Source organism: Ranitomeya variabilis, chromosome 3 (assembly GCF_051348905.1).
Source record: "Ranitomeya variabilis isolate aRanVar5 chromosome 3, aRanVar5.hap1, whole genome shotgun sequence".
Classification (NCBI taxonomy): Eukaryota; Metazoa; Chordata; class Amphibia; order Anura; family Dendrobatidae; genus Ranitomeya; species Ranitomeya variabilis.
The window spans coordinates 28,996,435-29,113,966 of record NC_135234.1 but is presented as its reverse complement, the minus strand read 5'-3'; the positions used below and the strand labels follow the sequence as shown (position 1 = coordinate 29,113,966).

The 117,532-nt window shown below is 45.0% G+C and overlaps 2 protein-coding genes across 4 annotated transcripts; one reads left to right on the top strand and one right to left on the bottom strand.

The window, feature by feature from the left end:
* The first annotated feature begins 13,002 nt into the window (after nucleotides 1-13,002).
* Nucleotides 13,003-101,887, top strand: IGSF5 (immunoglobulin superfamily member 5). 3 transcript variants are annotated; one of them, XM_077293862.1, is made up of 11 exons: nucleotides 13,032-13,261; nucleotides 46,072-46,134; nucleotides 56,260-56,336; nucleotides 61,474-61,797; nucleotides 64,343-64,651; nucleotides 64,898-65,029; nucleotides 87,553-87,577; nucleotides 95,581-95,681; nucleotides 95,865-95,951; nucleotides 96,299-96,372; nucleotides 101,011-101,887. In XM_077293862.1, exons 3-11 carry the CDS (start codon nucleotides 56,282-56,284, stop codon nucleotides 101,071-101,073), a joined length of 1,170 nt encoding a protein of 389 aa, XP_077149977.1. In that variant the 5' UTR covers nucleotides 13,032-13,261; nucleotides 46,072-46,134; nucleotides 56,260-56,281; the 3' UTR covers nucleotides 101,074-101,887. The 3 variants fall into 3 exon arrangements, with proteins under 3 accessions (XP_077149976.1, XP_077149977.1, XP_077149978.1); XM_077293861.1 differs by lacking the exon at nucleotides 46,072-46,134 and having other exon boundaries at nucleotides 13,003-13,261; XM_077293863.1 differs by lacking the exons at nucleotides 46,072-46,134; nucleotides 95,865-95,951 and having other exon boundaries at nucleotides 13,049-13,261; nucleotides 101,011-101,219.
* Nucleotides 101,888-106,741: 4,854 nt separating this feature from the next.
* On the bottom strand, nucleotides 106,742-108,580 carry LOC143817605 (E3 SUMO-protein ligase ZBED1-like). Its single transcript, XM_077299095.1, has one exon. It carries the CDS (start codon nucleotides 108,578-108,580, stop codon nucleotides 106,742-106,744), a length of 1,839 nt encoding a protein of 612 aa, XP_077155210.1.
* Between the last annotated feature and the right edge of the window lie 8,952 nt (nucleotides 108,581-117,532).

Genomic DNA, 117,532 nt, shown 5'->3' with positions numbered 1-117,532 from the left:
TACCCTCATAGATAGGATGAGTATGGTGGAGCAGATACAATACCCCTCATAGATAGGATGAGTATGGTGGAGCAGATACCATAACCCTCATAGATAGGATGAGTATGGTGGAGTAGATACCATACCCCTCATAGATAGGATGAGCATGGTGGAGCAGATAACATACCCTCATAGATAGGATGAGTATGGTGGAGCACATACCATACCCCTCATACATAGGATGAGCATGGTGGAGCAGATACCATACCCGGCCCTCATAGATAGGATGAGCATGGTGGAGCAGATACCATACCCCTCATAGATAGGATGAGTATGGTGGAGCAGATACCATACCCCTCATAGATAGGATGAGCATGGTGGAGTAGATACCATACCCCTCATAGATAGGATGAGCATGGTGGAGCAGATACCATACCCCTCATAGATAGGATGAGCATGGTGGAGCAGATACAGTACCCCTCATAGATAGGATGAGTATGGTGGAGCAGATAACATACCCTCATAGATAGGATGAGTATGGTGGAGCACATACCATACCCCTCATAGATAGGATGAGTATGGTGGAGCAGATACCATACCCCTCATAGATAGGATGAGCATGGTGGAGCAGATAACATACCCTCATAGATAGGATGAGTATGGTGGAGCAGATACCATACCCCTCATAGATAGGATGAGCATGGTGGAGCAGATACCATACCCCTCATAGATAGGATGAGCATGGTGGAGCAGATACCATACCCCTCATAGATAGGATGAGTATGGTGGAGCAGATACCATACCCCTCATAGATAGGATGAGCATGGTGGAGCAGATACCATACCCCTCATAGATAGGATGAGTATGGTGGAGCAGATACCATACCCCTCATAGATAGGATGAGTATGGTGGAGCAGATACCATACCCCTCATAGATAGGATGAGCATGGTGGAGCAGATACAGTACCCCTCATAGATAGGATGAGTATGGTGGAGCAGATACCGTACCCCTCATAGATAGGATGAGCATGGTGGAGCAGATACCATACCTGAGTTGCCCACCAGGGCAGCAAGGTACTCGGCACCGGGTCCGGTCGCTATTAAAGGGGTTGTCACGGTGGCTGCGACCCAGTGCGTGGCCCTGGGACTCACTGTAAAAGAGAAACGGTCTTTAAAGGGAATTGTGATAAAGTCTGTTGTGACGCCACCTGTGGTGTTCGGTCAGTGGGGACTGATGCTGCTTTAAAGGGGTCCTCTGAGGATGTTGTTGCAGTAATGATGGTGACGCTTCCCACAGGTGAAGCGGGGTCCCCAGGGCTCCCAAGGTGTATGGCAATGAGGGTGTATGCCAGTCAACGAGTTAAAGGACACAGCATTGCAGTCTTTACCTGTTTTACTGAAGATGTAACAAGCCTCAGTCCAGGGTACCGGCAACAGGTACATTAGGTGTCCAGGCAGCCCGGAAGTGAAATCCCCTTACCAAGTCAGGTTGGGAGCCTTCCACTTTGCGCTCGCTATAAGTCCCATGTTCTCTGAAGTGTCCTAACAAGGTCCTGGTTCTTTCCCTTGTCCTGGGACAGTGCCTGTATGATAGGCAGCTTGAGCTGTTCCTTCTGGGGTCTCTGCATGGTGACTCCAGGCTCCAGAATGCTGCTGTACCACAGGCTTTTTTTGGGCAATATACGTGTAGTTCTGTGCCCTCCGGTTCTGCTATGGGGCTCGCAGGTCCCCACAGCCTCGGGCTCCCGGTACCCGGTCTTTGCGCTCTGGCTCCTTGGAGGCCCACTCGCAGCCTCCCTGAGCTCTAAATCTCTCCTCTGCTCCTTTCCCTTCACTGTCTGCTCCAGACTGAACTGCTTTCGCTGGTCTCCTGGGACCAACTATCTCTGTCCACTGTCTCTCTCAGACTGTCTGACTCCAACTCCAGACCAGGATCTTTATTCAGAGAAGCTGCCCCAAAACCAGGTTTTGAGCTCCCCCTCCTGGCCTGGATTCAGAAGGTGTTGTGTGTGAGGTTACCTGCCAAAGAGATCCCCCTTATTTCCAGGCATAGCACTACCCTCCCCGTGACGAAGGTCACACTACTGTGGTACCCGAACCCCTGGAGTGCCACAATACCCCTCATAGATAGGATGAGCATGGTGGAGCAGATACCATACCCCTCTTAGATAGGTTGAGAATGGTGGAGCAGATACCATACCCCTCATAGATAGGTTGAGAATGGTGGAGCAGATACATTACCCCTCATAATAGGATGAGTATGGAGGAGCAGATACTATACCCCTCATAGGTAGGATCAGTATGGTGGAGCAAATACTGTACCCCTCATAGATAGGATGATTATGGAGGAGCATATACCATATCCATCATGTGATAAGATAATTATGGTGCAACAAGTACCATAAACCTCATGTAATAGGATGAGCTTGGTGGAGCAGATATCATAACTCATGTAATAGGATGAGTATGAAGGAGCAGATACCGTACCCCTCATAGATAGAATGAGTATGGTGGAGCAGATACCGTACCCCTCATAGATAGGATGAGTATGGGGGAGCATATACCACAACCCTCATTTGATAAGACAATTATGGTGGAATAGGTACCATAAACCTCATATAATAGGATGAGCATGTTGGAGCAGATATCATAACTCTCATGTAATAGGATAAGCATGGTGGAGCAGATACTGTACCCCTCACAGACAGGATGATAATGGTGAAGCAGATACCGTACCCCTCATAAATAGGATGAGTATAGTGGAGCAGATACTGTACCCGTCATAGATAGGCTGAGAATGGTGGATCAGATATCATACCCCTCATAGATAGGATAAGTATGGTGGAGCAGATACTGTACACCTCATAGATAGGATGAGTATGTTGTGAATTCTGCTCTTGGGCTCCCTCCGGTGGTTGTTAGTGGTAGTGCAGTGGTCTCTGGATTATAGGCCAGGGCAGGTGTTTCTGCTTATTTCAGCTCTATTAGGTATTTAGGTTTGTAGGATCCATTAATCCCTGCCAGTTGTCCATTGTATCTTGGAGGGATTGCATCTCTGTCTGGCTCCACTTGCCCTGCTGTCATTTCAGCTAAGATAAGTGTCTTGTTTTGGTTCTCTGTAGCACGCATGCAGTGTGCTTTTATGTGCAGTGCAATCTATTGTGTTTTTGTCCAGCTTAGACTTTGTTTGGATTTTTCTGTCATGCTGGTTTCTCTGGAGATGCAGATATACATCCTATGTCTTTAGTTAGATGTAGTATATTGTATATTCTGCTGTGGATTTTTCTAGTGTTTTAATACTGACCGCTTAGAACTCTGTCCTATCTTTTTCTATTTAGCTAGAAGTGCCTCTTTTGCTAAACTCTGTCTTTTCTGCCTGTGTAGGTATTTCCTCTTAAACTCACAGTCAATATTTGTGGGGGGCTGCCTATCCTTTGGGGCTCTGCTCTGAGGCAAGATAGGATTTCCCATTTCCATCTTTAGGGGTATTTAGTCCTACGGCTGTGTCGAGGTGTCTAGGCCTGGTTAGGTACATCCCACGGCTACTTCTAGTTGCGGTGTCAGTACTAGGATTGCGGTCAGTACAGGTACCACCTACTCCAGAGATAGTCTCATGTGGCTCCAGGGTCACCGGATCATAACAGAGTATGGGGGAGCACATACCGTCCCCCTCATAGATAGGATGAGTATGAAGGAGCAAATACCGTACCCCTCATGTAATAGGATGAGTATGGTGGAGCAGATACCATAACCCTCATGTAATGAGTATGGTGAAAGAGGTATCAAAACCCTCATGATAGCATAAGTATGGTGAAGCAGGCACCATAACCCTCATGTAATACGATGAGTATGGTGGAGCAGATACCGTACCCCTCATAGATTAGATGAGTATGGTGGAGCAGATACCGTACGCCTCATAGATTAGATGAGCATGGTGGACTAGATACCATACCCCTCATACATAGGATGAGTATGGCGGAGCAGATGCTATACCCTTCATAGATAGGATGAGCATGGGGGAGCACATACCATACCCTCATAGATAGGATGAGTATGGGGAGCAGATACTATACCCCTCATATGATAGGATGAGTATGGGGAGCAGATACTATACCCCTCATATGATAGGATGAGTATGGTGGAACAGATACTATACTCCTCATGTGATGAGTTTGGTGAAAGAGGTATCAAAACCCTCGTGATAGGATGAGTATGGTGGAACAGGCACCATAACCCTCATGTGATAGGATGGATATGGTAGAGCAGATACCGTATGCAGCGCCCCAGAGTCCTAGTCGTTGCAGTACTGTCGCTCTGCCGCTAAGGGGAGTGATGGTACGTCTGATTGTACTAAAGGAGTTCACCTGACCAGGTATCACAGTCACACACTACACTTCACACTCCGGCCACCAGGGGGAGCAAAAGATTCTATGTATTAGGCCACTCCTCACAATCTGGTAAAACTGGGGGTTGGATTGGAAGTTAGACAGAAGCTGACTGGGTTTTGCCCAGGTAACATCTAGTGAGAGAAGAGGTTCCTTGGGAAGACTCAGGGGGGTCCCTGTCAGGGGTGGGATCCTGACAGTGGCCTAGCACAGGACAGATTGTTACGGAGCCGTGCCTGCACCTCATTGCGGCGGCATCTTAAGAAAGGACAAGAAGCGAAGTGTATTGTGGAGAAGTGAGAAACGAGATCACAGCACAAAGGCAATAGAACCAGTAGGAGTCGTGCCCCGAGATCGGCAACATCCTACTGAGGCGCGTAGCCGGTGGCCGGAACGCCGAGGAAGTAATAGACTCTACGCATTACTTTGAACTACGGCAGGGCAGTTAACTCTAGGTTGGCTGTCTCACTTTTCACCTAATGAAGACAACGGAGGCAATTGTGGGAGAGGGGCGTCTCTAGGGTCCCTATAAAATAACTCCAGGCCTACCCCGTCATACGGGTGCATCCTATCCATATCATCTGGCGGACGGAGAGAGAACAGAAACATACACGACAGTTGTTAGGACTATCCTGTGGTGCTCAGCAGGGAGGTACTACAACACCCAGGCGCTAGTAGGAAGGCTACTGATTTCCACCTGCAAAGGGAACTCTGGATGTGCCTTCGGACGGCCGGTCTCAGCCAGCCCTGTTAGCAGTGCTCTGGATTGCGGATGCCAAAGCATTCAGTAAAAGGTAAAGAGACTGCAACCCTGTGTCCTCATTATTTACTGCGACCTACACCGTCACCTACATCTTTAATTGGGCGCCCCTTAGCAGGGCCACGGACCGGGTCAGGCCACCGTGACATCCCCAGAACCAAGGGACCCGGTACCGAGTACCCCGCCGTCCTGCGTCTGGGGGCCGCTCCAACTTGGCGTCACAAACAGGATCTACTTAAGCCTGAAGAATCAGGTCATGTGTGCCTTGGAACTGTGACTAAATTGTGCTTGAATCGTGATTTATTGCAAAGACTGTGTATTGCTGTTTGCCGCCAAAAGTTCCCGCCAAAACCGCCGCCATTACCGCGCCACGGGGAGCGCAGGAGAAGAAGAAGGGTGTGGATTCGTGGGCGTGGACAAACTGAAGAGCGCAAAGAACGATGGCCGCCCAGTCTAAGTATTTCTGTACCTTGAGGACGAGTCCGTCAGCAGCCGAGATCCGCCTCCTGATTCTCAATGGAGGGCGGAGACAAAGAAAGCGAAACCGCCCACAAAGGAGAGAGTGGGAAAAGGACAAAGAAGAAGTCAGCCACGTGGAGGACGCCATGGCCAGCCACCCGGAGCCGGAGCGTGGGGTCGGAGCAGAGGACTCCCCCCAGCTACCCGGAGGGGCACCGTAACCAGGCCTCCACCGCTGATGCTGATTTCCTGCAGGTCGGCGTGGAAGAGCTCAGCGACCAACTCCTGCGGACGCAGCTGAGCACTGAGGCCGGGTGGAAAAAGATCTTCATCGGGATCCTCACCAGACGCCTGTCGGCAGCCTCGTCTGGTCCGGAGCAGGAAAGAAGGTCCAGCGGTCCGAAGCCAGAAAGCAAGGCCCTGCCGGAAAGCGAGATGCTGCAAACAGAGATGACAACGTCGCAGCACAAGGCCCCACAACCAGTGTTCCAGACCCCAGCGGAGACGTAGCAGACCGGCACCGGAGGGACCGCATGTGAAGCAGGTATGAAGGACAACCCTGCCCTGATAACCGACACCACTCCAGCGACTGCTCGTGCCACAGCTGCTGACTCCGTTCCAGTGACTGATCTTGCAGCAGCCGCTACCTCTGCTGCAGCAAATGCCCATACTCAAGCTACGCAGACCTCTATCGCTGCGCATGACTTAACCATACATGAAAGACGGATTAACGGCGTTTATCCAGCACTGGGTGTAACCCTGGACCTCACCCTTCCCAGGCCAAGAAGGGTTAAGTGCCAGGTGCCGCCCTGGAAGCCGTCCAACTAAACCTTGGAAACCTGAAACTGTAAATAGTTAACTGTTTGTTTTCCTGCTGTTTTGCTGCTAAAACCCGACCAGGGTTAGTTCTTAAAGGGATCCCTTCGTTTACCCGGGATCCCTATTGTTTTATGTTTTTGCACAAGTTTTCCACATTGTTCTAAAAGACTGCCGAAACATGGACGGTGAATGATTCACAAACTGTTGCTGTATATAGTTTGCACCTTCTTAAAGGTGCCCCCTACTGGTTTTACAAAAAGAAGAGCTTTTTGAAGGGACTGTTCCTGATTACAGCGCAGAAGTTCTTGCTTTAACCTGACTTGCAACTTGAGAGGTTGCACTACCTCAGAAGAAACTTGGTGTCCCTCTTAAAGGGAATGTTTAGTTGTTGCACTTAGCTTAAACCATAATGTGCCTTAAGTAGTTAGACCGTAATAATGTTTTACATAGTAGTAGTATGTAGTTAGAAAGATAAGTGATAAGAAATAGGAATGTTGATAATGTTATTTGAATAAAACTGAAGTTAAAGTGATTACCAGAACTGATGATAGAGAGCCAAGGAAAGATGCAGTAGGCCCGTGGGGGTAGACAAGAGAGTCCTTCATATGAGAAAGAGAGCTCAGGAAAATGTTGATTTGCACTTTTAGTCTTATAGTATACCTTTAGTGGGTTCAGTATACGCCCTTAAAGGAAAAGTTAAATTATTGTTCCAGAAAAGTTTGCACTTAGTAGATAGTAGATAGTATGCCCGGCTGGGTAATAATAGTTATTTATAGTCAGTTATTTAATAAGTGTTATTTAAAATCTTCAACACAATGTAAATATGTTCCTGTTTGTAACGTTCAAGTGTCCTCACCTCCCATAAAGGGAAGCACTGTTAAATTTACTTGTTTACAGCATTCAAAAATGTTGTATGTCTTTTGCTAACATGTATTGTTGTTCTTCTTTTCCCAGTCCAGGAGTACTGGATTTAACGGGGGGGAGTGCAGCGCCCCAGAGTCCTGGTTGTTGCAGTATTGTCGCTCTGCCGCTAAGGGGAGTGATGGTACGTCTGATGGCACTAAAGGAGTTCACCTAACCAGGTATCACAGTCACACATTACACTTCACACTCCGGCCACCAGGGGGAGCAAAAGGTTCTATGTATTAGGCCACTCCTCACACTCTGGTAAAACTGGGGGTTGGATAGGAAGTTAGGAAGAAGCTGACTGGGTTTTGCCCAGGTAACATCTAGTGAGAGGAGAGCGTTACTTGGGAAGATTCAGGGGGGTCCTTGTCAGGGGTGGGATCCTGACAGAGGCCTAGCACAGGACAGATTGTTACGGAGCCACGCCTGCACTTCATTGCGGTGGCATCTTAAGAAAGGACACGAAGCGAAGTATATTGTGGAGAAGTGAGAAACGAGATCACAGCACAAAGGCGATAGAACCAGAAGGAGTCGTGCCCCGAGATCGGCAACATCCTTCTGAGGCGCGTAGCCAGTGGCCGGAACGCCGAGGAAGTAATAGACTCTACGCATTACTTTGAACTACGGCAGGGCAGTTAACTCCAGGTTGGCTGTCTTACCTTTTCACCTAATGAAGACAATGGAGGCAATTGTGGCAGAGGGGCGTCTCTAGGGTCCCTATAAAATAACTCCAGGCCTACCCTGTCATATGGTTGCGTCCTATCCATATCATCTGGGGGACGGAGAGAGAACATCAGAAACATACACGACAGTTGTGAGGACTATCCCTTGGTGCTCAGCAGGGAAGTACTACAACACCCAGGTGCTAGTAGGTAGGCTACTGATTTCCACCTGCAAAGGGAACTCTGGATGTGCCTTCGGACCGGCCGGTCTCAGCCAGCCCTGTTAGCAGTGCTCTGGATTGCGGATGCCAAAGTCTACAGTAAAAAGGTAAAGAGACTGCAACCCTGTGTCCTCATTATTTACTGTGACCTACACCGTCACCTACATCTTTAATAGGGCGCCCTTTAGCAGGACCACGGACCGGGTCAGGCCACCGTGACATCCCCAGAACCGAGGGACCCGGTACCGAGTACCCCGCTGCCCTGCGTCTGGGGGCCGCTCCATGTGCGTATAGTAAAAAGATTAGAGAGTCTCCAAATTGTGTATACAGCTGTCCCATAGGGGGTCATGCATAGAGAAATAGAGCCATAGAGGTATAACCAGTATATGTGGAGGAACAGTGCAAGTGAGCAGGGCCGTCACTTCCAGCTATCACCTACGGGCTTGGCCAGGACTAGGAGAACAGGTAGGGAGGGGTCGGTTGGGCCATTGGAGGCTCAACGAGCTTTAAGAAGCTATGTCAGGAAGAGACTTACGGCCTAGCGGGAAAACCCGGTGACCCCCGCTTATATTATTTTAAAGGAGTTTTTTTATAACAATTGTAAAACATTAGGAAAGATATAAATTTGTGTATCTTGTACCATAAGATTGGTGGGACATAAACATTAATTCAAAATATCATTAAATGATGTCATATTGCCTTTTGCCACTAGGTGTCCCCATATCAGCAGAATGAAAACATTTCTGATGACTGCAAGTCGTCAATATAACTTTTATTAACTCGTTTTGGGGGTGAAATGAAAAAAAAAGCAGCAAATTCCAGCGTACTGCCTGTTAAAAACAACAACAACTTATTCTACAAATATGGTGATACCAAATAAGGAAAGTTTTTCAAATTTTAGGGATTTCTTAGTCATTTCCGTGTCACAGCACGTTGAGACCAATAACTTTTTTCCTGATAACATAGCCATATGACAGCTGGTATTGTGCAAAATGGGTTTTATTGGCACTGTTTTAAATAATTAAATAAACAAATTAATTAATTAAAAATCAAAACTGTTTTCAAATAATTAATTATATTATAATTTTTTTTATTGGGAATGCAAAAATAAACAACAATTCTACCATCTTTTTTTTACTATTTACTGAGCAGTAAGCCTATTGCCCCTACAATGCTCAATATGACGCCTTTCATGTACACTATGATATTCTCACCATTCCCCACACACACAGTATGATGCCACTTACAGTCACCCTTTTACACTTGTAGGGTTTTACTCAGCTGTGGTTGAGATAAGCACAGGAAAATGGTTTTATTAAAATGTCCAGGCTGGCTTATGTGCGATTGAGGTAAGCACAGGAAAACGGTTTTATTAAAATGTCCAGGCTGGTTTATGTGCGATTGAGGTAAGCACAGGAAAATGGTTTTATTAAAATGTCCAGGCTGGTTTATGTGCGATTGAGGTAAGCACAGGAAAACGGTTTTATTAAAATGTCCAGGCTGGTTTATGTGTGGTTGAGGTAAGCACAGGAAAATAGTTTTATTAAAATGTCCAGGCTGGTTTATGTGTGGTTGAGGTAAGCACAGGAAAATAGTTTTATTAAAATGTCCAGGCTGATTAATGAGAGCTTCATAAACGGTTCAGCATATGCAAAAAAAGAAAACATCCTTTCCCAGCAATGAGTGAAAACAGAAAGTAAATAGTCCATTTAGTACTGCGGGTCCATCCGCTCAGGGCAGAGTCCTATAGCAAACACACTGCCGGAGGTCTCCACGTTTCCAGACACAGACACTGAATGAGAAAACTGGTCTCCATTGTATCTGCCAAACCACGCCCCTGGGTGGGATATGTGAGCAGCCACTCGCTCCCATCTCTTTGACTGCTCATAAACCCGGCCCTAATACACCCTATTAACTTTCATAAGGAATCTGTGCCAATGGGGAAAAGTAAAGTCCTTTGTACAAGTGGAACGGTCTGTGATCATTTATTTCTTTAAAGTGGGACCAACCACAAGCTACTGCATCTTTTGTTACCCCATCTTTTAAGTTGTCCCTTCTCAAAAGTTGTCAGGTGCTATATACAGTCATATGAAAAAGTTTGGGCACCCCTATTAATCTTAAGCTTAAAGTTTTATAAAAATTGTTTTTTTTGCAACAGCTATTTCAGTTTCAGATATCTAATAACTGTTGGACACAGTAATGTTTCTGCCTTGAAATGAGGTTTATTGTACTAACAGAAAATGTGCAATCTGCATTCAAACAAAATTTGACAGGTGCATAAGTATGGGCACCCTTATCATTTTCTTGTTTTAAATACTCCTACCTACTTTTTATTGACTTACTAAAGCACTTTTTTTGGTTTTGTAACCTCATTGAGCTTTGAACTTCATAGCTAGGTGTATGCAATCATGAGAAAAGCTACTTAAAGTGGCCACTTGCAAGTTGTTCTCCTGTTTGAATCTCCTCTGAAGAGTGGCATCATGGGCTCCTCAAAACAACTGTCAAATGATCTGAAAACAAAGATTATTCAACATAGTTGTTCAGGGGAAGGATACAAAAAGCTGTCTCAGAGGTTTAACCTGTCAATTTCCACTGTGAGGAACATAGTAAGGAAATGGAAGAACACAGGTACAGTTCTTGTTAAGGCCAGAAGTGGCAGGCCAAGAAAAACATCAGAAAGGCAGAGAAGAAGAATGGTGAGATCAGTCAAGGACAATCCTCAGACCATCTCCAGAGAGCTGCAGCATCAACTTGCTGCAGATGGTGTCACTGTGCATCGGTCAACTATACAACGCACTGTGTTTTTTGGCCGCCATGCATAACGCCTTTTTGTTTTACCAAACAACTCAATCTTGGTTTCAAGAGTCCACAGGACCTTCTTCCAAAAAGAAATTGGCTTCTCCAAATGTGCTTTTGCATACCTCAGCCGTCTCTGTTTGTGGCGTGCTTGCAGAAACGGCATCTTTCGCATCGCTCTCCCATACAGCTTCTCCTTGTGAAAAGTACGTTGTATAGTTGACCGATGCACAGTGACACCATCTGCAGCAAGTTGATGCTGCAGCTCTCTGGAGGTGGTCTGAGGATTGTCCTTGACTGATCTCACCATTCTTCTTCTCTGCCTTTCTGATGTTTTTCTTGGCCTGCCACTTCTGGCCTTAACAAGAACTGTACCTGTGTTCTTCCATTTCCTTACTATGTTCCTCACAGTGGAAATTGACAGGTTAAACCTCTGAGACAGCTTTTTGCATCCTTCCCCTGAACAACTATGTTGAATAATCTTTGTTTTCAGATCATTTGACAGTTGTTTTGAGGAGCCCATGATGCCACTCTTCAGATGAGATTCAAACAGGAGAACAACTTGCAAGTGGCCACTTTAAGTAGCTTTTCTCATGATTGCATACACCTAGTTATGAAGTTCAAAGCTCAATGAGGTTACAAAACTAAAAAAAGTGCTTTAGTAAGTCAGTAAAAAGTAGGTAGGAGTATTTAAAACAAGAAAATGATAAGGGTGCCCATACTTATGCACCTGTCAAATTTTGTTTGAATGCAGATTGCACATTTTCTATTAGTACAATAAACCTCATTTCAAGGCAGAAACATTACTGTGTCCAACAGTTATTAGATATATGAAACTGAAATAGCTGTTGCAAAAAAAACAATTTTTATAAAACATTAAGCTTAAGATTAATAGGGGTGCCCAAACTTTTTCATATGACTGTATGTACCGGACATCCCATCCCGGGACATCCCATGCACAATATTCACTTTTAGGCAGTCAAAAATATGTTATAGAAATAGATCAGTCAACAGCAGCTTATGGAAAGTTTCCACGTATAAATGACTAAAAACGGCCAAAAGATCATAATATAGATAATAAGAAGAAGAAGAAAAGGAAGAAGAAAAAACTATATAGTAATTTATAATAACAATAATAAAAATGATAATAGAAAAAATTATGATGATAAATAATAATAATAAAAAATGATATTAATACTACTAATAATAGTAATGATAACAATAATAAATAATAATAATACAATAACAGTAATAGTAAATAAAGCAAATACTGATAATAATAAAAATAAAAACTAATGATAAATAATATTAATGATAATAATAACAAATCAAAAATAAAAGTATGATAAATAATAACAACAAATAAAAAATGATACTACTACTATTACTAATAATAATAACGATGATAATAATACATTGTAATAAGAATATAGGAAGAAATAATGCTAATAATAAATGATAATTATAATAATATAAGTAATTATACTAATAATTACAATAATGATAATAAAAACCAAAAATGATACTAATAATAATAAATTCTAACAATGCAGATAACAATAACGAATAAAAATAATTATTATAATAAATGCTAATAATAATGATATTACCACTGCTTCTAAAAAAATACTAAAAAAAAATGCAAATAATATAATAACACATTGTGGGGTAATAATAATGATAATAATAATAATAATAATTATTATTATTATAATAATAATAATTAATGAGTAGTGATCAAAATGGAAACAAATATTGATGATAAATAATAATAAGCAAATTTTAGCAACAGATCTAGATCCAAAATTTTGGGTAAATCACTGCATTCCAGTAAGGGTGCAGTCCACGGGATAAAAGCAATTTAATAATTAGAAGTGAAACTCCCATTATTGTGTACACATCCGTCTTCATGAGACCTGAGAGCAGTAATCAGCGGGTTCCGCTAATTTAATATAGCCTGTGGTTAATGATTGCTGGCGGACTCCGCAGCGTCATGTGGACTCTACCCCGCTCTTATCAGCAGAAACCACCAGCTCCATTAGTCAGGGACACAGCCCTTTTCTTTTCGAACTTGACATTAAGAAGCTTTGCTGGCTCATTAACAAGGACGAGTCCAGGAATTAATGGTTTGTGAAGATCAATGTGTCAGCGACTGAAGTGCCCAGAGCTGAGGCCAACATAGGAGGGCGGCAGGATCCAGCGGGCCAATATGTGAGGATATAATGTACATTACATCTTTATGGAAAGGAAAGATTCTCCATACCGGATCACAAGGTAATGAATCAGTCACTATGGAGTAGTATACCCCCCACTATGTCATCTTACATTGGGGTCATGTCATTGTCTTATATTCTGTATGACACAGGTAGTAAATGCTCAGATCGCTGCAAATATTCTATAAAATGTAATCAGAGGTCAGAAGAAGTAAAGAATACAGTAAAAGTCATTTAATCTGGTATTATAGGTTGGGATTATTAGATATTCTGGATTGTCAAACAGTCATAGAAAAGTATAGAAAGTTTAGTAGCAAGAATAGGACATCTCCAGGGATGACGGTGACAGTTTATGGCCCCATGATTATTGTTTTTACTTCTCCATCCCCTTGCCCCCGGTGTATAACATCCGACCCTTCACCCCTGGTGTATAACATTCGACCCCTCACCCCTGGTGTATAACATCCGACCCCTCACCCCTGGTGTATAACAACCGTTCCCTCGCCCCTTGAGTATAACATCTGACCCCTCACCCATGGTGTATAACATCCGACCCCTCACCCCAGGAGTATAACATCCGACCCCTCACTCCTGGAGTATAACATCCAACCCCTCACCCCTAGAATAAAACATCCGACCCCTCACCCCTGGAGTATAACATTTGTCCCCTCACCCCTGGAGTATAACATCCGACCCCTCATCCCTGGAGTATAACATCTGACCCCTCACTTCTGGAGTATAACATTTGTCCCCTCACCCCTGGAGTATAACATCCGACCCCTCACCCCTGGAGTATAACATTTGTCCCCTCACCCCTGGAGTATAACATCCGACCCCTCACCCCTGGAGTATAACATCTGACCCCTCACCCCTGGAGTATAACATTTGTCTCCTCACCCCTGGAGTATAACATCCGGCTCCTCACCCCTGGTGTATAACATCCGACTCCTCACCCCTAGAGTATAACATCCGAACCCTCACCCCTGGTGTATAACATCTGGCCCCATTTTCACCCCATTGTATAGCATCCAGCCCCTCGTCCTCAGTATATAACATCTGACCCCTCGACTGCAGTGTATAACCTTGGGCCTTCAACCCAGTGTATAACCTCAAGCCCCATTGCCCCCTGTTGCATAACCTCCAACCCCCTACCTGCCGTCTGTGTTTACTACCATGTACAGTGCCTTGCGAAAATATTCGGCCCCCTGGAACTTTTCAACCTTTTCCCACATATCATGCTTCAAACATAAAGATACCAAATGTAAATTTTTGGTGAAGAATCAACACAATGGAACACAATTGAGAACTTGAACGAAATTTATTGGCTATTTTAAATTTTTGTGGAAATTAAAAAACTGAAAAGTGGGGCGTGCAATATTATTTGGCCCCTTTAACTTAATACTTTGTTGCGTCACCTTTTGCTGCGATTACAGCTGCAGGTGTGGCACCCCAGGGTCCTGGTCATCACAGTAGCATTGCATTCCTCACGGTGAGAGTGATGTTACACCTGGAAGCGATGAAGGATATCTTTTATCAGGTAACCACAATGCACACAACATGTTCACACTTCAGGCCACAAGCGGCAGCTTTTGATTCTATTTCTAGGTGACTCCCCTGTATATATTGTGGTTTGGAGGGAAGTTAGTCAGATTCTGTCAGAGGACAGAGGAGAGGGCAGTCAGACATGAAGTGTCAGAAGGACTGAGGGAGCCGTGTAGCCAGAGCCACTACAGCTCCTAAAGAAAGAGACATACAAAAGGACAGAACATCGTTCAGTGAGCGTGCAGGAGAGCGAAGCACAGGAGAGGATATATCAGTGGAGACCAGCTACAAGCAGACTGCCTGCTTCTGAAGCACAGATAACCAATAGCCGGACCACCGAGGTTGTAAGGGACTCTACGACTTACAGCAGAGAACGGCAGGACAGCGGAACTGCAAGTTACCTGTCCGACACACACACCTGAGACACAGTAACACATAGAGCCCGGGGCGTGATAGAGTCCCTGTAAAAAGGCTCGAGTTACCTGTCATGCAGGTATTGTCCTATCCTATATGGGGGACAGAGAGAAGAACTGTGAGAACCTTATCCGAAGCCATAGGCAGTAAGGGACTACAACACCACCGCGCTAGTGGAAGGCTTTTAACTCCACCTGGTAAAGGGGACTCTGGATTCACTTCCAAGCCGACCGGACCCTGCCTGCCCTGTGATCTGGTGCCCTGGACTGTGGCTGCCTGAAGTTTTCAGTAAACCAGGTAAAGAGACTGCAAACCTGTGTCCTCGTTCTTTACTGTGCCATTCACCATCTTCCTTCTACACATCGGGAGCACTGTGGATACTTTCCACCTGTGGGAAGTTATACCATCTAGCTGCCATAACGTCACCCCAGAGGACCCCTCTAAGCAGCGTCGGTCCCTACTGACTGAATACCACAGGTGGCGTCACGAACATAAACTCTATTCTCCAAATCCCTTTAAAGACTTTCCCCTTTTACATAGGCACCATGGCCACGGACCGGGTCGCCACCATAACATCCTCCTGTGAACACCGGACCCGGTACCGGGTACCCCACGGCCCTGGCGGGCAACTCACAAGTCTCTTGGGGTTTGTCTCTATCAGTTTTGTACATCGAGAGACTGAAATTCTTGCCCATTCTTCCTTGGCAAACAGCTCGAGCTCAGTGAGGTTTGATGGAGATCGTTTGTGAACAGCAGTTTTCAGCTCTTTCCACAGATTTTCGATTGGATTGAGGTCTGGACTCTGACTTGGCCATTCTAACACCTGGATACGTTTATTTGTGAACCATTCCATTGTAGATTTTGCTTTATGTTTGGGATCATTGTCTTATTGGAAGACAAATCTCCGTCCCAGTCTCAGGTCTTTTGCAGACTCCAACAGGTTTTCTTCAAGAATGGTCCTGTATTTGGCTCCATCCATCTTCCCATCAATTTTAACCATCTTCCCTGTCCCTGCTGAAGAAAAGCAGGCCTGTCATGGTTCCCAATGGCAGGGACTCAGGCAAAAACGGACTAGCTCTAGGAATGATGGAATCTCAGATGACCGCGACGCTGAACCTAACACGCAACTAATAGTAGCCAGGGGGTGTGCCTACGATTATCCCTAGACACCTCGCACCAGCCGGAGATCTAGTTACCCCCTAGTAGAGGAATACACAGACCTGACTTGCCTCCAGGGAAACCCCAAAAGTGATAGTAGCCCCCCACATATAATAACGGTTAGGTAAGAGGAAAACACGTACGCAGTATGAATATAGATTCAGCAAAGAGAGGCCCTCTGACTAGATAGCAGAAAATACAAAAGAGGACTTCGCGGTCACCTCAAAACCCTAAACAGCCATCCTGAAAATACTTTAACTCCGTTATCAACTCATGACACCGGAGTAGTAATTTCAGATCACTAGAGCTTCCAGCAGCAAGAGAAATATAAATGCATGCTGGACAAACAAACACAAAAAATGCCAAAGATCCAACTTAGCTGAATTGCAGACTTGGAGCAGGTAGCAAGCAACAGAGGTGCTCTGGTAACATTGATTGCCGACACTAGAATGACTGAGAAGCCAGACTAAATAGGAAACTCCCAGTTTCCTGATGGGAACAGGTGCAAGACAAAAGTCAGCCAGTACCACCAGTAACCACCAGAGGGAGCCCAAAAACAGAATTCACAACAGTACCCCCCCCTTAAGGAGGGGGCACCGAACCCTCATGAGAACCACCAGGGCGATCTGGATGCGCCCTATGAAAGGTGCGAACCAAATCAGAGGCATGAACATCGGAGGCAGTCACCCAAGAATTATCCTCCTGACCGTATCCCTTCCATTTAACCAAATATTGAAGTCTCCATCTGGAAACGCGAGAGTCCAAAATCTTCTCCACAACATACTCCAATTCACCCTCCACCAGCACAGGAGCAGGAGGCTCAACAGAAGGAACAACCGGTACCTCGTACCTCCGCAACAACGACCGATGGAAGACATTATGAATGGTGAAAGATGCTGGTAGGTCCAAACGAAAAGATACAGGATTAAGAATCTCCAAAATCTTATAAGGACCTATGAACCGAGGTTTAAACTTAGGAGAAGAGACCTTCATAGGGACAAAACGAGAAGATAACCACACCAAGTCCCCAACGCGGAGATGATGACCCACACGACGATGACGATTAGCAAACTGCTGAGTCTTCTCCTGAGACAACTTCAAATTGTCCACCACATGACTCCAAATCCGGTGCAGTCTATCCACCACCGTGTCCACTCCAGGGCAATCCGAAGATTCCACCTGGCCAGATGAAAAACGAGGGTGAAACCCTGAATTGCAAAAGAAAGGAGAAACCAGAGTGGCAGAACTGGCCCGATTATTGAGGGCAAACTCTGCCAACGGCAAAAAGGCGACCCAATCATCCTGATCAGCAGACACAAAACACCTCAAATAAGTCTCCAAGGTCTGATTAGTTCGCTCCGTCTGGCCATTAGTCTGAGGATGGAATGCAGACGAAAAAGACAAATCAATGCCCATCCTGGCACAGAACGCTCGCCAGAACCTAGACACAAATTGAGACCCCCTGTCAGAAACTATGTTTTCCGGGATACCATGTAAACGAACCACATTCTGAAAAAATAAAGGAACCAACTCAGATGAAGAAGGCAATTTGGGCAAGGGTACCAAATGAACCATCTTAGAAAAACGGTCACACACCACCCAAATGACGGACATTTTCTGAGAAACCGGGAGGTCCGAGATAAAGTCCATAGAGATGTGCGTCCACGGCCTCTTCGGAATAGGCAAGGACAACAACAATCCACTAGCCCGAGAACAGCAAGGCTTGGCCCGAGCACAAACATCACAAGACTGTGTGTGAAGACTGTGTGAATTTGATCAGCTTCTATGAAGAGGTAAGTTCCGGACTGGACCAAGGGAACCCAGTGGACGTAGTATATATGGACTTTTCGAAAGCTTTTGATACGGTGCCACACAAAAGGTTGTTACATAAAATGAGAGTAATGGGGATAGGGGAAAATATGTGTAAGTGGGTTGAGAGCTGGCTCAGGGATAGGAAACAAAGGGTGGTTATTAATGGAGCACACTCGGACTGGGTCACGGTTAGCAGTGGGGTACCACAGGGGTCAGTATTGGGCCCTCTTCTTTTTAACATATTTATTAATGACCTTGTAGGGGGCATTCAGAGTAGAATTTCAATATTTGCAGATGACACTAAACTCTGCAGGGTAATCAATACAGGGGAGGACAATTTTATATTACAGGATGATTTATGTAAACTAGAAGCTTGGGCTGATAAATGGCAAATGAGCTTTAATGGGGATAAATGTAAGGTCATGCACTTGGGTAGAAGTAATAAGATGTATAACTATGTGCTTAATTCTAAAACTCTGGGCAAAACCGTCAATGAAAAAGACCTGGGTGTATGGGTGGATGACAAACTCATATTCAGTGGCCAGTGTCAGGCAGCTGCTACAAAGGCAAATAAAATAATGGGATGTATTAAAAGAGGCATAGATGCTCATGAGGAGAACATAATTTTACCTCTATACAAGTCACTAGTTCGACCACACTTAGAATACTGTGCACAGTTCTGGTCTCCGGTGTATAAGAAAGATATAGCTGAACTGGAGCGGGTGCAGAGAAGAGCGACCAAGGTTATTAGAGGACTGGGGGGTCTGCAATACCAAGATAGGTTATTACACTTGGGGCTGTTTAGTTTGGAAAAACGAAGACTAAGGGGTGATCTTATGTTAATGTATAAATATATGAGGGGACAGTACAAAGACCTTTCTGATGATCTTTTTAATCATAGACCTGAGACAGGGACAAGGGGGCATCCTCTACGTCTGGAGGAAAGAAGGTTTAAGCATAATAACAGACGCGGATTCTTTACTGTAAGGGCAGTGAGACTATGGAACTCTCTGCCGTATGATGTTGTAATGAGTGATTCATTAATTAAATTTAAGAGGGGACTGGATACCTTTCTGGAAAAGTATAATGTTACCGGGTATATACACTAGATTCCTTGATAAGGCGTTGATCCAGGGAACTAGTCTGATTGCCGTATGTGGAGTCGGGAAGGAATTTTTTTCCCCATGGTGGAGTTACTCTTTGCCACATGGGGTTTTTTTGCCTTCCCCTGGATCAACATGTTAGGGCATGTTAGGTTAGGCTATGGGTTGAACTAGATGGACTTACAGTCTTCCTTCAACCTTAATAACTATGTAACTATGTAACTATGTACAAAGGCACGCACATCCCGAGACAGGGAAGGCCACCAGAAGGACCTGGCCACCAAATCTCTGGTACCAAAAATTCCAGGGTGACCTGCCAACACAGAAGAATGAACCTCCGTAGATGACTCTACTGGTCCATTCATCTGGAACAAACAGTCTCCCAGGCGGACAACGATCAGGCCTATCAGTCTGAAACTCCTGCAAAGCACGTCGCAAGTCTGGGGAGACAGCAGACAAAATCACCCCATCCTTAAGGATACCCGTAGGCTCAGAATCACCAGAGGAGTCAGGCTCAAAACTCCTAGAAAGGGCATCTGCCTTCACATTTTTTGAACCCGGCAAGTATGAAACCACAAAATTAAACCGGGAGAAAAACAACGACCAGCGCGCCTGTCTAGGATTCAGACGCCTGGCAGACTCAAGGTAAATCAGATTCTTGTGATCAGTCAAGACCACCACCTGATGTCTAGCACCCTCAAGCCAATGACGCCACTCCTCAAATGCCCACTTCATAGCCAAGAGCTCCCGATTACCGACATCATAATTTTGCTCGGCGGGCGAAAACTTTCGAGAGAAGAATGCACATGGTCTCATCACTGAGCAATCGGGACTTCTCTGCGACAAAACCGCCCCCGCTCCAATCTCGGAAGCATCAACCTCGACCTGAAAAGGGAGCGAAACATCAGGCTGGCGCAACACAGGGGCGGAAGAAAAGCTGCGCTTAAGCTCCCGAAAGGCCTCCACAGCCGCAGAGGACCAATTGGCAACATCAGCACCCTTCTTAGTCAAATCAGTCAGAGGTTTAGCAACACTTGAAAACCCAGTTATAAATCGACGATAGAAATTAGCAAAGCCCAAGAACTTCTGAAGACTCTTCAGGGAAGTAGGCTGCGTCCAATCACAAATAGCCCGAACCTTGACAGGATCCATCTCAACAGAAGAAGGGGAAAAAATATACCCCAAAAAGGAGATCTTCTGAACCCCAAAAATACACTTTGAACCCTTTACAAACAAAGAATTGGCCCGCAAAACCTGAAAAACCTTCCTAACCTGTTGAACATGCGACTCCCAGTCATCCGAAAAAATCAAAATATCATCCAAATACACAATCATAAATTTATCCAGGTATTTACGGAAAATATCGTGCATAAAGGACTGAAAGACTGAAGGAGCATTAGAAAGACCAAAAGGCATTACCAAATACTCAAAATGGCCCTCGGGCGTATTAAATGCAGTTTTCCACTCATCTCCCTGCTTAATCCGCACCAAATTATACGCACCCCGAAGATCAATCTTAGAGAACCACTTTGCCCCTTTAATACGAGCAAATAAATCAGTCAATAGTGGCAAAGGATACTGGTATTTGACTGTAATCTTATTCAACAGGCGATAATCAATACAGGGCCTCAGGGAGCCATCTTTTTTACCCATGAAAAAAAAACCTGCTCCTAAAGGGGATGAGGATGGACGGATATGTCCCTTTTCCAAGGACTCCTTAATATACTCCCGCATAGCAGCATGCTCAGGCACAGACAGATTAAACAAACGACCCTTGGGAAACTTGCTGCCCGGAATCAAGTCTATAGCACAATCACAATCCCTGTGAGGGGGGAGAGAACTAAGTTTGGGCTCCTCAAAAACATCACAATAGTCAGACAAAAATGCCGGAATTTCAGAGGGAGTAGATGAAGCAATGGAAACCAAAGGTACTTCCCCATGAGCCCCCTGACATCCCCAGCTTAACACAGACATTGTTTTCCAGTCAAGGACTGGATTATGAGTGTGCAACCATGGCAATCCAAGCACTAAGACATCATGCAAGTTATGCAACACAAGGAAGCGAATCACCTCCCGATGGTCAGGAGTCATACACATAGTCACTTGTGTCCAGTATTGTGGTTTATTCCTAGCCAATGGTGTGGAGTCGATACCCTTCAGAGGGATAGGAACTTCCAAAGGCTCTAGGCTAAACCCACAGCGTCTGGCAAAGGACAAATCCATAAGACTCAAGGAAGCGCCAGAATCCACATAGGCATCCACAGTAATAGATGATAATGAACAGATCAAAGTTACAGACAAAATAAACTTAGACTGTAAAGTGCCAATTGCAAAAGACTTATCAACCTTTTTTGTGCGTTTAGAGCATGCTGATATAACATGAGCAGAATCACCACAGTAGAAGCACAACCCATTTTTACGCCTATAATTCTGCCGTTCACTTCTGGACAGAATTCTATCACATTGCATAATCTCCGGTGTCTGCTCAGAAGACACCGCCAAATGGTGCACAGGTTTGCGCTCCCGTAAACGCCGATCAATCTGAATAGCCATAATCATGGATTCATTCAGACCTGTGGGCGTAGGAAACCCCACCATGACATCTTTAACGGCGTCAGAGAGACCTTCTCTGAAATTCGCCGCCAGGGCGCACTCATTCCACTGAGTAAGCACAGACCATTTTCAAAATTTTTGACAATATACACTCACCGGCCACTTTATTAGGTACACCTGTCCAACTTCTTGTTAACACTTAATTTCTAATCAGCCAATCACATGGCGGCAACTCAGTGCATTTAGGCATGTAGACATGGTCAAGACAATCTCCTGCAGTTCAAACCGAGCATCAGTATGGGGAAGAAAGGTGATTTGAGTGCCTTTGAACGTGGCATGGTTGTTGGTGCCAGAAGGGCTGGTCTGAGTATTTCAGAAACTGCTGATCTACTGGGATTTTCACACACAACCATCTCTAGGGTTTACAGAGAATGGTCCGAAAAAGAAAAAAAATCCAGTGAGCGGCAGTTCTGTGGGCGGAAATGCCTTGTTGATGCCAGAGGTCAGAGGAGAATGGGCAGACTGGTTCGAGCTGATAGAAAGGCAACAGTGACTCAAATCGCCACCCGTTACAACCAAGGTAGGCCTAAGAGCATCTCTGAACGCACAGTGCGTCGAACTTTAAGGCAGATGGGCTACAGCAGCAGAAGACCACACCGGGTACCACTCCTTTCAGCTAAGAACAGGAAACTGAGGCTACAATTTGTACAAGCTCATCGAAATTGGACAGTAGAAGATTGGAAAAACGTTGCTTGGTCTGATGAGTCTCGATTTCTGCTGCGACATTCGGATGGTAGGGTCAGAATTTAGCGTAAACAACATGAAAGCATGGATCCATCCTGCCTTGTATGGAGCATCTTTGGGATGTGCAGCCGACAAATCTGCGGCAACTGTGTGATGCCATCATGTCAATATGGACCAAAATCTCTGAGGAATGCTTCCAGCACCTTGTTGAATCTATGCCACGAAGAATTGAGGCAGTTCTGAAGGCAAAAGGGGGTCCAACCCGTTACTAGCATGGTGTACCTAATAAAGTGGCCGGTGAGTGTATTTCAGCTTCATCATGCCCTTGAGAGAGGGCTATCAAGGCCTTTTCAGCCTGAATCTCCAAATTAGGTTCCTCATAGAGCAACCCCAGTGCCAGAAAAAACGCATCCACATTGAGCAGCGCAGGATCCCCTGGTGCCAATGCAAATGCCCAATTCTGGGGGTCACCCCGCAACAAGGAAATCACAATTTTAACCTGCTGAACGGAGTCTCCAGCGGAGCGAGATCTCAGAGAAAGATACAATTTACAATTGTGCTTAAAATTCAAAAAACGAGATCTATCTCCAGAAAAGAACTCAGGTATAGGAATCTTGGGTTCTGACATAGGAGCATGTATAACATAGTCTTGGATATTTTGAACCTTAGAAGCAAGAGCACTCAGGCCTGTAGCTAAACTCTGGATATCCATTTCTCAACAGCTGAGATCTGAGCCATTCAGGGGTTAATAGGAGAGAAAAAAGCAGCAGATTGCAATTATGGCTAGACAGAACTTCTGAGTAAAAAAAAAAAAAAAAAAAAGTGTCAGAAACTTCTTCTTTTCTCTCTTTCTTCAGCCAATACCTTTAATACATTTGCGGCCGGCAATACTGTCATGGTTCCCAATGGCAGGGACTCAGGCAAAAACGGACTAGCTCTAGGAATGATGGAATCTCAGATGACCGCGACGCTGAACCTAACACGCAACTAATAGTAGCCAGGGGGTGTGCCTACGATTATCCCTAGACACCTCGCACCAGCCGGAGATCTAGTTACCCCCTAGTAGAGGAATACACAGACCTGACTTGCCTCCAGGGAAACCCCAAAAGTGATAGTAGCCCCCCACATATAATAACGGTTAGGTAAGAGGAAAACACGTACGCAGTATGAATATAGATTCAGCAAAGAGAGGCCCTCTGACTAGATAGCAGAAAATACAAAAGAGGACTTCGCGGTCACCTCAAAACCCTAAACAGCCATCCTGAAATTACTTTAACTCCGTTATCAACTCATGACACCGGAGTAGTAATTTCAGATCACTAGAGCTTCCAGCAGCAAGAGAAATATAAATGCATGCTGGACAAACAAACACAAAAAATGCCAAAGATCCAACTTAGCTGAATTGCAGACTTGGAGCAGGTAGCAAGCAACAGAGGTGCTCTGGTAACATTGATTGCCGGCACTAGAATGACTGAGAAGCCAGACTAAATAGGAAACTCCCAGTTTCCTGATGGGAACAGGTGCAAGACAAAAGTCAGCCAGTACCACCAGTAACCACCAGAGGGAGCCCAAAAACAGAATTCACAACACAGGCCCAAACCATGATGCTGCCACCACCATGTTTTACAGTGGGGATGGTGTGTTCAGGGTGATGAGCTGTGTTGCCTTTACGCAAAACATATCGTTTGGCATTGTTTCCAAAATGTTCCATTTTGGTTTCATCTGACCAGAGCACCTTCTTCCACATGTTTGGTGTGTCTCCCAGGTGGCTTGTTGCAAACTTTAAACGACACTTTTTATGGATATGGAGCGCCCCCACACCGCCGCAGGGCCGAGGGATACCCGGAACCGGGCCTCTGGGAGTCTCTGTTCAGTTCTGGGGATGTCACGGTGGCTAGGCCCAGTCCGTGGCCCTGTCTGTCAGCGGGGGACGTCCGGTAGAATAAGTGGTGGTGTAACGGTGCAATTGTGAGGTGCAGGTCGCGGTAAATAACGAGGACACCAGGTTGCAGTCTCTTTACCTCTTTACTGAAGATCTCTGAGTCCTCAGTCCAGGATACGGTTTACCAGGCTGCGCAAGTCCGGCCGGTCCAATGGCACCTCCAGAGTTCTCTTCACAGGTGGAAATCTGTGCCTTCCTGCTTGCGCTATGTGTTGTGGTCCTTCCCTGCTGTGCTTACGGAAAGTCCCCACAACTGTTGTGTCTGTTTCTTAAGTTCCCTCACAACTCGACTAGATGATGTTCTGCTAATCCTCCGTCCCTCCCTGAGGTTCGGGTAGGAACGGCACCCGTTTGACGGGTAGGCTCGGAGCTCTTCCGGGACCCTAGAGACGCCCCTCTCCACAAGTTGCCCCCCAAGACTTCATAGGTGATTTGAGTTAGACAGCCCGCCTGAGACTGACTGTCCTGCCGCTGTTTAGAGTATTGCTTGAAGCTGGATATTATGATACTCTCTCTGCGTTCCGGCCACCGGTTGTGCGCCTCAGTAGAATGTTGCCTCGGTCTTACAGCACGACTCCTACTGGTATCCTCCTATCGCTTTGATCTCGTTTCTCACTCAGCACAATCTATCTCTCTTCTAATCCTTTCTTGGGCACCGCCGCTACCCGGAGCAGGCACGGTCCCGTTACGTTCGTTCTCGTTGCCAAGCCTCTGTCAGGATCCCACCCCTAACAGAGACCCTACTGTCTCTTCCCCTACAACACCCTCTGCCACAAGGTGTTGCCTGGTTCCAACCCAGTCAGCTTTCTGTCCTAACTTCCTGCCTGACCCCCAGTTTACCCACTATGGTGGGGAGTGGCCTAATGAATAGCACCCTTAGCTCCCCCCGGAGGCCCGGCTGTGAAATGTATTGGTGACTGTGATACCTGATTAGATGAACTCCTTCAGTGCCATCAGACGCACCATAGCTCCCCATAGTGGCGGAGCCACAGTACTGCAACGACCAGGACTCTGGGGCGCTGCACTCCCCCCTGGTTAAACACAGTACTCCGGGACTGGGAAGAAAAACAACAATACAAGTTAGCAAAAAGACATACAGTTTTGTTTGAGTGCAATAACAATAAGTATACTTGAACAGGCTTCCCTTTATGGGAGGTAAGGACACTTAAACGTTACAAACATGGTTAAATAACATAGCAACATGCTATAAATAATTCTTCTTACCCAACCGGGTATTCTACTAAATGCAAAAATTGTTGAACAGTACTTTAACGTTGCCTTTAAGGACATACACTCTGTATCCACTAAAGACCTTCTTATAATCACATTATAAGGCAATTTAACTTTTACATTCTCCTTCTTTAAATCTGCAGGACCGCCTGTCCTATCGGCAGCAGACCTACTGCCTCTCCTTTCTTACAGGACCGCTCCTTTCAGCCCGAGCCTTCTGTCTTTTCAACTACTATACACAGTATAGAACATAACATACTTTCAATTTAAGAGCACTGAGCCATCTCTACATGACTCCTAAAAGAACTCACTAACTAACCCCTACGGGCTCACTTTCTGTCCTTTGTAACACATTATTAACTCTTTTCCTAAAATGACTAACTTCCTATGGAGGACTCAGGGTTTACCTTCTATCCCCATTTCCTTATCAACATTATCAAAACATTTTCTACTGAACATTAAGCCTTCTATTTTAACTTCTGTGCTAACAACTATGCAGGACACTATGTCTGCCCCTACGGGTCCACTGCATCCTTCCTTCTGAAAACATCATCTGCTTTTCTTTTACAACTTAACTAATCAGATACATATTACTTTTACATGTAAAGATTGTCATCACTTTCGTCCATCAAGACATTATTGCTATCCATCAATCTTAAAGCAATACAGTTCTGTGAATGTAAAACATGGAGGTCTCCTTTAAGGGAGGGGACCAAGTCTTTAAGGGGTAACATTTCTTTTCTGGCTACCAGTCTTTACTCGGCAAAGGCTCCGGTGCGGTATCTTCGCAAAGAGTCTCTTTCCAAGTAAAACCAGTAGGAAGCGCCTTTAAGAAGGTGTAAACTATATACAGGAAGTTTGTATCATGCACTGTTCATGATTACGGCAGTTCTGTAAACTTTGTGCAAACTTGAGAAAAATAAACAAAACAACAGGGATCCCGGGACAGCAAAGGGATCCATGAAGAATTAACCCTGGACGGGTTCAGCAGCAAAATCAGGAAAACAAACAGTTAAAAACTATGTACATCTTTAAGGCATTCATGCTTACTCATTTTTCGGTAAAGAAGGTGGTTTCCTTCCGGGCCTCACCAGACCAACGGGTCGTCCGGCTGGTTCCAGGATCGGGTCCCGCCCCAACAGCGCCAGGACCCCTCGCCGGGATGTTCTTTTCACTGAAGCTCCGGCACACCCCCAAGGTACATGGTGAGTCCGGGTGTTCCGCCGTTCTTCAGGGCCAGATTCAGCGGCTTTTTCAACAGGAGATTTATCCTCCGGTGTTCCGGCAGTGGCTTGTAGTGCGACGCACCACTGGACGCCCCGCGCCACCCAGCCAGCCTCTCCCATGGCTCTCTTCCATCTGGTATAAGTTACCGCGTCACCAGGCTCCAGATCGCGAGGGAATCGTCGTTCGCAAGGCTCCACCTCCTCTCGGTCCACGTGGACTTGTAGCGGCTCCCCGATCTCCTGGATAACCCCGCGTCCATATTGGGGGTTGAAGGAGACCACTACACCCCAGTGGGACAAAGGGGGCTCCGCAACGGTGGTTAGATCAACCCGGGTTGCCGGTTGTGGTCGGGTTCGCCGTGCATCCATCAAGCGCCGCAGGTGTTCGGCCTCAGGCACGAGTTTCAGGCCCAGTGCCTGCGGCGCGCTGTCAGCCGCGACCGGGTCGAGAGGGTCAGGGGACATTGGAGACAAGCAGACCTCCGTGGGTTGGCCCAGCCGAGCAGTCACACGGGCATCGGCCTCCAGGCGGGCAGCGATCCGCCGGGCCTCGGCTGCGGCCATACATTCTTCCGACGGCGGCCGGGGGGGGTCGGCCCATCGTTGGCTCCGTAAGGGTCAGCTTTCGCAGTGACGGCGTATCCTGAGCCACATCGGACTGTCCAGCCCCTCTCTGCGTTCGACCATCCCCATGCGGTGCCTCCGGCGTCGCCATCTTTTTCTCCTCTCCAAAGTCTTCTTCCCGTGGTCTCTTTCGTGGGCGGCCCCGTCGCCATGGTCTCCACCCTCCAAACAAGATCAGGAGGCGGACCTCAGCCGTTGACGGACACGTCCGCAGGACACAGAAATATTTAGACTGGGCGGCCATTGTCTTTCGCGCTCTCCAGCTTGCCTACGCCCACTCCACGCCCCTCTTCTCTTCCTGCGCTCTCCTCAGCGCTGTAATGGCGGCGGATTTTGGCGGCAAATGGCGCAGCACAGTCCTTGCAATAAAGTACAGTCCAAGCACAGTAAATCACAGTTCCAAGGCACACATGACCTGATTCCTCAGGCTTAAGTAGATCCTGTTCGTGACGCCAAGTTGGAGCGCCCCCACACCGCCGCAGGGCCGAGGGATACCCGGAACCGGGCCTCTGGGAGTCTCTGTTCAGTTCTGGGGATGTCACGGTGGCTAGGCCCGGTCCGTGGCCCTGTCTGTCAGCGGGGGACGTCCGGTAGAATAAGTGGTGGTGTAACGGTGCAATTGTGAGGTGCAGGTCGCGGTAAATAACGAGGACACCAGGTTGCAGTCTCTTTACCTCTTTACTGAAGATCTCTGAGTCCTCAGTCCAGGATACGGTTTACCAGGCTGCGCAAGTCCGGCCAGTCCAATGGCACCTCCAGAGTTCTCTTCACAGGTGGAAATCTGTGCCTTCCTGCTTGCGCTATGTGTTGTGGTCCTTCCCTGCTGTGCTTACGGAAAGTCCCCACAACTGTTGTGTCTGTTTCTTAAGTTCCCTCACAACTCGACTAGATGATGTTCTGCTAATCCTCCGTCCCTCCCTGAGGTTCGGGTAGGAACGGCACCCGTTTGACGGGTAGGCTCGGAGCTCTTCCGGGACCCTAGAGACGCCCCTCTCCACAAGTTGCCCCCCAAGACTTCATAGGTGATTTGAGTTAGACAGCCCGCCTGAGACTGACTGTCCTGCCGCTGTTTAGAGTATTGCTTGAAGCTGGATATTATGATACTCTCTCGGCGTTCCGGCCACCGGTTGTGCGCCTCAGTAGAATGTTGCCTCGGTCTTACAGCACGACTCCTACTGGTATCCTCCTATCGCTTTGATCTCGTTTCTCACTCAGCACAATCTATCTCTCTTCTAATCCTTTCTTGGGCACCGCCGCTACCCGGAGCAGGCACGGTCCCGTTACGTTCGTTCTCGTTGCCAAGCCTCTGTCAGGATCCCACCCCTAACAGAGACCCTACTGTCTCTTCCCCTACAACACCCTCTGCCACAAGGTGTTGCCTGGTTCCAACCCAGTCAGCTTTCTGTCCTAACTTCCTGCCTGACCCCCAGTTTACCCACTATGGTGGGGAGTGGCCTAATGAATAGCACCCTTAGCTCCCCCCGGAGGCCCGGCTGTGAAATGTATTGGTGACTGTGATACCTGATTAGATGAACTCCTTCAGTGCCATCAGACGCACCATAGCTCCCCATAGTGGCGGAGTCACAGTACTGCAACGACCAGGACTCTGGGGCGCTGCAGATATCTTTGAGAAATGGCTTTCTTCTTGCCACTCTTGCATAAAGGCCGGATTTGTGCAGTGTACGACTGATTGTTGTCCTATGGACAGACTGTCCCACCTCAGCTGTAGATCTCTGCAGTTCATCCAGAGTGATCATGGGCCTCTTGGCTGCATCACTGATCAGTCTTCTCCTTGTTTGAGATGACAGTTTAGAGGGACGGCCGGGTCTTGGTAGATTTGCAGTGGTATGATACTCCTTCCATTTCAATATGATCGCTTGCACAGTGCTCCTTGGGATGTTTAAAGTTTCGGAAATCATTTTGTATCCAAATCCAGCTTTAACCTTCTCCACAACAGTATCACGGACCTGCCTGTTGTGTTCCTTGGTCTTTATGATGCTCTCTGTGCTTCATACAGAACCCTGAGACTATCACAGAGCAGGGACATTTATACGGAGACTTGATTACACACAGGTGGATTATATTTGTCATCATTAGGCATTTAGGACAACATTGGATCATTCAGAGATCCACAATGGACTTCTGGAGTGAGTTTGCTGCACTGAAAGTAAAAGAGCCGAATAATATTGCACGCCTCACTTTTCAGTTTTTGAATTTCCAGAAAAATTTAAAATAACCAATAAATTTCGTTCAACTTCACAATTGTGTTCCACTTGTTGTTGATTCTTCACCAAAATTTACATTTGGTATCTTTATGTTTGAAGCATGATATGTGGGAAAAGGTTGAAAAGTTCCAGGGGGCCGAATACTTTTGCAAGGCACTGTGACAGAACGGCCAGTGGTGCGGAGCTCCCTGATACCAGCGAAGTCCTGTAATAGGAGCCACCGAGGGAACAAGTCGTCCATGACATTTCTTCCTCCTAAATCTTCCCTCATCACCTGTGATTGATATTATTGAGACGTGGAAGGAACTGCAGCAACTCAGCCGCAAAGTGGAGACTTCATAACATTACTGAGCAGGGAGGGGGCCGATTGCTGAGGAGCAAAAACCAGAAGTTACCACCGCTCTGCTGACCCCATAACTGCAAAGTCCACACCTCCTCTGGCATAACATCAGCACAAACACTGCGCCTTCTCCGGGAGCTTCATGGCCGAGCAGCTGCATGCAACCGTACATCACCAAGCACAATGGGGAGCGTCGGATGGAGTGGTGTAAAGCCGCCACCACTGGACTCTGGAGATGTGTTCTGTGCAGTGACAGATCACACTTCTCTGACGGAGGAGTCTGGGTTTGGTGACACCAGGAGGACGTTACCCCCTGACTGCATTGTGCCCCTGTACAGATGGTGGAGGAGGATAATGCTATGGGCTGTTATCGGGGGGCGGCCGCAGCCTTTTAGCTCCAATGGTAGGGAATCTTTAAGACATTGTGGACAATTGTATCTTCAGCTTTGTGGGAACAGTTTGGGGTTCGCCCTTTTCTGTTCCTCATAAATATGCCCAGTGCACAAGATTCATACAGAAATGGAGGGAGGACATGAGCGGCCGCACAGAGCCCGGACCTCAGCCCCTCCAACAACAGGACCGGAGATGGTGAGCCCGACCTCCCCCCAACATCAGGATCTGACCTCACAAATGATCTTCTGGATGAAGGGTCAACAATTTCCAAAGATGTCTCCAAAATCTTGCAGAAATGCTTCCCAGAAAAGCATATTATTGCACAGGGGCCCTCGGTTATCAATCCCAAAAATTCATTATTATAATAATAAAAACAACAAATAATAAATAATAATAATATAATGAAAATGATTATTACAATTATTTGGTGGAGTCTGCTAGAAATACACTCACCTTCACATGTCGGCTGTTGTGAATTCTGCTCTTGGGCTCCCTCCGGTGATTATAAGTGGTAGCGCTGCTGTCTTTGGATCGCTGCATTCATCAGGTGTGTCCACTTATTGTAATTCTGACTGGGCTATTTATTCTTGCTTGACCCTTTAGTCAGTGGCAGTTGTCCATTGTTCCTGGAGGATTCACATCCCTGCCTGGTCTCTCCTGCTTTGCTGTTCATTTCAACAAAGATAAGTTCTGGCTTTGTTTTTTGCAGTCCACATGCTGTGGGCCTATTGTTCAGTTCTTTTCCATGTTTTGTCTTGTCCAGCTTGGTCTGTATAAGGATTTGTTCAGCCAAGCTGGTATCTCTGGAGAGGCAGATATACCCTCCATATCTTTAGTTAGATGTGGAGATTTTGTATTTTCTGTGGTGGATATTTTCTAGTGTTTTAATACTGACCGCATAGTACTCTGTCCTATCCTTTCTATTTAGCTAGAGCGGCCTCCTTTGCTAAATCCTGATTTCAGTCTGCGTATGTTATTTCCCTCTCCTCTCACAGTCAATATTTGTGGGGGGCTGTCTATCCTTTGGGGATTTTCTCTGAGGCAAGATAGTTTTCCCTTTTCTATCTCTAGGGGTATTTAGTCCTCCGGCTGTGTCGAGATGTCTAGGGAGTGTTAGGTACATTCCACGGCTACTTCTAGTTGCGGTGTTAAGTTCAGGGTCTGCGGTCAGTACAGGTACCACCTTCTCCAGAGTACGTCTCATGCTGCTCATAGGCCACCAGTTCATAACAGTACAACTGGCAAACAATGAGTTAATCGCATCTCAGAAGAAGGGAAGGAAAGTGCTGAGCCATTTTTTTTCTGTAGTCTGTTGTATCTTTTCTTCCCTCTTTACCTCTGGGTGGCTCAGGAGTTTGGAGCTGGCATGGATGTTCAGGGATCGGCTGCTCGTGTGGATCAACTTGCTGCTAGAGTACAGGGTATTTCCGATTATATCGTTCAGACTCCGGTTTTGGAGCCTAAAATTCCTACTCCTGATTTGTTTTTTGGAGACAGGTCCAAATTTTTCAGCTTTAAAAATAACTGTAAACTGTTTTTTGCTCTTAAACCCCATTCCTCTGGTGATCCCATACAGCAGGTTAAAATTGTCATCTCTCTGCTGCGTGGTGATCCTCAGGATTGGGCATTTTCCCTGGAATCTGGAAATCCGGCCTTGCTTAATGTAGGCACCTTTTTTCAGGCACTAGGGTTATTGTATGATGAACCTAATTCAGTGGATCATGCTGAGAAGACCTTGATGGCCCTGTGTCAGGGTCAAGAAGCGGCAGAATCGTATTGCCAGAAATTTAGAAAATGGTGGTGACGTTCCTTTGATGTCAATTTCCTCCTCCCCCTCTTCTGAAATTCCTGAGTTTTTGTCAGATTTCCAGGATGTATTCGATGAGCCCAAATCCAGTTCCCTTCCACCGCATAGGGACTGTGATTGTGCTATTGACTTGATTCCAGGCTGTAAGTTCCCTAAGGGCTGACTTTTCAACCTGTCTGTGCCAGAACATGCCGCCATGCGGAGTTATGTTAAGGAGTCTTTGGAGAAGGGGCATATTCGGCCATCTTCTTCACCATTGGGAGCAGGTTTTTTTTTTTGTTGCCAAGAAGGATGGCTCCTTGAGACCCTGTATTGATTATCGCCTCTTGAATAAGATCACGGTCAAATTCCAATACCCTTTGCCTTTGATTTCTGATTTGTTTGCTAGGATTAAGGGGGCTAGTTGGTTTACTAAGATTGACCTTCGAGGGGCATATAATCTTGTTCGTATTAAGCAGGGTGACGAATGGAAAACTGCGTTTAATACGCCCGAAGGCCATTTTGAATACCTTGTGATGCCATTCGGGCTCTCTAATGCTCCATCTGTGTTTCAGTCCTTCATGCATGATATATTTCGGAATTATCTTGATAAATTCATGATTGTATATTTGGACGATATTTTGATTTTTTCAGATGATTGGGAGTCTCATGTGAATCAAGTCAGGATGGTATTTCAGATCCTTCGAGATAATGCTTTGTTTGTGAAGGGGTCTAAGTGCCTCTTTGGAGTACAGAAGGTTTATTTTTTGGGCTTTATTTTTTCTCCCTCATCTATAGAAATGGATCCGGTTAAGGTTCAGGCCATTCATGATTGGATCCAGCCCACATCCGTGAAGAGCCTTCAGAAATTTTTGGGCTTTGCTAATTTTTATCGCCGTTTCATTGCCAACTTCTCCAGTGTGGTTAAACCCCTGACCGATTTGACGAAGAAAGGCGCTGATGTGACGAATTGGTCCTCTGCGGCTGTTTCTGCCTTTCAGGAGCTTAAACGCCGATTTACTTCTGCCCCTGTGTTGCGTCAGCCGGATGTTTCTCTTTCATTTCAGGTTGAGGTTGACGCTTCTGAGATTGGGGCAGGGGCCGTTTTGTCTCAGAGGAATTCTGATGGTTCCTTGATGAAACCGTGTGCCTTCTTTTCTCGAAAGTTTTCGCCTGAGGAATGCAATTATGATGTCGGCAATCGTGAGTTATTGGCTATGAAGTGGGCATTTGAGGAGTGGCGACATTGGCTTGAGGGGGCCAAGCACCGTATTGTGGTCTTGACCGATCATAAGAATCTGATTTACCTCGAGTCTGCCAAACGGCTGAATCCTAGACAGGCCCGATGGTCCCTGTTTTTCTCCCATTTTGATTTTGTGGTCTCGTATCTTCCGGGTTCTAAGAATGTTAAGGCTGATGCCCTCTCTAGGAGCTTTTTGCCTGATTCTCCTGGGGTCCTTGAGCCGGTCGGCATTCTGAAGGAAGGGGTGATTCTTTCTGCCATCTCCCCTGATTTACAACGGGTTCTTCAGGAATTTCAGGCTGATAAACCTGACCGCTGTCCAGTGGGGAAACTGTTTGTTCCTGACAGATGGACTAGTAAAGTGATTTCTGAGGTTCATTGTTCTGTGTTGGCTGGCCATCCTAGGATTTTTGGTACCAGAGATTTGGTTGGTAGGTCGTTTTGGTGGCCTTCTTTGTCACGGGATGTGCGTTCTTTTGTGCAGTCCTGTGGGACTTGTGCGCGGGCCAAGCCTTGTTGTTCCCGCGCTAGTGGGTTGCTTTTGCCTTTGCCGGTCCCTGAGAGGCCTTGGACGCATATTTCTATGGATTTTATTTCTGATCTTCCGGTTTCCCAGAGGATGTCGGTTATCTGGGTGGTTTGTGACCGGTTCTCTAAGATGGTTCATTTGGTACCTTTGCCTAAATTGCCTTCCTCTTCTGATTTGGTTCCGTTGTTTTTCCAGCATGTGGTTCGTTTGCATGGCATTCCGGAGAATATTGTGTCCGATAGAGGTTCCCAGTTTGTTTCTAGGTTTTGGCGGGCCTTTTGTGCTAGGCTGGGCATTGATTTGTCTTTTTCTTCCGCATTTCATCCTCAGACAAATGGCCAAACTGAGCGAACTAATCAGACTTTGGAAACTTATTTGAGATGCTTTGTGTCTGCTGATCAGGATGATTGGGTGGCTTTCTTGCCATTGGCCGAGTTTGCCCTTAATAATCGGGCTAGTTCTGCTACCTTGGTTTCACCCTTCTTTTGTAATTCTGGTTTTCATCCTCGTTTTTCTTCAGGGCAGGTTGAGCCTTCTGATTGTCCTGGGGTGGACTCTGTGGTTGACAGGTTGCAGCAAATTTGGGCTCATGTTGTGGACAATTTGGTGTTGTCTCAGGAGGAGGCTCAGTGTTTTGCTAACCGTCGTCGGTGTATTGGTTCCCGGCTTCGGGTTGGGGATTTGGTCTGGTTGTCTTCCCGTCATGTTCCTATGAAGGTTTCTTCCCCTAAGTTCAAGCCTCGGTTTATTGGTCCTTATAGGATTTCTGAGATTATCAATCCAGTGTCTTTTCGTTTGGCCCTTCCAGCCTCTTTTTCCATCCATAATGTTTTTCATAGATCTTTGTTGCGGAAATATGTGGTGCCCGTTGTTCCCTCTGTTGATCCTCCTGCCCCGGTGTTGATTGATGGGGAGTTGGAGTATGTGGTTGAGAAGATTGTGGATTCTCGTTTTTCGAGGCGGAAGCTTCAGTATCCTGTTAAATGGAAGGGTTATGGCCAGGAGGATAATTCTTGGGTTGTTGCCTCCAATGTTCATGCTGACGATTTGGTTCGTGCCTTTCATTTGGCTCGTCCTGATAGGCCTGGGGGCTCTGGTGAGGGTTCGGTGACCCCTCCTCAAGGGGGGGGTACTGTTGTGAATTCTGCTCTTGGGCTCCCTCCGGTGGTTATAAGTGGTAGCGCTGCTGTCTTTGGATCGCTGCATTCATCAGGTGTGTCCACTTATTGCAATTCTGACTGGGCTATTTATTCTTGCTTGACCCTTTAGTCAGTGCCAGTTGTCCATTGTTCCTGGAGGATTCACATCCCTGCCTGGTCTCTCCTGCTTTGCTGTTCATTTCAACAAAGATAAGTTCTGGCTTTGTTTTTTGCAGTCCACATGCTGTGGGCCTATTGTTCAGTTCTTTTCCATGTTTTGTCTTGTCAAGCTTGGTCTGTATAAGGATTTGTTCAGCCAAGCTGGTATCTCTGGAGAGGCAGATATACCCTCCATATCTTTAGTTAGATGTGGAGATTTTGTATTTTCTGTGGTGGATATTTTCTAGTGTTTTAATACTGACCGCATAGTACTCTGTCCTATCCTTTCTATTTAGCTAGAGCGGCCTCCTTTGCTAAATCCTGATTTCAGTCTGCGTATGTTATTTCCCTCTCCTCTCACAGTCAATATTTGTGGGGGGCTGTCTATCCTTTGGGGATTTTTTCTGAGGCAAGATAGTTTTCCCTTTTCTATCTCTAGGGGTATTTAGTCCTCCGGCTGTGTCGAGATATCTAGGGAGTGTTAGGTACATTCCATGGCTACTACTAGTTGCGGTGATAAGTTCAGGGTTTGCGGTCAGTACAGGTACCACCTTCTCCAGAGTATGTCTCATGCTGCTCCTAGGCCACCAGATCATAACAGTCGGCACAACTCTACGGAGTGCTTGTCTGACGGTCAAACCTTCCCAAAAAGTTCAAAAGTTGGATCAACAATGAAGGGAACAAAGAAAATGGTGGATCTTCAGTAGGACGGGCGCAGGCTGGAGCCCAGCGAGGTGGCACTTTATCATTGAAGTCAACAATAGTCATACTTTTAGAAACATTATTGAATGAGAGACGCGTTTCAGGGCAGCTCCTGCCTTCATCGGAGAATCATTATTACCGCAGGAGTGGCGTAAAAATAAAACACAAAAATCAATGGTGGAATTTACTACATAAGGAGGGGGGGGAGTTATGGATTCTGGAGGAGGAAAAAAACAGAAACACAAAAAAACAAATGAAAGGGTTAAACTAGACAGCTCTTTTAATTGGACATAGTGATAACATTGTGGTCAGACCGGGTCACTTTGGTCTGTTCCCCTCTTTGGCTGCCATCACACTAGCAGTATTTGGTCAGTATTTAACATCAGTATTTGGAAGCCAAAACCAGGAACAATCAGTGGAAAAGTATAATAGAAACATATGCACCACTTCTGTATTTATCACCCATTCCTGGTTTTGGCTACAAATACTGATGAGAAATACTGACCACATACTGCTAGTGTGACGGCAGCCTTACAGTCCTGCGTTCCTGGCCCTTTTCATCTCTCGGTGGGTGAACCTTTCGGACTCCCTCGTAGGTGGTTTCTATTTTCCTGCGTAGTCGCTGATCGTTCTTCCTGCAATCGAGAAACTATTTGTAGACCCGAGTCATTATCATCGTTACACATCACATAGCAAACACAGCAATGGCAGCACCTGCTGGCGGACACTGTATGTGTCATTAGGGACATTAAAGGGATTGTACTATTTATTATTGAGACTTTAAAAATTGATAATTTTTTTTTTTTTAAAGTCTCAAAACTTTCCGAGCCTCTGACAAAACAAAAAACCTGTAAGCCCCTTCTATAAGAACCTGTAACCAAGGATGTTTATATGCCGAGAAGAATGGTTAATAGTGATATCCCTGGTGGGCTAGGGGAGGTAGGATATAGGTAGTTATCACCCTGGTGGACTAGAGGAGGTAGGATATAGGTAGTTATAACCATGGTGGACTGGGATAACATTGCTTTTGACAGTAGAGGAAAATTCATGATTCCTAGAATTTCCCCTGCAGTTTTGGGCAGGGTTGACATAATCCTGATATTACTCCACTCTAGGACAGCTGGGATCTTTTCTGAAAAATACTGTACAGTATGAATACATAAACAGTCTGAAATTGGGACCACCAGGAGATTCTGAGCTGGACTCTCTGCCTCAATGTTCGGACTCAGCTTTATTCAATGTCTGACCATTCTGATTTTTGTTTTTATTTTTCCAGCCAAGGTACTTTGGCCGCACATCGTACTCTGCGGTCAGCCATAAATGTCAACTTAGGAAGTTATGAGATCAATAAAGTCAGACAGTGTGATCCTGCCGAAACCGTGCGCATTTATTGCTGGCAGTAAAATATATATAGGCACCATCAGGAATATGAGCTAAACTCTTGTCGCTGTTGGCAATATTCCTTATCCAGAGGTCTAACTTGCTACGTACAAGATTACAGTCTGCTGTTCCCTGTTATCAGCCATTTCTCAAATCCGCTGCGGGAAAATCCGCAGAGCTCAAAACTACGTCTGCACATAGCCTTAACTTTCCCCCACCCCCCTATGTAGTAAATTCCACCATTGATTTTTGGGTTTTATTTTTACGACACTCCTGCGGTAATAATGTTATCAGACTGAAGTGACTGTGAAGTGATGAGCATAATCATGAAATGTCCCTTATAAGGAGTTTTTGTACCACATTTATTTTTCTTCCCCTTTAAATTGGTTGCCCAGGACTAGCATTGATGGTTTATCCTTAGAATATCAGATCAATAGCTGACACCTCCCACAATTAGCTAAAATAATCATTCTAATGCGCCACAACAGCACTGCTCCACACACCATATAGTGGCCGTTCTCAGGTACTGCAGTTCAGCTATTCTTTAGGTAATTGTGAGGGTTATCAAGGGAGAAGTCAATTTTAGCATTGTGTTATTCCCAGCGTCACAGGTGAAAAAAAAATCTTGGGCTAATTTTTTCATCTGGCTCAGTAAATGCTGATTTAAATGGCTTGTTCACAATCATTATTAGACGGTTAACCCTTAACCCCCGGAGCTTTTTTCGGCTTTGCGTTTTCATTTTTCGCTCCCCTTCTTCCCAGAACCATAACATTTTGATTTTTCCATTAATATGGCCATGTGAGGGCGTATTTTTTGCAGGATGAGATGTACTTTTGAATGACATCATTGGTTTTACCATGTCGTGTACTAGAAAATGGGAAAAAAATTCCAAATGCGGGGAAATTGCAAAAAAAAGTGCAATCCCACACTTGTTTTTGTTTGGCTTTTTTGCTAGGTTCACTAAATGCTAAAACTGACCTGCCGATATGATTCTCCAGGTCATTATGAGTTCATAGACACCAAATATGTCTAGGTTATTTTTTGTCTAAGTGGTGAAAAAAAAAATCCAAATTTTGCTAAAAAAAAATAAAAAAAATGTGCCATATTCTGATACCTGTAGCGTCTCCATTTTTCATGATCTTGGGTTGGGTGATGGCTTATTTTTTGCGCGCCGAGCTGACGATTTTAATGATGCCATTTTGGTGCAGATAAGTTCTTTTGATCGCCCGTTATTGCATTTTAATGCAATGTCACGGCGACCAAAAAACGTAATTCTGCCTTTTTTTTTAGCGCTACGCCATTTAGCGATAAGGTTAATCCTTTTTTATTGATAGATCGGGTGATTCTGAACGCATCGATACCGAATATGTGTAGGTTTGATTTTTTTTTATTGTTTTATTTTGAATGGGACGAAAGGGGGGTGATTTGAACTTTTATATATTTTTTATTTTTTTCATATTTTTAAAAACTTTTTTTTACTTTTGCCATGCTTCAATAGCCTCCATGGGAGGCTAGAAGCTGGCATAGCCTGATCGGCTCTGCTACATAGGAGCGATGCTCAGATCGCTCCTATGTAGCAGATTAATTATTATTATTTATTTATATAGCACCATTGATTCCATGGTGCTGTACATGAGAAGGGGTTACATCAAAATACAAATATCACTTACAGTAAACAAAACTAACAATGACAGACTGGTACAGAGTGAAGAGGACCCTGCCCTTGGGGGCTTACATCCTACAGGATTATGGGGAAGGAGACAGTAGGTCGGGGGTTGCAGGAGCTCCGATGGTGTTGAGGTGGCCGTGTGGTCATTACAGGCTGTAAGCTTCTTTGAAGAGATGGGTTTTCAGGTTTCCTTTGAAGGATCCAAATGTGGTGGATAACCGGACGTGTTGGGGCACAGAATTCCAGAGGATGGGGGATATTCGGGAGAAGTCTTGGAGGTGATTGGGTGAGGAGCGAATAAGCGTGGAGAAGAGAATGAGGTCTTGGGAGAACTGGAGATTACGTGAGGGAAGATATTGAGAGATTAGTTTGGAAATATACAGAAGAGACAGGTTATGGATGGCTTTGTAGGTCAGTGTTAGTAGTTTAAACTGGATACGCTGGGAAATTGGGAGCCAGTGAAGGGATTTGCAAAGAGGAAAAGCAGGAGTGTAGCGAGGAGAGAGATTAATTAGTCTGGCAGCAAAGTTAAGGATGGACTGGAGGGGTGCGAGCGTGTTAGAAGGTAGGCCACAGAGGAGGATGTTGCAGAATTCGAGGAGGGAGATGATTAGGGCATGCACAAGCATTTTGGTAGAGTGAGGGTTGAGGAAAGGACGGATTCAGGAAATATTTTTGAGCTGGAGGCGACAGGAGGTGGTGAGAGCTTGGATGTGCGTTTTGAAGGACAGGGCAGAGTCCAGGGTTACTCCGAGGCAGCGGATTTTGGGCACAGGGGAAAGTGTGATTTCATTTATTTTGATAGATAGATCAGGTAGGGAAGATATGCGAGATGGAGGAAAGATAATTAGTTCCACAATTTGTCCACATTGACCTTGAGGAAGCGGGAGGAAAAGGAGGATATGGCTGACAGACACTCTGGGATTCTGGAGAGCAGAGAGGTGATGTCTGGGCCAGAGAGGTAGATCTGAGTGTCATCTGCATATAAATGGTACTGGAAGCCATAGGACTTTATGAGTTGTCCCAGACCAAGGATATAGATTGAGAAGAGTAGGGGTCCTAGGACAGAGCCTTGAGGAACACCAACAGAGAGGGGGCGAGATGAAGAGGTAGTGTGGGAGTAGGAAATGCTAAATGTGTAGTTCGTAAGGTATGAGGAGATCCAGGATAGGGCGAGGTCTTTGACCCCAAAGGAAGAGAGGATCTGTAGTAGGAGGCAGTGGTCAACTGTGTGGAAGGCAGAGGACAGGTCTAGGAGGAGGAGTATAGAGAATTGTCTGTTAGCTTTGGCTGTAAGTAAGTCATTCGTAAGTTTGGTTAGGGCAGTCTCAGTGGAATGGTGGGGACGGAAGCCAGATTGTAGGTTGTCGAAGAGAGAGTTAGATGCAAAGTGAGAGGAAAGTTCAGCGTGGACGTGCTGCTCAAGGAGTTTGGATGCAAATGGGGGATATGGGGCGATAGCTGGACATAGCGCTTGGGTCAAGGGATGGCTTTTTGAGGATAGGTGTGATTGTGGCATGTTTGAAAGCAGTGGGGAAGGTACCAGAAGTTAGTGATAGGTTGAAGAGTTGGGTTAGGGATGGGATTAGTGTGGTGGTGAGGTTGGGGAGGAGCTAGCAGGAAAGGCTTACGGACCTCACCTGGTAAGGGGGTCTCTTATTGCCTCCAAGTCAGCTGGACCACAGCTACCCTGCACTTGGTACTCTGGACTGAGGATTGCTACTACTACCATCAGTAAACCAGGTAAAGACTTGCAAGCCTGTGCCCTTATTCTTTGTGCATTTATCAGCTTACACCATCATCGCCATACACTTCAGGACCTCTGGGGACCCCGCTTCACCTGTGGGAAGAGTACCATCAGTGCTGCTATAACATCCCCCAAAGGACCCCTTTAATGCAGCATCGGTCACCCTGACCGAACACCACAGGTGGCGTCACGAACATAGACATTACAAATCCCCTTAAAGACCTTCCCCTTTAATTGGGTCACAGCCCCCGTGACTTCCCCTTTAACCGCAACCGGACCCGGTATCGAATACCCCGCTGCCCTGGCTGGGCGACTCATAAATGCTGTTGTTCTCCTGAATCTGGTGATGTTTTTCTTTTGTTCCTGCGCCTCTCCGTTCCTGAGATACAGCCCTTTCTGCTCAGTATATAAATCTAGTCATTGAAGCCAAGTGGGTGTGGCCATCAACTCTTCTCTGTAGGCATCTTCTTAATGACCACTCCCAATTGGCTAACAATATTAGATTTATATGCATGTTAGAAAGGGCCATATCTCAGGAACGGAGAGGTGCAGAACGAATAGGAAAACATCGCCGGATTCAGGAGAACAGCGGCATTTAGACCAGGTAATAAAATTATATCTTTATTCCAAGTGGCAGGTCCTCTTTCAGGGAGATCTGCAGGTGAATCTTCAGTATTGTCATAATTGGCCAAATTATTCCTCCTCCTTCAGAATTCATCAATCATTGAGCTGAACAGAACACTGCAAATTACTGTTTATAAATGACCACCGACATACGTGAGATGTGCCTGAAGGATGCGATCACGGATCTCTGTACAAGCAATGGAAGATAGTTTACTCGCTATCCTCTCCTCTATAGCCTGACCAGCTGCATATGGATGATCCAGGAAGGAAGATGCAATAGTCAAACTTTTAGGTAGTTTATTCACAGTAACTTGACAAATGATGAGGTTGAGAACATGAAACGTTAGAGGAAATGAAGGGATAAGGATGATGAAGAAGATGGAGGTTGGAGAATAGAGGTAAAAGGAGAATCCTCTCTGCAGCTCTGATGCATGCTTCGGCCAAGATGGCACTGACCAGAAAGACAGGATGTGAGGAAAGAAGATAGGAGGAGTTACAGAGAGAGAGAGAGGAAATACATCAGCAATACACGAGAACATATAATAACAATGGTCAGTAGAGGGCCACAAAGGACAACAAATACTGTACAGTCATCACAATACTGTAATCACGATATTATGCATACGGCCTTGTAGTAGTTATAAACTCAGAAGAACATAGCTGGACAGCACAACCACAAACTGATGCGTAAAGACCTCAAGATCATTGCGATATGAACAAAATATATAATCATGCACTTGTCCATAGAGCTGACTCACTAACTCAGGGGCAAGCCGTGTCATATACTCCTTATTGAAAAAGCTTAATAGATGTAACTGATAAGCAATTAGTGTTGTATCTGGATTTATTTCTTGGATTTCTGTATTGTATGTGCCATTAGTGCTGGAATGGGGCTTTTAATCAATTTAAATTAATGTGAATCATTATAAATCCACGACCATATATATAGAACACGCTCAAAAAGGACAATTGTTGCTGTTCCTTATTTTGACACCAGGCGGCGCAAGAGTTCTACTCTTTACTAATCTGAGCGCGCTGACCTTGTTTCTGGCACTGTTGTACATATGACAGTGCAATGATTTTATTAACACAGAGAAATGTACACGTTTTAACTGAATGTTATACCCGTAGAATGCTACATAATGTTCCAATCCGATGCCAACCCTTTAGTCTAGGACACTAACGTGGAAGCCCCGTAAGATACAAGGGACTTGGGCAAATGCCCAGTTTGCCGCCCCCTCCAGTGTTCTCTGTTAATGTGCAATGCAGATCGTAACCACGAGTATGATGCTTGACCGAAAGATAGATAAATTAATAGTAATTAATTTTCTAATTACCAGGTAGGAAGAGTTTGACATTGGGCAATGCTTTCCCTAAGCGCTACATATTACATCACAGGAAGACTATCTGGATCTTTAGAAACTATTTGCGAGATGTGAATTTTAATAAAGAATGTCAGAAAATGGGGAGAATTCCATTTGCATTCTTTATGTGTTAATAGCAGGGCCCCCAGTTTTGGACCCTTGTTTTTAGCAACTCCTGGAGGACTCAACCTGCACATGAATTCATTGATGTGAATGGACAGTGGTGTAATGCTTGGTTTCTCCTGTGGAGGTGCTGCAGGGAAATTGAACAATTACTGTCAGGTTTCATCGCACATGATCATAGGGTCAAGGAGAACTCTTCTAATCAAAGAGGATTTTTCATACAAGAGAATTGTCATCGGCGTCTGACCTCTAGGACCATTGCTAAGGGAGTACAGATGTCTTGGGTGGTAATAATATACTGTGTGCAGTTATAGGGGCCACACAATATGGTGGCCATCCGTTATGTTCCCTTTTATCAAGGGTGGCGGATGTGCCGTGTGACCGTCTGATCCCAGTCTCATTTTTCTCTTTTATTTCTGCTTACATCAGTGGCACAAACACTCATCATATATCTCATCGATGCAACTTAGGCTACTTTCACACTAGCGTTAACTGCAATACGTCGCAAATGCCTCGTTTTGCCGAAAAAAACGCATCCTGCAAAAGTGCTTGCAGGATGCGTTTTTTCTGCATTGACTAACATTAGCGACGCATTTGCGACGCATTGCCACGTTGCCGTGTTGTGGCGGACCGTCGGGACCAAAAAACGTTACATGTAACGTTTTTTGCTCCCGACGGTCCGCTTTTTCCGACCGCGCGTGCGCGGCCGGAACTCCGCCCCCACCTCCCCGCACTTCCCCGCACCTCACAATGGGGCAGCGGATGCGCTGAAAAAATGCATCCGCTGCCCCTGTTGTGCGGCGGAGACAACGCTAGCGTCGGGGAACTCGGCCCGACGCACCGCAACGGACCGAGCCCAACGCTAGTGTGAAAGTAGCCTTACAGTTTCCCTACATTTCACTTTCTGCCAAAACACAATAACCAAAGATGTAGAAATAAAATGGGAATACTGACAGGAGGGGGATGCAGCTGCAGTTTTTCCAAAATATTGTGTAAGTTGTTGAAGCTGTGAGAGGGGAAGGGGGAGCTGCAGCTTACAAGATCCATAACCAGAAGGAGCCTATCCACTATAATAAAGAGAAAATTAACATTTATAGAAATTATGGTAAAGAATCAAAATTCTGCCCCTACAGACAACAAGTAGTGTAGCATGGGTGGCCAGGGTTCGAGGCAAGGCTAGTGCTTTGCCAATGAACAATTAGCACTCTGGAATTTCCTTCCACCAGTCCAGAATTGAGTCCCTTACCCCCCAAGCAGATGAATTATCTTTGTAATCTTTTTATCAAAATTGTGACATATTTTTTTATTACATTCTATTATTACTCTAGCTCTAACCCTAAGTCCTAGCCTATCCCTACTATTAACCCTAACTTAACCCTAGTACTAAGCTAATACTAACTCTAGTCCGAAAGCTAGCTCTATCCCTAGTACTAGCTATAGCACTAGTACGTAAATTAGTCCTATCACTGGCCCTAACCCCAGCTCTAGCCTAACTTTATTGTAAACATTCTAAAAAATAGAGTAATGCATCCAAATTGAATTTATCACAAATATTTTTATTATAATACACCAAATACAGTAGGCCCCCGGAAGAAGCCCAGGTGAAACGCGCGTCGGGGCGGAGCGTGTGGCACCCTCTATAGTCATGGGTAAGAGGATTTGCTTGTTGTAATTACAGACTGTGGTCTGATGTTCAGCTATTGTTTATATTTAAAAAAAATACTCAATGGAGGCTATACTACATTTATGCTGACATGACCACACTGGATGTTTTTGATCTATTTTTGCACTGTCACTTTATTGATATATATATTGGATCTATCATCGCACTGTCACTTTAGTCTGACTTGTATGGACATAGAAAAATGTATATTTTTTCCTCCTACTCTTGCTCAGTGGTGTTGCACTTTTGCTGCACCTGTTTTTCCCTTTTTTCAAATTCTGTCACTGGGTAAATTTGCCAGTAATATGTATTGCGCATTTTTTGTATTTGGTGTATTATAATAAAAATATTTGTGATAAATTCAATTTGGAAGCATTACTCTATTTTTTAGAATGTTTACAATTTGATGGGAGCATAGCCATAGCTATTGCCGTACACCACTTTCTTTGTGCCTGAGATTTTGTATTCTATCCTAACTAACCCTAGTATTAAATCTTGGCCCCATCCCTAGTACGAACATAACCTAACCCTAGTACTAGCTATAGCACGAGTACAATACCTTAGCCCTAATGCTGGTTCTATCTTTGACCCTAACCCCAGCTCTATCCTAACTCTACCTAGTACTAATCATAGCTGTTGCCTAACCCTAGTATTAAATCTAACACTATCCCTAGTACTAACATAACCTAACCCTAGTACTAACCCTAATACTAAATCTGGCCCTTACCCTAGCACTACTTATAGCCATAGTACTTGCCCTGTAATGATAGTCCTATCCCTAACCCTAGCTCTGTCCTAACCCTAGCTCTGTCCTAACTCTAGCACTTACCTTACCCTAGTACTAATCCTAGCACAATCCCTAGTACTAACCCTAATTCTTATCCTAGTCCTAAACCTAGCTCTAATCCTAGTACTAGCTATAGTCATAGTACTTTCCCTAGCCCTAATGCTAGTCCTATACCTATCCCTAACCCTATCCTAACTCTGGTACTAACCCTAGTTTTTGCCTAACCCTAGTACTATTTCTACCACTATCCGTAGGACTAACCTTAACTTAATGCTAATACTAACTCTAACCCCCATTAGTCTAGCTTCAGTCCTAGTACTTATCCTAGGCCTAAGGCTAGTCCTATGCCTAACCCTAACCCTATCTTAAGTCTAATACTAACCATAACTCCTGCCTAGGCCTAGTAGCAAATATAGGACTAACCCTTAGTAGTAATCCTAGCACTAACCCGAGCTAGGATTGAAAAGAAATAGGTAAAAATGTAAAAACAGCCCTTAATGAATCAGGATGATATTGAGTCATGCACAGTGCACATCGTTCAATACTTTCTTCATCCATTAGCTGCTAGTCGTGTGTCAACCTCAGTCGCTGCCTACACGGAGCGCAGCAGTTTAGATCAATTTGTCATTGACTTCTTCTCTCTGCATAGACAGCAACTGGGATGCGACTGAGACAAGGTGATCTGCTGTATACAGATATTACCTGACCAAAGGTATGTTACCCTGCCTTATAATAGACTCTGCAATGATGGGTTTACTGTATGTAAGCTAAAATGCTGCTTGATGGATATTCTGACGTAAATAGTCCTGATTAAAGCTATCAGACAGCTTTGTGTACACAGCTCCCATTCACGCCTACATTATGTGTTTACATGAGAAATATCAAAATTGGCAACATTTCTGATGACTTTTACAATCCAACTGTCCTGGGAATGCTCCTACCTGGATCCACCCCTGAGCTCCCACCTGGGTCCACCCCTGAGCTCCCACCTGGGTCCACCCCTGAGTTCCCACCTGGGTCCACCCCTGAGCTCCCACCTGGGTCCTCCCCTAAACTCCCACTTCCGGGCAGGATTTACATAAACCTCTCTCCTTTCGACCCAGGAAATCTTTGATAGTTGAGAACTATGAAATCTACTCTGGTCTGAGCCAGCAGTCATAGTCTCCAGCCCTTCCATCGTTTTGTCCTAAAGTACATTAATTAGTGAGTATTATGACTGCAGTTTCCGGGTTTGCTTTATCTGTAGTTATAGTTTTGCAGAGGAGCTGTACACATCAAATTGTGGACTCCTACGTTTAGATGCATTTTAAAAAAAAAAGTTTGACTATTGGACATGCCCTCTAAGGGCAGGGTTAACAGAATACAATTTGAAAGCCAGTGGTGTAACTAAAGTTCAATGGGCCCCGGTGCAAAATTTGTGACATGTGTGTTCACCCTTCATGTAATATTATCCCCCGTCTTGGCTCCTTCCTGTAATAATGTCCCCTATTTTTGCCCTTTAATATAATAATGTCCTCCATCCTGCCCCCTTACTATAATAATGTCCCCCATACCAGTCGTTTACTATAATAATCTCCTCCATCCTGCCCCCTTACTATAATAATGTCCCTTATCTCAGTCCTTTACTATAGTAATCTCCTCCATTCTGCCCCTTTACTATAATAACTAGATGGTGGCCCGATTCTAACGTATCGGGTATTCTAGAATATGTAGGTAGTATATAGCACAGGCTACGTACTATATTGCACAGCGACGTAGTATATAACACAACCGACGTAGTATATAACAGAGCTACGTAGTATATAACAGAGCCACGTAGTATGTAACACGGCGTACGTAGAATATAGCAGAGTTACGCAGTATATAACACAGCCACGTAGTGTATTGCACAGGTATGTAGTATATTGGTCAGCCACGTAGTATATAGCAGAGCCACGTAGTATATAACCGAGCCATGTAGTATATAACATAGCCAAGTAGTATATTGTAGAGGCACGTAGTATATTGCATAGCTACACAGTATATTGCACAGTCGACGTAGTATATAACAGAACCGACACAGCCACATAGTATATTGCACAGCTACATAGTATATAACACAGAGCAAGTAGTATATTGCACAGCCACATAGTATATTGGACAGTCACGTTGTCTATTGCACAGTAACGTTGTATATTGCCCAGCTACATAGTATATAGCACAGAGATGTAGTATATAACAGAGCCCACGCAGTATGTAACACAGCCCACATAGTATATAGCAATGTGGGCACTATATGCTGGGTTAAAAAAGACTTAAAATAAAAAATAAACCCCATCCTGGGTCCCTACTTGGTATAATGCCCCCCATCCTGGGCCCCTTCCTGGTATAATGCCCCCCATCCTGGGCCCCTTCCTGGTATAATGCCCCCACATCTTGGGCCTCTTCTTGGTATAATGCCCCCCCATCCTGGGCCCCTTCCCGGTATAATGCCCCCCATCTTGGGTCCCTTCTTGGTATAATGTCCCCCATCCTGGGCCCCTTCCTGGTATAATGCCCCCCATCCTGGGCGCCTTCCTGGTATAATGCCCCCATCCTGGGCCCCTTCCTGATATAATGCACCCATCCTGGGCCCCTTCTGTTCTTCTCCATCACATTTAAAACATAAATATATGATCATATTGACCTTTCCCAGCTGCCACGCCATTCGCCTGGCAGAATTTGGCAGTTGACATCAGTGTGTCGACATGGGCAGCGCATGACGTTACTGCCATGCACCGCCCACGGGCAAGTCAACGTCTGCTGCTGTCAGCCTCTGATTGCCTGGTGGTATGCATTGCAGTGCAGGGATCTGGCGGGTCTTTGCGCCACAATACATTTCATCTGTCCGAGGATGCAAATCCAAGTGATGAAATTGGCGCCGGCAGCCCCTTCCTTGTTATGGTTTCCAATGGCAAGGAAACATCAGAAGCATAGAATAAACGGACAAGCTCTCGGGTGATGGAAACTAGAGCTGACCGCGATGCTAAACCTACACACCACACTAGAAGTAGCCAGGGGGCATTCCTGCGTTGTCTCTAGATGCCGCGCGCCAGCCGGAGAACTAACTACCCCTGGTAGAAGAAAACACAGTCCTGGCTTGCCTCCAGAGAATGTCCCCACAGGAGATAGCAGCCCCCCACATATAATAACGGTGAGAGCAGATGAAAAGACACACGTAGTATGAAAGCAGATTTAGCACAGAGAGGCCCGCTAACTAAATAGCAGAAAGATACAACAGAGGACTTCGCGGTCAGCTGCAAAACCCTTCAAAACACCATCCTGAAATTACCTTAACTCATGTGACAACTCATGCCACTGGAGTGGTAATTTCAGCCCAACAAGAGCTTCCAGCTGCAGAGATTCACATAAGTGCAAACTGGACAAAACATACAAAAATAGACTTAAGGACTAAAGTGTCCAACTTAGCTGAGCAGAAAACTGGGAGCAGGAACATGCAACAGAATCACTCTGGATACATTGATGGCCAGCATTAGAATGACTGAGGAGCAAGGTTAAATAGGATACTCCCACATCCTGATAGGAACAGGTGAACTGAGAAGGCAAAGCTTGCAGGACACCAGTACCACAAGAGACCACCGGGGGAGCCCACGAACTGAATCACAACAGTACCCCCCCCTTAAGGAGGGGGCACCGAACCCTCACAAGAACCACCAGGGCGATCTGGATGAGCCCTATGAAAGGCACGGACCAAATCAGAAGCATGAACATCAGAAGCTGTAACCCAAGAATTATCCTCTTGACCGTAGCCCTTCCATTTCACCAGATATTGAAGTCTCCGTCTGGAAACACGGGAGTCCAAGATTTTCTCCACCACGTACTCCAATTCACCCTCAACCAGCACAGGAGCAGGAGGCTCAACAGAAGGCACAAGTGGTACCTCAAACCTCCGCAATAATGACCGATGGAAGACATTATGGATAGCAAAGGATGCTGGGAGGTCCAAACGAAAAGACACAGGATTAAGAATTTCCAAAATCTTATAAGGACCGATGAACCGAGGCTTAAACTTAGGAGAAGAGACCCTCATAGGGACAAAACGGGAGGACAACCACACCAAGTCCCCAACACGAAGACGAGGACCAACACGACGATGGCGATTAGCAAAACGTTCAGTCCTCTCCTGGGACAACTCCAAATTGTCCACCACCTGCCCCCAAATACGATGCAACCTATCCACCATGGTATCCACTCCAGGACAATCCGAAGACTCCACCTGACCAGATGAAAAACGAGGATGGAACCCTGAATTGCAAAAGAAAGGGGAGACCAAAGTGGCAGAACTGGCCCGATTATTAAGGGCAAACTCAGCCAACGGCAAAAAGGAGACCCAGTCATCCTGATCAGCAGACACGAAACACCTCAAATAAGTCTCCAAGGTCTGATTAGTACGTTCCGTCTGGCCATTTGTCTGGGGATGAAATGCAGACGAAAAAGACAAATCAATGCCCATCCTGGCACAAAACGCCCGCCAAAATCTGGACACAAACTGGGATCCCCTGTCGGAAATGATATTCTCCGGAATACCATGCAGCCGAACCACATTCAAAAAACAGGGGCACCAACTCAGATGAGGAAGGCAGCTTGGGCAAGGGCACCAAATGAACCATCTTAGAAAAGCGGTCACACACCACCCAAATGACGGACATCTTCTGAGAAACAGGGAGATCAGAAATAAAATCCATAGAGATGTGTGTCCAAGGCCTCTTAGGAACAGGCAAGGGCAACAACAACCCACTAGCCCGAGAACAACAAGGCTTGGCCCGAGCACAAACATCGCAAGACTGCACAAAAGTACGCACGTCCCGAGACAGGGAAGGCCACCAGAAGGACCTAGCCACCAAATCTCTGGTACCAAAAATTCCCGGATGACCTGCCAACGCAGAAGAATGAACCTCCGAGATGACTCTATTGGTCCACTCATCCGGCACAAACAATCTACCAGGCGGACAACGATCAGGCCGATCCGCCTGAAACTCTTGTAAAGCACGTCGCAGGTCTGGGAAGACAGCAGACAATATCACCCCATCCTTAAGTATACCCGTAGGTTTAGAATCACCAGGGGAATCAGGTTCAAAACTCCTAGAAAGGGCATCCGCCTTCACATTCTTAGTACCTGGCAGATACGAAACCACAAAATTAAACCGGGAGAAAAACAACGACCAGCGCGCCTGTCTAGGATTCAGACGTCTGGCCGACTCAAGATAAATCAAATTTTTGTGATCAGTCAAGACCACCACCTGATGTTTAGCACCCTCAAGCCAATGACGCCACTCCTCGAATGCCCACTTCATCGCCAAAAGCTCCCGATTACCGACGTCATAATTTCACTCGGCGGGCGAAAATTTTCGAGAAAAGAACGCACAAGGTCTCATCACTGAACAATCTGAACTTTTCTGCGACAAAACCGCCCCCGCTCCGATCTCGGAAGCATCAACTTCCACCTGAAAAGGAAGAGAAACATCAGGCTGGCACAACACCGGAGCAGAAGAAAAACGGCGCTTAAGCTCCCGAAAGGCCTCCACAGCAGCAGGAGACCAATCTGCAACATCAGCACCCTTTTTAGTCAAATCAGTCAAAGGCCTGACAACGCTAGAAAAACCAGTTATGAATCGACGATAAAAGTTAGCAAAGCCCAAAAATTTCTGAAGGCCCTTAAGAGAAGTCGGTTGCGTCCAGTCACAAATAGCCCGAACCTTCACAGGATCCATCTCAATAGAAGAGGGGGGAAAAATGTACCCCAAAAAAGAAATCTTCTGAACCCCAAAAACACACTTTGAACCTTTAACAAACAGAGAATTGGTCCGCAAAACCTGAAAAACCCTCCTAACTTGTTGAACATGAGATTCCCAGACATCCGAAAAAATCAAGATATCGTCCAAATACACAATCATAAATTTATCCAGATATTCACGGAAAATATTGTGCATAAAAGACTGAAAGACCGAAGGGGCATTTGACAGACCAAAAGGCATCACCAAATACTCAAAATGGCCCTCGGGCGTATTAAATGCGGTTTTCCACTCATCCCCCTGCTTAATTCGCACCAAATTATACGCACCGCGAAGATCAATCTTAGAGAACCACTTCGCCCCCTCAATGCGAGCAAATAAATCTGTCAGCAATGGCAAAGGATACTGATACTTGACTGTGATCTTATTCAAGAGTCTATAATCAATACAAGGTCTCAAAGAACCATCGCTTTTAGCTACGAAAAAGAACCCCGCTCCAAGAGGAGACGAAGAAGGACGAATATGTCCCTTTTCCAAGGACTCCCTAATATACTCTCGCATGGCAGCATGTTCAGGTACAGACAGATTGAATAGACGACCCTTAGGAAATTTACTGCCAGGGATCAAATCTATGGCGCAATCGCAATCTCTGTGAGGAGGAAGAGAATTAAGAGTAGATTCCTCAAAAACCTCACGATAATCAGACAAAAACTCAGGAATTTCAGAGGGAATAGATGAAGCAATGGAGACCAAAGATGTGTCCCCATGATTTCCCTGACATCCCCAGCTTAGTACAGACATTGTTTTCCAGTCAAGGACTGGGTTATGAGTTTGCAACCATGGCAATCCCAGCACCAACACATCATGTAGATTATACAGTACAAGGAAGCGAATCACCTCTTGATGGTCTGGAGTCATACGCATAGTCACTTGTGTCCAGTATTGTGGTTTATTACTAGCCAATGGTGTAGAATCAATACCCTTTAAAGGTATAGGAACTTCCAGAGGCTCTAGATCAAACCCACAGCGCCTGGCAAAGGACCAATCCATAAGACTCAAAGCGGCGCCAGAATCCACATACTCATCCGCAACAATAGAAGATAACGAACAAATTAGAGTTACAGACAAAATAAACTTGGACTGCAAAGTGCCAATAGCAGAGGATTTATCAACTTTCTTTGTTCGTTTAGAGCATGCTGATATAACATGAGTAGAATTTCCACAATAGAAGCACAAATGATTTTTGCGCCTATAAATCTGTCGTTCGCTTCTGGACAGAAAGCTATCACATTGCATACTCTGTGGTGCCTCTTCAGAAGACACCGCCAACTGGTGCACAGGTTTGCGTTCCCGTAAACGCCGATCAATCTGAATTGCCATTGTCATGGACTCATTCAGACCAGTAGGCGCAGGAAACCCCACCATGACGTCTTTTACAGCATCAGAGAGACCTTTTCTGAAAATTGCCGCCAGAGCGCACTCATTCCACTGAGTAAGCACAGACCATTTTCGAAATTTTTGGCAATATATTTCGGCTTCATCTTGCCCCTGAGAGAGGGCTATTAGGGCTTTCTCAGCCTGAATCTCCAAATTTGGTTCCTCATAAAGTAACCCCAAAGCCAGAAAAAACGCATCCACATTGAGCAACGCAGGATCCCCTGGTGCCAATGAAAATGCCCAATTTTGGGGGTCACCCCGCAGTAAAGAAATAACAATTTTTACTTGCTGGGCAGGATCTCCAGCAGAATGAGATCTCAGCGAAAGAAACAATTTACATTTGTATTTAAAATTTAGAAAACAAGATCGATCTCCAGAAAAAAACTCCGGTATAGGAATTTTAGGTTCAGACCGAGGAGCATGTAACAAAAAATCTTGTATATTCTGAACTTTAGAGGCAAGATTATTCAAATTGGTAGCCAGACTCTGGGGATCCATATTTCAACAGATAAAGTCTGAGCCATTCAGGGGTTAAGAGGAGAGGAAAACAGGAGACTGCAATTAGAGCTGGAGTGCAACTTCAGAGGAAGGAAAAAAAAAAAAAAAAAAAAAAAAAAAAAAAGGTTTCACACAGTTCCTTTTCTCTCCTGCTTCAGCCTATAGATTAAACATTTTGGCTGGCCATACTGTTATGGTTTCCAATGGCAAGGAAACATCAGAAGCATAGAATAAACGGACAAGCTCTCGGGTGATGGAAACTAGAGCTGACCGCGATGCTAAACCTACACACCACACTAGAAGCAGCCAGGGGGCATTCCTGCGTTGTCTCTAGATGCCGCGCGCCAGCCGGAGAACTAACTACCCCTGGTAGAAGAAAACACAGTCCTGGCTTGCCTCCAGAGAATGTCCCCACAGGAGATAGCAGCCCCCCACATATAATAACGGTGAGAGCAGATGAAAAGACACACGTAGTATGAAAGCAGATTTAGCACAGAGAGGCCCGCTAACTAAATAGCAGAAAGATACAACAGAGGACTTCGCGGTCAGCTGCAAAACCCTTCAAAACACCATCCTGAAATTACCTTAACTCATGTGACAACTCATGCCACTGGAGTGGTAATTTCAGCCCAACAAGAGCTTCCAGCTGCAGAGATTCACATAAGTGCAAACTGGACAAAACATACAAAAATAGACTTAAGGACTAAAGTGTCCAACTTAGCTGAGCAGAAAACTGGGAGCAGGAACATGCAACAGAATCACTCTGGATACATTGATGGCCAGCATTAGAATGACTGAGGAGCAAGGTTAAATAGGATACTCCCACATCCTGATAGGAACAGGTGAACTGAGAAGGCAAAGCTTGCAGGACACCAGTACCACAAGAGACCACCGGGGGAGCCCACGAACCGAATCACAACACTTCCTGTCACAGTCACACCCTGTACAACCGTGATCATTGTGCCCCTATTGAAAACCCCTTATAAGTAACTAGATGGTGGCCCGATTCTAACGTATCGGGTATTCTAGAATATGTAGGTAGTATATAGCACAGGCTACGTACTATATTGCACAGTGACATAGTATATAACACAACCGACGTAGTATATAACAGAGCTACGTAGTATATAACAGAGCTACGTAGTATGTAACACAGCGTACGTAGTATATAGCAGAGTTACGTAGTATATAACACAGCCACGTAGTGTATTGCACAGGTATGTAGTATATTGGTCAGCCACGTAGTATATAGCAGAGCCACGTAGTATATAACATAGCCACGTAGTATATAGCCGAGCCACGTAGTATATAACATAGCCAAGTAGTATATTGTAGAGGCACGAAGTATATTGCATAGCTACACAGTATATTGCACAGTCAACGTAGTATATAACAGAACCGACACAGCCACATAGTATATTGCACAGCTACGTAGTATATAACAAAGAGCACGTAGTATATTGCACAGCCACATAGTATATTGGACAGTCTCGTTGTATATTGCACAGTAACGTTGTATATTGCCCAGCTACATAGTATATAGCACAGAGATGTAGTATGTAACAGAGCCCACGCAGTATGTAACACAGCCCACGTAGTATATAGCAATGTGGGCACTATATGCGTGGTTAGAAAAGACTTAAAATAAAAAATAAACATATACTCACCTTCCGAAGGCCCCTTGAAGTCCTGGCGCCTGTGTACGGTGCACACGGCAGCTTCCGGTCCCACTTCCGGTCCCAGGGTTGGTATGAGCACAGGACCTGTGATGACGTCGTGGTCACATGACCGTGACGTCATGGCAGGTCCTTCTCGCATAGCATCCTTGGCACCGGAACCTGCCACTTGCACTGCCGAGGACAGCGTCCTTCGGAAGGTGAGAATAACCTTTTTTTATTATTATTATTTGTAACATTAGATCTTTTTACTATTGATGCTGCATACGCAGCATCAATAGTAAAAAGTTGGTCACAAAGGTTTAATAGCTGCGTTAACCGCGTGCATTACACCGCGGCATAACGCGGTCCGTTAACGCTGCCATTATCCCTGTGTGAGGGCTGACTGGTGGGGATTATGGAGCGGGCACTGACTGCGGGGAGGAAGTAGCCGCCATTTTGCCGCCGGACTGTGCCCGTCGCTGATTGGTCGTGGCTGTTTTGCAGCGACCAATCAGCGACTTGGATTTCCATGACAGACAGAGGCCGCGACCAATGAATATCCGTGACAGACAGACAGAAGGACAGACGGAAGTGACCCTTAGACAATTATATAGTAGATGCAGTTAGTACAAGTGGCCAAGAAGAGTGGGGGATGGGCAGTGACAACTGCTTTGTGCATATTTCTGGTGCAGAAGAAGAGTGGTTGTCAAGACTAATCAGTTGATAGCAGACTGCCTATACTATACCAGCACTCACTACTAGAATACTGCCCCCTAGTGACAAGAACATAAATAGACTGGGGTTGTCCTTAAGTTCCTGCACAGAAGTTTGGTGTTTCTCCAGTACTGTCCCTCATTGTCAGTACTCTCACATCCTGACAACCGACCGCTATCAGCCGCCACCATCTGCGAAACCTTTTGCAGTTTTACAACAAAATGACCAATTACTCTGACCTCTTCTCCTCCGTGCTGTAACACTTGGCCGTGGGCCCGGTTTTGGGACTGTGATCTTGGGAAGGTCACTCCCTGCAGCCGGTGTGCCCGGTACGGACAAGTCCTCGAACACAGCGGACGAGACAGGAACGTACAGGCCAGTCCTCTCCTTACAGCACGCTATCAATGAGGGATGTAGCAGAGCTGGACTTGTCATTCAGCTGATTCCTTTCTGCTTTCTACATTGTATGTGTGATGGGGATGAAAAGTCACTTAACTTTTTAGGATTAATATTTAGGACAAACCCGGCTGTTTTCTTCTAGATACAGCGCCACCCTTATCCTTAGGCCATGCCTGGTATTGCAACTCAAGTCCACATTCCACTATATCTGCGGCAGGTGGATGTAGTTTTTTTTTATAAAAATCTATAATCTATCAGATTGTAATAGAAAATGTTGAATTGCAAACATATTATAAAATGTTTAAATCTACGTAAAACATAATAATAGTAATAATAATCGTTATCATATTCTTCTTTCAGGAGGTGAAAGAATATAAATCTGATGGCCAGATACCAGAGGTATATTATATGGATAACCATTCTGTGCCTAATACAAGGTATTATATAGTATATAGTTATATTCCTTTACATAGGAGCAGTATTATAGTAGTTATATTCTTGTACATAGGAGCAGTATTATAGTAGTTATATTCTTGTACATAGGAGCAGTATTATAGTAGTTATATTCTTGTACATAGGATCAGTATTATAGTAGTTATATTCTTGTACATAGGGGCAGTATTATAGTAGTTATATTCTTGTACATAGGAGCAGTATTATAGTAGTTATATTGTTGTACATAGGGGCAGTATTATAGTAGTTATATTCTTGTACATAGGAGCAGTATTATAGTAGTTATATTCTTGTACATAGGAGCAGTATTATAGTAGTTATATTCTTGTACATAGGAGCAGTATTATAGTAGTTATATTATTGTACATAGGAGCAGTATTATAGTAGTTATATTATTGTACATAGGAGCAGTATTATAGTAGTTATATTCTTGTATATAGGAGCCGTATTATAGTAGTTATATTCTTGTACATAGGAGCAGTATTATAGTAGTTATATTCTTGTACATAGGGGCAGTATTATAGTAGTTATATTCTTGTACATAGGAGCAGTATTATAGTAGTTATATTATTGTACATAGGAGCAGTATTATAGTAGTTATATTATTGTACATAGGGGCAGTATTATAGTAGTTATATTCTTGTACATAGGGTCAGTATTATAGTAGTTATATTCTAGTATATAGGGGCAGTATTATAGTAGTTATATTCCTGTACATAGGAGCAGTATTATAGTAGTTATATTTGTGTACATAGGGGCTGTATTATAGTAGTTATATTCTTGTACATAGGGGCAGTATTATAGTAGTTATATTCCTGTACATAGGGGCAGTATTATAGTAGTTATATTCTTGTACATAGGGGCAGTATTATAGTAGTTATATTCTTGTACATAGGAGCAGTATTATAGTAGTTATATTCTTGTGTATAGGAGCAGTATTATAGTAGTTATATTCTTGTACATAGGAGCAGTATTATAGTAGTTATATTCTTGTACATAGGGGCAGTATTATAGTAGATATATTCTTGTACATAGGACAGTATTATAGTAGTTATATTCTTGTACATAGGGGGCAGTATTATAGTAGATATATTCTTGTACATAGGGGCAGTATTATAGTAGTTATATTCTTGTACATAGGGGGCAGTATTATAGTAGTTATATTCTTGTACATAGGGAGCAGTATTATAGTAGTTATATTCTTGTACATAGGAGGAGTATTATAGTAGGTATATTCCTGTACATAGGAGCAGTATTATAGTAGTTATATTCTTGTACATAGGACAGTATTATAGTAGTTATATTCTTGTACATAGGACAGTATTATAGTAGTTATATTCTTGTACATAGGACAGTATTATAGTAGGTATATTCCTGTATATAGGGGCAGTATTATAGTAGTTATATTCTTGTACATAGGGGGCAGTATTATAGTAGGTATATTCCTGTACATAGGAGCAGTATTATAGTAGTTATATTCTTGTACATAGTAGCAGTATTATAGTAGCTATATTCTTGTACATAGGAGCAGTATTATAGTAGTTATACTCTTGTACATAGGGGCAGTATTATAGTAGTTATGTTCTTGTACATAGGGGCAGTATTATAGTAGTTATATTCTTGTACATAGGGGCAGTATTATAGTAGTTATATTCTTGTGTATAGGAGCAGTATTATAGTAGTTATATTTTTGTACATAGGAGCAGTATTATAGTAGTTATATTCTTGTACATAGGGGCAGTATTATAGTAGTTATATTCTTGTACATAGGGGCAGTATTATAGTAGTTATATTCTTGTACATAGGGGCAGTATTATAGTAGTTATATTCTTGTACATAGGAGCAGTATTATAGTAGTTATATTCTTGTACATAGGAGCAGTATTATAGTAGTTATACTCTTGTACATAGGGGCAGTATTATAGTAGTTATGTTCTTGTACATAGGGGCAGTATTATAGTAGGTATGTTCCTGTACATAGGAGCAGTATTATAGTAGTTATATTCTTGTACATAGTAGCAGTATTATAGTAGTTATATTCTTGTACATAGGGGCAGTATTATAGTAGTTATATTCTTGTACATAGGAGCAGTATTATAGTAGTTATATTCTTGTGTATAGGAGCAGTATTATAGTAGTTATATTCTTGTACATAGGGGCAGTATTATAGTAGTTATATTCTTGTACATAGGGGCAGTATTATAGTAGTTATATTCTTGTACATAGGGGCAGTATTATAGTAGTTATATTCTTGTACATAGGAGCAGTATTATAGTAGTTATATTCTTGTACATAGGAGCAGTATTATAGTAGTTATACTCTTGTACATAGGGGCAGTATTATAGTAGTTATGTTCTTGTACATAGGGGCAGTATTATAGTAGGTATGTTCCTGTACATAGGAGCAGTATTATAGTAGTTATATTCTTGTACATAGTAGCAGTATTATAGTAGTTATATTCTTGTGTATAGGAGCAGTATTATAGTAGTTATATTCTTGTACATAGGAGCAGTATTATAGTAGTTATATTCTTGTACATAGGGGCAGTATTATAGTAGTTATATTCTTGTACATAGGGGCAGTATTATAGTAGTTATATTCTTGTACATAGGAGCAGTATTATAGTAGTTATATTCTTGTACATAGGGGCAGTATTATAGTAGTTATATTCTTGTACATAGGAGCAGTATTATAGTAGTTATATTCTTGTACATAGGGGCAGTATTATAGTAGTTATATTCTTGTACATAGGAGCAGTATTATAGTAGTTATATTCTTGTACATAGGGGGCAGTATTATAGTAGTTATATTCTTGTACATAGGGGCAGTATTACAGTAGTTATATTCTTGTACATAGGAGCAGTATTATAGTAGTTATATTCTTGTACATAGGGGCAGTATTATAGTAGTTATATTCTTGTACATAGGAGCAGTATTATAGTAGATATATTCTTGTACATAGGGGGCAGTATTATAGTAGTTATATTCTTGTACATAGGAGCAGTATTATAGTAGTTATATTCTTGTACATAGGGGCAGTATTATAGTAGTTATGTTCTTGTACATAGGGGCAGTATTATAGTAGTTATGTTCTTGTACATAGGGGCAGTATTATAGTAGTTATATTCTTGTACATAGGGGCAGTATTATAGTAGTTATATTCTTGTACATAGGGGCAGTATTATAGTAGTTATGTTCTTGTACATAGGGGCAGTATTATAGTAGTTATAATCTTGTACATAGGAGCAGTATTATAGTAGTTATGTTCTTGTACATAGGGGCAGTATTATAGTAGTTATAATGTTGTACATAGGAGCAGTATTATAGTAGTTATATTCTTGTACATAGGAGCAGTATTATAGTAGTTATATTCTTGTACATAGGGGCAGTATTATAGTAGTTATATTCTTGTACATAGGGGCAATATTATAGTAGTTATAATCTTGTACATAGGAGCAGTATTATAGTAGTTATATTCTTGTACATAGGGGCAATATTATAGTAGTTATGTTCTTGTACATAGGGGCATTATTATAGTAGTTATATCAGTTGTAAAGCTATAAAAACACCCTTATTTAATGTTGTCTCTATAGTCAGTAATTATGATATGCAGCATCTTTGTTAGATCATCACATCACTGCTTCAGCCAATCCCAGTTTGGATTGGCAGATATATATACACCGTATGTACAGTATATATATTTTTACATATAGATAGTAATAGTTAAAGCTATATTTATGTATTAAATTTGTATTAGGTTTTCTATTTTTTATTTATTCAAAGCCTATGTGTGAATTCTAGACCGCCCCTTTAATGGGAAGCATACCTGTGATACCAAGTAAAGAGACTCGGGAATACAATAACCATTGGTTTTTATGTCTTTTATTATTTTTGGACTTTGATATATTAGGATCATTTTAAGCTGCGCCCTCCTGTCCCTCTAGGAAATAGAAATTTGACAGTTTGACATTGTGCTAAACGCTGAACATTTGACAGTGAAAAATACAAAAAGAAAAACAGAAAAATAAGGAAAATGAGATTTTTACTGCAGAGGAAATAAAATGGTAAAATGTTGACACTTGTCAATGCAGATATAAATCAACAAATGTAATAAAAGCCAAATAGCAGAACCGCAGATGTGTGATGACTGATTAGAATTTAATGAGAGCAAGTACCTGCAGCCACCACTAGAGGGAGCACATTGCATTCAGATTTTTTAGTTCAATTATAGCTGTCCTCTTGCTCATCCCATGAGCTCCCTCTAGTGGTGACAGGATGTCATAACAATTATATCCTTTATCAAGTAAAAAACGCAGGTATATTCTAAATATAAAAAAAAATATTTTAAATGGCAAAATAGAATTGTGAATATTAACTTAAAGGGATCATTTCTTTTTAAAGATCTCAGTAGGAAATTGTGTCCATTCTACCAAGGGGCCCAATGGATTCTATGACTGTCTTTTGCACAAAGCTATTGTGAACTCTGACAACAAAATTTTGATGTCTATGGCCAATTTAAAAGATAGGCACATCTTCAGTGGCTTTTTTCCCCTTAAATGCATGTATTTAAGACTACCTGAGAGCCTGTCTGTGAGCTTCTTCTAACATGAGAGTTTATAACTTTTCTTCGCAGCTGAATTATAACTATAACATTCCACTCAACTTTTTTTTAAGGTCATATATCAGCAGAAAAGAGCTCAGAAGAAGATAGTGAAGAGTTAGAAACTCTTCTGTTAGATCAAGCTCACTGCAAAACACTCAGCTCATTCTGCAGCTGAGAATAGACAGTGCAACTCAGAGGCTATAGGAAGGAAATAGTAAAAACAATTCATGAAATACAATTTAGAAAATTATTTTCAGACAGAAATAAATGCATCTAGCGAAAACAAATGCCCCAAAAAGTCTGTACACCATTTTACATCAGAAATAATTTTACTTGTAATACCCTGCTTGACCACAGGGAGTGCTGATAAAAATCAGTAAGGTATGTGAGATATAATGATCTAAAGTGCCCTCTAGTGGTAAGCAAGAACACATGCGAAGATGACAGAATGACAAACTCTAGTTTGGGAAATGATGACATGTTCCTCTGATAATCTTTACTTTTTTGGCTTCTCGGCAGATTATGGGTTATGCTCCGACATCCTTGAAGGTCCAAAAAATGTTACTGTGCTCAGCGGCTCGAATGCCAGTTTCACGTGCACGGTGGGAGCTGGGTGGGAAGTTATCTCATGGTTCCTACAGACATACTTCATTGTCAATATAAATCCCAATGGGACCACCGTGAGCAAAGATCACAGCATCATTGTACAGAACAGCACCAACTCCATCACCGGAGCCTTCACCTCGGCGATAACCATTGTCAATGTCAATAAAAGTAACTCCGGAGTGGTGCGGTGCATCACCCTCTCCGCATCGTTTCAGGACGCCTACCTAACTGTGGAGGGTGCGTATGTTATATGGTCATTTACCATTAGTAGGACATGAAATGCAAGTGAAAAAATGTTTTATGCTTGTACTGGGTTTTATAGTTTTATTACATTGCTCTGTATTGCTTTATTGCTATGCACCCCCCATAATCCAGACTCCCGGGGTGTATAAGGTGACAACAACTGTCACTGTCCCAGAACGTCCAGGAGACTCCCACAAAATGTGTAAATCTGCACCTCTGGAAAAGTTGGAAAATCTCTCTGGGGCCTCCAAAGCCTCCTGAAACTTTTTGGAAAGCCAATTTTGGGAGATTTTGGTAGCCTAGCCCCCAAACACATGTTTAAGCGGCTTGGAAGAGGCATTAAGAATGGTGGTTTAAAAATGGGGCATGGTTCTAACAGAAATATTTTCAGCCGGACGAGCACTGTAGTAAGGCAGCACGAGGACAGAAGCCCCAGAATCAGTGTAGCACAGTAGTAGGAGGGACTGGATGCCCACAGGCTGGATAGTGATATAGACCAGCAGGGAGCATGTGCAGGAAGCAGAGGACAAGGGTCGGGTTTAGAGGTGGCCGAACCAATGAGAAGCTGTAACGATTCATTAATCAACTATTCGTAGTGTCTGTCTGGCAGAGCAGCGATCCCAGGGTGAAAGTTTCCATGTATTCATGCCCCCTGTTCAGACCATGACTCTTCATGCCTCTTACACTCCTGTCCTGTGTCCTCTGTGCATGTCATGGAGGCCTCCCAGAACCTGCTTTCCAGCAGATTTCAGGTGACTTTGGTAACTTTTGGGGTTACATGAAAACTCATCTGTGAGGTCTCTACTTTTTCTGGGAGCATCTTACACGTTCTGGAAGAGTTCACAAGTATGAGTAATGAAACTGTAGGAACATCCTCCTACAAAGGGTTAACCTATCTATCTACTTATTATCTATTATCTATGTATCATATATCTATCTATTAACTATCTATCATCTATCTACCTATTACCTATCCATTATATATTATCTATTATCCATCTATCTATCATCTATTATCTATCTGTAAGGGGCACGACCAGGGCAGTAGTCATGGCCGAACACTCCAGTGTATATGTGCCCTGGCCTCCCATTACATGAAAACATTGTCTATCACTTTCTATGCTGTCACTGTCACCTCTATTTTGCTGTAGGCTTCCATCAGTCGGTGTTATAAAGATTGAGACACAGTCTGGTTCAACTTTTAAATAAACAACTTTACTGTTTCCTATACGCAGTACATCCAGATTATTCGCAGTATTAACAACAGGATTCGCATTACACATATCTACTTCTTTCCCTGCACTTTCCTTTCTGTCACACAGCACACACCCGGGTCGAACCATGCCGCACAGTTCCTCTAAGTGCTCCCAATTCAGCTGTGCTACGGTTTTTCCTTAGTCTGTTTCGCACCAGACCAGAGAGTTTCTGTCCCCAAAGCCAGTTGCCACTTGGCAAGTGACCTGCCCTTCTGCACTGTACTTTGCGGTGACACAGCATACTCCTGTTCCAAGCTCACTGCTTCTGAGATTTGCCTCAGCTGTTTCGCCCTGGTACTGAGGGCATCTGCCCAAGCTATAAGCTGTCACATCATGGAGCTACCTGTGCCCCCACCCTGTCACTGTTTCTGTCCTGTGGGGACTGTCTGGGCACCCTGGCCCTTCTCCTCCTCATCAGGAAGTCCTCCCTGTCTTAACTGCAGCTGACCCCTCCTATAATGACTATGCACATTATTGTTCCCCCTCTAGTGTCCAAACTTCAATACTACACTTTCCCTATACACTATACATAGCAGCACAAATAAACAATAAACATTGAGCAAGAATGGTAATACACATAGTAGTGTAGCAGTACCAATAAAATACACATCTTTAGAAGAAGGGTAAAAGATATAGTAGTGTAGCGGTACCAATATAACATTATACCTAGACATATATATAATACAGACAACAGGGAAAGGAAGGGCACAACTAAAACATTGTCTACTCCCCTACATATCTATTATCTATCTATCTATTATCTATCTATCTATCTATCTATCTATCTATCTAGTATCTATCTATTATCTATCTATCCATCTATCATTTATCTATCTATCTAATATCTATCTATCCATCTATCTATTATCTATTTATCTACTATTTATCTATCTATCTATCTATCTATCTATCTATCTATCATCTATCTATTATCAATCTATCTATCTATTATCTATCTATCTACTATTTATCTATCTATCTATCTATCTATCTATCTATCTATATATTATCTATCTATCTATTATCTATCTATGTATTATCTATCTATCTATCTATCTATCTATCATCTATCTATCTATATATTATCTATCTATTATCTATCTATCTATTATCTATCTTTCATCTATCTATATACCTATTATCTATCTATTATCAATTTATCTATTATCTAACTATTATCCATCTACATATCATCTATTATCTATCTATCTCTCTATCTCCCTATCTATCCACCTATGCACTTGTCTACCTTCCGTATTAAATATTTTTCTCCTCTTCCTCAGTGAATGGCTCCATTCAGATAACAAATGGAAGTGTCATCGTGAAGCCGAACTCCAATGTCACCATGATTTGCCAAGCAGCGCAATGGTACCCAGCGCCAACCATCACCTGGCAGATAAATAATACCGCAGCAGATACTTTGTATTACTCCACTAGTTACACCACTGCAGCTAATGACTTTGTGACCGCTATAAGCACCTTTGAGATTAGCCCAGAAGAAGACATCAGCTTGACCTGTCTGGCCTCAATACAGACTCTGACCCATCCGCAATCCGCCACCGTCAGCATTACTGTAAGGGAACATATCCCAGGTAAGTCTGGCCCTTGGTTAGGTTATCCTCCAACCAGGGTTGTCCTCGGGGCCAGGGGTGTCCTAGGAGGTCTAATCTGGTGATGATGCAAACCAACATAATTGTCCCTCCAAAAAAAGACATGTCTGGACCTTGAATTCAAATTTTAGCTCTAAGTGGCCGCCACCAATCCCATCGTTGGATTATGGAGCGCTTTCTGTGCTATCCATTTGTGGGGGAAGAATTATACATTATTGTCTTTTTTAGGGAGCAGCTCTACACTGAGCCAGACGGACATTATCCTGATCGCTGTCTTCGGGTCTCTCGGAGGATTACTGCTCATCGCTCTCATCATCGTGCTTATCATATATTGTAGAAAGAAAAAAAAGAAGAAATCAGGTAAATAAATAGTGAATCCACATCGACATGAAATATGACGTCTGACTCCGGTGTGAGGATTATTTTAGGAAAAACATTATAAGGAATGGAGCAGCGGTTACCATGCAAGATTTATTTCATCAATGCTTTATTACAGTCCAGGAACAGAAAAACCACATAAAAGGCTTCTGAGGCTGCAGATACGTGGGCTTGTTCTAAACAAGGTCGTCCATTGTTTAACTAGATTAATTCTCTGTCACTTCAGTAACATCTATCTATCTATTTATCATCTATCTATCATCTATTAATTATCTATCTATCATTTATTTATCTCATATCTATTATCTATCTATCATCTAGCTATTATCTATCTATTATCTATCTATTTATCATCTATCTATTATCTATCTAGATATTATCTATCCATTATCAATCTATTATCTATTTATCATCTATCTATCTATCTATCTATCTATCTATCTATCTATCTATCTATCTATCTATTTATCATCTATCTATCATCTATTAATTATCTATCTATAATCTATTTATCTCGTATCTATCTATTATCTATCTATCTATCTATCTATCTATCTATCTATCTATCTATCTATCTATCTATCTATCTATCTATCTATCTACAGTTGTGGCCAAAAGTATTGACACCCCTGCAATTCTGTCAGATAATACTCAGCTTCTTCCTGAAAATGATTGCATTAGGTACCTGTGGCACCTAACAGGTGTTGGCAATAACTAAATCACACTTGCAGCCAGTTGACATGGATTAAAGTTGACTCAACCTCTTTCCTGTGTCCTTGTGTGCACCACATTGAGCATGGAGAAAAGAAAGAAGACCAAAGAACTGTCTGAGGACTTGAGAAACCAAATTGTGAGGAAGCATGAGCAATCTCAAGGCTACAAGTCCATCTCCAAAGACCTGAATGTTCCTGTGTCTACCGTGCGCAGTGTCATCAAGAAGTTTAAAGCCCATGGCACTGTGGCTAACCTCCCTAGATGTGGACGGAAAAGAAAAATTGACAAGAGATTTCAACGCAAGATTGTACGGATGTTGGATAAAGAACCTCGACTAACATCCAAACAAGTTCAAGCTGCCCTGCAGTCCGAGGGTACAACAGTGTCAACCCGTACTATCCGTCGGCATCTGAATGAAAAGGGACTGTATGGTAGGAGACCCAGGAAGACCCCACTTCTTACCCCGAGACATAAAAAAGCCAGGCTGGAGTTTGCCAAAACTTACCTGAAAAAGCCTAAAACATTTTGGAAGAATGTTCTCTGGTCAGATAAGACAAAAGTAGAACCTTTTGGGCAAAGGCATCAACATAGAGTTTACAGGAAAAAAAGAGGCATTCAAGGAAAAGAACACGGTCCCTACAGTCAAACATGGCGGAGGTTCCCTGATGTTTTGGGGTTGCTTTGCTGCCTCTGGCACTGGACTGCTTGACCGTGTGCATGACATTATGAAGTCTGAAGACTACCAACAAATTTTGCAGCATAATGTAGGGCCCAGTGTGAGAAAGCTGGGTCTCCCTCAGAGGTCATGGGTCTTCCAGCAGGACAATGACCCAAAACACACTTCAAAAAGCACTAGAAAATGGTTAGAGAGAAAGCACTGGAGACTTCTAAGGTGGCCAGCAATGAGTCCAGACCTGAATCCCATAGAACATCTGTGGAGAGATCTAAAAATGGCAGTTTGGAGAAGGCACCCTTCAAATATCAGGAACCTGGAGCAGTTTGCCAAAGAAGAAAGGTCTAAAATTCCAGCAGAGCATTGTAAGAAACTCATTGATGGTTACCGGAAGCGGTTGGTCGCAGTTATTTTGGCTAAAGGTTGTGCAACCAAGTATTAGGCTGAGGGTGCCAATACTTTTGTCTGGCCCATTTTTGGAGTTTTGTGTGGAATGATCAATGTTTTGCTTTTTGCTTTATTCTCTTTTGTGGTTTTCCATTTAAGACAAATTAAATGAAGATAATAATACCAAAGAATTTGTGTTTGCAATCATTTTCAGGAAGAAACTGAGTATTATCTGACAGAATTGCAGGGGTGTCAATACTTTTGGCCATAACTGTATAACTGTATCTTTCTATCTATTTTATATATATTGTAGCATAGCACCCACTACGTGTCTTGGGGGACACTCGCTTGGCACGGGATTAAAGCACTTGGGCACGGTTTTCTATCAAAACACAGTCTTTTCGGTTTATTTTACACAACATAAACCACATCCACAGGAACTTAGTAACAGCTTGAACATTATCTGGACATATTCAACTTTACCACAGTACGTCTCTGACCCCGGTCAGCAATACACATGGTTTTCAGACCATTACCCGTTGGCAACCTTCACGGGTTCCTGGACACCTCTTGGCCTCTGAGGTGCCCATACACAATGTCTCTCACTCTGACCCCGGTCAGTACAAACACGAATCTCCATTCGATACCTGTTGGTGCCGCACAGGTTCTCGGATACCTCTCTTCACCAGAGGCATCCTTCAGACGTTCACACTCTATCTTTCCTTTTCTCTGACCCCGGTCAGGAATATACACGAATCTCCATTCGTTACCTGCCATTGCTGCACAGGTTCTCGGATACCTCTCTCCACTAGAGGCATCCTTCCGACATTCTCACACTGACCCCGGTCAGTACAAACACGGATCTCCATCCGTTCCACAGTCTCGTCTGTGCGAGGTCCAGAGCCCCCGCCATGTGCTCTTCAGGGAGCCGACACTCCCAACACATGGGGCTCTCTCCAGGATCTTCCAACACAACCATCCAGATCCACACACAGAGCCCATGTGACCAAACCTCAGTCACATTATATGCTACTAACCACTCCCCTAGATCGGAGTGTGTTTGGCTAGTCTGACCCTCCCATCTCTCAGATCTAGCCCTGCCAATCTCCCTAGCTAAACAACACACACAATTCACTTATCATCATCATCCTTGCTTCAGATTGACAGTGCAGAGTCTCCCTCTGCGACACACACACCGGCCATTCACCATAATGCCGGACTTTGACTCACCACCACACTTATATCTGTGATTATCATGCAATCCTATGGCCTCCATACGCCTCTATGCACACTCTGGGAAGCTCATACAGCGCCCCCTACCTACAACATAGGTCACTATACTACAATATATATATATATATATATATATATATATATATATATATATATATATATATATATATATATATATATATCTGTCTGTCTATCTATCATCTATCTATTGTCTATCTATTGTGGTAGTTCAACTCACTCAGCGGTACATGGAGGTAGAAAACAGGAACACTATATCTTTAAATCTTCAGTAGGTTTATCATATGGTTGCATAAACCAACAAGAAGGGAAAAATAAAACACAACCTTTCAGGCAAAAACAGGAAAAAAAATGCTGTGCACAGTCGATACACTTGTGGGTAGCTGCCGGCTCTGGAGCAACATAGGTTCAGTGTTTTCTTCTCAGGACACAAACCACTGGAGATCCTCTCTCCAGCCCTGCTGAAACAAGACTGCCTCTGTAACCCAGCTATTTAAGGGTACCGTCACACAGTACCATTTTGATCGCTACGACGGCACGATCCGTGACGTCGCAGCGATCGTATGAATATCGCTCCAGCGTCGTAGACTGCGGTCACACGTTGCAATCACGGCGCTGGAGCGATGCCGAAGTCCCCGGTAACCAGGGTAAACATCGGGTAACTAAGCGCAGGGCCGCGCTTAGTAATCCGATGTTTACCCTGGTTACCAGCGTAAACGTAAAAAAACAAACCGTACATACTCACCCGTCGGTGTCCTTCAGGTCCCTTGCCGTCTGCTTCCTGCTCTGAGTGCAGCCGTACACTGAGAGCAGAGCGCAGCACCGCTGTGATCTGCTCTCACTTTCCGGCCGGCACTCAGAGCAGGAAGCAGACGGCAAGGGACCTGAAGGACACCGACGGGTGAGTATGTACGGTTTGTTTTTTTACGTTTACGCTGGTAACCAGGGTAAACATCGGATTACTAAGCGCGGCCCTGCGCTTAGTTACCCGATGTTTACCCTGGTTACAAGCGAAGACATCGCTGGATCACTGTCACACACAACGATCCAGCGATGTCAGCGGGTGATCAAGCGACAAAAGAAAGTTCCAAATGATGTGCTACGACGTACGATTCTCAGCAGGGTGTCTGATCGCAGTAGCGTGTCAGACACTGCGATATCGTAACGATATCGCTAGAACGTCACGAATCGTACCGTCGTAGCGATGGAAATTTCAATGTGTGACGGTACCCTAAGGCTCAGACAACACCCTGGGGTGGAGATAAGGTAGACATCCTCCCACCCGCTCTATGGATGTCCTCATAAAAGCCAGCCCATTATATAAATTAGCTTAACCCTCACATCACTTAGTGTGCTGGAGGAAAAAACTCTGGGTTTATATCACTGACGCCATTAAGCGTAGTGACACATATCTCCCCTCCAGCACTTAACCAGTCTATCTATCTATCTATCTATCTATCTATCTATCTATCTATCTATCTATCTATCTATCTATCTAGCCCTGGTGCAAAATGTGGACCTGGGCCCCCACCTACATGTTTGCCAGATGTGTGAACCTTTGTAGCATTCCTTATCCTATGAAGATATATGTGTTTGCCCTGCCATGTAATCAGGTCCCCGATCCTAGTCCCTTCTTGAATCAATATCCCCATTCTAGGCTCCTTCCTGGTATAATTTCTTCATCCAAGGCCCCTTTTAGTAATAATTTCCCCTATCCCGTGTCCCTTCCTGGTAAAATGTCCCCTATACTTCCTGGTATAATGTCCTCCATTATGTCCCCCTTATATGTATAATGTCCACCATCCGGTGCCCCTTCCTGGTATAATATTCCACATCTTAGTCCCCTTTCATTGTTTAATTATTATTATTATTATTTATTATTATTATTATTATTATAGCACCATTTATTCCATGGTGCTTTACATGTGAGAAGGGGTATACATAGTCCTCAGACACACATCCAGCTGAAATAGACGCTGACTTTGGAGGGCCCCCCTCTAGCACAGGTCCGGTTATGGTCGCACCCACAAGCTAAGTAGACAGTTTTAATTTCGTAAGCCCCGGTAATTTGAGTAGTAAATAGAATTCAATGTACATTTCCTGGTGGTCTAGGGTAGAGATTGAGATTCATTTTACAATCCTGGTGGTCTAGGGTAATGAATTACATTAATTTCACAATTCCTGGTGGTCTAGGATAGCGAATGAGATAAACTTTACATTTTGCAGAGTAGTTTATGAGATTCATTTTTGCATCTTGTGGTATTATAGGATTGTGAATGAGATTCATGTTTAATTCCTGGTGGTCCACGGTAGTTTATGAGCAATTTTACATTCCTGGTGGTCTATAAATGTTATATTCCTTAATGGTCTAAGGGTGTGAGTTACCGTAGATACATTTTACGTCTGTTAGTGGACTAGGGTAGTAAATGAAATTATTTATATTCCCTAGTGGTCTAGAATAGTTGTTTTTATTAACTCTCCATTCCCTCGTTATCTAGAGCAGTGAATGTGATTAGTTATATTGGGATTAAATCCACTACATGATCCAGAAATCCAAAATGGTTTATTTATATCATTCTAATTAACATTTCTTGTACAGACAGACATGTAGTGCTGGGGTAAGGTAATGAAAAAGACCTACGTGTTTCAAATTAATCGTTCTTACTTATGGCATAAAAACAACCACATAAAACATCACTGTGGGGGCCATCTCACAGGGGCCCTCATAAAGTGCAGGGACTACTGAGTGGTCCATCATACAGCGCGGGTTCTTCTGTAGGGGCCATTATACAGTGTGGGGACTACTGTGGGGGTCATTATACTGTTTTTAAGGGGAGCATTGAAGACATTATACTGTATATAGGGGAGCTGTGGGCCCATCATACTATAGAGGAGCTGTGGGCTCAATATATCGTGTATAGGGGAGCTGTAGGCCCATCATTCTGTGTATAGGGGAGCTGTAGGCCCATCATTCTGTGTATAGGGGAGCTGTAGGCCCATCATTCTGTGTATAGGGGAGCTGTGGGCCCATCATACTATATATAGAGGAGCTATGAGCCCAATATATTGTGTATAGGGGAGCTGTAGCCCCATCATTCTGTGTATAGGGGAGCTGTGGCCCATCATACTGTTTATGGTGAGCTACGGGTGCATTATACTGTGTATAAAGGAGTTGTAGGCCCATCATACTGTGTATAGGGTAGCGTATAGGGTAGTGGTGGGCCACCATACTGTGTATAGGGGAGCTGTGAGCCCATCATACTATGTATAGGGGAGCTGTGGGCCCATCACACTGAGTATAGGGGAGCTGTCGGCCTATCATACTGTGTATAGGGGAGCTGTTTGCCCACTATACTGTGTATAGGGAGCTGTGAGCCTATCATACTGTTTTTAGGGGAGGTGTGAATGCATTATACTGTGTATAGGGGAGTTGTAGGCCCATCGTACTGTGTATAGGGGATCTGTGGGCCCATCATATTGTGTATAGGGGATCTGTGGGCCCATCACACTGAGTATAGGGGAGCTGTGCACACATCATACTGTGTATAGGGGAGCTGTGGGCCCTTCATACTGTATATAGGGGAGCTGTTGGCCTATCATATTGTGTATAGGGGAGTTGTAGGTCCATCATACTGCATAGCTCCCAACCGTCCCTCATTGTGCGGGATTGTCCCGGATTTCATTCTTTGTCCTGCTGTCCAGCGCAGGACGCTGTGATCCCGGGAGACAGCAGGAGACCTCCCATCACGCCCCCTTTTGTTAGGCCACGCCCCTTCCCCTGTATGTTCCTGAGTCTCCCAGCGTCACTGTTCAGAGAGGGAGAGAGGGGAGTGACACCCTTCTAGTTTCAGTTTGAGGTACGTAATTAGTAACACAGCCGAACACAGCCTGGGTGCCAGCGGCAATGTAAGCAGCAGACCAGAGTGTGAGTGGACTGCTGGAGCTGCTAATTATAATGCCTGGCTAATAATAATCGTGCGGAATGAGAGAGGGGCTGAGCAGGGAGGGACGGACACACTCACAGCCTCCCTCTGTTTGCCTCGGCTGCTCAGTGCTCACTGCTGTGTTCTTATTGCAGAGCGCCCAGTGTGAGTGAGTAGTCGATGTCACAGATCGGTGACTCACTGACACGTCTGTCTCCAGTCAGTGCATTTGAGGAGGAGCAGCTGCAGCTCCCACGGGGAGGGTGACGACACGACGCTATTGTGGCTGCTATTTCCCCACGCATAAAAGGGCTACCAAAGCCCCTGTGACAGTCTGACACTGTATCATCATGTGCTATGAGACAGCAAATCATGGCACAATTAATTCATTGCTCTACACAAAAATTACAAGCAGCTCCGCTCGGTACACAGACACACACGTGGCTCCACTCGGTGCACCTCGTACACACGCGGCTCCGCTTGGTAGGCTCTGCTCGGTACACCTCGTACACACACACACGCGGCTCCGCTCGGTACACCTCGTACACACACACGCGGCTCCGCTCGGTACACCTCGTACACACACACGCGGCTCCGCTCGGTACACCTTGTACACACACACAAGCGGCAGCGCTCGGTACACCTCACACACACACACACACGGCTTCGCTCGGTTCACCTCGTACACACATACGGCTCCGCTCGGTACACCTCGTACACATGCGGCTCCGCTCGGTACACCTCGTACACACACACACGCGGCTCCGCTCGGTACACCTCGTACACACACACACACGCGGCTTCACTCGGTTCACCTCGTACACACACGCGGCTCCGCTTGGTACACCTCGTACACACACACACGCGGCTCCGCTCGGTACACCTCGTACACACACACACACGCGGCTTCACTCGGTTCACCTCGTACACACACGCGGCTCCGCTTGGTACACCTCGTACACACACACACGCGGCTCCGCTCGGTACACCTCGTACACACACACACACACACACGCGGCTTCGCTCGGTTCACCTCGTACACACACACACGCGGCTTCGCTCGGTTCACCTCGTACACACACGCGGCTCCGCTCGGTACACCTCGTACACACACACACGCGGCTTCGCTCGGTTCACCTCGTACACACACACACACGCGGCTTCGCTCGGTTCACCTCGTACACACACGCGGCTCCTCTTGGTACACCTCGTACACACACACACACACGCGGCTCCGCTCGGTACACCTCGTACACACACACACACACGCGGCTTCGCTCGGTTCACCTCGTACACACACGCGGCTCCGCTCGGTACACCTCGTACACACACACACACACGCGGCTTCGCTCGGTTCACCTCGTACACACACGCGGCTCCGCTCGGTACACCTTGTACACACGCACACACACACGGCTTCGCTCGGTTCACCTCGTACACACACGCGGCTCCGCTCAGTACACCTCGTACACACACTCGGCTCCGCTGTATAGATCAGCTGAGATGCTCAGTTCAGAGCGGGCTCAGCGCCGGAGCCCGCGCTGAAACAGGGTTTATTACCTATGTCGTACTATTACGGCATAGGTAATAAAGCAGTTAAAGAACAGCACCAGAATGAAGGGGGGGGCATATACCAAGATAAGGGATATATTACCAGGATGGGGATATATATACCAAGATGAGGCCCAGTATAAGGGACATATACCAGTGTGTGTATATAGATAGACTAGCTATTGAACCCGTTCTACGCCCGGGTGGCGAGCATTTATATTGGTATATGGTCTCCATTCTGATATGTACTGCTTCTGCAGTGCCCCCACCGCCGCAGGGCCGAGGGGTACCCGGTACCGGGCCTCTGAGTCTCTGCTCTGGGGTTGTCAGGGTGGCTAGACCCGGTCCGTGGCCCTGCCGAGGGGCGCCCAATAAAGGAAATGACAGTTCGGTGTGTAGTGCAGGACGCAATCAATCACAAGGACACAGGGGTGCAGTCTCTTTACCTCTTTACTGAAGGTCTCTGGGTCCTCAGTCCGGAATACGGTTCACCAGGCTGTGCAAGTCCGGCCGGTCCAATGACACCTTCGGAGTTCTCTTTGCAGGTGGAAATCTGTGCCTTCCTGCTAGCGCTATGTGTTGTGGTCCTCCCCTGCTGTGCTTACGGGACAGTCCCCACAACTGTTGTGTCTGTTTCTCGTGTTCCCTCACAACTCGATTAGATGATGTTCTGCTAATCCTCCGTCCCTCCCTGATGTTACGGTTGGGACGCACCCGTATGACGGGTAGGCTCGGAGCTCTTCCGGGACCCTAGGGTCGCCCCTCTCCACAGGTTGCCCCCTATGTCTGCGTAGGTGATTTAGGTGAGACAGCCCGCCTGTGACTGACTGTCCTGCCGTTGGTTTGAAGTATGGCTTAGAGCTCTGTACTTCCTCGGCGTTCCGGCCGCCGGTTGTTTGCGCCTCAGTAGGATGTTGCCTCGGTCTTACAGCACGACTCCTACTGGAATTCTCCTTCTTGCTTTGATCTCGTTTCTCACTCAGCACAATAAATCTCTCTTCTTATCCTTTCTTGGGGCACCGCCGCTATACTGAGCAGGCACGGTCCCGTGACGTTCTTTCTCATTGCCAGGCCTCTGTCAGGATCCCACCCCTGACAGGGACCCTACCGAATCTTCCCCCACAACACCCTCTGCCACAGGGTGTTGCCTGGTTCCAACCCAGTCAGCTTTCTGTCTAACTTCCTGCCTGACCCCCAGTTTTACCAGACTGTGAGGAGTGGCCTAATGAATAGTACCCTTAGCTCCCCCTGGAGGCCCGACTGTGAAATGTATTGGTGTATGTGATACCTGGTCAGATGAACTCCTTCAGTGCCATTAGACGTACCATAGCCCCCCTTAGTGGCGGAGCAACAGTACTGCAACGACCAGGACTCTGGGGCGCTGCACTCCCCCCCCGGTTAAATCCAGTACTCCTGGACTGGGAAGAAAACAACAATACATATCAGCAAAAAGACATACAATTTTTGTGAGTGCAATAACAATAAGCATATTTGAACAGAGCTTCCCTTTATGGGAGGTGAGGACACTTGAACGTTACAAACATGGTTACTTATTTTTAAATAACTTACTATAAATAACTTTTCTTGCCCAACCGGGTATTCTACTAAGTGCAAAATTTTTGAACAATAATTTAACATTGCCTTTAAGGATGTACACTCTGAATCCACTAAAGACCTTCTTATAACACATTATAAGGCTTAAGCAACTGTGCTACATTCTCCTACTTTAAGTCTGCAGGACCGCCTGTCCTAACTGCTCCAGACCTACTGCCTCTCCTTTCTGTTACAGGACCGCTCCTTTCTGCCCGAGCCTACTGTCCTTCCACTACTATACACAGTATAGAACATGTTTTTCTTTCAGTTCAAGATCACTGAGCCATCTCTGTATGGCTCCTGGGAGGACTCACTAACTAACCCCATACGGGTTCACTTCTCTGTCCTCATTCCTCTATCAACATCATTAAACATTTCTTACAATTAACTCGTTGGTTACATATAACTTCTTCACATTAGCATCATTACTTTCTCTTTTAAGACATTATCACCATCTAACTGTCTTAAGGCAATACTTTTCTTAATTGCAACATGTGAACATCCCCTTTAAGAGGGGACCAAGTCTCTATGAGGTAGTGCAACTTTTCAAGCTGCAAGTCCGTATGCAGCAAGGACTCTGGTGCTGTTTCCAGGAACAGTTTCTTCGCAAAGAGTCCATCTTTTATGTAAAACCAGTAGGGAGCACCTTTAAGAAGGTGCAAACTATATACAAGGAGTTTGTATCATGCATTGTTCATGATTCAGCAGTTCTTTGATAACTTGTGCAAAATGTAGAAAACAAACAAAAAGGAATAGGGATCCCGGGTCAACAAAGGGATCCCTTTAAGAGTTAACCCTGGACGGGTTTTAGCAGCAAAACAGTGAAAAGTTAAACAGTTAATTGAACTATTTACATGTTCAGAAGATAAAGGCACTTATTTGAACCACTCAGGAGGCAGCACCGGCGGAGGCAACCCCTTTGGGTATTGCAAGCCGCCCGGTACTGCATAAGGGGGTCTGTTGTCCCATCTGGGGGTCTGTGTACCCACAGTCTTCAGTTCTGGGGCAGCAGGAACACCGGTCACCTGAGGAGGTGCCTCCTTGGCCACGACAGCGGTGGAGGTCATAATGCTGCAAGTCGTGGTCTTTACAATTGTGCATGTTGGGGTGACCACGGTGGTCTCAGTGGTGATCGTAGGCCGACCACAAGGGGGCACCTTGGCTACGGGGGACAGCTTTTCCGGCACCTTAGTCAGGGTTTCCATCGACTTCCTCTTGCGGACATTTAAAGCGAACCACCCCTTCTCCCCAAAGTGCCGGGTGTAGGTAATTTCGTCCCCTGGGTAGAGGTCCCGGTCCGGGTGACCCTCCCTCAAGTGAGACTCGACATCCCTCCGGTTGACAAACACTTCCGCATACAGGCCCGGCTCTTTAATGAAGCCCCAGCCTCCGCGGAGTTTGAAGGTGACGACGGTGCCCTGCCTGCGAGGGGCCTGGTGAGCGGCGGGGTCCTTGCGGGCCCGGTCCTTGACCGCCAAGTCTTTTTGGTGGTAGGCCTCTAGCCCGGCCTGGTATTCTCTTTCCTCCTCCTTCCACTGTTGTTCTAGCTGGACCTGATATTCCTTCCAGCTTAGGGCCTGTACCATCTCTCCCTCCTGGGTCTTCACCCCGGGGAACCCCATAAGGTTGGATCCTGGGTTCACCCAGCGGCACACTGTGCGCTCTGCGCGGACCTCACACAGCAGGGGAGTGGGTGGAATCGGGGCTTTCAGGCGGTGTTCCAGACCCGTGGGTTCCTCCCATGGCAACAGGCGCTGGAGTCTATGGGTCCCAGGGAGAGAGGGTGCCGCAACGGGGCCTATTAACAAGCCCTCGGCCGGCGGGACGGGGTCGGCGGACTCACCAGCCGATGCAGGCTCCTCCTCTGCGGCGGGTTCCTCTGGCGGTGTCGGTGAGGACCTCAGCGGCAGCTCCGGTAGCGGTATAGGATCCGGTGCCAGAGGATCTTCTTCCGGCGCTACCTGGTGCGGAGCCTGGGCCTTCACCTTTCAGCTGAAGGAGCTGGTCGAGCAAGTCCTCCATCTCAGCCTGCAGGAAGTCCGTGCTGTCCGTGGAGAATTGGCTGCGGTGCTCATCCGGGTAGTTGGGGAAGACCTCCGCTTCAACCCCACATTCGGGTTCTGAGCTGCTGGCCATGGCGTCCTCCACGTGGGTCACTTCCTGATCTTTTTCCCGCTCTCTTCTTCGTGGGCGGTTCCGTTTCTTCTTCCTCCGCCCACCATTGAGGATTAGGAGGCGGATCTCTGCTGCTGACGGACACGTCCTCACGGTGCAGAAATATTTAGACTGGGCGGCCATTGTCTTTCGCGCTCTTCAGCTTGTCTACGCCCACTCCACGCCCCTCTTCTTCTCCTGTGCTCTCCTCAGGGCGCTGTAATGGCGGATTTTGGCGGTAAATGGCAACACACAGTCTTTGCAGTAAAGTACAGTCCAAGCACAGTAAATCACAGTTCCAAGGCACACATGACCTGATTCTTCAGGCTTAAGTAGATCCTGTTCGTGACGCCAAGTTTGCAGCGCCCCCACCGCCGCAGGGCCGAGGGGTACCCGGTACCGGGCCTCTGAGTCTCTGTGTGTATATAGATAGACTAGCTATTGAACCCGTTCTACGCCCGGGTGGCGAGCATTTATATTGGTATATGGTCTCCATCCTGATATGTACTGCTTCTGCAGTGCCCCCACTGCCGCAGGGCCGAGGGGTACCCGGTACCGGGCCTCTGAGTCTCTGCTCTGGGGTTGTCACGGTGGCTAGACACGGTCCGTGGCCCTGCCGAGGGGCGCCCAATAAAGGAAATGACAGTTCGGTGTGTAGTGCAGGACGCAATCAATCACAAGGACACAGGGGTGCAGTCTCTTTAACTCTTTACTGAAGGTCTCTGGGTCCTCAGTCCGGAATACGGTTCACCAGGCTGCGCAAGTCCGGCCGGTCCAATGACACCTTCGGAGTTCTCTTTGCAGGTGGAAATCTGTGCCTTCCTGCTAGCGCTATGTGTTGTGGTCCTCCCCTGCTGTGCTTACGGGATAGTCCCCACAACTGTTGTGTCTGTTTCTCGTGTTCCCTCACAACTCGATTAGATGATGTTCTGCTAATCCTCCGTCCCTCCCTGATGTTACGGTTGGGAACGCACCCGTATGACGGGTAGGCTCGGAGCTCTTCCGGGACCCTAGGGTCGCCCCTCTCCACAGGTTGCCCCCTATGTCTGCGTAGGTGATTTAGGTGAGACAGCCCGCCTGTGACTGACTGTCCTGCCGTTGGTTTGAAGTATGGCTTGGAGCTCTGTACCTCCTCGGCGTTCCGGCCGCCGGTTGTTTGCGCCTCAGTAGGATGTTGCCTCGGTCTTACAGCACGACTCCTACTGGAATTCTCCTTCTTGCTTTGATCTCGTTTCTCACTCAGCACAATAAATCTCGCTTCTTATCCTTTCTTGGGGCACCGCCGCTATACTGAGCAGGCACAGTCCCATGACGTTCTTTCTCGTTGCCAGGCCTCTGTCAGGATCCCACCCCTGACAGGGACCCTACCGAATCTTCCCCCACAACACCCTCTGCCACAGGGTGTTGCCTGGTTCCAACCCAGTCAGCTTTCTGTCTAACTTCCTGCCTAACCCCCAGTTTTACCAGACTGTGAGGAGTGGCCTAATGAATAGTACCCTTAGCTCCCCCTGGAGGCCCGACTGTGAAATGTATTGGTGTATGTGATACCTGGTCAGATGAACTCCTTCAGTGCCATTAGACGTACCATAGCCCCCCTTAGTGGCGGAGCAACAGTACTGCAACGACCAGGACTCTGGGGCGCTGCACTCCCCCCCCGGTTAAATCCAGTACTCCTGGACTGGGAAGAAAACAACAATACATATCAGCAAAAAGACATACAATTTTTGTGAGGGCAATAACAATAAGCATATTTGAACAGAGCTTCCCTTTATGGGAGGTGAGGACACTTGAACGTTACAAACATGGTTACTTATTTTTAAATAACTTACTATAAATAACTTTTCTTGCCCAACCGGGTATTCTACTAAGTGCAAAATTTTTGAACAATAATTTAACATTGCCTTTAAGGATGTACACTCTGAAACCACTAAAGACCTTCTTATAACACATTATAAGGCTTAAGCAACTGTGCTACATTCTCCTACTTTAAGTCTGCAGGACCGCCTGTCCTAACTGCTCCAGACCTACTGCCTCTCCTTTCTGTTACAGGACCGCTCCTTTCTGCCCGAGCCTACTGTCCTTCCACTACTATACACAGTATAGAACATGTTTTTCTTTCAGTTCAAGATCACTGAGCCATCTCTGTATGGCTCCTGGGAGGACTCACTAACTAACCCCATACGGGTTCACTTCTCTGTCCTCATTCCTCTATCAACATCATTAAACATTTCTTACAATTAACTCGTTGGTTACATATAACTTCTTCACATTAGCATCATTACTTTCTCTTTTAAGACATTATCACCATCTAACTGTCTTAAGGCAATACTTTTCTTAATTGCAACATGTGAACATCCCCTTTAAGAGGGGACCAAGTCTCTATGAGGTAGTGCAACTTTTCAAGCTGCAAGTCCGTACGCAGCAAGGACTCTGGTGCTGTTTCCAGGAACAGTTTCTTCGCAAAGAGTCCATCTTTTATGTAAAACCAGTAGGGAGCACCTTTAAGAAGGTGCAAACTATATACAAGGAGTTTGTATCATGCATTGTTCATGATTCAGCAGTTCTTTGATAACTTGTGCAAAATGTAGAAAACAAACAAAAAGGAATAGGGATCCCGGGTCAACAAAGGGATCCCTTTAAGAGTTAACCCTGGACGGGTTTTAGCAGCAAAACAGTGAAAAGTTAAACAGTTAATTGAACTATTTACATGTTCAGAAGATAAAGGCACTTATTTGAACCACTCAGGAGGCAGCACCGGCGGAGGCAACCCCTTTGGGTATTGCAAGCCGCCCGGTACTGCATAAGGGGGTCTGTTGTCCCATCTGGGGGTCTGTGTACCCACAGTCTTCAGTTCTGGGGCAGCAGGAACACCGGTCACCTGAGGAGGTGCCTCCTTGGCCACGACAGCGGTGGAGGTCATAATGCTGCAAGTCGTGGTCTTTACAATTGTGCATGTTGGGGTGACCACGGTGGTCTCAGTGGTGATCGTAGGCCGACCACAAGGGGGCACCTTGGCTACGGGGGACAGCTTTTCCGGCACCTTAGTCAGGGTTTCCATCGACTTCCTCTTGCGGACATTTAAAGCGAACCACCCCTTCTCCCCAAAGTGCCGGGTGTAGGTAATTTCGTCCCCTGGGTAGAGGTCCCGGTCCGGGTGACCCTCCCTCAAGTGAGACTCGACATCCCTCCGGTTGACAAACACTTCCGCATACAGGCCCGGCTCTTTAATGAAGCCCCAGCCTCCGCGGAGTTTGAAGGTGACGACGGTGCCCTGCCTGCGAGGGGCCTGGTGAGCGGTGGGGTCCTTGCGGGCCCGGTCCTTGACCGCCAAGTCTTTTTGGTGGTAGGCCTCTAGCCCGGCCTGGTATTCTCTTTCCTCCTCCTTCCACTGTTGTTCTAGCTGGACCTGATATTCCTTCCAGCTTAGGGCCTGTACCATCTCTCCCTCCTGGGTCTTCACCCCGGGGAACCCCATAAGGTTGGATCCTGGGTTCACCCATCGGCACACTGTGCGCTCTGCGCGGACCTCACACAGCAGGGGAGTGGGTGGAATCGGGGCTTTCAGGCGGTGTTCCAGACCCGTGGGTTCCTCCCATGGCAACAGGCGCTGGAGTCTATGGGTCCCAGGGAGAGAGGGTGCCGCAACGGGGCCTATTATCAAGCCCTCGGCCGGCGGGACGGGGTCGGCGGACTCACCAGCCGATGCAGGCTCCTCCTCTGCGGCGGGTTCCTCTGGCGGTGTCGGTGAGGACCTCAGCGGCAGCTCCGGTAGCGGTATAGGATCCGGTGCCAGAGGATCTTCTTCCGGCGCTACCTGGTGCGGAGCCTGGGCCTTCACCTTTCAGCTGAAGGAGCTGGTCGAGCAAGTCCTCCATCTCAGCCTGCAGGAAGTCAGTGCTGTCCGTGGAGAATTGGCTGCGGTGCTCATCCGGGTAGTTGGGGAAGACCTCCGCTTCAACCCCACATTCGGGTTCTGAGCTGCTGGCCATGGCGTCCTCCACGTGGGTCACTTCCTGATCTTTTTCCCGCTCTCTTCTTCGTGGGCGGTTCCGTTTCTTCTTCCTCCGCCCACCATTGAGGATTAGGAGGCGGATCTCTGCTGCTGACGGACACGTCCTCACGGTGCAGAAATATTTAGACTGGGCGGCCATTGTCTTTCGCGCTCTTCAGCTTGTCTACGCCCACTCCACGCCCCTCTTCTTCTCCTGTGCTCTCCTCAGGGCGCTGTAATGGCGGATTTTGGCGGTAAATGGCAACACACAGTCTTTGCAGTAAAGTACAGTCCAAGCACAGTAAATCACAGTTCCAAGGCACACATGACCTGATTCTTCAGGCTTAAGTAGATCCTGTTCGTGACGCCAAGTTTGCAGCGCCCCCACCGCCGCAGGGCCGAGGGGTACCCGGTACCGGGCCTCTGAGTCTCTGCTCTGGGGTTGTCACGGTGGCTAGACACGGTCCGTGGCCCTGCCGAGGGGCGCCCAATAAAGGAAATGACAGTTCGGTGTGTAGTGCAGGACGCAATCAATCACAAGGACACAGGGGTGCAGTCTCTTTACCTCTTTACTGAAGGTCTCTGGGTCCTCAGTCCGGAATACGGTTCACCAGGCTGCGCAAGTCCGGCCGGTCCAATGACACCTTCGGAGTTCTCTTTGCAGGTGGAAATCTGTGCCTTCCTGCTAGCGCTATGTGTTGTGGTCCTCCCCTGCTGTGCTTACGGGATAGTCCCCACAACTGTTGTGTCTGTTTCTCGTGTTCCCTCACAACTCGATTAGATGATGTTCTGCTAATCCTCTGTCCCTCCCTGATGTTACGGTTGGGACGCACCCGTATGACGGGTAGGCTCGGAGCTCTTCCGGGACCCTAGGGTCGCCCCTCTCCACAGGTTGCCCCCTATGTCTGCGTAGGTGATTTAGGTGAGACAGCCCGCCTGTGACTGACTGTCCTGCCGTTGGTTTGAAGTATGGCTTGGAGCTCTGTACCTCCTCGGCGTTCCGGCCGCCGGTTGTTTGCGCCTCAGTAGGATGTTGCCTCGGTCTTACAGCACGACTCCTACTGGAATTCTCCTTCTTGCTTTGATCTCGTTTCTCACTCAGCACAATAAATCTCGCTTCTTATCCTTTCTTGGGGCACCGCCGCTATACTGAGCAGGCACGGTCCCGTGACGTTCTTTCTCGTTGCCAGGCCTCTGTCAGGATCCCACCCCTGACAGGGACCCTACCGAATCTTCCCCCACAACACCCTCTGCCACAGGGTGTTGCCTGGTTCCAACCCAGTCAGCTTTCTGTCTAACTTCCTGCCTGACCCCCAGTTTTACCAGACTGTGAGGAGTGGCCTAGTGAATAGTACCCTTAGCTCCCCCTGGAGGCCAGACTGTGAAATGTATTGGTGTATGTGATACCTGGTCAGATGAACTCCTTCAGTGCCATTAGACGTACCATAGCCCCCCTTAGTGGCGGAGCAACAGTACTGCAACGAGCAGGACTCTGGGGCGCTGCACTTCCATCCTGCGCCCCCATCCTGTCATGTGCTGCTCCCATCCTGCGCCCCCATCCTGTCATTTGCTCCCATCCTGCGCCCCTATTCTGTCATGTGCTGCTCCTATCCTGCGCCCCCATTCTGTCATGTGCTGCTCCCATCCTGCGCCCCACATCCTGTCATGTGCTGATCCCATCCTGCGCCCCATCCTGTCATGTGCTGCTCCCATCCTGCGCCCCCATTCTGTCATGTGCTGCTCCCATCCATATGCCCCGTATGCTGCTACATGAAGGTTGATGGCCCCCATAAGATGCTCCATAGCATAATATGCCCCGTATGCTGCTGCGATAAAAAAAAAATGGCTCAGGCCCCCGACACTTGCGAAATTCACCTGTCCCCGTTCCACCGCTGTGCTCCAGTCTGTCTTCCGGGTCTCTGGCTGTGACTGTTCAGTCAGATGGCGTGCACTAAGCACACCATCGCGCCCTCTGACCTGAACGTCACAGCCAGAGGACGCGGAAGCCGTAGCCCAGTGGTTGAACGGGGACAGGGGAATATCGCATACTTGCCCTCCTGGCACGTCCGTGCTTCTCCGTCAGAGATCTCAGTATGTGTTCAGTGCTTACGCATACTGCGATCTCCTGGGCCACAATTCTCATCACCGGATGCATAACTCTGTGGAGTCCAGACTGCGCAGGCGCTTGCTCAGTTTATAAAGGCTTCGGACACAGTGATGCTCCCAGTGTTATATTATAGATAGATATGATGCGGGGGTCCTGTTCAAATCTTGCACCACAACCCATCACACTCTATTTATGTCGCTGTTCTCGGTTGCTCTATGTGACTGTAGACATTTGAATCTTCACAGCGTTCACATCGCACGCTGTGAGGATTCTCCAGGTATGGCAGCAGGCGGTTATATGACTTTGAGTATGTGACTTGCATACTCCTTTAAACATTTCATACCTCCCAACCGTCCCGGATCCCGCGGGACTGTCCTGATTTTTACAGTCAGCCTCGGGATCCCGGACGGGACATTAGTTGCCCCGCATTACGTGCCTAGGGCGGGGACAATGCAGCAGGGGGCGGCATCTGAATAAGGTTTGTGTCTGTTTTTTTTAATTTTTTTATAAAAGCTGGGTCACCTCCCGACCGACCCCGCTCCCCCCCCGCCCCCTGTGCGGCGCTGCCACGCTGAGGGAGAGAGCCAGCAGCAATCAAGATGAAAGGTCAGCGACTCACTACCTCCTGTGTGTGCACGGAGCTCCGGCTTCTCCTGCTCTTATCTGCTATCCCGGCAGAGGAGAGACGGGGGAGGTGCAGGGACAGTGCAGAGCTGTGAGCAGGAAAAACTGAAGAGCTGCACATGGACATCAGCCGCCCCTGCACTACAGAGGAGATTGTGTGATGTGTGTGTGTGAGCTGTGTGATGCTGCATGTGTGTGTGTGTGTGTATGAGGTATCTGGTGTGTGTGTGTGATGGCTGCGTGTGTGTGATGGCTGCGTGTGTGTGATGGCTGTGTGTGTGTGATGGCTGCGTGTGTGATGGCTGCGTGTGTGTGTGATAGCTGCGTGTGTGTGTGATGGCTGTGTGTGTGTGTGATGGCTGCGTGTGTGTGTGATGGCTGCGTGCGTGTGTGATGGCTGCGTGTGTGATGCATTTGTGTCAAAGCTGCATGTGTTTGTGAGCTGCGTTTGTGATGCTGCATGTGTATGTGTGATACTGCGTGTGTGTGTGTGATGGCTGCGTGTGTGAGTGTGATGGCTGCGTGTGTGTGTGATGGTTGCATGTGTGATGCATTTGTTTCAAAGCTGCATGTGTTTGTGAGCTGCATTTGTGATGCTGCATGTGTATGTGTGATACTGCGTGTGTGTGTTTGATGCTGCATGTGTGAGCTGCGTGCGAGTGTGAGCTGTGAGCTGTGGGTGTGAGGTGTGGGTGTGAGCTGCGTGCCTGTGTGTGCTGCGTGTGTGTGAGCCATGTGTGTGAGCTGTGTGCGTGTGTGTGAGCGTGGGTGTGAGCTGCGTGCCTGTATGTCATTATACAGTATGGAGAGCTGTGGCCATTATACAGTATGGAGCATCATGTGCAGCCAGTATACAGTATGGAGCATCATGTGCAGTCATTCTACAGTATGGAGCATCATGTGCAGCCAGTATACAGTATGGAGCATCATGTGCAGTCATTATACAGTATGGAGCATCATGTGCGGTCATTATACAGTATGGAGCATCATGTGCGGTCATTATACAGTATGGAGCATCATGTGCGGTCATTATACAGTATGGAGCATCATGTGCGGTCATTATACAGTATGGAGCATCATGTGCGGTCATCATACAGTATGGAGCATCATGTGTGGTCATTATACAGTATGGAGCATCATGTGCGGTCATTATACAGTATGGAGCATCATGTGCGGTCATTATACAGTATGGAGCATCATGTGTGGCCATGATACAGTATGCAGCATCATGTGCGGTCATTATACAGTATGCAGCATCATGTGCGGACATTATACAGTATGGAGCATCATGTGCAGTCATTATACAGTATGGAGCATCATGTGCAGTCATTATACAGTATGGAGCATCATGTGCGGTCATTATACAGTATGGAGCATCATGTGTGGCCATTATACAGTATGCAGCATCATGTGCGGTCATTATACAGTATGCAGCATCATGTGCGGACATTATACAGTATGGAGCATCATGTGCAGTCATTATACAGTATGGAGCATCATGTGCAGTCATTATACAGTATGGAGCATCATGTGCGGTCATTATACAGTATGGAGCATCATGTGTGGCCATTATACAGTATGCAGCATCATGTGCGGTCATTATACAGTATGCAGCATCATGTGCGGTCATTATACAGTATGGAGCATCATGTGCGGACATTATACAGTATGGAGCATCATGTGCAGTCATTATACAGTATGGAGCATCATGTGTGGTCATTATACAGTATGGAGCATCATGTGCGGCCATTATACAGTATGGAGCATCATATGCGGCCATTATACAGTATGCAGCAACATGTGCGGTCATTATACAGTATGGAGTATCATGTGCAGCCAGTATACAGTATGGAGCGTCATGTGTGGTCATCGTACAGTATGGAGCATCATGTGTGGCCATTATACAGTATGGGGCACTGTGTGGCCATATTTTTTTGTTTATAATTATTGTATATGAAACAGTGTGATCGGCAGTGCTAAATGGGTGTGGTTGGGACGTGGATATGGGTGTGACTAATTATGAATGGGTGTGGTCAGAGGCGTGGCCTAAAATTTGCCGCGGCGCGCTCCGTGTGCCGCAAACTTTGTCCCTCTTTCCCATCTTCAAAAGTTGGGAGGTATGATACTGTGTATAGGGGAGCTGTGGGCCCATCATACTGTATATAGGGGAGCTGTGGGCCCATCATACTGTATATAGGGGAGCTGTGGGCCCATTATACTGTGTATAGGGGAGCTGTGGGCCCATCATACTGTGTATAGGGGAGCTGTGCACACATCATACTGTGTATAGGGGAGCTGTGGGCCCATCATACTGTATATAGGGGAGTTGTGGGCCCATTATACTGTATATAGGGGAGCTGTGGGCCCATTATACTGTGTATAGGGGAGCTGTGGGCCCATCATACTGTGTATAGGGGAGCTGTGGGCCCATCATACTGTGTATAGGAGAGCTGTGGGCCCATCTTCCTTATACTGTGTATAGGGGAGATGTGGACCCATCATAATGTGTATAGGGGAGCTGTGGGCCCATTATACTGTTTATAGGGGAGCTGTGGGCCCATTATATTGTGTATAGGGGAGCTGTGGGCCCATTATACTGTGTATAGGGGAGCTGTGAGCCCATCATACTGTGTATAGGGGAGCTGTGGGCCCATCATACTGTGTATAGGAGAGCTGTAGGCCCATCTTCCTTATACTGTGTATAGGGGAGATGTGGACCCATCATAATGTATATTGAGGAGCTGTACGTGGAGGGACTCAGAAGACATTATTAAATGTTAAGTGAGCATTTAAGAAGTATTATTGTTATAGGGGCACTCTGGGTATTGTGACCGTCAAAGATGCACATGGGGCATTAGTACTTTTTAGAAGCAAAATGTAGGTAATGCTTTTTTCTGGGGCACTTACACAGGGCATTAATATTCTGTAGGAGAAAAATTTACCATCTAGGGCGTAATTTACTTTGTAAAAGGCACAGTGCTGGCATAACTATGATGGGCAGTAGAAGCAGACAGTTTTGGTGCCACACAGGTGAATTCACCTGAAGCCACAATTAGGGTGTGCTACTGTAGTTTGCCCCCTAAGCAGAACCCCCAGCTACGCCTCCGGATAGTATATTATGCTTAATTGCATGTTACTTAGCCATTGCTCTAGTATCACACAGAAAGCTGAGATACGGGAGCTGTTTGATAAAGTCCTCATATGGCTGAGCTGCCAGAGATTTTCTTTTCCAGAATAACAAAATAGCAACTCAGCAGGATGGACGAGCCAGGAATAGATTTTATGGATCCCACCGAGCCGCAGTTTTATTCCTTTGCATCTAACATTTGAGGGAAAGGGGAGGTAAATATTTGGTTGCACTGAATTTATGACTTTTTGGCTGCACAGAGACCAATCATAGTCAGCGCGCAGCGTCTATCGGCAGCCTGTGTCTTTTCTCTGTGATATGATGTAACGCGCCGCGCTGTCTGTTTAGTAAACATTATTATTTCCATACATTTTACTGCTCTCCTGACATTTCCTTCCTCCTCTTTGCAGAGCGCGGCTATCAGAGTGATGCATGGTAAGTCATCCATCACCGTCCAGCGGTAAATCTCACTGCGGCAATTTACCCTAAGAATGTGCTCAATATGAGATGATAGGCCATAATATTCATGATAAATGGGGCAATATGGGGGTTCACTTTTTTTATGCCATAGAGAATTCTGAGGGATGTGAGGATCCGTCAGCAGTGAAGATGCAGAATGTATGGAAGGTTCTGGTGAGGATGTGTGTTGTATGAAATGTTCTGGTGAAGATGTGTGTTGTATGGAAGGTTCTGGTGAAGATGTGTGTTGTATGGAAGGTTCTGGTGAGGATGTGTGTTGTATGGAAGGTTCTGGTGAAGATGTGTGTTGTATGGAAGGTTCTGGTGAGGATATGTGTTGTATGGAATGTTCTGGTGAGGATGTGTGTTGTATGGAAGGTTCTGGTGAAGATGTGTGTTGTATGAAATGTTCTGGTGAGGATGTGTGTTGTATGAAATGTTCTGGTGAGGATGTGTGTTGTATGAAATGTTCTGGTGAAGATGTGTGTTGTATGAAATGTTCTGGTGAAGATGTGTGTTATATGGAAGGTTCTGGTGAAGATGTGTGTTTTATGGAAGGTTCTGGTGAGGATATGTGTTGTATGGAAGGTTCTGGTGAAGATGTGTGTTGTATGAAATGTTCTGGTGAGGATGTGTGTTGTATGGAAGGTTCTGGTGAGGATATGTGTTGTATGGAAGGTTCTGGTGAAGATGTGTGTTGTATGAAATGTTCTGGTGAGGATGTGTGTTGTATGGAAGGTTCTGGTGAAGATGTGTGTTGTATGAAATGTTCTGGTGAAGATGTGTGTATTATGGAAGGTTCTGGTGAGGATGTGTGTTGTGTGGAAGGTTCTGGTGAAGATGTGTGTTGTATGAAATGTTCTGGTGAAGATGTGTGTTGTATGGAAGGTTCTGGTGAAGATGTGTGTTGTATGAAATGTTCTGGTGAAGATGTGTGTTGTATGGAAGGTTCTGGTGAGGTTGTGTATTATGAAATGTTCTGGTGAGGATGTGTGTTGTATGGAAGGTTCTGGTGAAGATGTGTGTTGTATGGAAGGTTCTGGTGAGGATGTGTGTTGTATGGAAGGTTCTGGTGAGGATGTGTGTTGTATGAAATGTTCTGGTGAGGATATGCATTGTATGGAAGGTTCTGGTGAAGATGTGTGTTGCATGAAATGTTCTGGTGAGGATGTGTGTTGTATGAAATATTCTGGTGAGGATATGTGTTGTATGGAAGGTTCTGGTGAAGATGTGTGTTGTATGAAATGTTCTGGTGAGGATGTGTGTTGTATGGAAGGTTCTGGTGAAGATGTGTGTTGTATGAAATGTTCTGGTGAGGATGTGTGTTGTATGAAATGTTCTGGTGAGGATGTGTGTTGTATGGAAGGTTCTGGTGAGGATGTGTGTTGTATGGAAGGTTCTGGTGAGGATGTGTGTTGTATGGAAGGTTCTGATGAAGATGATGTGTTGTATGAAATGTTCTGGTGAGGATGTGTGTTGTATGGAATGTTCTGGTGAAGATGTGTGTTGTATGAAATGTTCTGGTGAGGATGTGTGTTGTATGGAAGGTTCTGGTGAAGATGTGTGTTGTATGGAAGGTTCTGGTGAAGATGTGTGTTGTATGGAAGGTTCTGGTGAAGATGTGTGTTGTATGAAATGTTCTGGTGAGGATGTGTGTTGTATGGAAGGTTCTGGTGAAGATGTGTGTTGTATGGAAGGTTCTGGTGAGGATGTGTGTTGTATGGAAGGTTCTGGTGAAGATGTGTGTTGTATGAAATGTTCTGGTGAATTGATATCAAGGATATCGTAGAATGTTATAGTCGTGTGTGTTCTATGGAATGTTCCAGAAAGGGATTAAGTCATTTAATGAAGCTGTGTTTATAAAGAATATTCTGGTAAAGAAGTATGTTCTTTGGAATGTTCTACAGAAATGATGTATAGAATGTTCTGATGAGGATATGTAATGTTCTATGGAAATAATGTATAGAATGTTCTGATGAGGATGTGGAATGTTCTACGGAAATAATGTATAGAATGTTCTGATGAGGATGTGGAATGTTCTATGGAAATAATGTATAGAATGTTCTGATGAGGATGTGGAATGTTCTATGAAAATAATGTATAGAATGTTCTGGTGAGGATGTGGAATGTTCTATGGAAATAATGTATAGAATGATCTGGTGAGGATGTGGAATGTTCTATGGAAATAATGTATAGAATATTCTGATGATGATGTGGAATGTTCTATGGAAATAATGTATAGAATGTTCTGATGAGGATGTGGAATGTTCTACGGAAATAATGTATAGAATGTTCTGGTGAGGATGTGGAATGTTCTATGGAAATATTGTATAGAATGGTCTGACGAGGATGTGGAATGTTCTATGGAAATATTGTACAGAATGTTCTGACGAGGATGTGGAATGTTCTATGGAAATATTGTACAGAATGTTCTGATGAGGATGTGGAATGTTCTACGGAAATAATGTATAGAATGTTCTGGTGAGGATGTGGAATGTTCTATGGAAATAATGTATAGAATGTTCTGGTGAGGATGTGGAATGTTCTATGGAAATATTGTACAGAATGTTCTGATGAGGATGTGGAATGTTCTATGGAAATAATGTATAAAATGTTCTGTGAAGATGTGTGTTATACAGAATGTAATAGTGAACATGTGTGTTATAGGGAATGTTCTGGTAAATTTGCAGGTTATACTGAATGTCCTAGTGAAGTGTCATATATTAATAAATGTTCTAGTCATGTGTGTTATATGGAATGTTCTGGAAATGGATTAAGTTATTAAATGAAACTGTTTAAAAAGAATATTGTTGCAAAGAAGTGTGTTATATGGAAATATTATACAGAATGTTCTGGTGAAAATGAGGGTTATATACAATGTTCTAAGGAAATAATATATGGAATGTTCTGTGAAGATGTGTGTTATATGGAATGTACCAGTGAAGTGTTCCATATTGTAGAATGTACTAGTCATGGGTGTTATATGGAATTCTCTGGACAGAAGTTAAGTCATGTAATGAATCTGTGTTTTACAAAGAATATTCTGGTAAAGAAATGTGTTATATGGAATGTTCTATGGAAATATTGTATAGAATGCTCTGGTAAAGATACAGTTGAAATTAGAATTTTACATACACTATATAAAAAGACACATCTTCATGTTTTTCTTCAATATCTGACATGAAATAAAATTAAACCGTTCCCGTTTTAGGTCAGCTAAGATTACCATAATTATTAATATTTGCCAAATGCTAGAATAATGAGAGAGAGAATGTTTTAAGGCATTTTTAACCCCTTCACCCCGTAGCTTTTTTCGTTTTTTCATTTTTGGCTCCCCTCCTTCCCAGAGCCATAACTTTTTTATTTTTCCGTCAATATGGCCATGTGGGCACTTATTTTTTGTGGGACGAGATGTACTTTTGAACGATACCATTGGTTTTACCATGCCGTGTAACAGAAAACAGGAAAAAAATTCCAAGTGCGATGAAATTGCAAAAAAAGTGCAATCTCACACTTGTTTTTTGTTTGGCTTTTTTGCTAGGTTCACTAAATGCTAAAACTAATCTGCCATTATGATTCTCCAGGTCATTACGAGTTTATAGACACCAAACATGTCTAGGTTCTCTTTTATCTAAGTGGTAAAAATAAAATTGTGCCATTTTCCGATACCCGTAGCGCCTCCAATTTTTGTGATCTGGAGTCGGGCGAGGGCTTATTTTTTGAGTGCCAAGCTGGCGTTTTTAATGATGCCATTTTGGTGCAGATACGTTCTTTTGATCGCCCATTATTGCATTTTAATGCAATGTTGCGGCGACCCAAAAAACGCAATTTTGGCGTTTTGATTTTTTTCTCACTACTTTTTATATTTTTAAACAATTTTTTTTTTTTTAATTTTGGCATGCTTCAATAGCCTCCATAGGAGGCTAGAAGCATGCACAACTAGATCGGCTCTGCTACATAGAGGTGAAGCACAGATCACCTCTATGTAGCAGAAATGCAGGGTTGTTTCAACGCCGACCACAGGGAGGTGCTCAAAGCAATCGGCCATCAACAACCATAGAGGTCTCAAGGAGACCTCTGGTTCTTATGGCAATGCACCGCTGACCCCCGATCATGTGACGGGGGTCAGCGGTGCGACCATTTCCGTCCGCGCGGCCAGGAGCGCTAGTTAAATGCCGCTGGCAGCGTTTGACTGCGGCATTTAACTAGTTAATGGGCGCGGGCGGATCGCTCACGCTCATTGCGCGCACATGTCAGCTGTACAAAACAGCTGACATGTCGTGGCTTTGAGGTGGGCTCACCGCCGGAGCCCACCTCAAAGCGGGGGTTCTGCCAGCTGACGTACTATTCCGTCAGCTGGCAGAAAGGGGTTAATACTTATTGCAAAGTCAAAAGTTTACATACACTAAGATTACTATACATTTAAACAATTCTGAAAGTCAGTAATCACTGCACTCTTGACAAGGAAGAATTTGCTTTAGGTGAAAAAGTTTATAGGTGATGAGCGACAAGCAATTGAGACGTTTCAGCCACGACGTGGCCTTGATCACAATGTTGCATAGAAATAGTGTATCAACAATCGTATGCTGTATGTTCCCATCTGGGAGAAGCTATATTATGAAAAGTACATCCTAATAGAGCCTTGTAAGACAATATACAAAAGTTGATTGGATTTAGGTGCACCACATGGGATGTGGACTGTACTGAAGTAGTAGAATACTCTGTAGAGGTAGTACGAAAGCTGATAAGATTTAGGTGCCCAGCATGGGCTGCGGTCCTTGTTGGAGTAGAGGGATACTCTGTAAAGGTAGTACAAATTAAACGGGGAAGACAGGGACCATAAAGTGTAGGAAGCTTAGTGTAGTCATCCAGCTGTAAGGCAAAGATTAGTAAGGGTGAGCCCAGCGGTGAAAATCAGGGCAATACTTATCTATATTGTAGCAGGGCTAACGTCAGGATGGAGCAGGGCTGTGTGTAGAGTGCAGGCCAACGTTGAGGGTGAAGTGGGAGAGCGAACGAGTCTGCGCCCCTCCTGAGCGCTGACTTGTTTGCTCTCCCACAGACAGAGAGGAAGGAGGAACATCGAACAGCTGCAGACAGAGTGGTCCCTAACAGAGCTGGGATCCTGTCAGAGGCCTTGACAGAAAGCCATGGAGCTGCGCCTGCCCGACGTGCGGCAGCATCCTAAGAAAGAGACACGAACAGCGAATTGTATTGTAGAGGGTGAGAAATGAAGTCATAGCAAAAGGAGAGGAAACCAGAAGGAGTTCTGCCCTGCAAAGGCTGCCTCCTTCTGAGGCGCAGGATCCGGTAGCCGGAACACCGAGGGAGCAACAGTCTCTATGCCTTGCTCCAGAGACCGGCAGGACAGATAATTCCAAGTTACTAATCCGCCCTATACCCAGGAGGCACGGTGGCAACTTGTGGGGGCCGGGGCGTGCTAGAGTCCCTATAAAAAGCCTCATGCCACCAGTAATACGGGTTTGTCCTATACTTACCATCAGGGGGACAGAGAAAGAGACATAACATCTAGAACATCTACAACAGTTGTGAGGACCTTATGAGAGGCTCAGCAGTAAGGTACTACAACACCCAGATGCTAGAGAAAGGCTACTGATTTCCACCTGGATAAGAGGACTCTGGATTTGCCTTCGGACCGGCCGGACTCTGCCTGCCCTGTGATCTGGTGCTCTGGACTGTGGATGCTGAAGCCTTCAGTAAAAAGGTAAAGAGACTGCAACCTTGTGTCCTCGTTCTTCACTGCGCCTTTCACCATCCACCATCTACACACTGGGAAGCCCTGGGGATACACTTCACCTGTGGGAAGGTATACCATCTAGCTGCCATAACATCACCCCAGCGGACCCCTTACAGCAGCGTGGGTCACCCTGACCGAATACCACAGGTGGCGTCACGAACACTTTCCCTTTAAAGACCTTTCCCCCATTTACAACGGACCTCCCGAGGGCCACGGACCGGGTCAGCCACCGTGATATCCCCCTTGAGAACTGAAGGACCCGGTACCGAGTACCCCGCCGCCCTTGGGGGCACTCCAACACCATCCCAACTGTGAAACATGGGGGTGGCTGCATCATGTTGTAGGGCTGTTTTGCTGCTGGAGGTACTGGCGCACTTCACAAAATAGATGGTATCATGAGAAAAGAAGATCATGTTGCAATACTGAAGCAACATCTCAAGACATCAGCCAGGAAGTTAAAGTTTGGGCGGAAATTAGTCTTCCAAATGGACAATGACCAGAAGCATACTGCCAAAATAGTAACAAAGTGGATTAAGAATAACAAAATCAATGTTTTGGAGCGGCCATCACAAAGGCCTAATCTCAATCCTATTCAAAATGTATGGACAAAGCTGAAAAGGCCGATGTGAGCAAGGCGACCTATAAACCTGGATCAGTTACACCAGTTTTGTCACGAGGAATGGGCCCAAATTTCAACCAACTATTGTGAGAAGCTTGTGGAAGGATGTCCCAAACGTCTGACCCAAGTAATTCAGTTTATACTAATACGAATTGTCTCCTCAGAGAGGAAGAGGACTAGAACTTTAGCGTCATCTATAGGAAGTAACAATCCTTGAAGTCAATGTCAACCCTTTAACGAGCCTTGTCACATGACATAGGATAACATCCAAAACCAGAATCTCAATTTGCAGACACTGTGTTTTCAGGGTACTGCCCCTCATCAGTGCAAAGTGTGAGATCTGGTTTGGCTGAGTGAGAGGCCTCTGACCGGTATCCAAGGGGTAAAGTTTTCCTTTTGGAGAGTGACATGCTAAGCATGCTGAGATGAGGAGACTTAAAGCGGCAATGCTCCTCTGGGAAATAAGCAAATTGTCTCTTTAGAGAGGAAGAGAACTAGAACTCTAGTGCCACTTAAAGAAAGTAGCAATCCTAGAAGTCAATGTCAACCCTTTAACGAGCCTTGTCATATGATGTAACATGTCACTCTCCGCAAGGAGAAACGTTACACCTTAGATACCGGTCAGATGCCTATCACACAGCCAAACCAGATCTCACACTTTGCACTGATGATGGGCAGTACTCTGAAACACAGTGTTTGCAAATTGAGATTCTGGTTTTGGCTTTAATCCTAAGTCATGTGACAAGTAGTGATGAGCTAGTGTACTCGGTACTCGGGTTTTCCGAGCAAGCTCAGGTGGTCTCCAAGTATTTTGGACATGCTCGGAGATTACGTTTGAGTCGCCGCAGCTGCATGATTTGTGGCTGCTAGACAGCCTGAATACATGTGAGGGTTGCCTGTTTGTTAGGGAATCCCCAGATGTATTTAGGCTGTCTAGCAGCCGCAAATCATGCATCTGCGGCAACTCAAACATAATATACGAGCACGCCCAAGATACTCAGGTTTTCCGAGCATGCTCGGGTGGTCTCTGAGTGCCGAGTACACTCGCTCATCACTAGTGACAAGGCTTGTTAAAGAGTCGACATTGACTTCTAGGATTGCTACTTCCTATTGGTGGCACTAGAGTTCTAATCTTCTTCCTCTCTGAAGAGACAATTTGCATATTTCCCAGAGGAGCATTGCGGCTTTAAGTCGCCTCATCTTGGCATGCTTAACATGTCACTCTCCGCAATGTTACCCCTTGGATAACAGTTTATACTAATGAAATGGATGTAAACTTTTGACTTTGCAGTAAGCAATAAAAATATTAAAAACATTCTCTCTCATTATTCTGGCATTTGGCAAATATTAATAATTATGGTAATCCTAATTGACCTAAAACGGGAAAGGTGTATTCTGATTTCATGTCAGATACTGAGAAAAACATGCAGATGTGTTCTTATATATAATGTATGGAAACTTCTGGTTTCATCTGTGTTTTTTGCGGAATGTCCTGGTGAACATGTGTGTGTTACACAGAATGTCCTAGTAAAGACTCATGCTAAATGGAAGGTTCCAGGGAAGTCTACACCTTGATAGAATAACTACTTTCCTCTTTACTAGGAAAATCCCAGAGAGCGGAAACAATCTGAAGAACATAGATACAGGCAGTCTGGGAGAACAAAGCTTTGCATACACACCTGACCCTGTACCAGTAAAACAAAGTAAGTGATACATCAGCATGATGGTCATTGTTGTTATAAGGTTCTGGGTTAAAATCCGACCAGGACTTTTCAGGTTCTGTTAATGCTTTTGAGGATTCTGGGCCCACGATCTCCATAAAATGCTAGTCAGTCACCACTATCACCTTATTACGCCCTTTCTACCTTTTTCCCCATACGCCACAGTCGGAAACAAGCTGAAGAACATGGATAGAGGCAGTCTGGGAGAACATAACTTTGCATACACACCTGACCCTGTACCAGTAAAGCAAAGTAAGTGATACATCAGCATGATGGTCCTTGTTGTTATAAGGTTCTGGGTACAAATCCGACCAGGACTTTTCAGGTTCTGTTAATGCTTTTGAGGATTCTGGGCCCACGATCTCCATAAAATGCTAGTCAGTCACTACTATCACCTTATTACGCTCTACCATTTTCCCCATACTCCACAGTTGGCAGTGTCGGGTGTCTAGAGTCTAACAACTAAATTGAGGGTAAAATACAAGCAGAGGTGGTCAATATTATTTAGTCTTTTGCAATATTTCTAGAAACTTTTACCCTATAAACTTTTGCTAAAATGGGAGCAATAAAATTACAAGTGGCCTCCGTATCTTCTACAGGTTTTGGCTCCATTCATGGTAGCAACACAGCTTACTATGATAGAATATCTACCTCAACGGCCTCGAGCTCTCAGGTAAGGATATGCCAACTAAAGAGAAAAATGCTGCAACCCTCCACCATCCAAGATAGATGGAGATGGAAAGATAAGATAGATAAGATAGATAGATAGATAGATAGATAGATAGATAATAGATAGATAATAGAAAATAGATAGATAGATGATAGATAGATAGATAATAGATGATAGATAGCTAGATAGATAAATAGAAATTGGAACAGAATACTTAAAAAGTTATACAAGATCGATGCAAGATCTACCATACAAAACATCCGACATTTGGTAGAGTATATAAAAATGGAAAAAATAGGCTTGAGAAAGGATGACTAGATTCAAAATGTTGCCATGCCACATGGGCTAAATAATGTTCATTTACTTTTGGCAACTGTTGGACTGCTGCCTATTTTTCCCATTTTTAAATAGAAGATAATAATAGATGATAAGCTTGAGAAAGGTCCACACCTAGGACCAAAACGTTGCCACATGGGCTATTAAAGAGCACTTTGCAACTTTGACATGGTGTGCTGCCTCAACTCTTTTTTGAACTTAGATAGATAGATAGATAGATAATAGGTAGCTAGATAGATAGATAATATATAGATATGTGACAGATAATAGATATGTAGATTAATAGATTTTTAAATCATAATGACAACCCAAAACATCCAAATGACCCTGATCAAAAGTTCACATACCCCATTTCTTAATACTGTGTATTGTCCCCTCTAACATCAATGACAGCTTGAAGTCTTTTGTGGTAGTTGTGGATGAGGTTCTTTATTTTCTCAGATGGTAAAGCTGCCCACTCTTTTTGGCAAAAAGCCTCCGGCTTCTGTAAATTCCTGGGCTGTCTAGCATGAACTGCGAGCTTGAGATCTCCCCAGAGTGGCTCAAGGATATTGAGGTCAAGAGACTGAGATGGCCACTCCAGAACCTTCACATTGTCCTGCTGTAGCCAACGACAGGTTGACTTGGCCTTGTGTTTTGGATCATTGTCATGTTGGAACGTCCAAGTACGTCCCATGCGCAGCTTCCATGCTGATGATTGCAAATTTGCCTCCAGTATTTGCTGATAATGTGCTGCATTCATCTTTCTTTCAACTTTGACCAAGTTTCCTGTGCCTTTGTAGCTCACACATCCCCAAAACATCAGCGATCCACCTCCGTGCTTTGCAGTAGGAATGGTGTTCCTTTCATCACAGGCCTTGTTGACCTCTCACCAAATGTAACGTTTATGGTTGTTGCCAAAAAGTTAAATTTTGGTCTCATCACTTCAAATTACTCTGTTCCAGAAGTTTTGATGCTTGTCTCTGTGCTGTTTTACATATTTTAGGCGAGATATTTTGTAGCATTTGCGCAGTAATGGCTTTCTTCTAGCGACTTGACCATGCAGCCCATTTTTCTTCAAGTGCCTCTTTATTGAGCATCTTGAGACAGCCACACCGCTAGTTTTCAGAGAGTCCTGTATTTCAGCTGATGTTATTTGTGGGCTTTTCCTTGCATCCCAAACAATTTTCCTGGCAGTTGTGGATAACATTTTTGTTGGTCTACCTGACCGTGGTTTTGTTTTTACAGAGCCCCAGATGATTTTCCATTTGTTAATCACAGTTTGAATGCTGCTGACTGGCATTATCAATTCCTTGGATATCTTTTTGTATCCCTTTCCTGTTTTATACAGTTCAACTACCTTTTCCCGTAGATCCATTGACAATTCGTTTGCTTTCCCCATGACTCACAATCCAGAAACGTCAGTGGCTGGATGAAAGATGCAAGAGTCTGTCTAGATCTTAGAAACTCACTCAGCTTTTATTCACACACTCTGATTACAAGCCATTCAAACCCATTTGTGTCAACATCTGTGCATGTTATCAGGCCAAAATCCCCAGGGTATGTGAATTTTTGATCAGGGTCATTTGGATGTTTTGGGTTGTCTTTATGATTTAAAGAGAGAAAACACAGTAGTTTGACAATAAATGGCTTCACCCAACCACTAACCATGTTGTCATTCATATTCTCTGAAAAAAGGCCAAGAAAGCAAAAATTCTGCTGGGGTATGTAAACTTTTGAGCACAACTGTAGATAATAGATATTAGATAGATAAATAGATAGATAGATAGATAGATAGATAGATAGATAGATAATAGATATATATATGTACACTGCTCAAAATAATAAAGGGAACACTAAAATCTCACATTCTAGATATCACGGAATGAAATATTCCAGTTGTAAATCTTTATTCATTACATAGTGGAATGTGTTGAGAACAATAAAACCTAAAAATGATCAACGTAAATCACATCTAATATCCCACGGAGGTCTGGAGTTGGAATGATGCTCAAAATCAAAGTGGAAAATGAAGTTACAGGCTGATCCAACTTCAGTGGAAATGCCTTAAGACAAGGAAATGATGCTCAGTAGTGTGTGTGGCCTTCATGTGCCTGTATGACCTCCCTACAATGCCTGGGCATGCTCCTGATGAGGTGGCGGATGGTCTCCTGAGGGATCTCCTCCCAGACCTGGACTAAAGCATCCGCCAACTCCTGGAAGTCTGTGGTGCAATGTGATATTGGTGGATGGAGCGAGACATGATGTTCCAGATGGGTTCAATCGGATTCAGGTCTGGGGAATGGGTGAGCCAGTCCATAGCTTCAATGCCTTCATCTTGCAGGAACTGCTGACACACTCCAGCCATATGAGGTCTGGCATTGTCCTGCATTAGGAGGGACCCAGGGCCAACCGCACCAGCATATGGTCTCACAAGGGGTCTGAGGATCTCATCTTGGTACCTAATGGCAGTCAGGCTACCTCTGGCGAGCACATGGAGGGCTGTGCGGCCCTCCAAAGAAATGCCACCCCACACCACTACTGACCCACTGCCAAACCGGTCATGCTGAAGGATGTTGCAGGCAGCAGATCGCTCTCCACGGCGTTTCAGACTCTGTCACGAATGTCACATGTGCTCAGTGTGAACCTGCTTTCATCTGTGAAGAGCACAGGGCGCCAGTGGCAAATTTGCCAATCCTGGTGTTCTGTGGCAAATGCCAAGGGTCCTGCATGATGTTGGACTGTGAGCGCCACAACCCCTAACTGTGGATGTCGGGCACTCAGACCATCCTCATGGAGTCGGTTTCTAACCGTTTGTGCAGACACATGCACATTTGTGGCCTGCTGGAGGTCATTTGCAGTGCTCTGGCAGTGCTCCTCCTGTTCCTCCTTGCACAAAGGCTGAGGTAGTGGTCCTGCTGCTGGGTTGTTGCCCTCCTACAGCCCCCTCCACGTTTCCTGGTGTACTGGCCTGTCTCTTGGTAGCGCCTCCAGCCTCTGGACACTATGCTGACACAGGAAACTGTCTTGCCACAGCTCGCATTGATGTGCCATCCTGGGTGAGCTGCACTACCTGAGCCACTTGTGTGTGTTGTAGAGTCCGTCTCATGCTACCACGAGTGTGAAAGCACAACCAACATTCAAAAGTGACCAAAACATCAGCCAGAAAGTATTGGTACTGAGATGTGGTCTGTGTTCCCCACCTGCAGAACCACTCCTTTATTGAGGGTGTCTTGATAATTGCCAATAATTTCCCATCTGTTGTCTATTCCATTTGCACAGCAGCATGTGAAATTGATTGTCAAACAGTGCTGCTTCCTAAGTGGACAGTTTGATTTCACCGAAGTTTGATTTACTTGGAGTTATATTCTGTTATTTAAGTGTTCCCTTTACTTTTTTGAGCAGTGTACATAAATAGATAGATAGATAATAGATGATAGATAATACATAGATAGGTGATAGATAGATAATAGCTAGATAATATATAGATAGATAGATAAACAGATAATAGAGATAGATAGATAATAGATAGAAAGATAATAGATAGATAATGAGAGGAGAAAATAATAATAATAATAATAATAATAATAATAAGCATTGTGTTTTTATTTCTATCCTTATGTGCTATCCTTTGACTTCCTCCATATCCCAATGTTCCCTTCCTGCTGCTATTCTCGTCTGCAATCATGGTAGGAAGAGTTTCATGAACAGAACAATGACAGTAAATGCCAAAAATATGTAAAAATAATTCTGCACATTCTGGGAGAACTCCTTCCATCCTCAGCTCCAAAATAAACAGCGACAGCTTCCAAGTCCTAGGATATGAAGTCGCTGCTGCAGAACCTAACTCACGCTTATTGCATGAAAAACAAATTAACTTTGCTCCTAAGGAAAAAAAATCAATAACACAGCACTAGGGCTGTTATCTTCCAGATCCTAAATAGTGAGTTTACATAGCTTGTTCCAAAGGTACATGTGGGCTGTCATGTGGGCGTTCTTACCTAATTACTTTTTCTTTATGTGCCATTTTTTTTCAGCAGACATACAGTATGAGTAGAAGAGTAACAGAAATATTGAGGAATTGAAGAATAGGGAGAGAGTCAGCGTTAGTTGTCAAAAAATGTTGTTCTCTAGTAATGCCCTTTAAATAAAGTGACCAAGTGACCAAAAACGGCCCTCCATATCCCTACATACATAATACTGTATATGCAGGAAGAACAGCTCTGGAGGAAAAAATGCTGATCTAAGAAGTGAAAGTTTCTGCATACTAAAGAAAATCAAATCTTATTACAACTTTTATTACTATATTTTATTTTTTGCTTGCAGGTTCCTACACAGAAATGGACTGATAACCGTCCGAAAACAATAAGGCACTTGACTCACGTGTGATATACATACAGCACGATGAACACACAGCTCTGGCAAAAATTAAGAGACCACTGCAAAATGTTCAGTTTGTCTGATTTTTCTCTTTGTAGGTATATTTTTGAGTAAAATGTAAATTGTTCTTTTATTCTATAAACTTCTGACAACGTCTCTGAATTTCCAAGCAATAAATTTTGTATTTTTTTTCCCGACAAAGATAAATGGTCAAAATAAAACAAACAAGCAGCGCTTTCAGACCTCAAATAATGCAAAGAAAACAAGTTCATAATCATTTAGAAACAACAATACTAATGTTTAACTCAGGAAGAGTTCAGAAATCAATATTTTGTGGAATAACCATGATTTTTAATCACAGCTTTCGTGCGTCTTGGCATGCTTTCCACCAGTCTTTTACGCTGCTTCTGGCGCACAAATGTAAGCGGTTCTTCTTTGTTTGATGGCTTGTGACTGTCCATCATTCTCTTGATTACATTCCTGAGGTTTTCAATGGGGTTCAGGTCTGGAGATTGGGCTGCCCATGACAGGGTTTTGAGGAGGTGGTCTCTTTATTTTTGCTAGAGCTGTTGTATATGTGCCTCGCCAGAGTCTTCCATCAAGCTGCATTGTATTTTCTTTCATAAAACACATTTTGAGCATCAATCTACCATGATGGACCAGACCGGGGGTCACGTGTAGAGATGGAGATGCCACACATAAGGGGCTAAAAAAAAATGCCCCAAAAAAGAGAAAATCTTTGACTGCTTTGTGACTATAAAACAAAAACAGCAAGAGTAACAAGCGGCTATTGCAAAAAATAAAAATAAAATCTAGGACACGCCGTAACAGGCATTTTATTCGAGTATTTAAAAAAAACATATTTGAGAGAAAACTGCAAAAACAACAGGAAGGTAAAAAAATGTAATTGATTAAATTTAGAAATGATTTAATGCATAATAATTAGGGGATGATTATAAAAACATATTGGTGTTGGTATATTAAAACAGAACACTGATCTAAGTATCCTTTGCCACAGTTCTAGAAAACGAGTGTTCTAGAAGTTTGGTTTTATTTTGCCATTACATTACATTACTCTGCCCTTGAGTGTACTATTGTTCTGGCACCCCAGAGTCTGTAACTCTAGAAGTAGAACTCTGTTCTCAAACCTTACTGTCAGGGCTGTGGAGTCGGAGTCGTGGAGTCGAGGCCCATTTTGGTGGAGTCGGTGTCATGGAAATTGAGGAGTCGGAGGTTTGGCTTACCAACTCCACAGCCCTACTTACTGTCAGTGTGCCATTGGTCTACAACTCCTAAACATCCGTCACTCCATTTCAGTTTGTATTTTTTGTAGGGTTTTTCAGTGTCATTGTTCTTTGACTGCAAATATCTGTGACATTGCTCCAGGTCTCCTAGTGTTAGTGTGTTACTGTTCCAGGTCCTCCTTGGTCCCAGTGCAGAGGCGTAGCTAGGGTTTTGGTCCAGGGGGGGCGAAGCTTCTGAGTGGGCCCCTAACCAGGTAACCTTTATTACAATTCGGTGATGCGCCCTAATAGTGGAGGAGAACCTCAGCAGATGACCTCGCTATTACTGAAGATACAAAAATAGATCAATGGTTACATTAGTCTGTGCTAAAAACTAAGGAAAATGTGAAATATGTGAAATAGGAAATAGCATACTGGCTTATGAACTTTATGAACAAACACATGAGATTTTTAGCACAAGATTTGCAAATATTGTGAGCCCATTCACCAAAACGTCAAGGTAATCTCAGATCGAATGGGTAACTACACTGACTGGTGTGAACACTTACTTGTGGTATCTGAGCTGACTGCCTAATGTGAACACTTACCTATGGCTAATAACAGGATAAAGCCTACTTATATAGGAGGCTCAGAACCAACTGTGTTGAGATGTAATTAAAACCTGGAGAAGGGCGGGACGTTCAAGTCAGAAAAGATAATCTCTACATAAAGACCAATATGGATATTACCGCCATATGGTCAGTGGTAGATACCAGCCCTACAGAACATATAAGAGATCACTGCATAGTTACAGATAATTACTTACCTCTGACGTTCTGATAGAATTGTTAATTTTTCCCGTCTTTTCCATCTGGCCCAGACCGACGTGACAACTTCTTCCAGCTACATCTCATCTGCAGAGATTACAACAAAGACACATTTCACTTCTCATATTCCAGCCCCATCACCATCTATTCCCAACCTGCACAAACTCCTCATCCTACTGATATCCCAATACTGAGCCGCTGCTGCCGTATGTGTCCCTATTACTGCCCCTGATACCCCAATACTGAGCCGCTGCTGCCGTATGTGTCCCTATTATTGCCCCTGATACCCCAATACTGAGCCGCTGCTGCCGTATGTGTCCCTATTACTGACCCTGATACCCCAATACTGAGCTGCTGCTGCCGTATGTGACCCTATTACTGCCCCTGATACCCCAATACTGAGCCACTGCTGCCGTATGTGTCCCTATTACTGACCCTGATACCCCAATACTGAGCTGCTGCTGCCGTATGTGACCCTATTACTGCCCCTGATACCCCAATACCGAGCCGCTGCTGCCGTATGTGTCCCTATTACTGCCCCTGATACCCCAATACTGAGCCACTGCTGCCGTATGTGTCCCTATTATTGCCTCTGATACCCCAATACTGAGCTGCTGCTGCCGTATGTGTCCCTATTACTGCACCTGATTCCCCAATACTAAGCCGCTGCTGCCGTATGTGACCCTATTACTGCCCCTGATACCCCAATACTGAGCCGCTGCTGCCGTATGTGTCCCTATTACTGCCCCTGATACCCCAATACTGAGCCTCTGCTGCCATATGTCCAAATTACTGCACCTGATACCCCAATACTGAGCCTCTGCTGCCGTATGTGTCCCTATTACTGCCCCTGATACCCCAATACTGAGCCTCTGCTGCCATATGTGTCCCTATTACTGCACCTGATACCCCAATACTGAGCCTCTGCTGCCATATGTCCCTATTACTGCACCTGATGCCCTAATACTGAGCCTCTGCCGTATGTGTCCCTATTATTGCACCTGATACCCCAATACTGAGCCGCTGCTGCCGTATGTGTCCCTATTACTGCACCTGCTGTGTGGTTCTCTGTGCCCTCTAAATTCTAAAGCACCCCTCTATAATATAGTAATGCCGGGTGCAAGTGCCCTAGAAAACAGTGCCCATATTTTGTCCCCTAGAAAGTAATAATGCCCTTTGTGTGTGACCCTTTGATAGTCACAGTAACCTGAGTTCCCCTATAAGAATAAATGCCCACTTTACATTTAATAAAGTCCCGAGTCTCCCCCACTGTACAGCTCCCCTATACACAGTATGATGCCCCCTCACTGTATATACTGACCCCTTAATATCCCCCAAACTGGCTCCAACACTGTATGATGGCCCCGTTGCTGTAATCTCCACACTGAATGATGGCCCTCTAGATAGCCTCCATAAAGCATAATACACCAGATAGTCCTCAATATGGTATAATAAATTCCCCATAGGCCTCCATATAGTATCATGCACTCCCCATAGGCACACCCTATAGTATAATGCGCTTCACATAGGAAGACTGTATAGTATAATGCAGCTCGCCATAGGCAGCCTCTATAAGGAAGGCTATAAATGTGTCCCCAATCCCCTCCGCAAGGCATAAAAATGACCTCTCATTATACTCACCAACGGCGCTCACCAAGGCATCGCTGGTCTTGACTTAAGATCGCCATCCTCCATTACTGCTTTATCTGTATGACACATCCTACGTCACCCACACCGTGTCACCCATCGCGCTCCTGTGCAGGCACACTTCTCTCTGGGCTGCTGAAAGCAGAGCCAAGTACTGTAGTGCGTATGCGCTGAGAAAGGCCAAAGGGCGCTGATGACCTGGAAATAAACCAGAGAATGCGCACTACAATACTGTGCTCGGACTTCAGCAGGGCAAAGAGAAGTGCACGTGCACGGGAGTGCGACAGAGGACACTGAATGCATGATGTAGGACGCATCTTCCACACGAAGAGGGACAGCGATCACAGGAAGAGGGACGGCGCCGGATCAAGACTAGTGACGCCCAGACTGCGCCATCCATGAGTATAATAACAGCTCTTTTTTGTGCCTTGCATAGAGGATTGGGGACATAGAGAGCATTCTAGAACACTATGTGAGGGCGCACAGATGCTGGCCGGACCTTATATGGTGACAGGCTCCCACATGTAAAAGCCGTCCTGCAAGATTCCAGCCACTCGCAAACTTAAGAAAATAATCATTCTCCTTCTCATAAGCTAATCAGCAGTAAATACATTATGTGCAAGACACTTATCGATCACATGTCAGTGTTCAGTGTCTGTCCAGATTGCAGGATAAACAAGACATTCATTGCTTTATATACTGTGCCTGTATGTATGTATTCAAGGCAACAGATCAGACATATCAAAAAGCAAATGACATGTGCCAAGATACTCATCATGCTGTGTGGAGAGTGTCCCCTGGTCCTGGGGGCTGCTCCTCAGGCTCCTCCCAGTCAGATGCTGCAGACAACATGTGTAGGCAGTGAGCTCAGGTCACAGTCCCCCTGCGTCCCCGGCTGCTGCTGGAGCTGATCACTTCTCTGCAGCACAGGAGCTTTGAGCAGAGCGCGCTCAGCCGGGATTGGGTGAGCGGTGAGTGGCCTCCCTTCCCCCTCTCCTCCACAGACTGCAGGAGAGCGATCACATGACTCACTCCCTGCACTCTGATTGGAGGCCTTCTCTTCCTTCTCTCTGCTGACTCCCTGTGAGCGTTTGTACCGTGCATGTTACTTTAGCTACATACACTAGTGATGGGTAAAATGCGATTTTTGGGTGAGCCGACTCTTTTGGATCGGCTCACCAAAAAGAACCGGTTCTTTTGGCTCCCAAAATGGCTCTTCATTTTTTACCTTTGCATTTTAATTTACAGCCAAATTCTGGAATGTTTTAATCCATCATTTTAGCAAAAATCTTCACACATGGCCATTTATGACATAAAAGAGTATAATTTCCAGAATAACCAGATTTTATATTATTTGCTGTAAAAAGTAACAAACACAAAATCAACCTGCAAATCAGCAACAGAATACGACTTTGCACGTAGCCTTACAGTGACACATTTTAGGCCATGTTCACACTGGGCGGAATAGAGCCGGATTGTCCGCTTGGATTTTTCAGTCGGAATTGGCCATCATTGCTTTTAAACTAGGCTTAGCCCATAGGATTAGGCAGCAATGTTAAAGCAATGTAAAATAGTAAAATCCCTGTGCACACTTGCAAGCGGATTCTTCAGTCCAGATCTGTCCGCTTGGACGGATTTTTCATTCCGCTGCATGCTGTAGCTCTCGTCGGATCAGTCGCGGAACTCCATTGGGGTCAATTACAGGACAAAATTGCGCAATCAAATTCCGCCGGTAAATCCGATGCCAAAAGCAGTGCATCGGATTTACCGGCGGAATTTTAGCGGAGAATCCGAGCGGACAAATCCTGCTCTATTCCGCCCAGTGTGAACATGGCCTTAAGGGTAATTTTTATAATAACATTTTTTTATATTCTGTTTTGCATGTAAACATTAACAAATATAAAACGTGCAAACATATAACAAATGCTCAAAACAGCAGCGGAAAACCATTTTTATAAGTGCAACGTGATAAGATTGTCATTAGGGCAGATTGGCATTAAGAAAGACTAGGTGCTGTAGCTTGGATGAGCTGATCCGGTTTCTTCTCTCTGTTATTATCTGCCCTGCTTTGGAGAAGATTCGCTCAGAAGGGACGGATGTCGCTACAATGCACAGTCTTCTAGTCATTACCTTGACAAGTCGTGGGTATATTGAGGCCTTGCTCTCCCACCATGTCAGTGGGTCTGCCGCTCTTTGGATCAGGGGTTCCTCAAGATATGACCTGACTTCCAGCATTGCATCAGCTGAGGGATTTCTTCTCGCAGCATCTTCTGTTGCCCTTTCATCAAAGACCCTCCAAACAGCTGACATTTGTGGTGGCTCTACTTGTGGTGCCCTTGCTCCCACTTCTTCTGGTCCTCCTGGTGGAGGTGGCTGGCTGTTGAGGCTGCATCTCGCTGCTGCTGCTGTTATTCTTTGCAGAGCTTCATCAACAGCTCTATTATCAGTAAAGGCCGTCTTTTTGAACCTCGGGTCCAGTACTGTGGTTTCCGACAGTATTGTATTATATTCCATTCTTTGGAACTTCCTGTCCATAGATGCGCACAGGGCAGCAACCAACTCTTTCACTTTCTCTGTATTTATTCCTCCATCTCTCTGGTGGTTGGCTGTCAATCTCTGCAGACCCTTGCACAGCAGCAGCATTTTAGAGGCTGTAACATAGCTTTCTGAACTGATCTCCACAGTGACCTGGTCAAAAGGCTCCAGAATAATGCATGCCTCTCTCACGACCTCCCATTCTTCTTGGCTCAGAATTTCAACAGGTGCATTCATAATGGCCAGGGTAGAGATAATTGCATCCTTGGACTCCAGAACCCGTTTAAGCATATGAAATGTGGAATTCCATCTTGTCACACAATCTTGCTTGGGCCTTAGCTCAGGCATACCCATTTGCTGTTGAGTAGATTTTAGCTTCATTGTGGCTGTTGTACTTTTATGGAAAAATTCCACAATTGACTTTACTTTGTCCACAGTGGGTTTTATCTCCTTTAGAGAATCTTTTACTATTAGGTTAAGTGTGTGTGCAAGACATGGGTGATGGTTCCATTTCAAATTTTTAATGGCTTTGGTAATATTAGCTGCATTATCAGTAACACAGCAAATGACTTTGCTTTCTACCTGCCATTCTTTCGCCACCCTTAGAAGTTCATCTGCCAAGTTCTCTGAAGTGTGCCTGTCACTAAACTCAAAACAGTCCAGAAGACAGGAGACCATTTTATAACTGTCAATGAAATGACATGTTACTGACATGAAGGAAGTGGTGGCTCTGGATGTCCAGCAGTCAGTTGTCAGGCAAACTGCTGCAGCCATTTGAACCTTTCCTTGTAATGAGGCACGTTCTCTTTCATACAGCTTTGGAATAAGTGTTTGGCTGAGTGTTTTTCTGGTTGGAAGAGCATACACTGGATTGAGAGCATGTACAAAACTTTTAAATCCCTTGTCCTCCACAATTGTCAGTGGTTGGAAGTCTTTTGCAATCATCTTAGCTAGCTCTTCATCAACTGCTTTCTTTCGTGCTGGGGTCATTACTTTATCTGGCATAAATTGGAGTATAGAGCTCTGGGTTGTTGTAGGTCGTGGTCTAGCTGATGCCTGAGTGGTGGTTGCAGACACTGCAGCAACAGTTCCAATAGATGCACTGGTGTTTCCATGTTCCTCAATCTGCACAGTTGGATGTACATTTCTAATATGTCTGTGAAGGTTGGTGTTGGACCCTGCTCGATATGACAGTTTGAACTTACAAATTTTACATTCTGCTTTTGTGTTGTCAATGTTATCAAAATGCATCCAAATGCTGCTTCGTTTGCGGCTGTCACTCATATTGCTATCCGCTGTACTCCTCTCCTCTACAGGCTGGAAACCTCCCTCCTTGTTTATTTGTCTTTAATAAGACAACACACCTTAGTATGCTGCAAAAACTGCTTGTTGTAATCTGCATCCGTCCACGTCCAGCAAGAGTAGGGCAGGCTGCCAGGAACACAGTATGTGTTATAAACAATCACAAGAGGACAAGGTTCAGGATGATGCAGAGTTCCAGAGTATGGAGAGCTGTGACTGGCTGCTCAATCTTAGGTCAGTCACATGCTCCTCCTTCATCTACATTAAAGGGAACCTGTAAGGTAGTTTTATGATGGTCTCAAGATGTGATAGCAACTTTAAGAATTGACACATACACTAATTCCAACAGTCTGTCACATAGAGTACAGTTTGTTTTTGTGAACTTTAATGTGAATGGGCAGGCAGGCTTGAGGGCAATGGGGGAGGCTAGGCTGTGAGTACTGCATGCATGCAGCAGGTGGCCGCAACGGGCAGGAGGATGCATTGTCAGTCTCCGCTTTGGGGTTGTGGCTAAATAGGATCAGTGACTGTCTGTGGAACTGGCAAGGAGCCGTTTAAAATTTATATGGCTCCTTGCCAGGAGCCGACTCATATGGTTCACTATAAAGAGCCGGCTCTTTGAGCCGGCTCATTCAGGAGCTACCCATCACTAACATACACAGTACAGACGCAGGGGAAATGAAAGATAAACATTCACCGGAGGCCCCTAACGCCGGCCCTGACAGTAGTGTAGCTCCAGGTGGGCCCCCTCAGAGCAAGGGGCCCGGGGCGACCGCCCCCTCTGCCCCCCTGGTAGCTACGCTACTGTCCCAGTGTCAGTGTGTCATTCTTACAAATCTCCCAGTTCCAGCATGTCATTGTTCCATGTCCTCCTCTGCCAATGTGACATTATTCCTGGTCTACCTGTGCCCGTATGTTATTCCAGGTCTCAGGTTTCCTAGTGTTAGTGTATTACTGTTCCAGGTCCTCCATTGTCAGTGTGTCATTGTTCCAAGTCATCCAATGTATGTGTCACATTGTTTAAGACCTCTTATTGTCAGCATGTCCCTGTTCTAGAGCTCCCAGTGGCAGTCCAGATTCTAGGTTGACAGTATGTCATTGTTCCTAGGATATGTCCAGTGTATTATTGTTTCAGGTCTCTGTGTGGGTGTGTAATTAGTCAAAGTTTCCCAAGGTCTTTAAATCATTGTTTCAGATAAGCAAGTTTCCCGTCATCCCTTTGGATTTGAGAAAGAATTTTCCCCTAAAATGAGGCAAACAGTATCTGCCTCGTGGGGTTTTTGCCTTCCTCTGGATCAGCATGTTAGGTTATAAATTGAACTTGATGGACTTTTGTTTTCTTTAAACCTTAAACCTTTGGAACTATTAAACTAACCTCACTGCTTTATACAGTTTTGGGCCAATAGGTGAGAGTTCAATGCCAACTTTTACAGTCAGTGTACCATTGCTCTAAAATTTCAGGACATCAATGTGACTCAATTTCAGGTCTTCTGTAGTCATTCTGTCATTTATCCTGGTCTCCAATGTCGGTGTGTGATTTTTCCAAACAAACCTCACTGTGCTATTTTTCTGGAATTAATGTATCATTGTATAAATACCCAGTGTGTCATTGTGTCTTTGCACCTTTTTCTGCCAGTGTACCATTATTCTTGAACTACAATCATCTGTGTGCCTAGAAGTCCCTTGTTCTGGAACAACATTTCTCAAGGTTGTTAAAGCCAAGTACATCGTAGGGGCAATGGAGCTTTGATCATACACTATCATTAAGTCACAATATGAGGACAATGCAAGTAACTGGTGTGTATCCACTGTGGCATATGTACCAGACTCTAAGAACCTACAGTAGGTTCTAGAATACCACGTATCAGTCTCAGTTATCTAGAACAGAATCCAGATCATTGATCAAGTGTCAGTGATAACTAGTCACGCTATGGTGGTCTTCAAGAAGGGATGGAGGGCCTCAAACTGTCCCTGGAACTGAGACCCTATCTCTGTCCCCGGGGTACTCTTGCAGGTAGAAAGTCCTGAGTCTCCCACCTTGCTATGCTCCTGTTAAACCCTTGTAATAGAGTGCAGGGTAGAGTATGTCACCACAGAACAGACAGACCAACTGTTGAGGGGGGCTTATTAACAAGTGCAATATTCTCCTCGCTGGGAGAAATATAAACTGATAAAGTAACGGTGCAAAATATATGGGAAGCAGTATAAGTTCCCAGATAGTCAAACAGTATAACAGTAGTAAACGGAATCTCTTGGGAAAACACTTATCAGTCTGATGAGGACTTGCTTGTAGGGTCGTCTTCTCCAACGTAGGCGCCAAGAAACAGCAGCACTTGTCATCCCTCTGTTATCCGTGGGCTGTGTAGTCTCTAGGAACCTGCAACCTGGGGTTTAAGGGGTTACTGCGGTGAGCAGAGGGGATGCTAGGCATACGGGGTCCCCTGTGCTCTAAATCTTTTGCTTCAACAGTGCAGCCTATCCCAGGAGAACGATGTTCAGTCTATTATTGGGTCTCCCAACAGGAATCAGGAGCTCTGCACTAATACCGTGGGTACTAGGGGCCACTGTCTCAGCACGGGGTCACTGTCTCTGCACAGGTCACTGTCTCTGCATGGGTCACTGTCTCTGCAGTGGCTTCAGGGTGCACCTCTCCAGTCACAGCAGAGTCTGCTTTCACGTACTCACAAGATGCAGTCTTTCTGGACAATCTCCCTGTCTCAGTCCTCCGACCGGGAGCTCTCTCTCTCTTCCCCGGAGTGCAGTTGCGTGCTGTTCTGTCTGCTGTATCTGCTGCTCTCCCCGCTGCGCCCGCTTCTCTCTCTGCTGCACACACTGCTCTCTCTCCAGTATACGCTGCTCTAGCCCTGGAACGCACGCTTTTTTCCTCTCTCAGCCCGGCTTCCTTCCTGTCCCGGTCTCTAAGTCTGCCCACAGGGAAACCTGCTGCACAGCTAAGTGGTTCCAGGCATGGAGCAGAGAAGGTAACCCCCCTTACACCCTGATCTGTCCCCTCCCCACCCAATGAGGCATGGGACAGAAATGTGTGGTAAACAAAACACGAAGACAAACCAGGGATAACAAAAAGCCTCTATCATACAAAAGCACTAACCAAAAATAAGGAGGATGATAGGGACAGGGAGGTATAAACTAAATGGGAACGAAGACCTGGAGAAAAACACAAACATACTACAGCAAAACACATATCACTACTACAACTCCACTCCAACAACTTAGCTTTAGTACACAACACAGGAAGACAAATCTTTCATCAGCAGGGACAAGAAGGTCTGACAAGTTTTTATAGGTAGAGGCTTACCTGACCAGAAGCAGCTGCAATAGAGCTGCATGGTTCTGACCTGCATAGAAAGGTTTATTAACCTCTTGCGCTATTGCACCTGTCCTATCTACAGTGACCATTTTAATGTTCTATTTGTGATTAGTTTTCTAAACAAAATGAAAGTGATTTGCTAATTAAAAGTATTCAAAAAATAATTCAATAATTCATAACAACATGTTTTTTGTATTCCTGGAGAGCCCCTTTAAGTGACATTATTTTTGGAGCTAAGAGATTTTATACTGGGGCTTCTGAAGTGGTTTTTGAATTTACCCTTATTCACATGGGTCTGTGACCCTGGAAATCCATTGTTCTGGAATACAAAGTGTCAAGCCAAGTGAATTCCATCTCTCTAGAACCACGACGTCTCAGAAGAAGATGAATGACGGTCCAGCATTTCTAGTCTGTGGACAGAAGTGGACCGTGATCAGACACCGTGTCGTTATTTCTGTGTAACGATGTAATAATATAATCTTTATGAGTATAATAACCTTTATATAACACCTCGAGTACCTGCACTAGATTTTTATATTTCTATTGTTCATGTAACAGAGAGAAACAAATGATGTTATCGATGTTTGACCTGAATACAATGACAGATATCTGTATTTATGTTTCCATAGATCATATCTGCCCAGAGCAGAACATTCTCCTTATGATGATCACTTAACTACAGTATATTCCGGTCTAATAAAAATGTCAAAGCTCAATATTTATGAGCTAATAAAGGCCAAATATTCTACATAATGTGTTTCCTCTGCTTAATAATCCCATTTAACCCGATATCTACATCTCAGAGCGGGGATAAACACCTCTGTGAGAGCGTTAATGGGAACATTATGTACCAGCATCTGGGAATAAACAAATAACATATAGATGAAACAAATAAGTATATGTATGAGACATATATATATATATATATATATATATATATATATATATATATATATATATATACATATATACACTCACCGGCCACTTTATTAGGTACACCATGCTAGTAACGGGTTGGACCCCTTTTGCCTTCAGAACTGCCTCAATTCTTCGTGGCATAGATTCAACAAGGCGCTGGAAGCATTCCTCAGAGATTTTGGTCCATATTGACATGATGGCATCACACAGTTGCCGCAGATTTGTCGGCTGCACATCCCAAAGATGCTCCATACAAGGCAGGATGGATCCATGCTTTCATGTTGTTTACGCCAAATTCTGACCCTACCATCCGAATGTCGCAGCAGAAATCGAGACTCATCAGACCAAGCAACGTTTTTCCAATCTTCTACTGTCCAATTTCGATGAGCTTGTACAAATTGTAGCCTCAGTTTCCTGTTCTTAGCTGAAAGGAGTGGTACCCGGTGTGGTCTTCTGCTGCTGTAGCCCATCTGCCTCAAAGTTCGACGCACTGTGCGTTCAGAGATGCTCTTAGGCCTACAGTGCCTACAAGTAGTATTCAACCCCCTGCAGATTTAGCAGGTTTACACATTTGGAATTAACTTGGCATTGTGACATTTGGACTGAAGATCAGCCTGGAAGTGTGAAATGCACTGCAGCAAAAAAGAATGTTATTTCTTTGTTTATTTTTTTTTTAAATTGTGAAAAGTTTTTTCAGAGGGTCATTTATTATTCAACCCCTCAACCCCCCAGAATTCTGTTTGGTTCCCCTAAAGTATTAAGAAGTAGTTCAGGCACAAAGAACAATGAGCTTTACATGTTTGGATTAATTATCTCTTATTCCAGCCTTTTCTGACTATTTAAGACCCTCCCCAAACTTGTGAACAGCACTCATACATGGTCAACATGGGAAAGACAACGGAGCATTCCAAGGCTATCAGAGACAAGATCGTGGAGGGTCACAAGGCTGGCAAGGGGTACAAAACCCTTTTCAAGGAGTTGGGCCTACCTGTCTCCACTGTTGGGAGCATCATCCGGAAGTGGAAGGCTTATGGAACTACTGTTAGCCTTCCATGGCCTGGACAGCCTTTGAAAGTTTCCTCCCGTGTCGAGGCCAGGCTTGTCCGAAGAGTCAAGGCTAACCCAAGGACAACAAGGAAGGAGCTCCGGGAAGATCTCATGGCAGTGGGGACATTGGTTTCAGTCAATACCATAAGTAACGTACTCCACCGCAATGGTCTCCGTTCCAGACGAGCCCGTAAGGTACCTTTACTTTCAAAGCGTCATGTCAAGGCTTGTCTACAGTTTGCTCATGATCACTTGGAGGACTCTGAGACTGACTGGTTCAAGGTTCTCTGGTCTGATGAGACCAAGATCGAGATCTTTGGTGCCAACCACACACGTGACGTTTGGAGACTGGATGGCACTGCATACGACCCCAAGAATACCATCCCTACAGTCAAGCATGGTGGTGGCAGCATCATGCTGTGGGGCTGTTTCTCAGCCAAGGGGCCTGGCCATCTGGTCCGCATGCATGGGAAGATGGATAGCACGGCCTACCTGGAGATTTTGGTCAAGAACCTCCGCTCCTCCATCAAGGATCTTAAGATGGGTCATCATTTCATCTTCCAACAAGACAACGACCCAAAGCACACAGCCAAGAAAACCAAGGCCTGGTTCAAGAGGCAAAAAATCAAGGTGTTGCAGTGGCCTAGTCAGTCTCCTGACCTTAACCCAATTGAAAACGTGTGGAAGGAGCTCAAGATTAAAGTCCACATGAGACACCCAAAGAACCTAGATAACTTGGAGAAGATCTGCATGGAGGAGTGGGCCAAGATAACTCCAGAGACCTGTGCCGGCCTGATCAGGTCTTATAAAAGACGATTATTAGCTGTAATTGCAAACAAAGGTTATTCCACAAAATATTAAACCTAGGGGTTGAATAATAATTGACCCACACTTTTATGTTTAAAATTTATAAAAATGTAACTGAGCAACAAAACTTTTTGGTTTGTAAGATTTATGCATCTGTTAATAAATCCTGCTCTTGTTTGAAGTTTGAAGGCTCTAACTTATTTGCATCTTATTAAACCTGCTAAATCTGCAGGGGGTTGAATACTACTTGTAGGCACTGTACCTTGGTTGTAACGGGTGGCGATTTGAGTCACTGTTGCCTTTCTATCAGCTCGAACCAGTCTGCCCATTCTCCTCTGACCTCTGGCATCAACAAGGCATTTCCGCCCACAGAACTGCCGCTCACTGGATTTTTTTTCTTTTTCGGACCATTCTCTGTAAACCCTAGAGATGGTTGTGCGTGAAAATCCCAGTAGATCAGCAGTTTCTGAAATACTCAGACCAGCCCTTCTGGCACCAACAACCATGCCACGTTCAAAGGCACTCAAATCACCTTTCTTCCCCATACTGATGCTCGGTTTGAACTGCAGGAGATTGTCTTGACCATGTCTACATGCCTAAATGCACTGAGTTGCCGCCATGTGATTGGCTGATTAGAAATTAAGTGTTAACAAGAAGTTGGACAGGTGTACCTAATAAAGTGGCCAGTGAGTGTATATATATATATATATATTAGATGGTGGACCGATTCTAACGCATCGGGTATTCTAGAATATGTATGTAGTTTATTTATGAAGTTTCCAGAACAATGCAATTTATACACAGGATTCGGCCGGCCGGGCGCGACCAATTAGCAAAGCGTGGTTCAAATTCCACGCCAATTCACGGCCAGACTGCGCCTGTTGCTGATTGGTCACGGCCGGGCGTGACCAATCAGTGACGCCAGGGCCGGCTCCAGGTTTTTGAGGGCCCCGGGCGAAAGAGTCTCAGTGGGCCCCCCTCTTTAACACATACCACGATTCATGATGCACAGATACAGCAGAGAAATATACCACAGCCAAGTAGCATATAACACAGCCCACGTAGCATATAACACAGCCCACGTAGCATATAGCACAGCCATGTAGCATATAGCACAGGCCCTGTAGTATATAGCACAGGCCACGTAGCATATAGCACAGCCCACGTAGCACATAGCACAGCCCACGTATCATATAGCACAGCCACGTAGCATATAACACAGCCACATAGCATATAGCACAGCCACGTAGTATATAGCACAGCCACGTAGTATATAGCACAGCCCACGTAGTATATAGCACAGCCCAAGTAGTATATAGCACAGCCCACGTAGTATATAGCACAGCCCAAGTAGTATATAGCACAGCCCAAGTAGTATATAGCACAGCCCATGTAGTATATAGCACAGCCCACGCAGTATATAGCACAGCCCATGCAGTGTAAAACACAGCCCACGTAGTATATAGCACAGCCCACGTAGTCTATAACACAGCCCACGCAGTGTATACCAGCCCACGTAGTATATAGCACAGCCCACGCAGTGTATAACACAGCCCAAGCAGTATATAGGCAGCATCAATAGTAAAAAGTTGGTCACAGTGTTATTAGCAGCGTTAACGGAGTGCGTTACACCGCAGCATAACGCGGTGTAACGCAGCCATTAACCCTGTGTGAGCTTTGACTGGAGGGGGCACTGACAGAGAGTAGGAAGGGGCGAATTTGCGGCCGGACTGTGCCCGTCGCTGATTGGTCAGTGACGCGGGATTTCCATGACAGACAGACAGACAGACAAACAGACGGAAGTGCCCCTTGGACGATTATATATATACTAGATTGTGGCCCGATTCTAACGCATCGGGTATTCTAGAATATGCATCATGTCCCCGTAGTATATGGACAATGATGATTCCAGAATTCGCGGCAGACTGTGCCCGTCGCTGATTGGTCGAGGCAACCTTTATGACATCATCGTCGCCATGGCAACCATTATGACATCTACGTCGATACTGTGCCCGTCGCTGATTGGTCGAGGCCTGGCGGCCTCGACCAATCAGAGACGCGGGATTTCCATTATGACATCATCGTCGCCATGCTGTGCCTGTCTCTGATTGGTCGAGGCCTGGCGGCCTCGACCAATCAGAGACGCGGGATTTCCAGGACAGACAGACAGACAGACAGAAAGACAGAAAGACAGACAGACAGACAGAAAGACAGACAGACAGACAGACAGACGGAAAAACCCTTAGACAATTATATATATAGATAGATAGATATATATATAGTGATAGATAAATGTGAAAAATAAAGAAGATGAGATGAATAGATGTGAAATAGAGATGGATGGGTAGATAGATAGATATATAGATTGATAATAGATAGATAGATAGATAGATAGATAGATAGATAAATAGATAGATAAAAATAGATAAATAGATAAAAATCCAGAAAAATTGGAGGCAGCACACCATTTTGTAGTGAAAAGGAGCTATTTAATCAGCCCAGAAAGCGACGTTTCGGTCCCAACAGGACCTTGAGATAGATAGATAGATAGATAGATAGATAGATAGATAGATAGATAGATAGATAGATAGATAGATAGATATAGACAAATATTATAAAGATTATACAAATAAATATAGATAAATAGATACGGGAGAGACAGAGGAGGACAAATCATTGGTGAAGGAAGGAAAAAGAAAGAGATGGAGAGAAAAATTATGAGGGAAAGAAAGATAAAGGATGCAAGAAGAAGAAAGAAAGCGAAAAAAGAGAGAAAGAAAAAAAGAAAGGAAGACAAAGAAAGACAGACAGACAAACAGAAAGAAAGAAAAAGA

Coding starts and splice junctions, on each gene's coding strand:
- IGSF5 (XM_077293861.1), top strand. CDS start 56,282: ATGGCCAGATACCAGAGGTATATTATATGGATAACCATTCTGTGCCTA. Junction 65,030..87,552: donor GAAAAAAAAGAAGAAATCAG/GTAAATAAATAG, acceptor TCCTCTTTGCAG/AGCGCGGCTATCAGAGTGAT. Junction 95,682..95,864: donor CCCTGTACCAGTAAAACAAA/GTAAGTGATACA, acceptor CATACGCCACAG/TCGGAAACAAGCTGAAGAAC.
- LOC143817605 (XM_077299095.1), bottom strand. CDS start 108,580: ATGAGTGACAGCCGCAAACGAAGCAGCATTTGGATGCATTTTGATAAC.